The sequence below is a fragment of the Lichenostomus cassidix genome, chromosome 2, assembly GCF_008360975.1.
Source record: "Lichenostomus cassidix isolate B80296 chromosome 2, HeHo_3.0, whole genome shotgun sequence".
In the NCBI taxonomy this organism is placed as follows: Eukaryota; Metazoa; Chordata; class Aves; order Passeriformes; family Meliphagidae; genus Lichenostomus; species Lichenostomus cassidix.
Genome location: NC_139482.1, coordinates 113,047,235 through 113,170,346, shown reverse-complemented (window position 1 = coordinate 113,170,346; position 123,112 = coordinate 113,047,235). Strand labels below are relative to the sequence as shown.

The window sequence follows — 123,112 nt, the reverse complement described above, 5'->3', positions numbered from 1 at the left end:
ACAAACCTGCTGCTGACCCCATTTAGAGAAATGGAGCTGCTGAATCACCTTCATACTGCATGAGCCTGCTTACTTCTTCTTGCATTTATCAGCAACATAGCTGTTTCAAGGACCTCTGGCTTTGCCACCTCAGGCTGGAGTTTCCAAATGCCTGTGTAGCATATCTAGAAGGCTGCTGGGGGCTGCTGAACTGCCCTTCCAAACCAGGCTCTCGTCTGCGTGTTGTGTTCTTCACAAAAACTCAGAGAGCCAAAAGAGCAGATGGTGGCAGGGTAGGAGTGTAACAAGTGGAATTACAGCCAGTCCCTCCACCAGCTGCAGCTTGATCATTTCCTGTGAAATTTGTGAGGGTCACATTGTCATGGACAACCTGACTAATGGTTTTCCGTTGAGTGGTTGACAGCTGTTTGCTGTAACTTGAAATCACGCGTATGTCGGACACGAGCAGTAAATCATCTTTTCTCTGACTTTCCTGTTCCCAGTTCTTGTTTCCCCATGAAGGTCTTTGTATCCTGTTCTTGGAGCCAGGCCCTAGTGTCTTTGGAATCCCAGCTGTGCCATCTCATCCATTGCAGCTCTGCAGCTCTTTGCCTCAGACTTCAGAATATTTGAAATTTCAACCCTGGACATCTCTGATGCCATTCAGCCCTTCTGTGAGAGCCCCCAAAGAATATTCTCAGCAGAAAACAAAACTAGATAGTAATTGAAAAGCAAAGGTAAAAAGAAAATAAGACCTTGAAAAAAACTTGGACGCAGGTTCTATTTCCACACACATGTGGAATGTGGAAGATGGGCACTACCAGAGTTTTTGTCCTGGATTCATTTATAGCAAGTATCTCAGAGTGTCTCCTGCAAGCAGTGCCTGCTCCAGCAGGACTTGTTCCTTAGCAGCTGCCGAGCCTTGGGTAAGTTATCTGGTGTGGAAGTGTTTGGGATAAGATATAAGGGAATCAGGAAGGCTAAGTCCGAGGTAACAAGAGACTCTGTGGGCGTAGGAATTGCTCATGTTCTTTATGGTCACTATCAACCTATTCTGAGTCCATGTTACTACATGTGAGCTTTGTGATCTGGATCCACTCTTTGGATGTCCTAGGTAGGATGTCCTAGGATACTCTATTTGGTATCACAACCACCTCTTTATTGCATGTACACATTTGCTGCCACACTACTGTTGAGCTTACTGGCTACCATGCACACCCTGTTCTTGCTGTTCTGTTTTTGGCCAGAGTTGTCAGAATTGGTTTAGTAGGTGAATAAAAGTAATCCTTGTCCTTTCTTTATCTAAACAAGTAATGGGCAGCCCTCTCACCCATAAAGGGCTCGATTTAAGCTTCCTAGTAGTCAGAAGTAAGTCAAGCTTGCTCACAAAAAGAAATAGAGATGTGCACTGTGTAGTCCCCAAACCAACAGAGATGCATACATTGCATTAGGCATGCAAATTTTTTAATGATAAGTATGGCTAATTTGCTATTTGTGTGTATACAACATAATTTCTTCAGGTGCAGCTGTGAGTGGGCTTGAGAAATGTGCAAGCCCAAAGGTAAGCTGAATGAACTCAATCTTTAATGTTCTTAACTAAAATATTATATACAGTAAATTCTAATCCAATTCAACTTACTACATAAATTATCATAGAAAGAGTTTTTCCAGCTTTACATTTGTGCTAAATAAAGCTGGTGAAAGTAAACAGAAAAAGTACATTATTTTGGGCTTGAAAAATAAAAAAGATAATATGTCTTTACCAAGTCTTTCACTTCCTAGGAAGGCCTCCAAATAGGGAGCTACACAAAGCGAACAGAGGGTATCAGAACCATCCAGAAGATGAGCATCTGCTAAGGGACCCCCAGCACCTTGGGTATTGTCACCAAAAGAGCTCAGCTGGATTTATAGAATCGTAGAATCACAGAACAGTTTGGGTTGAAAAGGACCTTAAAGATCATCTAGTTTCAATCCCCTGGCATGGGCAGGGACACCTTTCACTAGAACAGGTTGCTCAGAGCTCCATCCAGCCTGGGGTAGGACTTCCAGGAATAGGGCTCCCCCAACTTCTCTGTGCAACCTGTTCCAGTGTCTCACCACCTTCAGAGCAAAAAATTTCTTCCTAATGCCTAAGCTAAATGTGCTGTCTGTCAGTTTGATCATTCCCCCTTGTCCTTGTCACTACATGCACTTGCAAAGAGTATCCATCTCCTCTCCATCCTTCTTGCAGGCTCCCTTCAGGTACTGAAAGGTCACAGTTAGGTCACCCCCAAGCCTTTTCTTTCCCAGGCTGAACAAACTCAATTCTCTTAGCCCTTCCTCCTAGGAGAGGCATTCCTCTGATCATCTGGGTGATGCTCCTCTGGATCTGCTCCAACAGGTCCATGTCCTTCCTGTGCTGGGGACCCCAGAGATGGATGCAACACTCCAGGTGGGATCTCACCAGAGCGAAGTGGAGGGGCAGAATCCTCTCTCTCACCATGGTGACCACACTGCTTTTGATGCAGCCCAGGACATGTTTGGTTTCTGGGCTGTGGGTGCACATGTCCAGCCTCCCACCCACCAGCACCCCAAGTCCTTCTCACAGAGCTGCTCTTGATCTCTTCATCCCCAGTCTGTGTTGATACCACGGTGCAGCACTAGCACCTGGTCCTAGTTAAATCTCATTATATTGAGATTCCCATGGGTCCACTTCTTGAGATTGTCCAGGTCCCTCTGGATGAGTCCCATCCTTCAGGTGTGGCAACTGCACCATTCAGCTTGGTGTCATCTGCAAATTTGCTGAGGGTACACTGATCCCATTATCTATGTCATCACTGAAGGTATTAAATAACACTGGTCCCAGTACAGACCTCACTTGTCACTGATGTCCATTGGCACTCTGAGCCATTGAACACTACCCTCTGGATGCAACTGTCCCTTCAATTTCTTACCCAGCTAATCAAATACATCTCTGTCCAAATTAGAGAGAAGGATGTTGGGGGGGATTATGTCAAAGGTTTTACAGCTGTCCAGATAAATGACACCTGTAACCCTTCCCTTGTCCACTGATGTAGTCAGTCCATCATAGAAGGTCACAAGGCTGGTCAGGCAGGATTTGCCCTTGGCGAAATTCCATCCCTTTTAGGATCTTAAATGGGCTCAAATGGGACACAGTTGACCATATCTGACACTGCATGTTCTCCTACTTCTCTAGCTTCTAATTTTTTCTTCAATTTGGCACTTAGACTTAAGAAGAGTATCTAGAACTATGAAGATTTTATTTTTTCTGTAATTTTTTAATGTTAATTATTGATAACATTATTATTTCAGTATATGTCACAGTTTTGAAAAACTATTGACATATACTTACATGATTAAGGAGATTGATTAGTCAGAAAGATTTTTTAAAATGGAAAAAACACCCACAGCAGAGGTAGATGATTCATAATTTGCAGATACTGCTGAAAATGTAAAATATCTCCTTGACCAAGTAATACACTGAATGTTTCCTCTAAAAAGGCAAATGTGCACACATTTCAAATCATGGGGGCTGTTGTCCCATTGCTTGGTGTCATTACTCAAATGTTGCTCTGCTTTGCCATCACCTCTGCATGAATGTTGTGCATTGTCAGGGACTGACATTACCCAGCCTCCAAAGAACCTGCCTGCCCTGATATGTCAAATCAATGTCTGCCAGATACAGTAACAGGGTCATTGAGCAAGAGCCAGTGGATCTGTCAAGCTCATGATCAGAGGAAAGGCTCACAGCAGTCCCAAAGCAGTAAAAGACATTTCTATTAGTGACAGCTACAGCCCTGATGACCATTTTGAGCAAAAAACTGTCATGTGACTCTTTTGAGAGTGGCTTCCAGAAGATGAGGATTCTTCAAAACAAATGGGAATTGTGGCTGCACAGAAAGTTCATGGACATGTCTTCTGTGATAAAGAAAAGAAATTAATAGGAACCTGGGAAACACTATCTGCCATCCCTGCATCTCTGTCTAAGTGTTGTTTGTCTTAGGAATGAGTGTGAGAGAACAAGTCTAGTGCAAAAACCAGTATCACTCACTTTTCTGGGTAACTATCTTATGTGAATAACCTCCCTCTTCATACTCTCCATAATTTATGCACACTACTGCAAAATTACCTAGATTTTTAGTAAGCCATTTTTGAGAGAAAACCACAGCAACCCTCACCTTTAAAATGAATCAGTGGAACAACAGCTCTCTCAGATAAAACCTTTTTGGAAACAATTCTTGATATGGCCTAATAAAAGAGCTACTACAGAGCACAGCCAGAACTGTGTGGCAAATTTTCTCATGATTTTTTTTCCTTCCTACCTTCTATTTTCCTTTGCATGCCATATCCTAATTTCTCTGAGCTTTGCTTTTTGAAGGTTTCCCTCCTTATTTTCTCTATTCTCCTACTTTTACCCTATTATCTTTCACCTCTTCCTCATCAGTGATCAATTTGCAGACTGGAGCTGGTTCAGCAGAGGGCCACAAAGATAATTAGAGAACTGTATCACATGATGCATGGGGAAAAGCTGACAGCTGTGTTCATCGTGGAGATGAAATGGCTTGCTGAAGATCTAATTATTGTCTTCACCTTCTTGAAGACGTGTTATAGAGAAGAAGGTACCAGATTTTTGGATGTGCAGAATGAAACTATAAGATGCAATGGCCAAAGTAAAAGCTGTAAAAATTCCAGATGCATCTAAGGAAAAGTATTTTCTTCATGAAAGTGGTTAAACCAAAAAGTGCCCAGAGACCAAGTTGCTTCAGCTCTTTGCTGATTTGCAGAGAGTGGCTGGAAAAAATCTACTGAACAAGAAAGCTGCTGAAAGAGTCACACCTGACTTGTTGCACATGAGGTTGAGCCCACCCATCCATATTGTACTCTGGTGCTGTATCCAGTGTTTGCTGCATGCAGAAGTTTGACAGCACTTCCACTGTGTACAGATGTTTCCCTGCTTGATATTTAAAAGCCAGATTTAGAAATACAGCTCTTAACTTTTAATTTAGTGCAATGACAAGAACAGAAAAATCCTAATGAAAAAACACAAAAACAATGAAGATATTAAGACAATTTGCTCCAAGTATGAGGAAAAGTGCATGAAAAGAAAAGACAGAATTACAATAACTGCAAGAATACAATTATAATTGTATAATTATAATAAATATTGTAATTGCATATAAACAAAAATCCCAGTAACGAATATCTGAGAACTGCATGGTGACTGTGGTCAGTAATATATTGTTTCTTGAAAGGCGAGTTATGAATAGCAGTTTTGGCAAGAGTCTGGTTTTGACTACCAACAGCAGTACTAATTTTCTATCATGGCATGCAGAGCAAAATTAAGGCTGCTCACTAATTGTAAACACGTAAAGAACCCTTGCATGCTGATGTTTCCTGAAGGAGTTAGCTCAGAATACAAACTACTTAGAACAAGAAGATTGGACTTGATCTCAGAGGTATTTTCCAATCTCATTGACTCTGTGATAAAAATATTTAATTTTAGCACTTAGAAATGTCATTGACACGACAGATCTCTCAGACATGGCAGATAAAGTCTTCAAGGATGAAGCAGCCCATTTACTTTTGATCTCATGGCTTCCCCCTTATCTGCACAGTGGAGACTACAAATGATGATAAACAGGAACCAACACGGGCTACTTCTTTAAAAAGAGCAACAGTGAAAATCTCTGTGAAGGAGTCCCACGGGATTCCCTCTGCTCAAAGAAACTGCCTGGTTGAATGAGACAGATGGAGGAAAGAGGAACTTGGTAGCATAGAGGACTTCTCTGCCAAACAGTCACACTTTGGTGACACGTGCCAGGAGGGAGCTGACAAGGAGATCCCAAAACTTTTTGGACCTTCACATGGGGAGTGTGTTAACGTGATGATGCCTAGGGGGAACAACAGCCACCAGCTAATGGGGGTGAGCTTCAGCCAGGATTCCAGGACTGCTTTCCTGGGTGTTGCACTTGTGAGGCTCTTGGGATGAAAGGGTGAAAAGCAGAAGATTGATGGGAGGGAACAGTATTGCTCAAAGTGACCCTGAAGCCGGGAAAGCTAAAAATGTTGGTGTGCGAAAACACTATTTCCTATGCCTACTGTTGTTCATCCTCTGCCAAGCCATGAAAGGGCAGCTTCCTTTGTTCCTGTATCATTCTCTTGCATTGCCTGCAAGCAAAGCCGTGAACCTTGGGGATGGTTTGTGCCATACTAAAGGAAGGGGACAGTGTGACCTCCATGTAAGCCATACACCAGTTCTCTGACAGAGGTGCATTTTGGCCAGATGAAGCAGGCTACATGCAGACAGTGGGTGAAGGATTACCCACTCCTCATACAAAAACAAGTATGTAACTTTTGAAAACACTGCTGCACGTGCTTTGTGAGTGTTATGCTTTTTGACATTATCCAGTAGTGGGTTACAATGAAACAGGCTTTACAGAAATAAACAAAATTATAGATGTAAAAACCTAACAACAGCATAGCAACAAGCTCTTTCCCTTCCCAGCTCCACTATTTATTTCCTGTGCTAATTTAAATGAAACTTTTCCAATCAACTACTCAGAAAATACTATTTTTGTGAACTGGTTCAACTGCGTCAGACATCGAAGATAAAGGAAACAAGTACAACTTTAAACTGGTGTAGTAGGTGTGCTCTGAAGTACAAAGAGCAGAAAAGGATTACAGTGATTACACCAGACTAGGTGATAAGAACATAATAGAAAAGTGATACCACAATCACCAGCAACAAACACTGAAAGCAGGTTAGTGGATAAACTCTATATAGAGTCCCCATCTATTACAGAAATACAAATACCATCTGGGACAAAGGAATGTTTTCTTTCCTGTGACATTTTTCACAGCGTATTTTACTAAGCCAGCTAAATCAAAGGTTTCAGAAAACAATAGTTTGAGAACAATTAGAAGATATGGTTCAGGTAATATTTGAAGAAAAGCAGGCAAAGCCCAAATTCTTCAGGAAGGCTAGTGCAATTAAAAGAGAGAAAAAGAAAAGGCTCTAGACTATAAATATTGAGCAGCCTCAACAGAAGCTGCAGAGCCTGAAGCTGGATGAAAAAAGAGCTCAGAGGTTAGGAAGGCCACGAAGAAATGGATAGTAACCTTCAACTTTTGGTTAAGGCTAGAAAGTAGTGTTTAGAGTGGCTTCTGGAATTAACAGGTGAAAACTTTTCCACCCACATCAATATTATTTACTGTAATTGGATGTTGAGGCTTGGAGCTGGGGCTTTTTGAGGATAAGTAAACGTATATCAATGTTAACCTAGAGCGAGTCCCTGCACTAGAGACTTCCCAGTCTAGACTTAAGGCATGAATCTGATGTGGAAAGCAGATAGGGAGTGGAAGGTGTTATGTTGACAAAAACTGTTGTGAAATAGATGACACTGGAAGAGGAAGAGAATCAGTGATTGAAAAATGGGGGAAAAAACTTCGCTAATACAAAGAACAAAAGCCTGCCGCCAGCATAGCTGTAACCAGATCATGAAAACACTCAAAGAATGAGGGAGTGTGAGAAGTCCAGATGAGAGGTGTGTAAAAGAACTATGGGGAACTTCTCACCCTGAAGAAAATGTTGATGTAAATATCCAGTGAAACCAAGGAGCCTTATCTTTATTGTTCTGCCAGCTGAAGCTGTGTATGTATGGAAGAGAGAGGAAGAACAGTGCCACAATGAAACATACATGATAGCAGTTAGACATTGAGTTTTCTTCATTTCACTGTCAGATCATGAAGTTATGAGACTTATTTACTGACAGATTTTGTTCCTGGTAATTATTAATGGGGTTAATTGAAACCATGCCCACAACAGAAGACCACTGTGCTATGTACTGTATAAACACAGTAGAGCATTTCCTGACATGATGTAAAGGGAATATATAATAAAAGACAATGAAAAATGAAATAAACCCCTTTTTAATACATGACTGTTCCATTTCCATCAGCTTCTACGTTTCATAGTGGGGACAAGTTTGGAAAAGGGATTTTGAGGAGGGAGATAAATTTCAGGAGATTCCAGGCATTTCATGTGAAGTCATGCCTCCAAAATAGTGCCAAGAATTATTACTGAAAGTTGTGCTTTATTGATTTGTTATCTCTCCACTAATTCTCTTTCACTTGAACTGTCAACATATATCTGCCTGTTTAATTTTTTGTGATTATATATTTATACTCACACATATGCAAACAGTCTGCCAGGCTTACTCTAAGATTTCCAACTAGATGTTTATCTTACTTGGATCAGATTTTTGTTTCCAAGGCCTTTGGGTAAGATCAGATTGGCTTTTTACATATCTAAGGTTCAAAGCGCTGTTTGTACTTGCACGTAGAGTATAAAGAAGAAATATTTTATTTTGCCAGTTTTTCAGCTTTTTCTTCTGTCTCTTTAAATATACCACCTCTATGACCAGAATTATGGCATTCTGATTTATTGCTTTCTTTTGTTGGGAGCAGCATTTGTTTGACTTCAGTTACATCACTCTTACTAGTATTCTGACCATCTGCATCCCTTTATTGGCATCCAAAAGAAGTGAGAGAAATCTCTTAGAAATTCTTCTACTGAGCATGCAAGAGCTAAAAATCAGCTGGGGATGATTAGACTTGAGTGTGGGTGAGAGAAAAAACTAGCAGCCCCTTCCAGGTATTTTCCAGAAAAGCTCCTGTGAAGAAACTCCTCCAGAAGGCAAAAGGCTCAGGAAAATAACACCAGCTTTTCTAAACTCAGTCAGAAGGCTTTGCCTTTGAATTACCTGCTGCTGGCCAGGAGGTGACCACAATACATCTGTACCCCCAGAGGTGACTGACTTCCCTCTCCTGATGTGGGAGAGAATCCAAGCAAAGAGGAGTGCCTAGACAGGACTCCACTGCCACTTTCTTTCCTACTTCACTATTTACGTTGTAGAGGAAGAAAAAGGAGAAGTTAAAGAAACTGCCCAACGGTCACAGGATGTCCTGTTGCATTTATCTGGCGATGCAGGCGAATGACTCACCCAAAATATTTGATGATCGGAAACTATTACATTTTTCTTTCTTTTTCACATTTCTTCCTGAAAATATCAAGCATTCAAACTCTGAAACATGGTTAAAGCTATGGTTAAGTGACATCTTAAAGCTATGTGAATTCAAGGAAAGAATGAGGAAACCTCGTCTTCAAAGCTTACCATAGTCCAGAGAATGCCACATGACAAGAACCTGCTTGCCCATCTCTGAAAGCTGTGCTGCAAGAAGGCAAAGGGTATTATCCCATATCCTTTGACATGGGTTATAGACTAAACCTGTTTCTTTTTTTTTTGTTTGTTTTAAGTAATTTAAAAATGGCCATGAATGGTTATCATGCCGGCCCCAGCTCAAAGCAGCATGAGCAGCCTTAAGCTGTTCTCAGCTGGTGTTTTACGGAACTAAGTGCAAGGCTGCTCACCTGTGAGTGTCCAGGCTGCAATCGCTGGCACATGGCCTGTGCACAGCTGTGGGGACAAACGGTGTCTGTTTCCTCCCTTTGTCACATCTCCTCTGGCCCAGCCTGGCAGCCAGGGAGGCTGAATCCCTGTCCCAGCTCCAAGGGGTGTATAAAGTAAACAGAGATGGATTATAAAGCCTGGTTGAATACACCCTGTACATACCTGAACTAAGAAACAACTGTCCAAAACAGACCAGGAAGGGAAATACGATTATGCTAATTTCATACAGAAAAATTGGAGGAATTGTTAGTGTGACTTTCCCAAAGTCATGCGGGAAGCCTGGGAGAATGGAGACTATTTCCAAAGAGTATGTGTGTAACGGCATGGGCAAACAGCATTTTAGGAGAAGAAGGGCACTTGAGGCCTTTATTAAAGCTACAGAGATAACAAGCCATGTGTAAATTGTGAGAATATCCAATGCACATTGCTGTAGGCTGATTGTCAGCACACACTTTTGGACCAGTAAAAGAGAAAAAGAAAATCATAAAGGTGGCTGACTGGGGGTGAATGCAAAGACTGTTACAGGATATTTCATGAAGAACCAATTTTTTGTGTGGTCATGTCTAACAGGCAGCTAAGAAACATTGGGAATGATATCCCATGAAGAGTGAATAAAGGGACATATTACCATCAGGTGATTTTATTTACCTTTGGGATTTAAGACTGGCTTCATATTTACTCAGCAATCACAGAGTGAGATACATGTGATTTTTTTTTATTGCATTAATGAAGTCAAGGTTATCATGTGGTTCCTTGATTACCATCAGCTGGGGAATTAAGAAAACATCAGATCCCATGACATTCACAAGGCTGTAAGAGTTGATAGGGCTGGCTCTAAGTACACAGAACTATGTCTTCATACTATGCTTATTTTTGGTATTGAGCACTCAGTTATTTCTGGGTAAAATTTCTACCTCTTTCTTTGCTCATAAGAAGGAAATTTTCAGTGTTACACAGAAGATACACAGATAGGAAATGCCAGTTCATGTCCCAGGGACAGGCAGAAGGAGAACAATTTAAGCATTTCACTGGTTTGGCCAGGCACTCAGCACTGTTCTGACTTTTATCTCAGCATTTTGGACCCCAGTACCATTTACATAGAAGTTATTGTTTTATAAAAATCCACTGTGTTATGCAAAGCAAGGCATAACTAAAGGCAGTCTAAGAATATAATTCTAAAGACTCACAAAGTCCATGTCTTAAAAAGTCCTTTTATGGGCCTTTTCCAAAATAATAGCTCCCTCAGGCTCAAATGTCTCATACCCAAGTAAAGATTTTGTTTAATTCATAACGAAGTTGATTTGTCTGCTAGATTGTTTCCCATGGATCTGTCTGTTCGCAAACACAAAACATACCGGCATCCAGCTGGGTGTTACTGCTGCCAATTTCAAGACAATAAATGGTTCAGTACTGAGCAAAATTCAAAACTTTTATTCCACAGAGCAATAAAAGCAGTAGACATTGTCTACTGACACACTGCCAGAATAAATATTACCTACTGTACAAGTTTCCATTCAGATCTTTCATCAGGTCAAAGCACAATCACAGACATTATCAAGCTTTATTCTGCATTAGAAGAGTTCTCATGAATGATTGAAAAACTTCTTAATTACATTTTCAAACATATTACTCATTGCATCTTAATGACTTACAATCTCCCTCAACAGCAGTGTGTAATGGGTTGGTGCTGTTCTCCTGAAGACAGGGGGTTTATTTTGGGATGCAGCCTTCAAGGAAGAGTTAAGCATCTTCTTTGGCATTTCTGGCACCCCAAGACATGTGTCCTCAGCACATGAGAAACCAAGAGAAAGTGTTTGAGTTCCTCACACATACAATGTGGCCCTTAGCAGTAGCCTAGCCAGGAGCAGTGTTTTGAGCTCACTTTTATGACTTGGCTGTTGATTGCTTTTTTAATACACCTGATTACTACAGAAAGGAGGATGTATTGATTGTATGCAGTACATGGACCATCAACAGGTTAGGTTGGGGAAAAGTGTCTAGTGTTGACAGAAACACTTGCTACAAATAGACCTGCTATATATCAAAGAAATGTCCTAGAAATAGGAGCATTTGTATATTTTTTCCCTTAAAAAACACCCCACAATGTTCTAACCTTGGCTTGTTGAAACGAAGAACCATTTTGACACTTTCTGCATCTTTAGTAAAGCAACATACCAGTTCACAGCTGTTGGACCCCAGCTGGAGGGAGGTGTCTTGTGAGCCAACACACCCAGGCAACAACAGGTTTGGTTCTGTCCTGAGTTCCCAGATGATCATTTCATCCCTCGCCGTTCCATGGAGGATGCATTTGCTATGTGAGCAATTAAAGCTCTTGCACAGATAGAAATGCCTCTATCAGTGATGAGAAAAAGAGAGGCTTTGCAATGGGTATGGAAGGTGAAGTCACTTGGTTGATGGAAAACCAAAGGTGTGAAGTGGGTGTCATAATCGATATCTCATGGCAGATTAAATCCAGATTAAACAGAGCTGGTTATACCACAGTTTCTGGACTCAACTTCCAATCATTAAAAAGGTAGATTTTGATTTTCTCTGAGAAAATTACATTCTCCAGAAAGGAGCTGGACCATAAAATGCATACAGTCTCCTAAACAAGACTTTCAAAAAAACATATAACCCAGGTCCTTTTCCCCACTTTAATGCAAGTCCTTGTGGACCATGTTTCAAAATTTCATATTTTTTTGTCAGATTTCAGATTTTTTTTTCTTTTTTTTGGTTTGTTCCTCCTTTGAAATGCCCCTTTAGAACTCTCTCCTGTGAAATACTATAACATTTTCAGGAAAACATTTTTTTTGCTGTAGTAACCTACCTTAAGCTCCATCCCATGCAGTAGTGCCACACTATTGAACCACCACCCTCCCCCTTTTCTCTGATTGACTTGCTCTGCTACTTTGCTCCTTTTAGGCCAGACTCAGATATATTTTTAAAGGCAGTTTTTAAAAGCAAGATTTTTCTCAGCTCTACCCACTGCTCACCAGCTTTGTTTTCAGATAGATGGGCATGCACAGCATTTTTAGGCTGCTCCAGACTGTAGCCTGGCAATGGTCAGCAGTGTCCCCTCCCAGGGCTGGGGAATGCGTGCACAATTGGGAGGAAACACAAGAGCAGCCCAGGAGAGGATAATATAGAAGCTGTTCACTAGGGAAGCTTCAAATAAATGTGCTTTACAGCAACATGCCATGGGATGAGTACTGGGGATTTTAGTCCTAGAGATTGCACTTTTATTTTGGTCAAAAAGATTCATTCTTTTGCAGGATACATCATTTGATAGGAGAGAAGCTCTAGAGAAATAACAGGAATGAGCCATGGAAAAGCAGGAGGTAGAAAAGATAGTCTTTGGGACATTGAGAGTTAAAACTTTAAGGTTGTAATTTATTTATGGAAAAGAGCTAAGAGCTTTGTGTATATGGTAACCAGTCCCAGCTCTTGGAGCCATCGAGGTGGCAGAATCAAACTCAGAACTCTAATTAGTGTAACTGAAGAATGAGTATACTTATTATCTGATATAAAGCAATTTTAGAAACTCCCACAGTTTTAAAATAATAGTAATAACAGTAATTGAAAACATGAACTGACAAGTCACTAACAACCCATTATATCACAGCAGTGTGGAAGTGCCTTGTACCTTTACAATGCACCTTTCTGTCGATCTCTGACACATACACACACCCCAATGTGGTCTCAAGAGCTGCTGCACAGAAGATATTAAAATATGTCACAGACAACACCCAAATGGTGGTGTTTCTGCTAGGTCTTTTTGTTTGTGGAGTAAGGTGGGACTCAGAAAAACTTACCAGTACCTGGCTTCAAAAACACTTACTGGTTTGTCTAAATAGGTTTATTCCTTGGTGTAAATAAAATCAAAACTATTCTGAAATATCTGTTCTTGCTTGGATCAAGACAGATGTCTCAGGCTTCTCTTATTTGGGCTCATATGAGATAAGAATAAAACTAAAGGACACATGAAGCTAAAAGACTGGCCAAATTTCTCACACAGAGGAGTGATTCAGTGTGTTGCTTAAGCCAGAAGTCTCAGGTAAGGACTCTCTCCCCAGGGAGCTGCAGCTCATCCTTGCCCACCCTTATCCTGAGCTGAGGCAAGCCAGGCAGGGGAGGAGGGCACAGGCATGAGTTCCATGTTGCTCCCTGATTCCTCAGCCTGCCTTGAGAGGGAAAAGAAGACAAAAGGTTTTGCAAAGAAGCAAGAAAGTTAAATACAGACTGGACGATGTAGAGAAAAAAACCAACCAAACCAAAGCAAACCAAAAAGAAAGAAAAAACTTTCCCTTTTTTTCCAGCCATTCTTGTCTTCATTTCATGGAATTCCATTTTTGGGAGTAGCAGCATGATGCAACTGAGAAAACAGCTACATAAAAATTCCCCCTCCCTATTCCGCATTGGCATTCAGCAGCTCTAGGATACCTTATCCGGTGGCTGCCCAGGGAGAGTGACTAGCAAAGGAGACTGGGGGAGGAAAAGGGAACATATTTGCATTCCTTGTGCTTGCTCATTTTGGAATTTTGCTCTGTCTAGTCTATAGACTGGTTTATAGAGAGAGAAATGGTGCAGATTATAATCCAGACTCTAATTAGCCCCAGAGCTAATGAGCTGTCTGCCAGTTTGTCTTTCTACAGCCCTTCTGTGCTCGCTGCACCAAGATCAGCTCAGCCACATCCAGGCTTGCCTTTTCCTCCAGATTTGTGCAAACTTAGAAGATGAGATTGATCCCGACTGTCATCCTGATTTTTCAGTTTCTCAGAGGAGTCTGGGGAGTTGGGGTCTGACTTTGTCAGTGTTCCCTGAGCTCTGCCCAGGGCTGTGATTTGCACATTTCCATCTGTGGACAGCCCCAGTGTGCTCACTGCCACGCACAATGCGGTTACACTGCGCTCTCTCCTTGAGTCTTTCCGGATGTCTGCCATCTGGCAGACCCCACTCCCACTTGCAGTGCTCTCCAAAGAGGGTGAGGGATTTGCTTGCCACCAGGCACACAAACACACACATTGTATGGGGCTGGCTGTGTGCCCTGCTCCTCCCAGCTGAGTGGGGCCCACCCACTCTGTACGTCTCAACCTGGATGCAAAACCTGCTTCCTATGCAATAATAATGAAATCTTATTTCAAAACAATCTTGCCCTACTTGCTAGTACTTTATTAATTTCTAAGAGTTGCATCATTCTTTTCTGAATTACACCCAGTAGCTCCATTTATACATTGCAGCTCCAGAGCTGTGCTGTCCCAAGCATCCATGGGCATGAGGATTGGCCAGCATCCACAGGCATTTGGGGCATCACAAGATGGAGACAAACGGGAGAGAGGGGGAGGCAGGGTGTGAGATAACCTACCTAGATAACTGTGGTGTTTACATAGCAGCATCTGCTATTTTAGGAAAACCCACAGTAGATGTATAATTAACAGAATTATATTTATTAGCAAATTAATCTCTGAGCCAACACCTGTAAGGGTGGGTAGCATATCCGTAGCTCTCACATGAGGTGACACATAGATTTAGTTCGCAGAAAACGCCATGGAAAGGAAAGAATTATAATTTTGGAGGCAGCCAGGATTTGGGTGTTCCCTGTCCTGGGCTATGCCAGCATTACTCCAGTTCCCAGCTGCCTTTTGCTGTTTCAAACCAGGCCTCACAGCTTGAAGCAGGATGCCCTGCATTCACATGGACCTTGCCTGCAGCTGGTGGCCCCTGCTTGCACAGTCCCACCTGGGATGGGACTGCTGCTCCCTAGAGAGTGAGATCCTGGTAGCTTGCCAGCCAGCCTGACATTACCCACCTCAAACTGAAACAAATTTTAAGTGAAAGAAAAGTGAAATTATACTGATATGCAAAAGAGAAGTGTTCAGTTGCTGCCTGTAGAGACAGACAGACACAGAGACATGGAGAAGGACAGATAGCTAGCAGTGATTTTCTTTTTTTTTTTCCGATGCTGCTGGCCCTCCAGTTCTCCCAGGTAGAGAGTGTTGGGATGCTGAGCTGGGTGGGGTTCAGTCACCCGTAAGGCACCAAATTAAAGCACTGGGCAAGGCATCCATTATCTCTAGTATCTCCAGGCTGGTAGATTAATATGGATCACAAACATATTTTTAAAATAATTTTGTGGTTGTCCCCCTTACTCTGGCTCCCATTGCAGCCCAGTCCCTGGAGCATGCAATCCGGACTCTTACCAGGGTAAACTTAGATCACTTCTGCCAGCAATGCACATGTGATCCACAGGCCTGAGTTAGAGCTGGTCTGTGATAAAACCACAGAGATGTGTGGCTGCATGGCTCCCTGCGCTGGCTGTTTCCCTCTGCACCTCCCTTCCCATGGTGCTGCATGACTTGCTTGTATGGACCTAGCTGTAGTAACTTCTCTGAAATGGCTGGACACTGATTTTGGGATTGGAATCTGGGTTGCCTTCATAGGAAGGCAATACAACGGAAAGAAGACTGAGAATTTCCCCTTGGCTACAAGGAAGGGATTTGGGGCTCACACCATCCATGGTACCAAATAAGCATTCAGCTGGAATAACCAAGTATCAGCAAGAAGTCATGGCTTCAAAACTTCTACTGTATACTCTCGCACATTTCTCACTTATTTCACCATTGCTTACTCACAGCTCTTTGTGTTAACCCCCCATGCTCTTAGCAAATACATTTTACAGTGGAAGCAGCAAACTGCAGCATTGCTATTTTCTCCTATGGTCAGAAAACTAACAGCTCTCACACCACAGAAGGCAACTGCCACCAGCTCAGGCCCAGACACATTTTGACCTGTTTTAAATGAAGATCTAACCAGGAAAGGACAGTGCAGATGCTAGCCTGCCTAGATGGGGGCTGGCCCCTGGTTCCACTGCCTCCATTCCCTGGCTTTCTTTGGAGACCCATGGGCAGCTTGAAGTGTTTCAGATGCTGTAAAGAGGGTGCCTGGTACCACCCCGCTGCATGTGCAGCTCACATTGGCCAGTTATTCTTTACCCCAGCATGGGACAGCTGGCTCTCAGGCCTACCAGTTGAAGCATCTCTGGTATTTTTCTTTAAAATGCAGTTTGCCTGGTGTGCTACAGAGATTGAGAGTCCTGCTGTGGCCAGCACAGAGCAGCTTGTGTGCTTACTTCCTCAGCAGTAAGCTGTGGAAATTGATAGTGCTGGTGGGGATTCTAGCATTGCCACTCAGCATGTGGTCTCAAAAGCACGACTTGATAGCTGTCACCAAGGTCATCTGATTCCTTTTCTTCAGTAAATGAAAAATAAAGATCCCATCATGGCCCAAAAGGCGATACAAAACTTACTACAGACAAAGAGAGGAAAGGAAGGAGAAGTGTTTTCTTAACACAACCTGGACTCCAGCAGGAATTTGATCTTTTCTTAGTCCTGCTTTATCTAAATTATTGTAAATTGCCATGGATTTTTGCCATTCCTCTTTGCAGAAGTGCAAGGCAGCAGCATCTCTAGCATGAGCAAAAACTGCAGTAATCCAGCTCTACTCCCAGGCATTCCCTCAAGCACCTGTACTAGCCTGGGCACAACAATCTGCTGCTTCTTTCTCTCTTAAAACTCATGAATTTTTTGCAGGACCACATTCCTATAAGCTATGATCTGTAAATTTTGGCTTTTTAAATTTCTCACCCAAAAAGGTGACTGCCAATATGGGACCCACTGCTCCTTGGAATTTCTTCTCCTGGAAGTCTTCCCAGGTCCCTCATCCTCGTCACTTATCATGTCTGTCAACATGCTCTGAGCTGGGCAGATACTCATGTTCACTTCCCTCATGGTTCATATCTGTCAAACAGCTGCTCTTTGCTGGTTCTTCTTCTGGGCTGAGCTGAGATCATGAATCTTCTAGGGGTTTTTGCATCTTCTGTACTGGCATACATTTTTCTTTCTTTTTTTTTTTTTCTTTTTTCCCTTAGCTATCTGGAAAGTGTTAATTTTGCCAATTCAGCCAGATAGGATTTCTTTTTGGCAGACCTTGATTTTGCAGCCTCTGCATCCTTTTTTTAAGTGCTTTTCTACTTGCAAAAGAACTAAATGATTTCTCCACTTTGAATTTTTATAAAAAGTGACAATAACTTTGGACTAGGTCATTCTTCTCATTAACAGAGAAAATAAACGTGCAAGAAGTCAGACTGTTTCCAACTTTAACTTATTTATACTAAATTCTTTGATCTTTAAACAAAGCTGATAAATCAGAGCAGCAGCAGGGACAAGCAGCATGGTCAATCCAAAATGCTGAAAAGTCATGTCAGCTGCTATCTCTGTGCCTCAGGCCAAAACAGAAGGTGAACCTGCCTACAAAGCAATTTAAAAGTAGTTACATTTTGGAAATTCTTATCTGATTTCTCAACTGTTATAATGCATCCAGGTCTTGTTTTTATGTCAGCTGTTTTGTTGGAGTTTTTTTTGCTTTGTTTTGTTTGGGTTTTTTTTTAATGGCAAGGACTACAGATTTATTTTTAGATGAAAGTTGTGTGTTTTTTTCAAACAATGCTTTTTACAAGCTGCAGAAAAAAAAATCAAAAGACTGCCAGTAAAGTTACAAAACTTGGCAGTAAGAAGTAAAAGTGGACACAAGCAGAGTGTCTTGCAGAAGCCACAACTCAGGCACTATGGCATTCAGCTCTGCAGCCTGAACGTGGCCCTGTTGGCCCTTTGCTCTGTCCTGCTCCCAGTACTTGGCTCACTCTTGGAGCCATCAGGAACCCCTGCATGCTGGTGTTGCACTCTACATTACCTGACCACAAGTGCTGCTTTCAAACCTGACTCTACCAGCACCCCTTCCTGGCAGAATTAATGAATACCATGGCAGATAATTTCTATATGCGATCTAGAACTTCCACAAGGTTCATTTTTCTTGTTGGAACTGGCCTTTTCAGTGTCAAAACCCAGCAATAAACACTTCCTGGAACGTGGTTTCTCCTGCAGGAGGAGCCGCAGCCCAGACTTCCCCACGCAGCTGCTTCCTGGGGAACTCCAGCTTCTGTTTTGGGGACTGCTTTCCAGAAGTACAGATGTGAGCCTGAGCTACAGATAGCACTGCATCTGCTGGGAACATCCAAATGTTCTGACATCTGAGGGAACCCCTTGGACAAGCTCAGCTGCAACCTGCCGTCTACAGAAAGCATTCCCACACCAGCACAGACATTTGGCACAGGCAGTCCCCCACAAGTGACCCTCTGGGGCGATGGGCTCTGCCAGATTGGAGCTCTCCTAAACAAAGCTGTCTCTGTTTAACCTTCCCAGGCAGACTTTCAGATGAAGTTCGCGCATACCAGGAAAGCAGAGCATACAATTTGCTCCCCTGTTTGACATAATCATAGGCTGTCCCGGTGCCTGGAACAATTTAATGAATACCTTAGGACAGGTTTTGCTGTCAGATCATAATACTGCCTCTCACAAAAGCTCTTGCCACTGTTACCATCACCGTATCTGACACTGCGACAATGTGAAAGACCCCCCAGAGGTCTAGCTAGTAGTGCACTGATGTGATAAATATATTTATTCAACCTGCATGAACCCATGATAACTATGCAGAGGCATATCTTCTCTGATGTCCATTCTTTGGCCATGTCTTTAGGATAAGATGCTGGGCAAAGGCATTTCATTAGTTCCAAAACACTGAAGGCACACTGTGAGCCCCTGTACTCACGTTTACACAGTGCTAAAGCTCTGGTGCTGCCATTGCACTCCTCTAATAAACCACAAGGGTTTCACAAGAATGTTGAAGCACAACCTAGAGAAAAAGGAAGAGAATGAATTGAGGCACACAGAGAGACAAGAAGGATCGCACTGTCATCAAACGCGGACTGCCTCCAAAACCAGTTTTTTTCCTCAGCAGTCTGAGAACCCAGAAACCCAGAGGAATGTTTTGGGTTTTCAGTGAAGCCTGTGCTGCTGGGAAGCACCTTGAAACTTGCTCTGGTTTTGGAACTTCACAAGGTGGCAGGCCAAGACCTCAGAGATTTGTGGAAAGCAAGAGCTCAGAAAATACGTTTGCATGAGACTTGCAGAAGGGTCCACAAGGGGCTGGCAGTAAACCCTTCCTGATGCCCAGTTATGACACATACTAAAAAGACACTGATCCTTGGTTCTCTATGCAGAGAAATCCAGGGCTGATCCTGAGGTTGCAGGGATGTTGCAGGGAGTGTTTTGCATAGCTGTGTGAGCAGCTTGACTGGGAATTCCCCTGGGTGAGGAAACCCTTGAGCAGAGCCCAGAGCTTCCAGGGCTCCCAGATGGGCTGCTGCTCTCCCCATCTCTACCCTGAGCCCTGCTCACAGTATCAACCCCCAAAACATCAGGCATTGCTGAGAGACACCACAGGACTGCACTGAGTTGAGGCAGAAAACAAACCCCAGCTTGGGCAAGCCCTGTTTGCACACAGCCTTCACTTCTGCCTCCTCCCTGCATGGCTGCAGCTCAGATCTTCAGAGCCTGGGTGAATCTCCAGCCTCGCTAGGTTCAGTTACTTCAGCTGGCTTCAGCCAGTCCTACTGCTTCCTTTCAGCTAGCAATGGCTTCTGCAGCCTCCCAAGTTATAATGTTTTTTTGGCACTTTTTATGCTTTTCGGTTGGGTGGGTTTTTTTTTTTTTTGTTATGAATTAATTTTGGTGTTTGGGGGATTTAACTGAATCAACACAGCATCACTCTTACACATACTTCGCTGGAGTGGGCATATTCCCAATATTCCATTCAGATGGAGCAGGCTGAACCACTTGACAACTTCATCATCTGACAGCTGAAACATTACAGGGTCTGAATTGATTTCAAGCCTAGTTTTAGAGCATTTAGTCCTCTGCCGCTGCAACACACTTAAAAAGATATCTCTTCTGCCTTTATAAAGAAATCTCAAACTTCTTCATCACTGAAAATAAACTTTTTATAAGTATTCTGGACCCCACAAAGATATTCAAGTGGCAGAAATACTAAGATGCCTGTGTTGGAAAGGCTACAAAAGCAAGAGTAAATAACTTTACGTGATGGGGTTATCTTCCTTTTGGGATTTGGAGGTGGAAAGGTTTGTGTACAAGGGGAGGACAGTTAAAGCAAGCAGTGACTATGAGGCATATGAAAGCTGAGAGAGTAAATCAAGTGAAAATAACCCAATTTTCTGATTTGTTCAATGAGTTATTGCAAGTAATTTTTTCCTTCTTCTATTTACGGGGTTTCCCTCTGCTAAATGTTACCATGGTCACTGTGGTGTAACATTAATTTGCTTATATAACCTCTGTGCTGCACATATAGACCCAGATGTTATTTCAGAAACACTACACTTGGGGAAGATTTTCTAAAACCTGTACATGAAAACTTCACGGAACAGTTAATTTATTCTCTTAACACTAGCAGGGCCTCATTCAGAAAAGGGCACAGTGCTGTCCTACCATGAAGAGATAATTGCTCTGCCCTGCTGATGCCCTGCTCTGGTCCCTGTAAACCTACAATTAAGCTTCAGCCTTGCGATGCACCTCACTTTAGGTTCCATTACTTTTCTTCATACCATGCACCAGAAAAAAGAATTGATGGTTTGGTTTAATGTTGGATTTAATTAAGATAAACCAAAAGAGATTAGGGGCTCAAGAACACCCTGGAAAGTAGAACTCAGTATGTATTTACTGCATGTAGTCTAAATAGTAGTTAACTTAGAAAACAAAAATCTGCATCTTTCCTGCAGCTTATTTTGTGTCTTAAAATGGGTAAAAGATCAACCTTCTATTATCTACAGCAACAGTGTAACCTCTTTGTTGCCCAATGTATCATTTACAAAGTTCTACTAAAATTCCAAAGGGGTACTAAAACATTAGCCATAAGCTGTACAGAATTAAGAGTGTCTCAGCCTAAGTTAACTGTTTTTCTGCAATATAAAGTAAAATAACATTTTAGAGCAACTCATTGTGACTAAAGTTGCCCTCCATGAAGTGCTTGTTGGTTGAAATTATTAACGAAAAACTAAAAGTACTCACAGGTGTATTTTAGGCTTAACAGACTGGTAGATTCAAAGCCCTGGGGAACTTCACCAGTTCTGTGAAAGTGGGAAGTGAGGGCAAACATATATCACAACCCACCAGTGCATTCTGACTTCAAGTTGTATTAAAAAAAAAAAAAAAAGAGACCTTTTGTCTGTCTTGGTTAGAGAGGAACAACACGAACAAAGATATTCTTCTGCTTTTGATATTTCATATGCTTCCAAAGCTCAGCAGAGATCTTTGAGAAATTGTTCCTTTCTACCATTAAGTTCACTATACTGAAAGTAAACATTAAAAACATGGGTAAGTGTTGTACCTTTTAGACTTCAGCTTCCACATTTTGTATACTGGGCACTGAACAAAATCTATTTTCCGGAAGGTTAAAGCAAATTCACAGGCCTTTCACCCTCAGAGCTTCCTTTTATGGGAGTAACATCAGCAAGATCTCAAAATGCTTCTAAAGCATCTCCTTAACTTTAGGGAAGAAAAGAGGACCAAATAAGAAGACAAGGGTATTTCTACAAGCAGCAGTAAGCCAAATATAGTAAAATTTTAGTGTACAGAATACTGTGACATACACAGTATAAATCAATCTATTCTTCAGTCTTGTGACTTTCTTGATATTTGTTTGTAGCTTTTAGTGAAAATTTAACAGCATTATTATATTCACATGCCACTGCCACAGTATGTTTAGAGCTCCTGTAATACTAACACTCTTGCCAAACTCCCCTACAACATAATAGGAAACTTCTAAAAAATATTTCCTTAATAATTCCCTTTAAATACTGATGCAGAACTAGTCACAAGGCTTCTTCCCTGCTATAGCACTGTAGCACTGTGGCAAAATGCCGTGATTCAAATTAGCTAAATTATCTTCGTGAAATACCTTACATGAAGTAATGGATGTACATGGATGTAACAGTAACCCCTTATGCTGTCTCGTTCTGGACAGACAGCAAAGCTAGAAAAAAACTATTTCCCAAATGCTGTTTTACTGCACTGCAAGCTTGTACTGAGTCATAACAATCCATACACACACAAACACTTCAGTCTCTTAACTGTTTTAAAGAGCTGGATTTCATTCCTTAATGGGGAAAATAGATCCTCTTATTTGGTTATTCTACAGTTATTCTAGTTTTCCTGGATAGCACTAATATGTGGTTTAGTGCTTAGTTTCTGCTGCCTTCAGCATCCTGCTGCACTCAAAGCAGAGCAGATGCAGCATTAATTTATCTTAGAAATTATTATTCCTACACCCTTACCTCAGAAACAAGCTTAACATTGAGCCTGGGGACTTAATAAAAAAGTGTTTCAGTGAGAACACCATAGCTATGCCCTAGACACTTCTCATCTGCCTCCTCTTCTGCTTGGAGAACTGCACAAAGGCCACTCTTCCCCTCCAAACTACAAGTGGGAGCAGAGAGCCCTCACCAGGAAAAGCTGGGTTCCTTCTGCCCTCCCTGAAGCCTGCATGAGGATCCAAAATGCCTAAAAAGAGGGGAGACAGAAAACCCTCTGCACACTGCTACAAACCTCCAGGCAGAAGGTTTCATCAAAATATCATTGCAATGAAGAGGAATGGTAAGGAGCTAAAAAATAAAATAAAATTACAAAATCCAGAGGGTAGAGACCCACCTCCAGACACAAACACACCCATCTCTCTCTTTGAGCTGCAACAAGCCAGAGCATTCATTGGCAGTAACATGTGAACCTTCATCCGGCAAAGAAAACTTGAAAAGGGTTCTCAGTGAGCATGGAGTGAGAGAGGTGGACTGGGGTTAAACTCCTGTGGTGCACCTGTCCCTCAAGTTGCACCTGATGTTCAGATCCTTTTGCTTCTCAAGCACAGATAGCAGCTCCTGACCCCAGTGCCATTCAGGCTATTCTTCTTGACCCTCTGGATGCTCACAAGGAGAGAAGTAGCACATGTGAGAGTTACAAAGAAATCTTGAGGCCCTCTTTCATGGGTTGGGCTTGAACCTTTTGAGACTGCATTTTATAAAGATCTTTCTTCATACATTCACAGCTTTTCTACATTTACAGTTTTGTCAAAAATATTATAAAACATTTATTGACAGTAGCAATAAACAGAACAAATTTCTGTAAACAGAAATTAAAGAGGAAAATGGCTTCAAGTCATTTTTGACCAGCCAGCTGTACAAAAGCTGAAGCAAAGCAGCAGTTGGGGAAGCTGGGTTTGGAAGAATCCACATGGAGCTCAGGAGATGTCATGCCTTATTAGATCACCAAAATAAGCTGTTATTGTCTTCAGTTTGTTATTGAGAAAATTTTGTTCTATTTCAACTTTCCCTCCTGGCCCTGCTAAGGATGCCACCTGAAAAACAACAAAAAGTAAACCAATCAATGTACAGGAAAAGAGGCAAAAGCAGAAACCTTTTAATTTGCACAAACAATCACAAAAAACACCTCTCTGCTCTGTTAATGCTGGTGGAAAACATTCCTTGGCAGTTAATGCCTCTGATCCTCTTTTTGTCTCCTTTTACTCACAGAAGTGGTTTGTGGCTTGCGACTGAAAAACCCTCCTCACCCAAATCACAAAAATAAGAGGACTTCAGTATCAAAGAGGAATACTCAGAACTTGACATGCTGTGCTGAGGCAAGAGAAGCTAAACTCTGGTTTGCAGGGCATGTAGAAATACAGACATGCAGCTGTGGCAAAAACCAAGCTGTAAACTCTGCTTGAAAGATGTTACATCCTAAAAGCTGAGGGAAAAGCAAAACTAATTTTAGCCATCAGAATTAGGAAGCATAAAGGTAGCATGGTGGAGTGTCAGGGTGGAGGGGAACAACCCGAACAAAAACAACCCCCAAACAGGCAGAGAAACCCACAAAAAATGGTCAGAGTTGCTACTGCAACCAAAGAAAAAGCAGCTGTGTGGACTGGAGTCACAAGCAGCACTGAGGGCAAGGCTAGGGCAGCAGTGCCTCTGCAGGCAGTGCCTGTCAGGCAGTGTTTACGATCACTGGAGTGAGAATTTCACCATTCTTGCTCTGTTGACTGAGCCCAATGCACACCTTTAATGCTTCATGATTGCAGACCACATCTGGCAGTGGACTTTGCATTTTGGACTGGAGCATGCAATGCTCTCCCCTCTCCTGCTCCTACTTGGGATGCCTCAAACAATGCCTCTGAGGGATAACAGCTTACAGGCCATCAATTCCTCATCAGGACAGATGACACAGTAAGAAGGAAGCACACCAAAACTGAACATGGTCTGCTTTTTTCCCCTCCACTTTGGATCCTGAGGACCTGTCTCGTGGTGGGGTCCATGCTCCACAGCCAGTTCTGCCCTGTGCTGCCATTTTCTCAGGCTGCTGCAAGAAAATTGTTTCTCTCGCTCCCTATGCAGGGAAACTTCCCAGACACACATAAAGTGATTAAAGTCTACAAGCCTGCAGTAGATTTTAACTGATCATTAAACCAAGATGATGTTAGCAGCTGAAACTTTAAGTTCAGACTGTGTTATTAACACTTCTAAACCCCCCTTGAGACTTGACTCTGTCATGCAGGTTTAAATATAAACATGCTGAACTTCCTGTATTTTACCGTGAGTAAAAAACCAGCCTTCTATCAAAAAGGAAATAACAGATTAATTTAAATTACACTTTAAACCTTTATTGGCTTGCCCAGAAAACTGCCACACTTATCTAAATCAAGCATTTACTTTTCTGTTTTGGTTTTATTTTCTCCCTTTTCATTTTTTTGTTTCTGCAGACAAAACCAAAAGTGTGAGCAGTTTCTTCATCCTTCAGCTTCTGGTGATAGGAAAAAATGCTGCACGTTCTTGTCAGAGAGGAACCTGCCACTTAAGTAAAAAACCAGAGGCTGGCTGACTTATAAATAGCACAGGAATCTGAAATTGGCAAGTGATCAGGAATGTTAATTTTACAACTTATCTGTTCTTACTTGAAATCCGAAAAGCATTGTGGGGTGATCCATAGCTTTTCTAGGAAGATGTTAACTTAATTTTTTACTAACAAAAGCTGGAATGTCCCTTCCAAAAAGAATTAAGAGGCTTTCCACTTAATAGCTGATGTCATTTAAGTATTCCAAAATATTAATTGGATTAGTCAATATAAGAATATTGACATTACTGTCTTGGGGTTATGCATTCCAGCTTTCTGGGCACCGTTTGTATCACTAGCGTATCTAAGTATGACTAATGCATTGATATTAAACACTAGTGTTTACTAAATATTTCTCTTAGAAGACCAAGTAAAACAGGATGTCCTACACTGACGGGTGGTGTCCATCAAAGGACAGCTGAGAATTTACATATGCCGTGTCTAGTCTCTAAGTGTTAAATCCAGAAAAACTATGACTAATTTCAAACAATGACTAAAAGTATTTGATAAACCCAAAGGTGACAAAAATTTAAATAAACCCATGGGCATAAGCTCTGCAGTGACAGATCTGGTACTCTACGCTCTTCAACCTACCCAATATTCAGAGGAGAGAAATGCAAATCCTCTGTGACAATGCTTATTTGCAAATTGCTGAAGGTTGCAAATTTAATTACATAGGAGTTGCCAAGTTTTCCTCGGCAGGGCTCAGTCAACCTTGACAGTGTAGTGAGGGAAACCTGCCACACACCAAGCTTTCAGAAGGGTGCCAGCTTGGCAGAGGGACACCCTCTAAAAATAACAGCAGATGGAGGAATGATGCTTTGAGAAAAACAAAGGTGCTCACCTATTTTTAGAGATACCGACAAACATCTCCTGTTTTTGCAGTGCACTGCAATGGTGAATACAGAAAGGCTTCCAAATTTCTTTTAAAAACTTGACTAGTCCAAAATGTCTTTATTTTGCATTTTCCTGTGTACATACAAATGATTCCCTGCTGGTAACTCTCCTTACCCTGGTTTATTCTTTAGCCCAAACCCACCATACTTAGATGAACCGATATTCCCTCCTTTGCTGTGCTTCTGTCCCTAGGCAAAGGTAAAGGATGAAGCTTCAGTTAACACCTCCCTGCATCCCTCTCACCTGGATGCTCCACCCTTCAGTTCAGTGACTACTGCTAGAAAAAGTTCACAGCTACAACCACACCACAACACATAAAAAACTAGCCAACAGGTTTGTAAAGGAGATATCAGAAAAGATGAAAGAAAAAAGAGAGACACACTGATGATTATTTCAGGAGCACAAGTTGCTTGAGGTGCAGACCTCCCTTATACTCTTCTGGTGTATTTCTGAACTTGAAGGTTTTCCTACTGGTTTTGTGGGTTTGGTTTTTTTTTTAAACTAAGGGGGGAAAACCCCAACCCACTTGAAAAAGAAGGCAATGGTATTCTTTACACTGAACATCATAAAATAAAATGCTCTCAGGCAGCATTTTTGAAAATGTACAGGCATGCAGGTGAATTATGCCACTGTCACAGTGGTGCTGCCACCCTTTGACAGGCCAGACATTTATAATACCCAAGTATCTAAAAAATACTATGAAATTAACCTCTGCTCATTTCCTGGCCTCTCACTCTCTGCTTTGCTCATTGTTCTATTTACTCCCAAATAAAGATGACTCTACTTGGCAGGTCCTGTTTGGCTAGGTCTTCAGTCTAAAAGCATAGCTAAAAGAGAGAATTAAAATAAATAAATGGGTTTTACCCATCTTTACACTCCCTTTATCAAGTAGTCATTTTTAATAACTGGACCCTCACAACAGAAACACAGCAAACATTTTTCCATCCAGGCAGTAGAACTGCAGACAGAAGAAGACTTTGGTGTTTAACTCCCAATTTTCTCAAAATGATTCATGGAGATGAGGTGGGAACAAAGACAAGAAAAGAAGAAAAGTACCAGTATAGTAGTTTTTTTTTTTAGACTATCAGGGTCCAGAACACTTTGCTTAATCTAGGCTCATGGAGCCACTCTACACTACACAAGAAACAAAAAGCCATTCCTGTATTCTGGCAGTATGTGGAATTAAGCCAGGTCTGAGACACAACACTTAGAACAGCAAAAGCTCCAAAACCAGTACAATCTCACAAAATTACGCATAGCTATCACAAGCAACAGTATGCCTGTCTTCAAAGAATGGAGAAGTTTTAAACAATCACTAAGGCACAATCTAGTATCTGAGCTGCTAACCATGCACAGGCAGGATAAGTAATAAATTCCGATTCCTCATTACTCTGTCTCCCAAACCTGGCTAGGCTGGTAAAGATGCTTAAGTGGTTATACACACATGTATACTATTTCTGATTATTCCTAACTAGAAAGAATATTGTGAAACATCAATTCAACCTAAAACCAGACCTGCAGACATTAAAAATTCTCTAACAAATGCGTGTTTGTAAAGGAGATTTGATGCAATTCAGGGAAATGTTTTTACATTTCTTGTAAACGTACCAACCATATTGCACTGGTTCGCTGCTCCCTCTTGAGGCAGAAGTACAAAAGTTCACTTCTCTTTGACCTAAACTCCCTTGATTTTTTTAAAGGGAATTCAAAGAATCCCATTTCTCTCTACAAGACCAACTCAACGCAGAAGGCCGTGCCTGCAGAAGTAATAAGCACTGTTTTTGCAACAAAAGCATGTGGAACAAGGCTGGATACCCTTTCCATCAATAAGGCAATGTACACAGTTCTCTGACACAGCTCAGTCAAGGCCAGCTACCACCTGCTTTCTCTCCAGCACCAGGATCCCTACATCCCTATTCTGTGTTAGCTATCTAACAGATCTAATAGCTGCCTTCCATAAAATGTACATACTTTCCACTAAACTTGAACCACCTTAACTAATGTTTAAATGGTATTTTTATTGCCAGGTTGCTTCTAACTGCTGGATTTCTGTATTTTTTTTTTATTTTATTTTGCTGGAGATCCACAGCCCTGGAAGTGTAATGGCGGTAAATCCAGAAACTTCACTCTTAAATACTGCCAGAGATTTTGGTAGCCAAACCCATAACCAGTCTCCTACGGACCAGAGTATCCACCAAGGTCAGGTTTGGAACAGTCTGACACACCTTTGTCCACGCAGGATGAAGACATTTCCCTAAACAGTGGGCTAGACTCACATTCTCTTTCCCCCTCTCAGTTCACCAACCTTCAGGGCTTTTTTTCTTATACTGACACTAATTCTAAAAAAAGGCATGAGGAGCTGATTTCTCTTCCTGAGAGTAGCTCATAGCCTGAAACACGGGACTGAACTGAATCCAGGACTTCAGCCACTTACTTTTAACAATTGTTGCCAAAGGTTTTGAGCAACATTTGTTACCCTTCAGCCACCAGTGTAAAGCCAAACCTATGGATGTAATCAGTATCATTCAGAGCCAATTGCACCAAGGTGTTGAGGTGGCAGGACACCTGGCCTAATCACACGGATGAGCTGAGCTCCTCTGCAGGAAAAGGTGCGGGCCTGTTGGGAGTACTCTTGGATGCTTTCGTGGAAACACAAGTGAAATGTACATGCCTTTGGCACTTTATAAATCCAGTAAAAAGTGCTCATGAGCAGAGCAGAAAACTGCTAAGGTCACTCTTCACCATGGGAATGAAACATCTGGTAAAATGCAGTGGTAAGAAGTTGAAATTAGAGAAACTACCTAAAATTAAGGTCCTATTAAAAAAATCATAAGCCACTTTGACATTTCACCAGCCTGAAATGAAAAAAGGAATTGAATCTTCACCTGCCACAGCAATGGTGCTGTGCACAGCATGGGCCTGAACATGCTAATACTCAAGCCATGTGAATTTCAGCCTATTTCCCAAGCCAGCTGTTTGCCACCAACAATTCCACAAGACACCATATGGCTTGACACCCTGCTGGCTCTAAGTCAGATACAGCTTTTGGAAAAGCTGGAAAAGAATCCTGCAAAGTTAGTGGCATGTTGCAGGTGAGGAGAACTTTTCCCTTTCTTTAAGACATAATTAACACAGAAAATATGCAGAGGAAACAAAACCAGACACTCAGGGGAACTGTCAGTCATATAACTGCTTAAAAAAAAAAAACTTCTACCAAAAATCTCTGATACGAAAACCCCACACCAGGGCCACAAATTCTGTGTTTATCACGAATCACTGCAATGCAAGCAGCCCATATGGAACCACACACCTGTGTGGACACCATCAGTACCACCCTGGTGGCATGCGTGGCATTTGTGTCTGATTTACTCATCAGTGAGAGAAGTGGCTGCAGGCCTTAATTTCCTGCAACTCCTTCATAAAGTGAAAGCCATGAAAGTCTAGGACTCAGCAACTTAGATAGGAAGAGCTAGCTAAAATATACTGAGTATTTTTATAATGATGTATGTGTCTGGCAGTTGGCTTTGGAGCTTCTATTAAGAAACTCCATTCTGCTGCTTTAAAGAAGAAACAGTGTCAAAATCATGGACATAATCTTCTACTCCCATTTCTAAATATACCAAAAGTACTGCAAACACAGAAATCACTTAATGCACGGGTCAAATTAAAAAACCCCAAGTACGGCACATTCAGCTGAACAGACTAAAAAGTCTTGTGTATGTGCTTATAATATTTATGTTTCAAGTCAGCTGAGCATTTTGTTCACTACCAAGATTTATCCAGTAACATACCTGGTTAATATCAGCATTCCGAGGCAGAAAATATACTATATTGTTAGTGATCTTCTTGGAGAGCCTGAAAATTTCAAATGTAGAAGCCAGTAAAGGAAAAAACAAGAATGAGGAAGGAAAAGTTTCTTTATATTCATTCATTTTGAAAGTATGTCTCAAATTCAGCTATTATGCAATTAAATTATAGTCTTCTGCATGTGTGAGTAGAATTCTCTTCTGAAATACAGCAATAATTACTGTCTAAATGCAGAAACTTGAAACTCTATTTCACCATTACTGCCCTAGAAAGTAGAAAAAGAACCCAAATGCTCACTTTTTATAAAAATTTAACCAAACTTCAGAGAAGTACGTCAGATACTTGTATGTAGTTTGTGGCAAATACATTTGGTTTACATCTCTTATTTAATCCATTTTGTGGAATCTCTCAGATGTGCATACATAGGTTTTTTTTACTCTTAAAAATATGCCTACATTTTAGCAAGAAAAGGGAACAAATTTGGTTATTATGGGACAAAAGAAACCCCGCACTTCATATACAATGAAACTATTATGCTAATACCTTCCCAGATGAAGGAGTGCTCAGTATCACTGTTAGTAAGTTAGTAGGGAAGCTTATACATATCTTAAAGGGGTTAATATTTTCCTTGCACTGCTGTGATTTCCCAAGTCACAGTCAGGTGCTATGATTGAGAACAGTTTTAGTAAGGTATTTTAAATAAGATATTCCCTTTATAAATCAATTAAAAAGTGGAATTAATGACAAGATCATAGCTCACACAACTAGTTATAATCTATACATGCACAGCACATAGCTATTTTATTACTTTGGAGTATTTTAATAAAATAATATAAAGGAGTTAAAACTGCTGAATTAATGATTTAAGTTGAGAAGCTACTCAATTCTCTAATGGATTATTTTATTTTCAGGAATAACTCATCACTGGGGTTTTTTTGTAATAAAAAATAAAAATATTTAAATTTATGTGGGGAAGAAGACTAAACAAATGGGTTGCATCTGGAACTGCAGCTGCTGGCTGTATAATCCACAGTCAGCCAACCGGACATGCAAACCCCGTGGGAAGAGAGGGAGGAGAAGAAAGAGATGACAGCACCGCAAGGCAGAACTTGGAAAGGATATCCATCTGGGCAAATCATGGTTTGGATGTCGAAGATTTCGGCGGTGGCATAGTCGGGTCCCCCCCAGGGCGGGCTGAGGAACACCACGTCTGCCCGCAGGCTGCCTGCCAGCAGCATGAAGTCCCCGCACAGGAAGTCGATGTGCTCGGCCACGCCGTACACCTCCGCGTTGTGCCGCGCCAGCCGCAGCTTCTCGGGGTCGATGTCGATGGCGATCACTGCCCGACAGAGACGGCAAATGCACGGATTAATGGGAACTGGGAATGCCACCCCACCACCCACAGGTCACCGCAGTCACACACCTACTGCTGTGACAACCCCTCATCTCGGCTCAAGGACTGGATATGGCACTCTCCTCTTGCCTCATTTTTGGCAGGAGCCTGACAATTTCAATGATGTCAATTAGAAACTTACTCTTCTCCTTTGTTAAAGAGAAATATTTATCTGTGCTGGTCACAAGGCACTGGAAGTTGAGTTTAAAAAACCCCTACCAACGCAGCCCGAGAGAGATGATACAACAGTACATAATAATAGAAATTAAAATTAAGCCAGGAAATACAAAAAGCCAAGTGAGATTTATAGATTGGATCATAGCCTGCCAAATTTAATGCAGCAGAAGCTACCATTTGTCTTGCTCAAATATTACTCAGAAGAGTTAGATGAACTGGTATGAGTATCTAGCAGGAAATGTTTTTACAGAAAATATTCTCAACATTCCACTACAATTTCATTAACTGGCATTAGATTAACACAAAGTTATCATCACTTTTCTGTGTTTAGCTCTGCTGAATCTGCAGCTGGTTCCATTCTTAAATACTGTTCACATGTAATCTGCTTTTGAGTACACAGACTTCAAGAAACAACTGGGAAAAGCAGTAGCTTTGACAGAAGTCCTGTTTTATCAGTGATCTCCAGAGCATCTGACAGACTCGATACTATGCCGCATAAAAATAATGTTGACTAGTACAACACAAATCCAACTTTGACTTAAAACAGAAAAGCAGTTTTATGGGTCATTTTGAAAACAGAGAGGTGATATTGTGAGTCTGATGAAGCAAAACAGCTGCTGTTGCTACAGAAGCACTGAACAAGAAAATAAATCAACAAACAAAGCCCATAGCCGAACGTTTTCAAGAAAAAACCTGAAGAAACAAAATAATGCACAGTATACAACACCTGCTTACCTGTTTTTGAGGTCAGTGCAAACTGAATAGCATTTCCTCCAACCCCGCAGAATGCATCCACTATGATGTCGCAGTGGAACGCCTCACTAACACGGATGGCAATATGCTCTGCTATTTTCTCAGGAGTAACAGAAAACCAACCCTCTGCAAAGGAAGAGAAAGAAATGTATTTTCACCTCTTATTTCAAGGTCATCTAATTTAAAAAGAAACAACCAAGCCCCACATAAAACTGAAAGTTTAGTGTTAATCCCAAGAATTTTAGCTTAGTGCATTCAACCAGGAAATACTGGCTTTGAAGATCATAAATGCTGCTCAGTTCAGAGATTTGCTAAGCAAACAAAGTCTCACTGAAGCAAACTGATATGCTTCAATCTCAGTACCTGCTCTGTTGAACTTGGTGCTGGGCATTCTAGCTTGTCATGGACATTGCTATTGAAAACTGGCACAGCCATTAAAAACTTTATGATGAATACGCTCTTTAACAAATAAAACCAGAAATATATTCTCTCTTATCCAACAATTAATCTGCATGCTTATGAGGGAAAGCATTAAAAATGAAAGGCTCACAAATGCAACAAACAAAAAATAGCTGGTAATCCTAATTCCTCTTTTACCTCTAAATTTATAATTTGAAGTGGTTTCCAAGTAAACATGGAAAAAAGTTGCTTTGCAAGTGACTGCTGCAAGTCAGAACCAAACAGAATGAAACTAGATATATCAGCATATTCAGAAGTTTCACAAAATTATTTTATAAAATACAGAAATAGCAAAGTATCATTAAGTTTCTGAAAAAGTCCTGACCATGGGTATAACATGGTATATGTTATAACATGGTCTAACATGGGTCCAGCATTATCTTCAGCAAAAGTAAGGACTAATGCAGACAGGGATGTCCCACACTTGAAGCACTTCTGAAGTCCCAAGACTTCTGTTTGCCTGCCTGCTAGGGGGGATGGAATTTATCATGGGTGCAAACACACATTCAGCACTTTTCCTCCTTTAAGAAAATTAGTAAAAAACTGCAAGAAGGGCTACGGGTTTGGTACATCCTAGACCACCAAGTCAGCATACTTTGTTCTGAACACACCTCTGTCTAGTTTAATTCCCTCGTCAAACCGAGAGAAGAGCCGATAGCGTTGTGCCCAGTACTTGACCAGCTCTGGATCAGCAGCAATCTCAGGAGGTATTGTTCTCAATGCACTTTTATTCTTTCTTCTTCTTTTCTTCTCCTTCTTCTTCACAGTAATTTTTTCATCTGCAGCTGGAAGACACTGCAAACGTTAACAGTCACTGTTCTTGTAGGCTAGGAATGTAATTGGTATGTAAATGTTAAGATTTAAAACACTGCTAAATGTTCTTTATTACTGCTTGCCAGATTATGAAGATTACTAGTTTTAAATTAAAAAAGAGCATCCTGTATTTCAAGGGATTAATCACAGTCCTAAAAATCGTAACAGTTCGCCCATTATTTAAGAGTCCTTATCTTCAACTGAAGACAATAAACTCTACATAATAAGCAAACAAGTGGATCAGAGACCAATTTCATGCCCTTGTATCAGTTATGAATAAAAAAAATCTAGACAAGAGTTTTACAGCAGTAATCTAACATAACCAAACTGCTGTTGGAAGGATTAAATTATATATAAAAACCTGAATAATCTTGCTTACCTTTGTTTAATGTTAAATAGACAAGTTCACAATACTGATTTTTCTTTTACCCTAGAAAATAATTTTAACAACACACGTTCCCCAGAGTTCAGCAATGTGCATTTGAAGCCAAAAATTGATGGTCTGTGCAGCTACCTGAGGTTAATTACTGTCATCCTTGCAGAGGAAAAAACAGTGTGAATGGAAACCTGTTAGACCATGTTGAGGAAAAACAATGGCCATTCACCTATAAAGAAATACTGTCAACATCAAAGACAAGGCTTGGGATTCTGGCATTCCAGGAATAAGCTAATTCCACTAGCACAGCTCTCAATTGCTTTTGTTACCCTTTAAACCTAATGAGTCTCTTTAAATTAACAAAGTAAGTAAGTAGTGCACGACACAGTAACTTGTAAAGGCAGTACAAGGTCCACTGCCAATTTATTTCATCAATTTGCAGGAAACTGATTACCTTGGCTGACATCCTCTGTCTCTGGCTGGAGATAATCGGGAATATCCAGAGGGACAAGCTGCCGCCCACCATGCTCTGGCCTCTCTGCCTCCTGCTCATCAGGGCCACTCACTGCAGCATCCTGCACCTCCCCCTCCAGCTTGCTCCCTCCAGGTTCTGTGCAGGCTGCACTGGAAGACTTTGGCTCTTGGATTTCAGCATCCAGCGTTGAACTCTGTATAGCAGTAATGCCTTCCTGACCCTCTGAGTCACTGCTGGTCACAGACAATGCCTCTGTTTTACCCTGAGGCATAGCTGTCTGGGATGTATCCTCCTCTTCAGGTTTACTAACCTGCTTCAGGAACATTTCCACCTGCAATTGTCAAGTATCACAGATGATTAGATGATGATCTCTTACTCAGAGCACAGCTTAAAAACCTTAGTGTTCAAAAGCTACCTAGTGTATTTTGAAAACAGTAAAATATCCAGACTCAAAACATTGAAGAAGTCCTTAAATGCACTTCTTTTTAAAAAGATTTGGAAATAAGTTGTCTTTGGGAACAAGATGCCAGATACCTCCAAAAGAGTAACAAAAAACCCACTCAACCAAAAAATTGAGATAAATACAGTAAATCATTCTCATGCGATATCTAAATAGTCAGACTTGCTACAGCCCAGGTGACCAAGTCACCTTCACAACTATCTTTCTCTAATCTGCATTCAGAGATGTACTCTGCCTCTCAGGGAAGAGTTTCTTAGCATAAAGAGGTAAAATTACTTTCACATATTCGTTGCCTCACCTTCAAGATGTACCAAATGGTGCATTGTGGTAAAGTGTTGTGCTGCACAGCAGAACTCAACACAAGCTCCTAACCAACATACAGATGCCACTCCAAACTCCTCAAAGGTACATGAAGATGTTCCCCATTTACATTATGGTTGCTCTGAGTGGCTCTAGACCTGGAGCAGTTCCTTACCTGAAAGTCTGAGGAAATTTATAACTTTTTTTCCTTCACATAATTAAAGTTGCCCTCAAACTATACTAACCCCAAGTACAAGCTCAAAAATTAATCAATCAAAAATTATAGCAGTGGGATTTGAGTTCAATTCAACATGTATGGTCACCACCAGAAGACAGTGTTTTGCACTTGGGTTTTCAGGAATGCCAAGCATCACAGAAGAAGGTGAAATAACATTAAAATCTGACCCCACAGATTTTCAAAAATACTTAACTAAGTAAAATCTCCAGTGAACAAATGTTTCTACTAACTAACTTCTGAGTTTAAAAAAAAAAGCATGAAGTTGCAGGTGAAAATAAATGCAGGTAGAGGTATTAGCAAAACCTTTAAAAATTACTAAAAACATGGAGCTACATGAAATAATACTAATCTACACAATGATTTTCTGTTACTGCTGAAATGCCAGCATTAACAACTGGCCTCACATGCAATTTAAAATCAGAGATACTTTTAGAAACAATAGAAACCTACTTACACCTCTGAAGGTATGTGCACCCAAATGTTAGGAATGACTTTCACATAAATTGGCCATTTATGCTCACATTCCCCTTGACAGATTGTCCCAAGGGTCCACCAATGCCTTTCCATAGCCATCCTGAGCTAAATACTCTTCAAATAGGTGGGAGGCAGGGAGGAAGAGGACAAAACAAGGAAAAAAAAAAAGGAGGACTGGACTGGCATTTAAAAATGCTATCTACTCTGGACAATTTTTTTTTTTCATTTTCATAATACAACAACAGCTAAGGGAACAGATAAATCTATGAATTACAGCAATGCTAACAACTAAACCTACCTTCTTCAAAGTTTTGCTTTTTTTGCATGTAGTTTCAGGTGCCTCTGTAAAGAAGATGTGTGTGTTTTTGCTCTTCCTTGGTTTACGCATATCCAAGAATTTGGACTGGAGTTTTGCTTTTTTCTCCAAGTACTGCACACTTCGGTGGGTGAAATCTGGAATTCCATCATACCTGAAAGTAGATAGATAGATAGGGACTTAGTTGGTTAATTTCCAGTTTAGGAGCTTTAACATGAATGTTGATGTCTAAAAAAAATTATTTAGACTTCAGTATTTTTTTATTGCTCCACTTAAAATGTCACTAGATGTAGCTGCAAAACAACATACCTTCATGAAAATTTAAAAAATTTTTATTTTAAAATGTTTCACCTGATTAGTTTCAGATTTTTTTTTTTTTTGTAATAGTTGTGTAACTTTAGATGAAAATTTCCCAGGCCAGCCTGAAGAATAGGAAATGAAAAAAATATCTTGAGCAGAATAGAAGTTCTTTTTAGTGGCCATTGGGAACCTCCAAAACAGCAACTTTTACCTTCTGGCAAACGCAAGAAAAAACCCAACCAACTTAAAAAACCACCCCCAACCCCACCAAACCAGGAAATATGGACAGTTCATGTAAATAATTATTATAAAGTAGAACAGAGACTGTCAACTACAAAACACACGCCTCTTTGAACCAGGTATGTACTAAACAACTTGCATGTTGCAGAAAGACTAGACCTACATTACAGCCCACCTGTGCCCTATGATGTTCCTTCTACAGCAGTGACCACCATATTTTTAGGCCATACCACCAAAAACGAAACTTCACTGGCCAACACCTTGGCAACACTGTACTAGTATGGCAACATTTTACTAGTATAAAGGAACTTTATTCCAATGTGAAACAGCTACAAATCATGATCTAAGCTCACAGGACTCCAAGCTGAGAGGACCATTCACTGTCAGAGCCTGTAAGTTCTAATTTAAGTAGCTGACCACCCACTTAATATTGATACAACTGAAAGTACCTTATGTGTTACACTTCTTCAAAGCATTTTTCTTTAACTATTTATTCTCTGTAACTATGCATCTCTCTTTCTAGTCAAAGGATGACAGTTTTATTAGGAGCAGAGACTAACTCTGGGAATCACCTTCAAATGTTTAACAAAAAGGGAATGGAGATGAATGGTCTATTTCCATAATAACAAGAGAGCTGACTTGCTATGAAAAACCCCATAGTTCCTGCTAAGTAATTACTTTTGTCCTGTGCCACACTTGAAACCCAGCACAGAGCAGATTTCCTCAGGATCTTCCACTGGGTTCTCATCCACATCCAGCTCATGGCTAGGAAAAACCACAGATTACAAAGTTACTTACTGTGAAAAAACCAATCATTTTACAGTTATAGCACTAGAAGTCTTGTGTATTGAAAACATTTAAATGTGGGCTTCAAGTAAGTTCCTCTACACACTGCTGAAACCAAACCAAGCAGATAACACCACTTTTTTAATGTGCATGAATTTGTTGGTTGGTTTGGTTTTTTACACAATTCTACAGACAAATTCCCTTCATTAGGGGTTATAATATTCCAACTGTTCCGAATGACCTCTTAGAATATTTAATTCCAAGCCTTACATGATGAAGACAGTGTTTGTTCACCCTATTTCCAAGTTACCTTCATCATCTATCAAGTTATCTATATTATTTTCTATTATTAATGCTATGGCAACAGCAAAATACTAGAACAAAACCAAGCTGTATGATTAGCAGGTAACAATTCCACCCACTCCTTCATATTTGAGTTGGCAAATTTATTAGAGAGGAAGGGCCATTTCACCATCTTTGAGACTATGTATTTTTGGAGAAGAAAGAAAGAAAAAACTGTGACAAGGCAGATACTGGCTATTTTATGACTGCCACAGCTCCAGGCATTTTACTGGCAGTTCTCAATTCAGTTAAACAGGACAAATTATTTACTGTCAGTCTGGTATTGTCTCTACTAATTAGACTTAGACAAGCAAGCTCCCCTATGCAATTTAACAATCTTCTCTACTTCAGTCACACAAGAATACACAGTACCGTCACCTTGCACAGTCATCAAGGCCATAGATTATTTACATGGAGCAATGGAAGACAGGAAATATCCACTGCTTGTTGTAAGGCAAAGCAATAAGCCGTGATGGAAGACTATGTGGTTTTGTACTGACATTTTAACTGACATCCTCTATCAAAGATATAGTTAGTATAAATCAGAAGGCTTCCGGACTTCATGAGGAAAAAGCTCATGTAAATTTCATGACTTGCCTTCTCTTGACTTTCACATGTCTGTATTCAGGAGGCTCTTCATCCTCATCTTCATCTTGGTCATGAAGCAGCAACTGCTTTTTTTCACTTGAATTCGAGCTACTTGATTCCTGTACATCTAAAAAAAGACACATCATAATTTCCTTCTGCATAAATCAATTCCTTATCTTCACGTCACCAAAGTACCCCAAAGCTAGTGTGCCAAACATACATCTTTACCTGTCTTTGTTGGAGGGACAATATACTAATAAAGCTTCCAGTATTACACAGTAGTGTTAACAATCTTATGCAGGACCGACTTCAAATTACCTCATCTCTCCAAGAGAAGCAAAGTGCCCACAAGGCACAAAATTTGAAGAAGTTTCTTCCTTGTGTGTAAAATTTTGTCTCCATCTCATTAGCTATGCAAAGGTATTCACACAGATTTAGTAAGAGAAAATTTAAATACTCCTCTTATTTCTTTTTGAAAAGGAGATTTCCCTTTCACCTCTCCCATTCCAATTCTACTGTAGGATCAAGATGGACCACACCTGCTTCTTCCTCCCTTAGAAAAGTCACTAGCAGCAAACTCCAGTGTCTCAGCTGCAATATCAAGACTAAGATAAGTAATTAAATATGCACTAACAGTGATCTCTCACCAATTTCTGTAGTAATATTTGAAGATTTATGAAGTATATGTTCTGTTAAAATAATTTCTGGCTAAAGAACACATTCAATATACAGATTAAAGATAAGAAATCATCCAAAGAAACAGAAGGAAGAAAAAGTAATCAAGTATGCAAACATTTTATAAAATACTTAATCAACTTTTTAAAAATGGTGTAATACAGACGTGCCCTTGTTTCTTACATATAACCACCTGGAGAAATTCAGATAATCAACTTTATCTGATTTTGTATTACCTGACTGGTTAACACTTTTATTTTCACAAGATGCTCTCCTTTTCTTGCTTCCCCCATCACAGGGCTCCTTCTGGCTTCCACTGTCAGAAGAACTGTGCTCTTCAGGATCTTCATGGGCTACTGTTAGAGCAGCACTGCTCTGCTCCACTTCCTCCAAATTCAGATTTAAATTACAAATCCCAGAGATTATTTCACTGTGGGGCTCAGAACTTGAAGGGAGTGTGTCCTCACTTCTGGTATTGCAGGAAGACAGCTCCAAAGTCAGCACTTCACTGTGCTTGTGTCCTGGGCTAACCAAATCTATTTGTCCCAAAAGACCAGCCTCCTCTGTAACTCCATTAACTTCCACCTTGTCACCATGTGAGCTCTCAGTAGTCCATCCTTGACTTGTCCAGTACTGGAACTGTTCCCAGTAATACCAGTACAGTTCACTGTAATGCTGCTCCCACTCTTCCTTGGTATCTGGACTATTCCAAGGCTCAGAGGCTGCGATAGCCTCAGACAATGAGACTGCTCGGTGTTTTTCCAACCAACTTTGCCAAAGAAGGCCCTCTCCATACTCATTCCAGTACTTCTCCCATTTTTCTTTAAGTCCACTGGCAAAAGCCTCATTTGCAAGACTTTCTGAACTTTCACAGTTCCCTTCAATTACAGTGTGAGGTGTGCTGCTCATCTCACATTGCTCTGTAGCTAGGGCCAGCTCACCAGAAACAGTCTGAATACAATCACCACAAGTTTCGTCCTGGCATTCCTGCCCCATTTTATCCTCCTGTTTTTGCTCCAACTCTTTTTTCTTCTTCTTTTTCTTTTTCATAATCTTCATGTTATTCTTCTTCCTATAATTTTCTGTTGCCTAAAAGATAATGGAAAAACACAGCTGGAAGTCCACAGTGTATATACAGTCTTGTCCCCTTTCTGATGACATTTCTGTTTCCATTGGAACCCTCCCTCTCAGTGCAACCCTGCTGTTAGTTTTCTCCCCAAAGAGGCTGTAGTGTTTCTGGGCCTGATAGGGCCGTGCCACATAAGCTTGACTGACACTTCTGAGGCTAATTTGTGAGAAAGAACTGTAAGAAAGTCTCTAGAAAGACACACACACAAAAAAGCAAAATTACAGACAGAAGTGGGGCTGCTGAGATGGAAGTCATTAATAGCTCAAAGATTCACAAGGAAAGATATCAACAAAAAACACTACTTTTATCTGGCATCTGCCTGCCTAGCAAACACTGCTCAGTGCCTTATTGGGACAGTGAACATAATGCTCAGCCTCACATTAAAGGTTAATGTTAAATCCTCGCTATCTTCAGGTGCTGTACACAAAATAAAGTATTATTTTATATTCAAAAACTCTGTAAATCCTGTGGGTGAATCTCTGTATGTCTTGAAGACACTGACCCAAAAGAAGGGAGCAATACCCTTTCCATCCCATACTAATCTCCAAGTTGGCTAACAGAAATACAAGGAAACAACAACCTCCTGTCCAAACAGGTGCAATACAATTTGTGAAATACAGTAATTTCACTTGTTACAATAAACTTGGCTACTACAGTTGTCTGGTGGAACAAAAGACAGAAACCTGTTACTGAAAGACTAACTTAAGTAACTTGTTGGTTTCACCAAATACAACTCCTCTTGTTTCAGAGGGGCTTCCTGTGATGACAAAACTCACACAGCCAAAAGACTGCAAATGTACAGACATTATTCCAAATGCCCCATCAGCTGCAATCCCTAGTTTTACTATGCTGACAAAAGCATAAGGTGGACTATAAAGTTAGAATTGAAGAACTGGCATTGATCTTCCATCCACACCCTTCATCATGTCATTTCAGTACACACAGTCCAAAGCATAATGCTTAGTAGTAATCTAATAAGAAAATGTATTGTTAATAAGAATATTGTTAATAAGAAAATATATGTAGTAATATGCAACTCTTATTTGCATATTACTACATAGCAACAAAAATTGCACATACACTTTGGGCTTGAAGCTGGATGTCTGTGTGGTCTATTTACAAGTTGTCAATTAAAATCACATACATGTTTCTCCTATTTATTTACAAATTAATGAGATCAGGACGATGCAATACTCTGCACAACAGTACTGTCTCATTGTCACAGAGGTCTGTACACCATAAAGTGATGCTATGAATAGTGTACTGTCCTTTTCTCATCTGTGAAAACTTTAAGCCCCTTCTAAAGCCCAAATGCTCCCTACAGGAAGCAGAGCACCAATGCCTCACTCCTGCCTTTTGGAACAGCCTGGCTTTATCAACTACAAGGGGGATTTGAAAAATTAGCATTTTACATTAGTATCAAAAACTCAGTGGTTAAAGCAGACAGCATGGAAATGCATGCTCAGACTGGAGCACACTAGTTGTCCTGACGTGCAGCATCAGCTTTACCATGGATGTTTTAAATCAGGTCTCTCTAATCATGAGAGCAGTATAAGTATGGAAGCATAAAGACCAGACTTGACCCTGCTTAGGTCAACTGGCAGGTGGGTTTTACAAACTGGACAGACCAAGGTGCTGTGTGCTGTTACCAGGATGCAATGCAGGCAGCTTAAAGGCCGCTCAGATACAGTTCCATGAACTGCCATCCCAAAAATAACTGAGAGGAGGCACGTCCCTAGGTCTGGAAACACTACACAAACAGAACAAATAAAGCAAGTAAAGATTTACCACAAAGTCCTTGTGGCCTGACTGTCCACCAAACTGAAGAGGCAACCCCATGCTCTTCATAAGCTCAGCTTCTGAGTCTAGCTCAACTTCTTCCAGGTCCAGAGCATGATTAGTATCCACCTTTAATCTCCCATTGGGACAATGGTTTTCCTCTTCAGACACTTGTTCTTCCCCTGTCAACAAGTTATATTACATGAATATAATCTGGCTCTGATACCTCAATGCCACACCATGGCATACAAAAAAATAGCGGAACTGCCTCTTATGCTTCCTTTCTCGTTTAAAAATCTTCCTCATAAACACCTCTATTTCTGCCTAGCTATCAGTAGGAATCAAAATGTAACGCTGACAGCCAAAACACTGGACAGAGTCTGTCTGAAAAAGAGTTAACTTTCTCCATAGCAGCCTCTATTGTGTTGTGTTTGGGATTTGTGGCCGAACCAGAGTGGATAGCACACTGATATTTTGGCTACTACCAAGCAGTACTTGCACAGTCTCATAACTTTCTCTTTGTCCAACTCTGCTCTCCCCAGCAAACTTGCACTTCTATCAAATTGTTAAGCAACAACATATGGATGTAAAATTACAAATATTATTGAGAAAGTAGGAACTGTATATGGATGGAAATCATGAACTCAAAAGCTCTTAACACAATTGATAATACTGAAACATTCAAGATTTTTGGTTTGGTTGTTCAGGATATATTTACTGCCAATTTATCACATAACATGAGACCCTTCCATTTTTAACTGATTATTCTCACCACAAATCACTCATATATGCACAAAAACATGGTTTACAATCTCCTTCCTTCACTCCTCTCACTGCCTCCATCTAATCTGTGCTATTAATGATCAGTTTCTGTTTCTGCTCAGACTTCCTTTCAAAGCAAGATATTATGCTTCTGGATCTACCAACACAGCAATGTTAAAAACAGATACCAAAAGAATTATGGCCAGGTAGGCAGAAATGAGGAATTCAGGAGGATGGAGTAAGAGAGTGGTGCTGATTTGTTAGAGTATACACCATGACAATTCCTAGATTACAAGCATGACAAGTGAGCATGCTGGTTGAGCATTTTCTGGTCCTCCTCATATGATTTATTGTATATATGCAAATAATAATTTTACCCATCAGTGCTATTGTTTCTTGTCTACTTCTGGTTCAGCAGATTAGATAACAACAGCTAATGTTCTAGGCTGGGGTAGAGACAGCAGGAGAGAAATATCTAGGATCCACAGATCCGAGACAGCAGGAGACAAACATCTAGGACCCACAGACTCTCCATTACACAATTAATTTTGAGTTAAGTTGAAATTACGATTTAAGACCAGGTCAGAGACCTGTGATATAATCTGTTCCATGTACCAGGTGAATATTATGTGAGGTGGTAAAGCCTATCTAGACAGGAATAAGCACTGCACCTGGTTTGACACAAACTTTGGAATCAAGATTATGGTAACCTGAAAACTACGCAAGTGCTAAGTTATTATTCACATCTATCCCCATAGCAAAAGTACAACACAGAAATAGGAACAACTTAAACAACCACACATAACTCACTTTAAGAATGACTGCACATCACATTGCATAGTACATTGTACTATCTTACCTGTACTGTCATTGTCACCTTTGACATAAAATCCTTTCAATCCTAGTTTATATAATTTTCGATCTCTGTAAAAATAAAAATGGACATTGATGCAGAAAGTCACCACAGAAACTTTTTTTTTTTTTTTTACAGCAAAACCAATCATTCAGTAGAAAAAACCTCCCCAGGGATGCAATAAAATCCCCATCACTGAAGGTTTCAAGATGAGACTGGACGGGCCACTTAAACTCTTCTAGGCTCCGTCCCCACGGAAGGCTGGACCAAGTGACCTTCCCAGGTCCAGGGCAGTCACAGGGCAGCCCATGTGACTCCAGACACGCGAAACGAATAAAAAGAAACAACATCCGGAAAAGGCAGCACTTTAAAGCCTGACGGGGAAGCCCATAGGAGTGACGTTCAGAAACCGCTGCAGCTACGCAGTACCCTCCGGAATTAAATCTCACGGTCCTCCTCTCACTGAGAAACCGGCCGGGGAGCGGGAAGGGGACGGCAGGGCGCCGAGCCCCGGCTGCGGGAGAGGAGAGCGCGGGCTCCGGGCAGCGGGATCGGCTGGATGTCTGGGGGCTCCTCTCGCCCTTTCCCGCGCCCCGCCGCCAGAGATAAACCTGCCCTGTCGGGGTCCTTTTGTGCGCAGCCCCGCAGAGCCCGCTGCGCTCGCAGCCCCTCAGCCGCAGCAGCACGCCCTTCCCGCACCTCCCGGCCGCGGGGACAGGGATGCGCGGGGCCCGCCCGGCCCTACTCACTCCACGAAGGCGCGGGAGCAGAGGCAGAGGATGCCGCCGGCCGCCCCCGCCCGCAGCAGCAGCTCGGCCACCAGCCTGCGGCCCGGGTCCTGCACCATCCCGGCGGGAAGCTCCTCACGCCGCGGCCCTGCCTTGCCGCCTTCCGCCGGAACCGCCGGCCGCGCCGCGCTGTGCCCGCCCCGCCCGGCCGAAGGGCGGCCCGAGGGTGTCGGGCTGCTTGCGCTTTCCGTGACGCCCCAGGCGGAGGAAGAGCGTGTTGATGCCGTTCAGAGTGGGTAAAAAGGAGGGCAAAAAGGGAATCTCAACAAAAATCTGTACCAGAATATGCAGCAGCCAAAATCTCGTCACACTGGGAGTGGGGAACAGAAGTGGAAAGCCCGAGAATGGCACTTTTTTGAGTAGTGACTGGAGCAGAATCATGGAGTGGTCTGGGTTGGAGGGGACCCTAAAATCAGTGTCCCAACCACTCTGCCATGGGCAGCGACACTTTCTTCTAAGTGAGGGTGTTCAAAACCCATCCAGCCTGGCCTTGAACCCTTCCAGGGGTGGGGCAGCCGCAGCTTCTCTGGGAAACCCCAGTGCCTCACCACCCTCACAGTAAAGAATCACCAGAAGGGCTTAAAATGATGGGGGAATGGGGACAGGATGGACTGAGGGAGGCAGAATGAAAACAAAGCCTGGTGAGCAAAGGGGCCTGGGAGGAGGCAGGGTGAGGCAGAAGGTCGGAATGAGGCTCTGGAGGCAGAGGTTGGGTGGGGAGGAAGGAAAGCGTTGGCAAACAGGCATGTGTGATAGGGTACAGTGATACAGATAACCATGTTTAGCTCACAGATTTCTTTACTGTGGGGTCTTGTTTCAGGCAACGGGTCAGGATATAACCTGGGAAAACACCATTGTGGAGTGAGACACCTGACGACTTGAGAGAGCTGGAGGGCGTTCAGAATAGGAGGTTGGTTGGAGACAAGGGAAGGTGCAATGATGAGCAGACCCCAGGATTCTGCCCTGTAGAATCAGATTCTATCCTTTTCTCTACTGCAGAGAATGTATGTGATAGTGCACTAGGTTTGAGAGATTTCCTGCATGAAACACTGAGCAATGGACTGTTCAACTCTTCTTAGATTACTGAGAGCTTATCTATAAAATGCATGAAATCTATGTCACTAAAGACCATTACAAAACCTGCCTTGACATCACTGGGACAGGGTATCTCAGATAAAAGTTAGGGACTTTGGGATCTCTTCTTACCTGCTAGCCTGCCTAGTGGACAGTGGAAGAGTATGAGAAAGAAATGTATCATCCATGCCTGCCCTACTTTTAGGCCCTGTTCTGGTTTCAATGAGGACGGGGTAAATTTTGTGCAGTAGCACTAAAATTAAGAATACCATTTCTAAACCACAACTGGCCCTATGGAATGTGTTTGGTTTTGGCAAGCTGGGATTCTGGGCTTTATGTTACCTGCATTCAATGTACCATGGGCTGTGTGGTTTGTCTGCTGTGCTGTCTCCTTCCGTTTGCATCAGTACATTTTAGGTAACAAGGCTGTACAGCCTCATGAGGGTTCAAGATGTCCTCAGGATTTATAAGACATTTCAAATAGGAAAATGCAAAGAGGAGTTTGGAGGCAGAAGGATGCTCAGGTGACAGTAGCACAACGACAGTCCAACAATAAGCTTAATGCACTTACAAAAAAATTCTTAAAATTTTTAATCCTGAATCATGCAGTGTCTTACATCTGATTTAAACAAAAATATTAAACACTAACATTAGTGAAGGCTTGAATGGTTCTATCACTACAGTAATTAAATACTTTAGATAAACAGGGAAAGATTGCACCAGTTCTAATATTCATGTGGGTATAACTGCGTCTGCAATTAGGATGATATATCACCTTTGTATATCAAAACTGAAAATGAAAATCTTTCAACACAAACTATTTAGCAACAGACAAATGCTGTGCGTAAAAGTTGAACTGTGAATTGCAAAATATTTTGAGAATTACTATATTCTTCTTAAGGAAACAATGCTACATTTTTAGTGAAATGCAGAGAATACTATTGTATGAGAACAAGATGGTTTTTCTTTTTTAATATTGCAGCCTGATATCCTGCAGCCTGTAGGAGCAGCCACCATCAGGTAAGGCTAGACATACATGGGAATGCCTCCTAGTCCTCTCCCATTCCCTAGTCATCTGCAGCTGATGGAATATGTTTTCTGCCTGTTTAGTAAGACAGTGAATTTCTTCTCATGATATTTGTCCAGTTTATCCCACAGTTGTTGCATGAGAAGTAACCCTTTTCATTTTGAATGTGGCTTCTCCTGACTTCAAATGATGCTTCCCTTATGAGAAGATTAAGTGAGCAATTGATCCATACTCAGCTACTGTGCTGATGGATTTTGTAGATGTCAGTCATATTCCTTATAATCTCTTCCAAGCTGACAAGCCCTGGCATATCCAGTGTTCCTTCTCTGGGAGCTGGTCTGTACTTCTGGTTTTCCTCATTACTCTCTTTTCTAGTTGTACCATATCCTGGTAGAGATATCCCCTTTGGATCATGACTGCACTGATAGGTCTGACCTAGGCAGGGCAATACACTTGAGCTGTGATTTCTAGCACACATGACTTGAAAATGTTACACTTAAACTAGCAAAAAGATGCTTGTAACAGCACTTGTTTCACTTTAGGTTGCACTGGCACATAACATGCTTAAATTAAAGTAAAAAAAGCCATCCTTAAAAAATTTCAACTGATTAGATACTACTGATATAAAAAGTCATATGTAATAAAGCTAGTAAAAGTTTATTCTTGACAAGAAACCTGTCTTATAGGAAAGCAATGGACTGCTTGACTCTGAGTTGCTATGGGGTTGGTATGTTCTTCCACTAGAACCTGACATGATTTACCTGATCCACAGCAGTGACACCAAAGCAACCTGGGTTGCTGTAGCCTGTTCCCCAGGCCACCTGCCCTTCTCTGCCCATCCTTGCTTTCCTCTGGTACATCCTGTTCTGAAATGCTTCTTCTCTACTCCCCTCACCTCTTTTTTGTTTCTTGCTTCTTGCTCTCACACACAGTCATGGGGCTCAGCTTCAAAGCCCTTCTTGGACCTATCACTTGTTATTTTTTTTTTATATGTCTTAGGTGATAGTGAAGATCTCTTCTTTGCAGTGATCCTGGCTTTGCTGCTTTTATCTCTGCTTCTCAGAAGGTGTCCTTGCCTCCCAGCTGGCTTTAAAGCTTTTCAGTATTTCCTTTTTAAATCCCTTTTCAAAGCTAACTTCCATGACAAAAATGGCAATATGAAGGATGCTGGGAATAACATCCTTATTTACTAAAAATAAAACAAGAGCAAATACATGCAATGTTTATAAAATAGGACATATTCTCAAAGTAACTCTTACCTGCTCATGTAAATCTGAGTTTCCCCCTTACGTTCACATCTCCCTTATCATATATGAATTGTGCTGGACCAATAAGGCAGATATTTCTAAGTCAAAATGAGGCTTATTCTATGTTTATGTAGGAACTCATAGAAAAGAACCTTCACTGTTTCCTTGAAGGAAATTATTGGACTGGATATGTATCTGAATATAATAAATCAAAAAGTTTATCAAAATCTCTTTTTAGAAGCAAATTATTAAATTAAGAAATTAAGAACAGTATTTAAGCAGAGTAAAATTTTCTAATTTACATGTTACAAAAGACAAGTAATTCTATCACCTTTATGTAGTGGATAAGCTGAGAGAAACATCTGACAGGATTTGTCAGTGAATTGCATTCTCTCTTAGGAAGAAGGGATAGGTAGATCTAAATTTCCTCCTTGAGAATCTCTAATCTCTGTAACTCGTATATTGACAGAATTGACTCAGCTGAAGAATCTGGACGATTTTCTGCAACTGTGCCCTGCTGCTGGCTGATCAAAATGCCATTTATAATGGTCTTTTTACTTGAGTTTTTTCTTCCTGGCACTCAGTACCTTTTCATTCTTTAGCTTCACACTTACAAGAGAAAGATGTCTTGAAGGGGCATTATTCCAATGAACTGTGGGACAAAAGATCGCAAATGGTGACATCTGTGGAACTTGTATGGAAAATTATGGCAAGGTAAGTGAGGGTTTTTTCTTTTAGCTTAAAAATAGTCTCTGATAAAGAGGAGAAGATGGAGGAAATGTCACTTCACCACTTGCAGATGTACCCAGAAGGACATACAATTGGATTAAGCTTCAGAGACCCTCCAGTCCCTCAGAAGGTGTTGGCCAATGTACAAATGACCAAATACTCAAATGCTATTCATCACTTACAGAATTTGAGGTCTCACAGTAATATCTCCTTTACACTTTTTTTGATAAAGATGGGAGTCCACTGAGCAAATGCAGATCACAAGATCAGGGTAGTTTGACATATTATTTTGTGACCATCTGTGAGAGAAGGGGTTTTTTATCGTGTCAAAGTCCCCTTTGACACTTAGATATGACTGATCTGGCACATGAGAAAGGAATTTTATGTGGTAATATTATCTCAGGGGGAGTTAAACTCTGACCTTCCTGAAAATTTTTCACTTCTAATTCTTGTTCAGCTTTTGCTTTTATTTTGAAATACATAGAATCATTTAGGTTGGAAAAGACCTCTAAGTTCATTGAGCCCAGCTATTAACCTAACATTGCCAAGCCCACCACTAAACCTTGTCCTATGTGCTGCATCTGCACGTCTTTGAAGCACCGCCAGGGATGGTGACTCAACCACCTCTCTGGAAAGCCTGTTCCAATGTTCTGCAACCCTTTTCATGAAGAAATTTTTCCTAACACCCAACCTAGACCTCTCCTGGTGCAACTTGAGGCCATTTCCTCATGAAGGAAATTCCAGCTTGGACATGAAGCTACCCCAGATAGATTGGGTATTCTTTTTAAATGGTTGATGAGCCAAACAAATGTTTAAAAAGACACAAAGCAAACATGGTATCCAGACAGGTTATTTAAGTCTGTTACTTAACTATACAGTGCATTCTTGATCTCCTAAATGCTTTTTTAAAGACACCTTAAGTCTCAGCCTTCTAGTAATGGGCAGAGTCCTCTAATTACGTTGTAGCTGTACTCAGATTGTGTCGTTAGCCAAATCTGTGGGAGACACAGGTTCTTGTAATCATTGTAGTTGCCTTAGCTGTTATGGCTTGTTCAGTATTTGCAATTACAGTGGAACAATAATACTGTTAAACAGTAATTACTTCACTTTCACAGAGCAAAGTGAAAGTGTTTAAGAGAAAATCTATTGGAAAATGATAATAAAGGGGTACTTCAGCCACAGCTCCACGTTCTGTGATTCTAGGACAGAATATGAGTTTTAATTGTTCCTTTTTTTATACAGTGAAAGGCTCTGGGTTTCTTTGTTGTTTTCTTTGCTTTTGTTTCGTTTTGTGGGGTTTATTTATGTGTATGCAGGTTTTGGGTGGGTTTTTTTTTTTATGTCTTTTCTGTTTCTTTTTCTGCATAAACCAGGTCAAACAAGCGTGTGACATTTTACCAGAGTTGAGAAAGTCCCACAGGTTGTTGCTGGCATCTTTAATTCTTACATAAAGAATATTCTAGCTCACACTTGGACGCAAAAGCCAGAAAAACTACAAAGCTAACAGATAACTTTATTAATGCTTGTACTGTGGATTTGATTGTCCCTCGTTCCATAGATCTTTCCAACCCAAATGAACACTGCCAGTGCCTGCTGCGGTCAAAGCACCTTTGAATTGTGTGGGAACTGTAATTAATTGGAACAGTACCTGTTTGGTCTTGCCAGTTATCAGACACTGTTAACCTAATACTTCTGTTTCTTCCCAGTGTAGTCTTGGGTTTAACTTTTTTTATTCCTTTTTTTGTTGGTGGTGTGATAGTAAATGCAGTAAAATTATATCCAGTTCCATAGCCCTAGATAATGGGCTGGATCTTTTATTTTACAAATGAGCACTATTCATTTGCACCTTTAGAAGTGCTGCTGGTGTACTTTAAGCCAAAGAAGGCCACATAATAGGACTGTGAACACATCAGGGACGTCTTAAAAATTAGTTTGAAGATGTGTAGTTTTTATTCTTCTTCATCATAAAACATATCAATCATGTGATTGGGTTTTTATATATATTCCTATAAGTAAGTTTTATAGTGCTTTATTGAAGGTCTGTTTTCCCATATATCTCTGAAAATTATAACTTTATGTTTCTCTGTTGCTTATTAATTTTTACCTGTGGATTTGTGGACTTCTTGGCATTGTATGAGAGCCCTAACCATAAACACATTATAATAAATAACACGTACATATTCATTGAAAAGATTGTTTCTAATCTAAAGAGGGAATTGCAACTTTGTACAAAGAATACAAGACTTTTCATGCTTTCAGGCCAAAAAGTGATACCAAAGAAAGACAATTCAAAGGACATGGCCATAGGCGAGTGTTTAAAGAAACCATTAATTTTCACCTCAACAGCCACCACTAACCACAAAACAAGATCCTGCTGGTTTAAGTTACTACAGGGTAGTAAAACTAATGTAATGGCTTTAACCTGCCAAGAAACAGGGTGGCAAATGAGGGACATGCCCTTGCCTATCTGCAATAAGGCCGTTTAATGATAGTCCTTCTATTTAATAAAAAGGAGGTCTTCCATAGAGGGATCTTCCTCTGGAACTGAGCTTATTCCTGCTGAGGTCCTGATCTGCAGATTCAAGGATGTCCTTCATGGAAAGTAAATGTCTGAAGTCAGGGCAAGCTCTAGCAGTAATAGGCTGGCCACATGCTAGAGCTTCTTTTTAGGTTGAAAACTGTAGGTGACCAGTAGCTTTATTATTTTCTTTCAGTTAAATTCTTAACAATTATGTGTGTATTTCTTTCATGGGATATTTGAATTATATGTTTTAAATTGATTTTCTGCACTTCATTATTAATATTTTCAATAAAGTTCCAGGGGATGTGTTGTTTCTCTGGATCTAATCATTGAAGCCTCTTGCTTTCCAGCTCATACTTGAGGATCCAAAAGCTTTAGCTACATTTTACTTTTCAATGCTTTTGTTGAACAGGAAACTTTTATTTCATTCTGCTCTTTCTGCACTATCTCAGCTCATCAGTTATTTTTAATTTCTTCAGTTATAACATGACAACTATGAGAAATTGGAGATTATTCACTTGGGAGGTATTTCCCCAGGTTCAACAGCTGGGCTGCAAATAAGACCAATGCATGTGAGGAGAGACTACTTACTGAAACATAATTTGGAAATAAATTTCCTTTTTGTAATACAGGCTCATATTGAGGTGACCACATTAAGAGAGGAATGGCAAAGGAGTCCATCGGACTGCAGCCAGCAACTCTCTTTGAGATAATCAGAGCATCAAGAAGAAGCATGTTAATGTCTAACTACATTTCTCCTAGGAAATGAAATAGTCAATCGTCTGAGTTAAAGACCTATTGTAACTTGAGTGCGATTCAGGGGTACTTAAGCTAATTGCTCATTGTGTTTTTAATAGCATATGACTTTTTTAACACCAGGGAGTGCGGCAGGGAAGACTTGTTTTGCTTAAGTGGTTTAACTCAGATCAGGATCTAAGTGGTTTACTGATTTATTAATGACACATAATTAGCTGGCACTCTGAACTTCACCTTCTGGATCAATATCAACAGGCTGACAGATAAACCAATGTGCAAAACACTTGCAGGATGTTAAAAAGCACCTATAAGTTTCTAAACTCCCTAATCCCCACCATTTCTAGTCCCTCAGGAGCACACTTCAGTGTGCACACATCTCTCTTACAGGAGAGGGGGTGACAATTACACCCCTCTCTTTTGGCTGTGCATGTCCTCATACTGGAGAGAGGGTTGCTCTGTCCTTGTGTGTCCCAGTGCAGCTCTCTGCTGTCTGCTCCTCTGTGTGCTGGCAAGAAGGCACTCCATGGGCTCTGTTTTTCTGCTGTTGCACCCCATCCTGGGAAGAGACAGGACACGATGGCAGCGGGGTGACTCCCTGACTCAGACAGCTTCTGGGACATGGATCAAACTGCTGTGCTGAGTGCCTTCCACTCCCACATCTTACCCTGCAGTCACAAATTTCCTTCCAAATGTTATACTTCTCCTCAAGCTGATTCTTTTCTCAAAAGCCTGTTGGTAATCCCCTGGTTGCTTCTTAATTGAGCGAATCCCTCTTGTAAGCAAACATTATCATTATTCATTTCCTGTTCTGGGGCAACCTTCTCTCAGACTAGGCAGTTTTGGGTGTCTTGTCTTTACATGATGTTTGCACTCTCCTTTTATACTATTCAAGACAGGTCCATCAGGAAGTTTTGTTATCTTGAAACTCAACCGCTATAAAATTACTATTATAACATTTTATGTTTTTGATGGGTGAGGAGCTTCCTGGCGGTGTAAAAAACACCAGATGGTCTATCACTCACCACAGAGACATCCTTGGTGACTCCTGCTTCATTGCTGGTTTACCCAGCATGAGGCACAGGCTCTGTCACTCCATAGCTCGTCATCTCACAGTTAAAATATTCTCATTGTATGAGATTATGCTAAGTAAGGAGTATTTAAAATTAAAATATTTTTATGAAACTCACAGATAAATATGTACATTCAGTAATTCTTGTAAGAAAAGAGTGACATAAAGGGACAAACCAAAGAGGGTGTCACCCTAGTCTCTTTAGCCACAACCAACTGTAGCTAACCACGACTGAGGAAAGAAAAAAAAGAATAAGCCATGTATGCTATGGCAGTTCCCCTGATAATGATATGATAACGCTATAATATAAACTTGAATGATATATATTCTGAAACAAGGCCACCACCAGGGAGACAGGCTTGGCAGGGAGGTCTCATCAGGTTCCCCAGTGCTGCTTCCCTGAACTTTGTGGCAGATGTTGAAAGAGGCTAGAGGGGAATATGGAAGGATCTGAGCAGAAACACCCTGAACACAGGGCATTACCAGTCTTGAAGGGAGAACATCTCCTGCCTGAGAGCTCCTTGGCCTCTCCCTCCCTTCTGAGGTTCAGCTTGAGGGTATGAGAGAGCTCTGATAGACACAGGAGGATTTCTGGAAAAAACGAGGGGCCATGGCACTTGGGCACTCCACAGACAGCTTCAAATGCATAAATAAGGGACTTTAAAGCAGAGGAAAGGTCTGAGACAAAAGCAGAATCTTTCCCACCATGTGCAAGCACCATGAGATGATCTGAGGAAGGTGTCGTTTGAATCTATGGTATCAGATAAAGTGAGTGACATGTTTATGAATCAGAGAAGTGCGAAGCTGATGTAAAAGCCTGCAAGTGACATCCCGCTAGTCTTCAGGGATTCCTGTGTAAGTGATGAGAGACTAGACCACCAAACTGGTTTTTAAAATGAAAATAAATCAGACATGAGCAGACTATCCTGGAAACACTGCCCTTGCAGCATTTCAATAGATTTTGCAACTGCTCTTGTACTGCGAAGACCAGAATAAGAAGAGCTATAAAGCTGACATCAGATGCACAGCATAACAGTTCATAATATTTTTTTCCTTTTAAATAAGTCCTGTGCGTACAGGTGCTTCACTTTCAGCACTAGAGAAAAATCCTAGTAAGTGATTTTTCACTGTGCAGTTCACTCAGCTCTCTTGCTGTTGTCAGTGGGATTAGGGCTGTCTGTACTACAGCACTGGTAGCTTGTGAGTCTCTGCAAGCAAGAGGGGTTTTGCCAATGACTTTCAAAGGTCTTTTCTGATAGCAGAATAATACTGCAGTGACTGCAGGGAAATGATCATAGTTTCTGCTGCTTATCTGTTCCCAGTAGGATTCATTTACCCCAGCTCCTTTTACCTGTCAAAGCCTTAGCCATGATCTTTTATTAACTCTCATTTTCTTTTTTTTTCAGCCAACACTTCTTCATACCTGTGCCTTAGCACAGTAAATCCTACTATTTATTAATGACATTCTTAGTTGTAATCTCTGTTAGCAGCCCTGGCCTCCTTCCCAGGATACTTTTGACTTAATTTATTTTGAAAAAGCACTTGCGGGAGAGCTGTGCAGCTTTGAACTTGGTGTTCAGAAGTTAAAACAAAGAAAGAGCTTACAGTGCACTGGGCTACATGACAGACTTCTTTAGAACATCCCTGTGGTTTTGTTAGCAGAGAGGTTTTAAAATAATTTTGACTTGAAATTTCCAAATTAATATTAGTGCAGGTTTATAGTGGCATGCATTTTCATACTTACTTTAAGTTACAGCAGGTCAAAAATTAGACTTTCATTTTCCAGAGAAAAACCTTGGAAATGTTCTTTCAAATCACTGCTATTTAAACTGTTGAGCAATATGTAATGAGTAATTGCAACTTGTTTTAAAATAGCTCTGCTGTTTGAGAATAAAAATATTTCCTGATCTTTATTGTTGCTGTTTATTAGGAATTCAATATGAAGAGATGCTATTTGGTAACAGATTTTTTTATACAACAGGAAAGGAACTGTCCAGTATCATCTAGTTATTACATCTCCTTCCAAGGGAAATGTATGTTAGGTCTTGTTCTGGAAAAAGTATTTCTTTGGGCTGGCTGAAGCCTCTGCATCTTTGGTATGTTGCTAAAATGTCACCAAATACAAAACAATGTAGCAATCCAAGGCAGTCTGTAACTATTCAGACTTGTTTGTAAGCTTCAGAAGATGCTGCAAAAGTCTCTGAGAATTCTTGAGTTTTGAGCTGAAAATGCAAATGCAAACTTGCATGAGGCTTTCAGTCACAGTGCTACCTAGAAAACAAACAGAAGGACTGTCCATAGGTAAATTGACTTTTTGGAAGTGTTTTTAAATGAAGAATTTTGAAATTGTGTGTGTGTTTTGCTTTTAGAACTGTCCTTTTATTACGAATCTAACTTCCACATTTCTGCATTAAGTGTAAATTTTTTGGTGACCCTCCTCTGTGGATATGCATGTGCAATGCAACTTTCTTTTTAATAATGATGACCAGAGGAAAAAACCATTAATTTTAATACCACTAATAGGAAGTAGCTCCCTGCACCTGATTGTATTGTATGCAGAAATACCATGTTGTGCATAGAACAAGAAAGAAATAAAGTCTCAGGTGCATATTTCTTAAGCAGCTTCTTTGCAAAGTGTAATGAAGTTTGACCACAAAAGTTAGTGACTCCATCACTAGTACAATTTCTTGTGCTCAGTCTGTGACAATTTCATCTTCATCTTCTCAATTTTCTAACTTCAGAATTATTCCTACTTGCTTCATGTGCTCATTTATTTTGGTGTTACTTTTAAGTGTGAATTTAAGTTCCAGTTGACAGCATGGTACATATATTCACGTATTTATGAGTTACACAAACTGGCGCTAAAAAAGCTGTTATTGAATTGTCTTGTAATAACTACACAAGTGTAACAGGAGCACTATAATCAACAAATTTTAGGCCCCTGTAATAAAATGAGCACTACACAAGCAAAACATGCCATATGCTATGCTCTTGATTTTTCTTCACATAATTTTGACCACATTGGCATTCTAAAATATTTGAGTGCCAAGACTCAATGATAATTGTGAAAATATTTATTTCTTGACTGCCCACTGAATCTTGACTAATGTGTGTTTTCAGTTATTGTGTCCTCAGCATGCTGTAAGGAGTTATGCTGTAGGATGCCTTGCCTAAAGCTGTGATTTTAAGTTTTTCTTTCTGAACACCTGACCCTTTATAAACAGTGGGATGCAGAAACCACACTGGAAGGACTCTGCTTATTGCTTATTATCGTGATGCTGTTCTTATAGATTATGGTTGATTTCTGCATTAACACAGCCTGCCTCTGCCACTCAGTAACTGATCACTTCATCAGCAGGATACTAGGTAAATACTTCTGTGGTAAATAAGATGTTTAGAACTTAAATTTGTAATCTAAATTCAGACAGCAGCCTTCATACCACAATATGCAGGGTGGACATCCTGTTTTTCTGTTCAGTATTTCATTTATGCTCAATTCAGACACAGACTTGTCAGCTGGAAGAATTAATTACTTAATTATTTTTACAATCATTTGATGTCAGATTTGCAAGGAAAAGTGTGCACCATTTTAAATAGCCTTTTACATCAGCATAACAAATGGATTTCATATACAATAATTAAATCATGCTACACTGCTGTGTATGAGAAAGGGCAAATACAGGTTTTAAGAACTGCAAAGAAAAAGGGGACAGCATAGCTTTGGCAGAAGCAAGAGGAGTTCAAAGACACCTTACTCAAAGAATGACCCAGACAGGAGATGGAACTCTGCTCAAGGATTCAGGTTTTTTTGTTACCTCGAGTCCAATTTGGTGCATTGGTGACTTAGAGCTTTGACAATATTATTTTTGAGCTTCAGGACAGTACCTGAAGATATGTAAGATGTAAGATAAGAAAACTAATAAGACAATCAAAGTGTAATTATTGAGGTGGTAACTGCTGGTAACTGACCGACAGAAAATAGCAAGAAAAGAATTAGAGAGTTGAAAGAAAATGGTGAGCAATAGTATTGCATGGTAGTCCCAGCCATTCATATGTTTTGTTAACCAGTAAATAATTGCTGGGTAATTTTTGAGCTGTATATATACTGTTCCTAAAATCTCTCTGTAAATGATGAAATATGACCAAGCCTGAAGAATGAGAGATAGTGAGGGTCTCTCTATAATCTGCTGAATGTACATGAGACAGTCTCTCATCCACCCCAGTGGCTGGATTGGTTGGAAAGCTGTGTGAGTTCTGCCTTCTGCCTTCTGATTCCTCAAGAGAGCAAAACAGACTTCTCTTTTGCAGCATGAGCATATGGCTACATGACATATGTATTTGCCCTTTGCAGGCAGATGCCTCTTAGAACCATGCCATGCCTCTACATGAAATACCCTGTGGGTTTAAGATCCTGGGAGCCCAATTTTCTGTAGAGTAACAGGGAAATTTTTTTATTTTTGCAAACAAACCAAGTTCACACTGCACATTTTTAGCACTGTGCCACTAAGCTGTGTCAATTTTGTGTGATTTTTTATCAGTCTGTTTATCAGATATGTGATTGGATTGCAATTTTAGGATGAGGCACAGATAATCTAATAATAATTAATTTTATATGCATCTACATCTCAGATTGTTGCAACTGACATGTCCATTGTTTCTACAGTTCTGCCTCAGGACCAGAATTGGTTTTTCTTTGAGCTTTTATCCCATTTTTACCCATTCTTCTGTGAATATATCTCAAGTAATTTAGTATATAATGCTTATGGCATACAGCTGTCAAGTATAGATAATTTACATATATAATATTATATTATAGATTCACTCAGTTTGAGTCCAAAATGTAAACTGATCAATTTATGTTATCTTACACATGAAGATGTTCCTTAATATCAGGAAGGGGAATTGTACTTATTAACATCTAACAAGTGCATCCAGAAGAGGGCACAAACACACATTTTTTCTTAAGAATATTAGACATGCTGTACTACAATAGACCAGAAATTCCAGTTAGCCCAATATGCTCTGAGAGAGGCAGTAGGAGATGCTATTCAGGAAGATCATGTGAGTCTGGCCATTTTCTCTTTTATTGTGTATTACTGCAGCATGCAGAAATATTAGGAATCTAAGAGGGTACATTTTGCCTGTCCTGTTTAAGGACCAGTTATTAATGTCTAACACTTTGTCTAAACCCTTTTTGAACCCATTGATAACCTCTGCCTTTATGAGCTTCTTTGGTAGGGAATTCCAGAAGTCCAGTGTCTGCTGTGTAATCAAGTATTTCCTTTTATCTTTGTTTAAACCCATCTCCTGCTAGTTTCATTGAGCTTGCCTTAGTTCCAGTGCTGTGGGAGTTGATGAAGAGTTCTCTATTCACCTTTCCTGCTGCCTTTATGACACAATAAACCCCAAGCATATTCCTCTCCTCCTTCTCCTCTGAAACAGTGCTAGGGAGGTTTTTTGTCTTCTCAAAAGAAAGATGTTTCACTCTCTTAATCATTTTAGTTGCCTTTCCCTACACTTTTTCTAACTTGACTGTGCTCTTGTGAAATACCCGAACTACAAAAATTATAAAAGATTTGGGTGCATCATACTTTTGTATGGCACAAAATGACACTGTCTGCCTTGTTTTCTGATTGCCTGTAAACATTCAGGTAATGATTTCAAACAACCATCAATGATAATGACAGGATCTCTTTTTTGAATTATGAGTCAAAGGTAACTTCCTTCAAAAGGCATTTTGCAACTGATCACACACAACTTTCAATTGTTGTAATTTATCAGTAAAATGAGCTGTGTCGTTACTTAATCCCTGTGAATTATTCAAGGAACTGGCTCTGGAACTGATTTTGAGCTGCTTTGTTCAAAAGTTTTGAGGAATTTTTATAGGGAATAAAATAAAACAGGACAAATGTTGCCAGAAAGAAAAGTACCTCCCTAATGGCATTTCAAAATATCATCAACAGATAGGAATCTTAATACTAGAAATGTATGCATTTTAAGTTGTTAAGAAACATATGCAGGAGGCTGGTCTCTCAGGGATAAACATTGCCTGAACTTCAAGATAATAGGGTGCAAAATGACAGTCTCATTGCACCTCCAGATGGGAGTACCAGGATAAACACCAGACCAAAGAGCTGTGTCTCAAAGACAAGCCTTTCCCTTATAATCTTACTGTTAAGAAGAAGCACCATTAAATGTAGAGGAGGTAGATATGCATAGCTGGTCATATCCTGTCTTGGCAATCAGGTCTAATTTTAACTTAATTATGTTGTGCTGTGGTTACCTAAACCAACTTAACATTGCAACCTGTAGCCACTTCTGCCAGAGGTAAGAAGTCCAGCATTTCTACACTTTTTGCTTACAGCCATTTCCTTTGGGTTTCTCTACTTTAACCCTGCCTTGTGATCTAACTTAGGCAGAAACAATATATACTGCAATTTTCCCTGCTAAAAATCTAGTTCTGTTATTATTTTCCTTGCTGCTTTCTCTGAGAATGCCTTCCACTTGTTCTCTGGATCAGGTGCTGACCTTTTTGTGATTATCTGGTACTTAGCATAACTGGGTTCACAGTTCTGTGCTTTTAGATACTTATTAGGTCTTACATCAGGGGTAAAACAGACCATGAAGAAGAGAGGAAACAGGGAGAGAGAGCGTACCACACACCACTGGTGAATAGCTTCAGGTATGTGGAAAAATTGCAGGGAAAGGATCAGATGAGATTTTATCTTGCTTTCAAGAAAAATGCTCTAACCAAATATAGACCAAGTTTCCCCAAAATTTGCCCTGAGGTATACAGGCAGATTGATAACAAAAATCCACTAGCAACATACAGGGCAAAGTGAATGTTGCAGCCAGATTGGTTATCACCAGAGATGCTGAGATAAAACAGAAAGAAGAGTGAGGAATTAAATTTCATCTGCTTTAAGTATATGACCCTTCGACCTAGGTAAAATAGAAGAGAAAAAAATCCCATCTCATAGCAAGTTAAGCATGAAGGCAATTTGTTTAAATTAAAGGGCAATGTTGTCACAAGATAAAATGCTTATCTTGGTAATAAATACATATAAATTGGAAACAGCTTTAGAAAACATGATTCTGGAATAATGTCCTGGATGTGGAAAACCTAAAGGGTTTTAAAACTGAGTTTGAAACATTTTGGAAAATTATACAGAAAATTCTCAGGGAGAAAATTAAGTTCTTATATATTGCATGTGTTACAACCTCTGAAAGAGTAAGAAAAAGGGACTTTAATTTGCAGCTGTGTAAGAGAATTCACAATTATATTGATCTATATGTCAGCTTCTGCTGCTTGTCTTTGGAGGCTCTTCCTGCCTATTTCCTAATCTTTCCACTTCTTCCCCAGCCCTGGGCTTGCAGGACAAAATATCTTTGTGTTTCCATTGACATTAAAACTGCCAAGAAGTATTTCTATGTTCAGCATTAACCTCTTTGGCAAGAATTGCAGTCAACAGAGAACCTTTTCTTAAGTTAGTCTGGCAGGGACAACAGGGTTTTTCCACCATCTGGGAGTTTTCTTCAACAAATTCCTTCGTGTTGCAGACACCTCTGTCATTGACAACTCCCTTAATCTGTCCTGTTCTAGTCCTGTGACACTTAATTGCTAAGGCTCTTGACCTCTTATTAAAATTCTTAAGCTAGCTGATGTGGAAGCATCATGTGCCATTGCAAGTAGAGTAGATGCTTTATGGGCTTCTTCAGTAGCTATCTGCCTGTTCTAGAGATTTCTGGAGACTGGACTTGTGCAGATCTTTTCAGTTCTGTGTTTTTATATTGCAAATAGGAATTGAGTAGCTTGTTCCTTTTAGAGTTATTCTGCACACTGATGGCTCTTTTTTTTTCCCCTGGAAAGTATAAATTTCATCTCTGCTGAACACCATGAAAATTAAATAGAAAGACAGCTATATTTATCTCACCTAATTTTATGGATTTAGATTTGTTTGATCCAGCTCTCCTTGACTAAACAGACTGAGAAAATCACTGGGAAGGCTTGAGGGAAAGATGTTGCAACAAGGCAAGTTTGATTTGGACATACAGCCTACCTTTTGGACATCTTGCATTTCTCAAGAAGGATGTCACCTAGTGAACCCAGCCGTGGTTAATTACTGACTCACCTCCTGCCTGAATTAGCTACCAGCATCCACAAGGCTGTGAACTACTATTCTGAATCCCTTGGACAATCAAATTGGAGATAGTTGAGAACAGAATTAGGAGAGGAGTAGTTAATTCAGTGGTTAGCCAGAAACAGATGATAGACATTAAAAGAAGGTTGATGAAATGACATATTTTAAGGAAAAAGAGAAGTAGAGGTGAAGTTATAGTGTATTGCTGGTGCACCTATTCAATCCCTCTAGTTTTTCAGCTCTTCAATACAGATAAAATTCTGGTGTTTTTCAATAAACTACGCTATTTAGCTAAAATTCAGAGTTCTAATAGAGAACGTTATAGTGTTAAGGTCTAGGGCTGTGAAAGAGATGCATACTCTGGACTAGCTGTAAAATATTTTTCTCATCTGAGTAAGATTTGATGAGATAAAAACATTCCATCAGAGACATTACTGCTCTTGCCTGGGTAAAGAAAATCACTGGCTGTAGTTCTGGATCTCTGTTCTCTGTGGCAAGAGTGACCATAGGTCCCCTGAGGACAGGAGGCATTGGACTTGCGAGTAGTTCTGAGGAATCAGGCAGCCTCGTGTCTCTTGCAGTTTCTCTACAGACCAAGGAATATTTTAAAAAGAAAACCACTGAGGAAGCACCACCCAGCTTACATATATTCTTTGAGCAGAAAAAAAATCGACCAGGTCAAATTTTTTGCCAAAGGTTAAAAATCCCACTTTTTCAAAAATGAAAAGTATTGCTTGCTAGGTTTTTTTCTTCTATTTGCATTTATTTGTTCAAAACTCTGATGTGTATTTTTCATATGACAGATGAAGTTACTCTTATCTGTTCTCCTGAGTAAGTTGTCTATGTTTGCTTTTACTAAGCAATTAATCTTGAATGTTATTTAATGAGAAGAAAAATGACAAAAAATATTTACCATTAAGTTTATCATCATTAAGTTAAAAGGAAGAGAGAATTTAAAAACCAAAACAGTGTTCTTCAAGCAGGAAAGCAAAAGAATGTGGAGATGTTTACAAGAACTTCGTATTACACCAGCATAGAAATTATGGTTACAGAATTTAAAATATATTTCCAGTAGAAATTAATCTTATTCCTGCACTTAACAAAGAAAAAATAATAGTGTGAGAAGTGAGGATATGAATTTACAGAAGATTTAAAAAAAAGTTGTTCTGGATTTTCGTTAACACCAGTTAACAATGCATTACAGATATAGTTTGCAAAAACTTAGGGAACTATATTCACACTTCTGATAAGAAATTACATGTTGGAGAAGAAATATCCATGCAAAGTGCAGCCAATCACTTGGTTTCTCTTCTACTGGCATAGCATAAGAAGTGTCAGTCCATCAGTGGTTCTTTATCGACTCTTGCTTGAGAAACTGCTATCATCTCAGGATGATCTCAAAAATATTTTAAGCAATAGTGGATTAAAAGTAATATTGTAGCCTTTCACAAAATGTATTTGGAGATCTATTCTCTTAGAGAGCACATGTTGTTCCTTTTTTAAAGTCTAATGCCACTTACCCTCTGGAGTAATTTTTTCTTTCTAGGAACACAAGGACTGAGATCAGTGTCTTGACACTTAGTAGAGTTGCATGAAAGTCCATGAAGGCATCCATCGAGGCTTCATGAATGTATACCTCAAGAAGTCAGTACTATCTATCCAAAATGCCTTAGACAAAACAGTTAAAAAACACAAAGAAGACTGAAAAAAAGTGCCCCAAACTAGAAATTAGTAAGACACATTTTGGGGAAGAGAAGGAAGCAAAGCAAATCTGTGTTATGGCTATGCAATTAATTAGGAAATTACTGATCTTGTCAGAAAAATCTGTGAACTCATCACAGAAGTGCTGGTCAAAGAGCAACTTTCAAATACACTTTTGCTAATTCAAGCCAGATATATTTAGACAGGTAAGATTTTGCCAGCCAAGGTGCTGATACTGAAGAACAAATGCTTTTTTGCAAGGTAATATAGGGAAATACTTTGAGTTAATGGGTTATAGCAACAGACCCTAGGTCTAACAGGGGAAGTCATGGGATTGAATCCTGATCTCTCTGGACTGCATGTGAAATGACTACCCTTCAGAGAAATCAGAGATGTCTGAACTTCCTTTAGAGCAAGTATAGGCAAGATGACATCTTGGGTCTCTGCATTGTATTTTTATAATTTTATATATCTCAGGTTGGTTTGGTTTCTTGTTTGGTTTTTTTTTCCCCACAAGAATTCCACTGAATTTTATGTGAACCTGCTCAGAATTTGGATATGATGTGATGATTTGGGAAGACAATAATAAGGTAGCTATTCTGAGATTAGGATGCTATGAGTCTCAGCAGAGCTTTTTGAAAGTTTCAGATCACTGTTGCAACACCTGGGTATCTTTTTCAAAATACTGTTGATCCTTTTGTGGCCATGAAGTATACATTGTCAGAGATGAAAAATAAGACATTTTACCCTCCAAATGTAAGATTTGTTTTCGTAACCAATTGGGAAAAGAGGCAGTTGTCATCATACACAACTTTTAAAAATGCCTGAAGGACTCTCGAACTTTACACAATAATAGTAGCATGTCAGTAGAACATGTTTTTCCAAAGTGGCAGATGTCCAGTTGTTCTATGATAATAAATTTTATTCAAACTGCCTTTAACTTCCTCAAACTCTCCATTTATGCTGGGAGTGACCCCCTTATTAGGTTTCTCCAGCTCTAGACATAAGGCAGGCTACCTTTGGTGCATTTGGTGCCAGACACAAATAATTTATACAAACAAGGGCTGAATAGAACGGATGTTAAGATTTGCTAATATAAAGTCACAAAGTATAGTAGTCTCAGGTTCACTGCTACTACTCATATAGTAGTGTAGTAGTCTCAGGTTTGCTACCACAAGATTAGCTGATCTCTTTTGTAGATGAGCAAGGCATAATTTTCCTTTCACTGGATTCACACAGTAGTTGGTGCAAGTGGGTGCAGATGCATCAAGACATTAAAGGAACTAAAAATCCTTTTAACATCATTGTTGTTATTCTAAAAACTTATTTTAAGATAGGAATTTTTATGATACTCTTCTTAGAGAAAAAACAACCCTCAAAACCTTGGTCTGTATCTAGACTTATGTAAAATATATCAGGAAATATATAGAGCCTTTCTGTATCAATATAATGTCAACTGTTACGCAAGATTATTTACAAGCACTGCTCTACCCAGGATGATTAATAATATTATTATTTCCACATCTGGGCGGTGTTAATGCAAGAGTTAATTATTTGTTATAACTTTGATTAAGCTGTTTATGAAGCTTGACTTTAATATTGGCTCTCTGACTTATCGTGTTTAGGTAAATGACACCTCTACTGGTTTTAAAGTTGGTCTTGGTGCACAGATGAGAGAGCAGTTAGTGGTTTGTTCTCTCACTTTTACTCTAATGAGCTTGGTCAGTTCTGAGCAGGATGAAAAGGGATCTTGAATCTTGAAGAACTCCCTGACTTTAAGGAGCTTCTCATACTGACCACATTTGTGAAGGTCAGGACATGCTTTTACACTGAGGCAGCATGACATGGAGGCACATCACTGAGGCGAGAAAACCAAGAAAAGAAATATCTACACAAGTATTGAGGTTTTTTCTTATTGACTCCTTTCAGCTTTACATTTGGCAGAACTGCCTTGTTGGGTGAAGGATTCAAAGACAGTTCTGAAAACCCTATAGGGTGTAGGAGGGGACCTTTGGACTTTATTACTAGAAGACAGAACTTCTGAAAGTCCTGTTAACAGAGTAGGCTATCTAGCAATTTACCTACAGCTCATGATGTTGTAGAAAACATCAGTGTAATCACAACTGCACTTAACTGCTTAAGAAATATCCTCTGTTTTTAAGAGAAACTTAAAAAGGACAGATTTTTTTTCAGGTACTGTGTAACTCACTAATTCAACCCCATATTTTCCAATAAAAATGGTAAAAATTTCATTAGCTTCCTAGCTGAGGTTGACAGGAGTAAGTACATCCTACCAGGAGCAATGGCATTTTGTTTGCAATTTCAGTTGTCAAGTTTGGAGCTATGTGGACAACTAGTACCCTTGATGGCTGGAAACAAGAGTGATCTCAGCTGTTCTCTGAGTCACATAGCACACAGGCAATCACAAGGCCTAGGGCAGCAGATGACAGAGGACATTAATTCAAGATTAAATCTGTAATACCGCGACCAAATCATCAGGGAGTGCACTTGGTTTTTACCTAACAATTAGAGGTAATAACAGAGCATTTAAAAACATATAGATATTTTTATAATCTCCAACCAGAATTAATTATTTCACTCCTTAGGGATTTGGTCCTTGGCCATCAAAGGTCAGTAGGCTAAGACTATTTCCGGCAGGAGACAATCCTGACTCTGTCCTGTATCAAAGCTGCTGCTTTAAGAACTATCCAGACTATGTCAACTCTTAAGTATTCTGAGCAGCAAAGCTACTGGAGTCTTGAAGGTATGTGATCCAGGTTTGCATGCTGGCATGCCCAGTCTGCAGAGCTTGGAGAGTTCTCACTATTAAATTATGTGGACCGTGATTTCTCCTGCTCCCTTCATGCCCAATGCATGAGTCTGTGGGATGGAAAATGTCTGGCATCAATCAAACTCCCTCCTGATGCCAAAATCCCAGAATCCAGATTCTTAGCAGATCCTGAAAGAGAAAGAACGAATGGCAAGAAGCAAATATCCACAAAGGTAACACACTTTAAAAGACTGCAGCTGGGAGAAGTCACTTGCTCTTTTAATTTCATGTGGCTGTTTATGTGCATATTAAAACTTCATGGGAGACTTTCAGGAGTTGTTCGCAGTTACTGAGTTATGGGTTTCATAATCCTGGAGGTAAATAAGAAATGTGGAAGGCTTTATCCCTGGAGAAAGTCCTTTTGGAAGGCTCAGTAGTGGCAGAGTGGTTGGAAGCAGTATGGATGCAGTTACAGAAAGTTAGAGGTGACAAGTGGGCAATGTGAGAATGGCAGTACATCCTCAGGACACAGAGGCCACAAACACAGCTTGAACGCTGGTGGTGTGGGCTGTGATAACAGAATACACTTCTATCCACCTCAGCAGTGTCATAACGAGCCTTGATACAATCTGCTCTGTAGTCCATATGGGAAAAAATAGTGTTGCAGAGGGAAAAAGACATGGCCTTCTTGGTATTTGTAGCATATACCTCAGTCTCAGAGTTGTAAGGTTTAAGAAGGAGCACAGGTAATTTCTCTGATTAAATTTTAACATCTGGGAAAAACTTGTCTCAGAGGTACCCAACCAAAAAAAAGAATACTGCATGTGAAAAAGCAGACACACTGGTTTTGATCTCTTTCAACCTCATGGAAACTGTTACCATTGGGAAAAACACCTTCCTGAATATATGTAAAGATGAATAACTTATCAGGGGCTCAATAGCCTCTATTCAATAGGTGAATACAGGAAGGCTGCAAATATGACATCAGGCCTTTATTAAGTGACAGGCTTCTGCAGATGGGAAAGTTGGCCAATCCCTTTAAATAGTTGTGTATAACTTGATATGAAAATATTGGAATATATATTTGTGGAAATATTGAAATACAGAAATGCCATGCAGTGGCCAGAATTAATTACCAGAATAACTACCAAATGATACAGTTCTTGACTGACCCAAAAATATTGTAGATTCCTTCAGTTCTAACCAAGAGTTCAGAATGATCAAAAATCAGCAGGTAGAAAGTGGCAAGAAAACATTACACTGATAATCTAATTTATTTTGTCAAATAGATTTCATGATCCATTTTTATAGTTAGCAAGAACACAGAAAACTTGGTTTCACAAGGAAGGAATGAGCATTCTATGAATGCAGATGAATCAATATGTCAGGCATCCCTTGGTTGGAATAGAAGAGCACCACAGAGTTCTGTGCTAAGCTGGGAAGAAAAAGGCAAACTCTTCGGATTTCTCACTGAAAAAGACAGGGAAATTTGTACAAACCCCATTTAGTAGTTTGTCTTTCTTTTTCATTCAGATGAAAGCTAAATTATCAAATTAATTTTAATCACAACATAAAAGAACATGTTGGATTGACCAAGATTCCATAGTTTTCTCATAGGCAAAGGCAGCAATCAGTGATGAGAGCATCTTTGGGCTGCACTACCTCCTATCTATATTACTGTATATTGTATTAGTATAATAATGTACTATAAATTTATAAGGGGCAAAAGAAACAACTATATCAAAGTTATTTGTCCAGATCAAGGCCAGCATCTTAACTGGAAACACCATCTTATGTCCTGCTGGTCAATGACTTGAATGGACAGTTCTGTGGCTCAGACTCCTTGTCCAAAAGTATCTTCTAGGAAAGAACTTTGGGGAAAATAACTCTAGTTTTCCAGACAGGAAAAGGAAATTAGTTAAATCCTTAAACAGAGGGAGGTAGTACTTTTCACATAATACCCTCAGAACAAAGTACGAGAAGGACGATTTTTGTGATTCAAATTATTTGGTCTGAGGTGGCCAAGCATAGGCACATTCATATGTTGGACATGGGAATGAAGATGTGTGAAAATACAGTACATGTTTTCAAAATGAACTGCACCTAAAATGAATTCCATTTTCATTAAATGAATGGCATTTTAAGTATAAACTATGTATTTTTAGAGAAACCTTATTTTAGATTCCACAACTGTAAAGAAGCCCTAGAGATATATGAATAGTACGTAGATTTTTCAGGTGTCCTCAGTCTGCTAGAGCAGTGTAAAAAGAGCTCAAATGTGGATGTGAGCAAATGATCCTGCTCTGATGAATCAGCAGCGTTACTAAATATATCTGTGGCAGACTGAGTGAAGTGAATGCAGTTTAACACATTGCAGCAGGTCTAGTTAATTCAGATTTTATTCTGAAACATGTAAAAGATTGTATTTTTTCCTTCTTGGATAACTCTAGTTTAGAATCATATTGAATTAATTTTTAAACAAAGTTAAAAACCTGGAGTTTTTATAAGTTTTCATTAGTAGCCACTGTAGTTACAACTGGGTTTGGCTGGGATAGAGCTCATTTTCTTCCTAGTTGCTGGTACAGTGCTGAATTTTGGGTTTAGTATGACCATGATTTTGATACACACTGATGGTTTAGCTTACCCTGAGTCGAGGACTTCCCAGTTTCCCACGCTCTGCTGGTGAGCAGCACAAGAAGCCAGGAGGGAGAATGCCAAAACAACTGACCTGAACTAAGTTTTCATTAGTAGCCACTGTAGTTACAACTGGGTTTGGCTGGGATAGAGCTCATTTTCTTCCTAGTTGCTGGTACAGTGCTGAATTTTGGGTTTAGTATGACCATGATTTTGATACACACTGATGGTTTAGCTTACCCTGAGTCGAGGACTTCCCAGTTTCCCACGCTCTGCTGGTGAGCAGCACAAGAAGCCAGGAGGGAGAATGCCAAAACAACTGACCTGAACTGGCCAAGGGGATGTTCCACAGCAGATATTGTCATGTTGAGCATATAAACTGGGGGGAGTTGGCAGAAAGGGGCTGATCACAGCCTAGGGGTAGGCTGGGCATTGGTCAGCAGCTGGTGAGCAATCGTATTGAGCATTGCTTGTCTTTGGTTTTATTCCACTGTCTCTTCTTGTTATCTCCCTTTTCATGGCTGTTATTTTATTATTATTATTATTTACTTTATTTAAATTATTAAACTGTTCTTATCTCAACCCACAGGTTTTAACTTTTTCTGATTCTCCTCTCCATTCCACCTGTAGGCCTGGGGAATGGAGTGAACAGCAGTAACCTGGTGCTTAGCTGCGATCTGGAGTTAAACCATGACACAATGGAACCTTAGATACCAATATATTCAATATAGAATAAAGTCACTGTGTTGTTAATCAGCTATGTAATTCATTACTAGCCACAGAGGTATTGAAAAATCCTCATTTGATTGGGTACAAGGTATGGCTGATCACTGAAAATCTAGAAATTGAAAATCCAGAAAAAAAGAAGCACTTTGGTACTTTTTCTAAAAGGAAAAGAAGACTGAAAAACATGCAGGTGAGATAAATGGTTTAAGCCAGTCTAATTAAGAAAGAATTATGGTTTTGATTCACTTATTACTAAAATATAAGCTTAAGTGTTTTCCCCATTTTTCAGGTTCCTTTCAGCTAATAGCATTGCCTTTGCAAAATTACTGGAAATAATAATTTATTATTGTTTAATTATGATGATTACTTTATTTTACGTACTCCTGCTGAGCTCCTAAATATTTTGTTGTCATGCATTGAACATCTAAAATTGCACCCAAGAAAATGGATGTGTATCTGGGATAACTACTAATTTTATTGGACTATCAAAATGCTTTAATTTATCATCTTTCAATCCCTTCCAACAAAAAAACCTCTATCTCCTGAAATGTCTATTTGCTTTACAGAAGATAAACAAACAAAATAATATCATAACAAAATAATAATAATTATCATGTTGGAGTGTTGTGGGGTAATCTCTCTCACTAGGTTGTTTTTTTTTTTTAGATTGTTACAGACAAACATCTGTGAAGACAGAGGCACAGGCAGCACTGCCTTAAGCAAGGGGATAGATCTGATCCCCTCTTGAGGAGATCCAGTTTCTTCCAGTCCTACTGTGGCCATGGAGGGTTGAATAGAAGAGTGGGGCAACATTTTTGTCGGTAGAGTGATGACAGAGGTGATTGTCACTGCTCTTCTATGTTCAAATCCATCCAATGTACTTGAATTCACTTCTCTCTGTTACCAGGACTAGACACAGGAAGGTCTGGCCTACCTGTGATGGTAAAACCTGGTCTCAAATACAAGAAAATATAAAATAGTCCAAAAATTGTGCCATTATCTATGAATGGGTGGCTTATTGAAGAAATGGTTCAAATGCCTTAGTGCCACTGGACCAAGCATGTTATTGAGGCATTAATCTGTTGTACTATAAGAAAAACTGCCCCAGTAAGAAACTTGACTTCAACTTCTGACTCCTCATCAAACTACAGGTGACATTTGTCACCTTTCTGGACGGGTTTTCTGGTTTTATTTAAGAATTAAATGCTCCTGCAGTCTGAAATGATGTTACAGTATTTTCTCATTTGTCTTTAAATATGTTCTCCTATGAGAAAAACTGTAGTTTCACTCAAAAACCAAAACCAAACCAACCAACCAACCAACAAAAACAACAACAAAAACCACCCAAAAAACAAACAAAAAAACCCCACGCCCCCCAAAAAACCCAACAACAAAAAATCCAAACAAAAAACTCCTCAAATAGGTTTTAGCATTTTCTATCTGTGTGGCTTAGTCAAGATTATAGTTCACATAACCATTTTTTAATGATGCAGAAGAAAACATCCATAAAATTTTAATTTTAGGCAGAATATTTGAAATTACAGTTTCATAAATGTCCAAAACAAGTACTTTGAAGCATAAAGCATCCTAGACAGATCCATTCAGCAAAACCCATGCTTCTAAAAGGTTTCATGACCTTCCAGCCCTTCAGAAGGCTGCCCTGTTTGGTGTGTACCTGTTGCGTGGGCAAGGCAAAAGGGTGTATAAAGGGAGGCATGTCACCCACACTCGATATTACAGCTCATCTACTTCATTTTTATCTGTGCAAATTCTGCCCACTTAGACAATTGCTACATATACACCCACTCAACTGCTTGCAATAGAAAGAATGTTTTTATTACAGTATTTAACTGAAGTAATAACTAGAGCAAAACCATCTAACCTCTTGACAATCCAGACCCTAAATTATATCAGAATGTTTATTTTGGGATTTGATGGTGAATGCTGTTTGTAATGTTTGAAGTGGTGCACAATCAGTCAGGAGAAGTGGGACCAGCAATTATACCATTCTGAAGGGAAGACCTGACTGTAGCCCAGCCATGGTATGAGCCTAGCTACTCTACGTAATGGAAAATGTCTAACGAGATAAGGCCATATGCTACTGTATCTACATGTACATGAGTCTAGAAAATCACCATGTATTTAGGTGCATGCAATAATTAATAGTCATATTATTTGTATATGTATCTCGCAGTAACATCGCCACAGGGCAAGTACATTAAATACATTTCAGTCCTGCTAAAAGATGTACACTTTTGGCCATCAGTAGTATCTTGACTGCTCACACCGCACTGGGCTTGGTTCATTGTGCTCAGAATGGCACTAAGGTTTCAGAGAAACTATATATGCATGGTTTTGCTGAGGTATTGTGGGTGTCGCAACCCCGGAAATAGTGTGCAACTACTGCAAACATTCCTGAACCTCTGTTTGTATTTGGGATAAATTGTTTTTTCCTCCCTCTTCTCTGGTCTTTAGATAGCAGGTTGTGTGTGACGCAATTGTTATGGTCTAGAGGCAAATTTAAATATTTTGATGCTACGAACCATATGTTGCTCTTGTTTACTTTACCAACTGCTTATTGAGCTTTGAGCCATTGACTCAAAGACTAAATAGTTCACTGTGACACAGGACTGAATGGATGGAAATCACCAGACATATTTCTGACCTGAACCTAGGCTGACGTACTATGAAGCATAAAAAATGGTGTGTGATTATGTTCAGAAAATGTCACCTTTTAGTATCTAAATATCTAAATTGCAGGTGAGTTGTAAGTAGATGGCATTTAAGGTCCCTTCCAATACAAACCATTCTATGAATCTGTGATCTGCAAAGCCTCTCTATATGCTATATTTTTCTCAATATATAGCATTAATTAAACTAATATTATAATTAGACAGAAAAACTCATCCTACTTCTCCTACCACTAGAAATATAAACAGTGCAAGACTATCAGTGCAGGCAATGAAATTTTATGGCAGCTGCTAAATTCCAGGAGACTGGAAGGAAAGAGAAGTGCAAGGGAGTAATGAAAGTTGTGTGAAGAAAGGGTGGGAATTGTGAAACATCAGTGGGGTTTGACAGATATGAGTGTGGTAAGAAGTTGGGGAACAGCCTTTTCTTCAAAAAAGCCATGGTGTATAAAAAAGCTGGGAATGACAGTGGCATTTCCAGATAATGAGGCTGTGGAGATTCAATAGTTTGGAGTCAATGAAAGGATGCTGGGAATGGTGTGCCTAATGAGAGAAGGGAGATTTCTTCGGTGACATGGTGATAAACTGGGCAAGGAAACTAGGAACCAAGGTGATGGAGGTCAGGCAAGACTTGTTCAAGTAAGACAGATTAATGTTGAGAATAGAAAAAGAGATGTAGAAAGGAGAATCTCAGCCTAAGAACTGGTGCTGAGAAAAAAATAGGGAGTGAGAATAATGGAGACTGAAATTAGGTAAGAAAGGCAAGGCAGGAAAATTATATGAATGTCAGTAGAGTGGAGATACATTGGAAAAGAATGCAGAGGACACTTTCAAAATATTAAGGTGTATAGAAAAGAGAGATAACAATACCTGCCAGAGACCATGTTTCCTTATAAACTGGATGAGACCCAAAAATTCCTGATGATTCATTTCATCTCTGCTATCAGGTGAAAACCATTAGTAAAGTATGCATGACAAGAAGGCAGGATGGGAATGTGTGGTATAGTGAAGGGACTCCCTTCTGTCAAGCTTCCAGCTGCAATGGTAGGACGTCTCCAGCTCTGCAGGCTGACACCACTGTCCCTGCCAGTAGTCAGAGGCTGAATCTGGAGCCAGCTGGCCCATATTGACAGCTGTGGAAGAGAAGAATTAAATTGAAGATATGAAAAATAAATGGGGAGACTTGTGCAGCAGAACAGCCTTGGCTCTCAGGATCTTGCATATGTAAGATGGATGGCTTACATAGAATACTGGATGAAGGAGCTCTTCCTGGAGCTAGAAGTAAGTACTCTGTGATCTGTGTAAGTACTAAGTAATCTGTTGCTCAGATTAACATCTTCTGCTTCAAGACAAATGAACTGAGTTAGTTCTTAGACCACTAAATCTTAATGTCAAGTGACTTTTTGTTTTCCTCCAGGACAGCAGCGATTCTTGCAAGCACAGGCTACCATCAGCCTCGGCAGAGTTTGGCTTGATTCTGCTGATTTTACATAGCAAAAACAGAACAAGTTTTCACAATTAATGTCTGGATTCCCTTGCCTGAGCAATATAGAACCTTACACCATCTACAGTCAGCAAATTCAATCTACATAACAGCTTTCCAAGAATGTTATTGGGGGATGTTTCCTTCAGGATCTAAAGGAAAAGCACATTTTCTTAATCTTAATCAGTGAAACATCTCTCCAAGAAAATAAAAACTAATTATTCTTTGTCTTGGCACCCACCTCTAAAGCTTCCAAGCCTGCCTGCAAACAATCCCACATCTGTGGTGCCATCCTAATTCCCACATTTTAGCATCAGTGATTGATATATCTAGAAGGTCAATGTTGAAAGAAAAAAAAATCATTCGAGTTTATTGAGACCTCAAAGACAGTCATCTCTTCCCATCACTGCAACATTACTGGCTGAAATAGGATCCAATCCTAAGAATCCACAAAGGCCACCATTGCTCCAGAATGGGGTGAGTAGCAATTGCTAATCCTGTCTAGGTCCTGGCGTATATGCTCAAACAAGCATTAAGAGACAGGAGGCAAGACTGAGGCACTTTTTTTAAAACCAAGTAATCAGTTTCTTTTTGTAAGAAACTTCATAGCCTCCAAGCACAAACTGTCATTTTATGTTAAGCATAGAATCACTTTGGGTAGAAATGACCTTTATGATCTATTCCAAGCATTAACCTAACACTGCCAAGTCCACCACTGAACCATGTTCCTATGCAGCACATTTACACATCTGTTAAATACCTCCAGGGATGGTGACTCCACTACTGCCCTGGGCATTGTGTTCCAATGCCTAAAAAACCTTTCAGTGAAGAAATTTTTCCTAATATTCAATCTAAACCTCCCCTGGTGCAACTTGACACGATTTCATCTTGCTTGAGAGAAGAGGGATCACAGGATTTGAGGTGAGATCTCACCAGTGCCAAGTACAGTGGGACAATCCCTGCCCTGGTCCTGCTGGCCACACTGTTGCTGATCCAGGCCAGGATGCCACTGGTCTTCTTGGCCACCTGGGCACAGCTGGCTTACATTCAGCCACTGTCAACCAGCACTCCCAGGTGCTTTTCCCTCAGGCAGCATTCCAGCCACTCTGCCCCAGCCTGCAGAGCTGCACTGGGGTTGTTGTGACCCAAGGGCAGGACCCAGCATTTGGCCCTGTCCAACCTCATATCATTTGCCTTGGCCCATCGATCCACCCAGTCCAGATCCTGCTACAGAGCCTTCCAACTATCCAGCAGACCAACACTTCTGCCCAATTTAGTGTCATATGTGAACTGACTGAAGTTGCACTCAATCCCCTCATCAAGGTCATCTAGGACCCTCAATACTGAGCTCTGAGGAACACCACTTGTGACCAGCTTACAACAAGGTTAATCATTCCATGTTCTACTGGAATCATCTTCGATTAAGGTGAGCCAGCTCCAAGCTCAACTCACCTGCAGTGTCATGCAAAAAACACCAGACTGGGACTGCCAAATTCTGTAACCTGTTTATTTTCAACTTCCAAATATCAGTAGAAACTCTAATACTTTTCTTGTAAACAGATTCATAATTTATATTTTTCTTGCTGGAAAATTTACTGGAATATAAAATGTGGCCAAGTGTTACTGCCATTAACTCCCATTTATTCTGTGCTTTGACTGACCCTTCACTGAGTTACTTTTCCACCTTCTTACTTCCAAAATTATTTAACAGCAATAGGTATATCTCATTTGAAATTTCATTTTGATAGGTTAAAAAAAGCTACATGCCTCTGCCTTGTCTTCAGTCTCTTTTCTGTCCTTGTTTCAATCTAAATTAATCTATATAAACAAGGAGGAAATAGAACTAAATAAAATAGCTGTTAGCTGTAACACTTCACTAATCCTACCCGGAACTTTGTGAGACAAACCCTAAGGTTATATTTACCCTTTCCAAAGCTTCATGCCATTGGCAAGACTGCCTGGCAGCATTAACAATTAGAAAAGGAAATATGAGTTCACCATTTCTCCACATCTCGAACACCAGTGTTTTAACACATGTTTGTTTGGAACACACTGAGTAGTGCGGAATACAGGAGACTCCTAATTATTCTTAATTTCTCAAATATAGGTGTAAAAATTGCTATTCTTCAATTATATGGTATTCTAAACTCTACAAAATCAGTAGAAATTCCTTACTACTGGGCCTGGAATTACATCTAGACATTGTTCTTGCATAGATTGAAAAAACTAACTGGTTCTATTCTGACCATGTCTGAAATGTGATTTTTCATTTCCATTTTATTATTTCTCCTCCTTCATCTTTATTATCAATCTGCCAATTCTCCATCTCATTACCTTAATTCAAAATAAGAGCAAAGTACTTTTTCAGCCCTATTAATTTTTTATATCTATCTCACCTTGGTTGCTACTTTTATTTCTAGCTGAAGTTTAACATATGCTTCTGATTCACATGGCACAGTTTATTATACCAATCAGTTCCTTTTGCTCCATTTCTCAAAGAATCTTTATAGTCATGGTAATACACATTGTACACTAGGTATCTGTAGGAATTTTGGAAACTTTCTAAAAATTTGGACCATTTTTTCACCTAAAAATTCCAGACTGTTGAAATGTTGCATCTCTTTATATTTTCCCATGCCCAGAGATCCAAATGCCTAAATTCTGATTTCATGTAATGACATAGATTCCTCAGAGTAGTTTTGTCTATCATTGGAAATCTCCCTTCATATCCAAATCTGCTGACAGAGGCCCATACCAGATTCCTAAGAATACTCTGAGAAGCCTCATACCACTTTTCTTTAAGGTGACTCTCTAGAAAAAAAAAAAAAAAAAGGAAAAGCGAAGATAGCAATGCATTTTTTTTTTTTTTTAAATCACACAATGCTATTCAGTAGTCTTCATTCCAATGCATTTTTCAATATCCATACTATTATGTTGTTGTTTCATGCCAGGTCTGTTCTTCAGTAGTAGTTTTAGTTCTTGCATTTCTATCCAGACTGTTTGCATGTTAGTACACAATCATGCAAATACAAGGAAACAAAACATATGCAAGCAAAACAAAATAATTTCAGCTGCATTTGATGTTGGCTGGTAAATGTTTCGTATAAAATTTTTTGTCTCTGCACTGATCATCTAAAGGTACTTTTGCCTCTTAAATAGTTTCTATCCGCATTCTGCCAAACTTTCTACTAGCCAAACCACTTTCCCAATGACTTGCTGCTTCATGCTAGTCAAGGGATGTCATGTTTTGTCTTCCCTCACAAGAAAAGCTGTTATTGAACAAGCCTCTCTTGTGCCACAAAAGGCAGAAGCCAACAGAAAAGCATCACTGGTGAATGCTTTTTTTGCAGGTCTGCGTCTGCTTCCCCTGAACCACAGCTACAGCACTGCACGTGTGGGAAGAAATGCACTGGCAAATCAAGGAAATTCAATCACCTGCCTCAAACAGGTTGGATTAACCATTTTCTGAACTTCAAAACTGGTACCTGTTGGTCATATCAGTCTAAATAAGAGCTCCACCATGTAATGAATAGGGTGAACAACAGTTCAACATAAGGGTATTTATTGCATTTCAGGTTTCCGTCGCTGAATTTAGCCAGATTAGCATGGCCGAGCTGTGCTCTGCTTCAATTATACCGCAAGTCTGTGTGACACCCAGCTCTCCTAGGCTTTTGAAAGAGATCCTTTCCCTTGCAAAACCAGCGCTTGATCTTAACTTAGCAATCAACGACACTGTCGGAAAGTTTCCTTAATCAACGTAGACATGAATTGACGGGAAGCACGTCCCGGGCATGCTTCTTTCTTCCAAACGGGGAAGGGCGCCGAGGGTTCCGCTGGTCCCCAGTTCCCCTGCGATGGGAAGCGGCTCCTCCATCCCAGCCCGCCCGGGCGGGGCACCCACCACCCGTCCCGGCATTTCTATCGTTGAAGAATTAACTGGAGATTTGGGCGCGGAGCCTACTGGGGCTGCCAGGCGCAGCTCCGCCTCCTCATCCTGGGTGCGGGGGTGGCGGTGCGCTTATCCCGGGACGGAGCTCATCCGCGGGGTTCGGGACGGCGCGGCAGCCGCGGGCAGGTGAGTGGGGCGGGGGGACGGGACGGGACGGGACGGGACGGGATGGGATGGGATGGGATGGGATGGGATGGGATGGGATGGGATGGGATGGGATGGAATGGAGGGCGGCGAGGGGAGGCTGTGCCGCCCCGCGGGGTCCGGCGCCGGGGGAAGGTCCGGCGGTGTTCCAGCACTCCCGTGCTTCAGCAGCGATCTGCTCTTAGGGGCCCTTAGCTCCTGGCATTGGGGAAGCCCCCGAGGCTTCGCAGTTTTGGCGTTTGGAAAAGTTAAATGACATTTCCAGGTGAAGAAAAGGGATGCATGTGCTCACAGCTCGGGCAAGCCAAGCATACCCTGGGCTGGATCACAAGAAGTGTGGCCAGCATGGTGAGGGAGGTGATTCTGCACCTCTGCTCTGCTCCACGTGTGAGACATCACCTGGAGTGCTGCATCCAGTTCTGGTGTTCTCAGCATAATACAGACATGGACCTGTTGGAACAGGTATAGAGAAGGATCACAAAGATGATCAGAGGACTCTCCTGCAAAGACAAACTGAGAGAATTGGGATTGTTCAGCTTGATAAAGAGAAAGTGAGAGGGAGGTCTCATTTCAGCATTTTAGTATGTGAAGAAGACCTACAAAGAGGGCTGGAGAGGGACTTTTTACACATGAGGCATGTAATCAGCCGGACAAGAGGGAATGGCTTTAAACTGAAAGAGGGCAGTTTAGATTAGATATCAGGAAGAAATTTAGGGTGAGAATGATGAGACACTGGATCAGGTTGCTCAGAGAAGTTGTGGATGCCCCATCACTGGCAGTGTTGAAGGTCAGGTTGGATTGGGCTTTGAGCAACCTGGTCTAGTAGAAGATGTCACTGTACATGGCAGGAGAGCTGGAACCAGGTGCTCTTTAAGGTCCCTTCCAACCCAAGCCATTCTATGATTCTATGATTGATTCTATGATTCTATGATTTTATTAGTCTTCTAGCTCTTACCTGACACATTTCTCAGAACTAAGCTGAGCAAGGATGCTCAGCCAGCAATAGTGCATAAATTCCACATGCTCTGTCAAACCCAAGTGGGAATTCAGTTATTCGTATTTGCTGAGGCTGTAAATGGGAAACAGTGTTCTGGGTTTAGTATCCTCAGTGTGTGCAAAAGGTAGAATGGCTGCAAAAACCTGGGGGATTGAGCACTTTAATTGCTGATAGTTTCTTCCCAGAGGGGATAGGCCCTTCATTTTTGGGGTGGATGTGCTGAAGGTGGGGGAAGGAGGGTACAAGAAGGGTGGGTTTATGGAGACAAATAAAGTGGGTGGTGGCAGGGTGAGACCCACAAGAAAGTTGCCATGGAACTGACACAAAACATCCAGGAAATAGAAAACTGGAATTCCATTTGCACTGAAAAGCAGGAGGGAGACAGAACTGTAACTGTTAGATGACTCCCCATGTGAAACAGAGCAATTGAGTTTGACTGAAGAGTAGAAGCCTGCCACAAGGAAGTAGATGCCAAAAAATTCTCTCTCAAAGAGTCTGCAGTTACTTTATACTTCTGTATAATGCATCTTCTCACTATGCTCTGCTAAACTTATTGCCAAGAGCAAACTAGTAAGCAGCAAGACCGAGATTATGACTCTTCAGTCATGGTTGAAAGCCAGCTCCAAGGTTTTAATTTTAATGTAATAGGCCTCTTGTGACAGCTTTGTTCTTCCCTGGGATTATAGTGTTGGTAAGATTATCCTTATCAGCAAACGATGCTTCAGCAAGAGCTTAGGATCTGAACGACTTGTAGTACAGGAGACTTCTGTTGAAATGGGACCTCCTCTCTAAGTAGGGAGACAGTAGTTCTGCCTTTCTCTGACATCACCTGTAATTTTACATTGTATATACAGTGATTACGCTGGAATTCAATGTGCTTTATAGGTGGAGCCCAAACAAATACCTTGCATGTCAACACTCATGTTGTTCTCTATAAGAACAATGAAATCACTCAGAACAGTAGCTTCAGGTCCATCACTTGATAAGATGAGAAAAATGTAGACAATTTAAAAAATGTTTGTTTGGTGGTTTTGGGTTTTTTTTGTTAAATAATACAACACTATACCCAGTTGTTAACCTTTTATAGGATATTCAGTATTGAAGTTCATTGGAGCTGCTCCTGGCTCAGATTTGATAAAAGCAGAGGAGAAGTTTCTCTCTTGAATTTTGACATTTAGGGCAAACCAAAAGAGTTGTAGGTAAATGTGTTGTGGTAACACTCCTGCGTTATCTCCTAGTGCATAATCAAGGAGGTGGTTAGTAACAGGCTTCCGATAAGCACTCAAATAGTTACGTAATAATTTCCTATGTGGTGTTTCATAGAAAGAATGCTTCAAAATTGTGTTTGCGGTTTCAACAGGAGTCTGGTGAGAGATAGCCAGTAGAACATGGGAAAATAGAAGTCCTGTCCTGTTGTAGCCTTTTGATGTTATTCTGACAGTAAAGAGGGATGCATTTACCATGTTGGACTCACATCATATGGTCCAAAACCCAGGGTCCAGGTTTCAGTGATCAGGGTTCATTCTTTTCCTATGAAATATTGGAGGTAGTGTACAATTAAACTGTGAGAGCAAAAACTGAACCATGGCTGAGTATCCAATGTCCAGAAAAAGCCATGCTGCTTCTAGTTTTTCCTCAATCAATCATTTATTCTTTTCCTACTGTTGGATTCAACTGGAATAATGTTAATTAGCTTATATCTCACACACCCAGTTAGCTGGTGGAAGGTGAACTCACTCTGTGTCCACCCAACCACTTTCAGATATCTTTGGTAAAATCTGTACTGTTAAAATCTGTTTTGTAGGTTAAAAAAACCCCAAACTATTTTGCACACTATTTTATTTTATTTTATTTTATTTTGTTTTGTTTTGTTTTGTTTTGTTTTATTGTATTTCTAAAGCTTTTTCCAATGTCTATATTGAACTTAAAATCAGAAATTAGTAAGTTAAAGTGTCAATTTATACTGTAGTTTGTGAGCTAATGAAGTTAAGGGTAGTGGTTTTCCAGCCTGCAAGTAATTTTCTGCTACATAGGAATTGGGATAGAGAAAGAGGAGTCAGTGGAATGTTACGGTTAAAACTGAACAATGTAATCATCCTATTATATATTAGAAGAAAACTATGAAAATGTTGAATAATTTAGGACATAGATTCAGTTCTCATTTGGTAGATATTCCACCACTGATGGATACTTTTTTGTCATGCTAGTTGATGATGTAATTCATTGCATATGTGCTCCATTTAAAAGAGATTTATTTTTTAATAAAATTGTCAAGTGGCATTGCTAATATACTTGCATAATACCTGCATGCCAGCCTAAGTCTGCGCTGTTCACAAGAGTGATTTTGCTTGTGCCAGCATTTTCACCGGCATCCTGTTAGCAGGGAGCCAGATGATCCTGTTGGAGACCAGGCTGGGAGTGAGAACATAGAGCAAAGGAGTAGTGGAAGGACAGCTTTCAAGTAGCAGCTCATGTGTGGCTCAAAGTGACTCTTTAAGAAGCCCCTGTTAAAACTGAACGTGCATGACACCTGCACAAGCTATTAAACCTCGAATTTCCTCAAAGAATGAGGGTGAATTTGTTTACAAGGTGTGTTTCCCACAAAATTGAAATGAGTGCCATCAGTTACCTTCATCACTTACCAGCTTCTCACTTATCTTGCCAGAAGTTAATCTGTCTGCTGAGTCTGCAATTACTTGTGCTTGGGGACTTTGGAATAATCTTAAATCTTTTCGGTAGATTATAGGATCTCTTGTTCATCCATATTAATCTCCATATCATATAGGGGTTATTATTGATGCAATTGCTATGAGTATGGACATTTTATCTGTGATTTTGAGACACTTTAGATTCTGGCTGTAGTAGTCTGTGTCCTAGATCTGAATTCCCTGTAACAAGGAAAAATCCACTCACTTCCTTCACCCTATGTTGCAGGCTGAATGAGTTATTCCAAGTACTGCTCAGTAATTCTGACTCAGTAGCCTGAGGCAAGCCCCCTTGACATGGCTTTCTCCTGGGCTCTGTCAGCACAGCATGCTTTGCACACTTTGAGGATTTGTAGTCCTTGCTTTTAGCAGAACTTTATAAACAATAACTTACTACAGAGTAGCACCACACCATCAGCTTTATCCTTCTTAAACACTGTCTAAACAGATATTTTAATATCTGAATCATGCAACTATTCCTTTTTTTCTTTCATATTATTGATAAACAATATTTCTCTTTTCAGTGAAAATGTCCAGATCTTCCTATGTCTTAGGCACCAGTCATCAGAATATAAACAATTCTATATTCATTCTTGTGTCTTTCTTTGTCACACTGATTTAATTTGTTTTTACGATGTCAAGCATCTTTTAACACAGTGCTTGCTTCCTTTGAGCTGCTAGTTTACTATCCTTTCTGCTTGTCCACTACCTATGAAATTTCCTTTAGCTGAAACCAAGAGTTTTTGCACTTTTGATCTTCTGATTATCTTACCCATCTCACTGCAGTGGGGAGTGACCAAGCAGCTGTGTGGTGCTCTGCTTCCTACTGGGGTTAAACGAAGTGGTCCTTGTTGAAGGTGTCCAATGTGGAATTCAAAGGGTTTGAGATAAGGACAAATTTCATTGGCACGTGCAAGACCAAGTTTATAGCTACTGCAGCTGCTCATTCTGCAGGGCTTGCCATGGGGCTTGCTTGCCTTACTGTGCGTTAGACTGTAGTGCTTGTTCATGGCTGCTTTCCACTTTTGCTGTTTGCTGTACTCCTTGTCATCCACGATTCTGAAGGGAGCTGTGCTTTACACCAGTCCACCCCTATATTCTACCCAAGGCTTCAAAGAAGGAAAACAGAAGTGAGGTGGGCAGTGCACAGCAGGTTTGCTCATATAAGTACACAGCTGAAGACACAAAGTCAGAGAAGTCTGGGCTTGCTGTATTTTATGATCCTGGAACTGACTGGCACTTATGCTTTGTTTCTTGTAGGTACTTGTTCTGGTGCTGGAGCAGAAAAATCTGCTCATTAAACAAGTAGCAGCCTGATTGAGGCAATGAAAATCTGTATTCAGTTTTGGATTACTGAACTGGATTGCAGTGTTTATTCAGTTTTGGATTACTGAACTGGATTGCAATGTTTAAATCTCTGGCTAATGCTCAAGAATCTTAAAAGCAGCCAGTGATGCTGAGTGCTCTTGCGTTCCAGTGTAACCACTACCTTCTGCCAGGCAGGCAGGGTCAGCTGTAGGAGCAGACAAACGAGGGAGTTGCATGTGGAAAACATATCAGTAGGGCTCCAGAGCTCTCTTGGCTTTTGCTAGGGCTGGAAGATCTGACAGAAAGGTGTGCTGTATGGATTAGGGGTGAAAAGCTGCTTTTCCCAGTGCTAACAGCAGTACCAAGTGCTGTCCCAGGCACCTCCAGGCCTTGTGAAGGAGCCATAACTGCCTTGGTTTTGCTTGCTGACCCTTCAGCTGCTCACTCCACTGTCTGATCCCATTACTGCCTAACAGACGGAGAAGCCCAGTCTGGATGCTTTACAGAGGAGAGGGAGAGCCCACAACTCTGGCAGCAGTCTTCTTGGCTAGTGCTGCTAAAAATAGTCTCCACTTACCCTCTTTTGAGAGAAATCGTCTGATCAGCCATGTTGGAAGGATCTTGAGGCTTCCTTGAACTCCAGGCCTTCTCCTTTCAGCCCCTGTTCCATAAACACATAGATAATCTCATAGCCAGCAGCTATCTTAGCGTGACAGAGAGACACCAAATGTTTGAACCTGCGGTGTACCAAAATAGGCATCAGGTGCATCTACAGAAAATTTTCTTCCTAAATTGAGAAGCTCCCATGATTAAAGAAACTACAACTGAGGGTTTTTTTCCTTCTCCATGCAGGGCATGATAGGTAGAAAAGAATCCTGTGCTTCAGGACAGATACCGATGACCAACCTCAGCTGCCTTGTCTATGCACTGGAAGAATGGACGATTGTGGAGCTCCTGAAGAAATACCTTTTTCATGTGATCATCGCCTCACTGACAATTAGTGCAATATTAGTTTTTTTTATAGTTCCTTTAACAATTGTCTTTTTCATTTACCTTACTAATATTTTGCTTTTAATATATCAGAGGAACAATGAGGTAAAAGCAGATCCCTTGAGTGATGTTTGGGACAGTGTAAGAAAAACTATAGCAAGCTTTTGGGATATATACGCAAGAGTATGGCATGGTAAGTACGACATGACTTGTCTGAAACTTTGAATTACCATAATTGGTAAATACACAAAAGTTTTAATTTTATTTTGTTTTCTTCCAAATGGATGCAAATAAGTTACATTTCTTATACTTTGTATGGCATCTTTGAACATTCAGCAGGGTAAAACTTTCTCCACGTCTTTCTTGGACTCTGCCTACTCCAATCCCATCCAAACAGCTCATGACAGGAGCTGTAGCAGGGATGGAAATGAAGGCAGACAAGGTGGAATGGAGCTCTTAGCTGGCAGAAGTTGTGGCTTTCCCAAGCCTTTGTATACATTAGCCTTCTAGTCTGGCTCCACCTGAAATCTAAATCAAACGTAGGAAGAGTCATGACAAGGATTCATAGAAGTCCATGTCAGTGAGGAAATTCCCTCCCACTGTGAAGTGAATTCATTTAACTCTTGCGGAGAGAACCTCTCTTTGGGATTCTTACAGATTATGGTTTCTACTTGGACATCTCACCTTCTCAAAAAGATAAACATATTACAGAAAACTCTTCATTCTCCTTGACACAAAATGGAGATTCATACTTCTAGATTTCAGGGAAGCATCCAGACTGTTTGCCTCTAATTCTGAAAATGAAGCATTTTCAGACCAGTTACTAATTTTTTTTAAAAAATCATTACTTTTGTACTATGTACAAAAAGTTCCTAATGGGAAATAATTACTTTAGTTCCCTCACTGGGGAAGATGTCAGGTTTGGGTGTGACCTCATGATTAAGCTGACCAACAAATCAGTCCGGTGATAAGCTCTGGTGTGTGTGGGACTTTCTCTCTGCTATTGACCAAAAGTTCCATCCAGAACATAAGTATTTTAAAAGCTACTGCAGAAGCTTTCATAACTCTCTGCAAGTCATTTAAAAAAGGACTGTTTTTTTAAAAAATGTTTTTCTTTAAACTGCCAGATGATTTACAGATATTGTTGTCATTGTATTGCTTTCCATCCCAAACAGGTTATGAGCTTCATGGTGTGCAAAACCTCCCAGAAGGACCAGCCATCCTTGTGTATTACCATGGAGCTATTCCTATAGACTACCTTTACTTTTTGTCTAGGCTGTTTCTCTGGAAGAAAAGACTTTGCCTCTCAGTAGCTGATCATTTTGTGTTTCGTTTACCAGGTAAGAACATGTTTTCTTGTATTTAAGCTTCCTGGATTCACCTGACCTGTTCTGGTTTTGGTGAACTTTACATTTACTATTCTAGAAACAGATCTTTTAAACTGAAACACTGCTTTTAGACTTTTAAAATAAAAGTTGGTAGATGAAAGAGGACAAACAGGGCAGAATATCCTGTCTTTTCAGTGAAAACACCGGTAAACCCTCCAAAGCCAACAAATAGACATAGAATCCTTTTGGGATGAAATGTCATCCCTCAGTAGAAAGTGCTGGATAGTACTCTACTATTCCTTTTCTGTATCTTCTGATAGTGATGACTGTCCAGGAGAAGATACAGAGAAGCAAAGATAATTCAATTTTAGAAAAACAAGGCATAAAGAAGAGCATCCAGAAGGAATACCAGGGAGATTATTTAAAGGCACCTTTATACCACTTACATTGAAAGCTGTTTTAATAATAGAGAATAAGGGAAGCTATTTTAGAAGGACATTCTTCAAAATGGAAGTTTCCCTGAAAACACTGGAAACAAGTAGCATACTCAAGTGAATTTGATGCAAAAATTATATTCAGGTACCCCTAGAATTTTCTACAGCATACTTAGTAAATACTGTGTAGTACTGAGCATGCCAGAAGTATGAAGTTGTCACAAGATGATTTGCTTTTAAGAGTACCCTCAAAAAAAGAGAAAGTTTCACAAAATGTTGCAAAGGAGACTCCTTTTTTAAGGGATAAATAAGAGGGAACTGCTTCAAATTGAAGTATATACAGCACAGATTTTTATTACAAATATATAGTACATTATTGTTAGGACTAAGCAACATTCTCAGCTGTGCAGTTCCTGGACTACTGGTGTGTACATAACATATTGCTTGCATTATGTTCATGCTAGAGCAACAGAAGGTGGCAAATGTTGTGTCAACCTGTAAAAAGTCTATGAAAAGACATCTGGTAAGAAAGACTACAAATAATTGAGGTTAGACCTCCCCATTGCATTAGTAGAAAATGTGGCTAAAAGTAATAGGCTGAGTGAAATTTCTCCCTAACCTTCTCTTGCTCTACCATGCTTCCTTACTTTTTGCAAAGAAATGTTACACTTCACAGATTGGTTCTTATAGAATGCTCATGAGCATATGCTGAACCTCAGTTCAGTGTATCTGCAGGATTAATTACAGTTACAGGAGAATTCTTCTGGTGAATTAAAAAGTCTCTCCATCACAGAATAGCTGCAAAGTAATAAAGTTACAAAAAAAGGACAAGGATGATTCAGAGGTGTTGCATGGCTTTGAAGGGCTAGGACATTAGACAGAAGCCTTGCATGGCCGGAGGATAAAAAAATTCTCTGAGACCTGGAAAAGGGGAATAAGGAGTGGTAATATTTTCATGTGATACATTATAATTCTCAAAAGTTTTAAAGCCAAGAAAAGGATGATCCTCTTTGCTTAATAAGGATATAGCATTCCTAACTTTAGGATAAAACAAATATATCTGAGTTCACAAAGGGATTTAACAAAGTCAACATCTGTCTTTGACAGAAAGATCTATCATATGTGATACCTTGAATAATTTTAACTACAATTAAATTACAGGATTCAGCACTGTGTTATCCACTGTCTTCCAAAGTTTCTGTTGCAGACCTCTGTCAGTCTGTAGTTGTTGCTTCCATTTGGTAATATAAAAAATTTATTTTCAAACTATGCTGCTCGAACAGGGAATTTGAAGACTGTGAAAATGCTTGTTTGCTTTCTATCAGAGTTCCAAACTGATATATTGAAAATATGAAGGTAATATTAAAAAGCATAGAGTACTTCCATGGTTCTCAATCTGTCTTTTAGAAAAATCCCAGTTATGGAAACAGAGAAAGGAGATTCATTGAACTGTTCATATGGTGCTGAAATTGCCCTGCTAGCTTCTGTCATTCGTGCATCTCAAGAGTCTTACAGCAGTTCAATTTGATGGACATAGTTTGCAATTTAACCACAAAATACTCAATTAGATAACTCAAAGCCTCAATGTTTAAAATGTTAAACATGACATTTTAAAAGAAAACTAAAAATAGGTACTTGTCAGGTATTTCTTTTTGTAGTAATCTTCATTGTACTGATTTTTTTTCTGAATTAAAATATGTAAAAAGAAGGAGAGAGGAATAGATGCTTATTTTCAGATTTCTAGTTATGACCCACAAGTTTTAGTTACATAATTTGGTTGATAATTATGGAAGACAGCATGTGGAAGCATTTTTTTAATTGAGATGTTCCTGATAAGATGGTTCATCTTCATAATATTTGGTCAAAAATATTGTCACCTATTTGTCATTTTGCCAACATTTACCCTGTAGGTGTCCTACTTCCTCCATAAAAATTTGCCTTAGTCTAAATATATAGCTACTAGATTTTAAATTAGCTGTGATCTGGCTCCTACACGCAAGCAGTATTGGGGATATGTTGTTATATTGTCATATTAATATGCATTTTCTACTTATTTATTTCAGGACTTAAATTATTGTTGGGAGTGACTGGTGTTATACCAGGTACAAGGGAGGAGTGTCTCAGTGCCCTGAAGAATGGATACTTGGTGTCCGTCTCACCAGGTGGAGTTCGGGAAGCGCTGTTCAGTGATGAAAGTTACCAGCTCATGTGGGGAAATCGAAAAGGCTTTGCTCAGGTTGCTCTAGATGCAAAAGTGGTGAGTACCATATGTTACCAATCCCAGTTTATGCTTTCTGCATATGTGCTTCATTATAAAATGCAGCTTAGAAGTATTTGTTGGAAAATCTTCCAGAAGAAATGGTTGGGCAGCAGAGATTTCATTACCTTTTCCCTTCATTTTCCTCAAGCACATTAATCCATAGGGATCAAGGATTTTGTGTTGTTTCAAAGCATCCATCTCTGTGGTTCCATGCCTAAAGTTCCATCATGCAGGCATCCAGTGTCTCATCTTGACTGTATTTCAGGAATCTTCACTGTGATCCTTCTCCATATTGCCCTAAGGTTTCATTCTTTTTGCTTATCCTAGTAGGCTTACATCTTTATCTTACTTCTGCATACCCAGTCACTTTTTTATGGCTCTTTAATGTAATATCCTCATCTTTCTTTCTTCTCATTTATTCTGGGAGGGTCTAGGACTTTTTCCTTATCCTTACTTTTCTTCATGTTTGTGAAAGATCACATCAACTAACCCAAGATGTGTCTTCATCAGTGTCTGGGTTTGAATCATGTGTGCACTTTTGAAGCAGAAGCACTGGAATGTGTTCAGTGTAGAGGTCAGATCCTCAGCATCCTCTAGAGATGTGCTCTCTTGATTTGCATTCCACCAATGTGCACATGGCCAATATTTCAGTTAGTTTCCATATGGATGATGGTCTATAAATACAGCCTTCTACCACTAGCTCTGACTTCTTCCATCTAAATGTGTGACACTGCTTTTCTGATACAGTCTCTGGGAAATTTTGTTATTTGGGATGGCCTGCAGCTGAAGGAGTAGCAACCCCGTCTTTTTCCTAACTGCCACGTATCACCTCTAGACACAAATTTTCTGCCTTAATTTAGATTTAGCATACCTAGTGCTTTTTATGTCTGTCAATACTGGTGTAAATCCACGCTTTATCTGTTCTACCATGCACTTGCTGCTGCTCTCTCATGAATTGCACAACCATCACTTCTTCATCACATTCTTATGAATATCTCATCAATTGCAGTGCTTTTTGACCTTCCATATAAAGTTTTCTGTCTATATAGGAGAAGCTGTACAGGGATTTGAGTTCTTCCCATGAAACTTTAATTTCGTAACATCCTTTTCAGATTTTTGTGCGGTTATATCCCGTTTGCACCTCATCCGATTTGCTGCTTCTCAAACTTTGTTTTGGTCTCTTGTGCTATAGCTTCTGTTACAAAGTACCTGAAGCTGCAAAATGCATGCTTCAGGTTAATATGTCTTCATAAATCTATCTCTGAATTATTGTGGGGAGATAATTAATCACTAGAATAAACTTAGGGGCACTTACCCAATGGATAAAATAATTTTTGGCCTAGTGTCTTGTTTCTACATCTTGGCCTTTTAAAAGTCATGTTTTATGTGCTTCTGTTCCCTTTCCTGTCCTTTTTCTCAAAAGTGTGGGCTGGTAAATGTTAGTCACAATACTTCATATATTGAGTGGGTCTGTACTATAGCAAAATACCAGAATGTGACTGGGATAAACTCAGTCAAATTTGTATGGGCATTTTGAGTTCCCTAATAGTCTTCTTAATTTATGCATAACTGCTGAAGCAGTTAGAAAGATTTGTCACTGTAAAAACTTGAGTGATTTCTATTGATTTTGATTTCATCTGTCTTTCAACCTACTCCAAACATCTGGACAATCTTTTGCCAGATGTTCTCTGTTCACCTGTAGCCTTACAGTAATGCAATGTAATAGGTTGTGGATTTTTAAATAAAAATTGAATTAAAGAACTGATTGCCCTTACAAACTGCCACGCTGATCAAAACACATCACAAGAATTCGTGCCAGTAATCCTCCTAATTCTACCAGTCTTCCATAATTTAGGAGCAGATGGAAATAGCTGAATTGTAATACCTAAAATTGTTAGCACCTTCTGTTGACAGAATTTGTGGGGTTTTTGTTTGTTTGTTTGGGTTTTAAAATTTTATTTAATGAATTGGATATTCATGGAGGATAAGGTTCTTGCAGTGTGAAAGGGTCATGTGGTCCTTTGCATAGTGTTTGGAAAAACAGGCATTATGTAGGACTGTTACCAAGAGGCAGAATTTTATCCTTTGACAGCTACTAGCCTGGGCTTACCTCTACAGTGCTGCTGCTTCTTATATCTCTTATTGTTACCCTCATTCAGTTTTGTGAGTTTTTATGATCAGAAGTCTGACTGGATCCCTGTTTGTGAGCATCACTGTAATTGGCTGGCAAGCTTCATCGAACCTTGAGCATGTTTGATGTTTCTTTGGAAATCTGTAATCAGACAGACCTTAGATAACTAAACACTTAAAACCAGAAGTGCTGTGCATTTGACAATAGAGAGGGCAATATTAACCCTATGTATCACTTCTTACATAAAGCTAGGCCCATAGCTAGGCCCATGGATCCCATCTTTTGGCACATTTCAAATTTGATTTTTTCTTCTTGCTGTAGCCTTTCCAATACTGGCCAGACTAATCTTGCAGGTTGACCAAAGACTGGGGTGTAGTGATTTAACCCTGACTGAATGCCAGGCACCCATCAAAGCCTCTCTATCACTGCCCTCCACAAGTGAACAGGGGAGAGAAAAGAAAGCAAAAGATTCATGAGTTGAGATAAGGACTGGGAGAGATCACTCAATGTATACCATCATGGGCAAACCAGACTCTACTTGGGGATAGTGATTGCATTTATTATTAACAAAATCAGAGCAAGATAATGAGAGGTTATTTTCCTTACTAAAGAAGTAAAGTAAAAGTCTTAAAACCACCTTTTGCTGGCCCCCCGCCCCCCAGTTCCTTGAATCTCCCTCCTTCCCTGCCGTGGCACAGGGAGATGGGGAATGGGGGTTATTGCCAGTTCATCACACATTGTTTCTGCCACTGCTCAGAGAGAACAGTTCTTCTGCTCTAGTGTGGGGTCCATCCCACAGGAGACAAACTTTTTCAACTTGAGTCCATCCCATGGGCAGCAGTTCTCCATGAACTACTGCAATGTGGAGCACTCTTCAACAGGGTGCAGTCCTTCAGGCACAGCCTGCCCCAATGTTAGCTCCCCACAGGGTCACAAGTTCTACCAGGAAACCTGCTCCAGTGTGGGCTCCTCTCTCCGTAGATCTGCAAATCCCTTCCAGGAGCCTCTTCCACCACTGTTTCCCACGGGTTCACAGCCCTCTTTTGGGCATTCACAGTCCAGTGTGGGTCTCCTCCATGGGCTGCAGGTGGATCTTGGAACCCCCTGGACCTCCATGGGCTGCAGGCGCACAGCTGCCTCACCACTGTCTGCACCACAGGCTGCAGAGGAATTTCAGCTCTGGTGCCTGGAGCACCTCCTCCTTCTGCACTGACCTTGGTGTCTGCAGGGCTGTTCCTCTCACATATTCTCACTATGCTTTTCTCTGGCTGCAATTACATGTGTGCAATAATTTTCTTTTTTCCTCCTTAAATATGTTATCCTAGAAGTGTTATTATCCTTCCTGAAGTCTTGGCCTTGGCATGCAGCACATCTGTCCTGGAGTTGGCTGGCACTGGCTCTGCCAGACATGGGAGAAGCTTCTGGCAGCTTCTCACAGGAGCCACCCCTGTAGCTCCCCCTGCTACCAAAACCTGCCATAAAAACCAAATACACTGGGGATAGATTCATCCAGCTATCACAAGGTGTTCTATTATGTAGCAATTAATATAAATTTGCTAACACTTAGTCAGATATTGTGAATGAAAGCAAGATAGAATTATAAGGGTCTTCTTAAAATTTTTTCTACATACACTGTAGCCATCAACCAAAGAACCACACACACTTTATCAAAATGACTGCATGGTGGCTAATAACCTACCACAGATTACTTGAATGGGGTTTGCAAGACAAAACCTACTTTATATATGAATAGACATCCCCATCCATCATATAATATTACAGAAGTTCAATAGCTCTTCCACTGAAAAAGTTGAAGAAAAGCAAACAAGGAAGGTACTTCCAGCCTCAGTCCTTACCTGCAAAGTTTCCACAGTTGGTTTCTACTTCATTTTATATAACTACTCTGCTTAACTGGAGTCAGAGAGTGTTACTATTCAATGACTCCGTGTACCTCTGGGACATTTATTTGTCTCAGTCAAATTCATCCATGACCTTCAGAAATAGCCTCTGTCTACTGGCTTGGTTTTGACAGGCTAATGGGGATGGATCATTGTTTCTGAAGATCCCTGAATTTTATCTGTGCCAAAAAATTTGTTCAAGTCAAGTTAGGTAAGAAATAAACAGGAACTATGATTTATGAAATTCTCATATATGGGTTTGGACTATGTGATCTCCAGAGGTCTCTTCCAACCCCAACTATCCTGTAGTGATTTTTGAAAATTCTGTGATTTTCAAGCTGGCTGGGTGTGATCCAGCTTGGTTCCAGCACAGCAAATATAAATCTGCAGGTTACTGCAGATCTGGTTGTGCTGCTTTACAAATGTAAGATTCTATGTGTGTACCTGTGTTTTCCAGCTCAGGGACTGAACATTTCTGCCTACTCTGAACCTCAATGGCTGATCATTTTATGGGAGTAACCTTTTAGTTGCCAGACTTCTTTATAGCCTAACATATATTTCTCTTGCACTATTCCTAAAATTTGAAGTGTTTTGTCTATATGACTGATAGGTTTCAAACATTTTACCTGTTAGATGTAGGGTATTCAATTAATAGCTGAAGCAAAGTGTGGTATCTTTAGTGTCCAGTACTTATATTTTTTAAAAGATGTTCCTGATTGCTTTTTAAGGGTTTATTTCTAACAATTTTCCTTTATTTCTCATTCTGAGGGATTTACAACTTTATGCATGTTTGATATTTTTGTTCTCCCTCAGGTATTTTTTCCTTTTAATGGTTTCTGTCTCTATGAGTTATTTGTTAAGCTCTAGTTACTTCTTGTTCTTGATTGTTTTTTCTCATCCTGCAGATTCTGTTCTGTGGTTGTGATTCTCAACAGTACAAAAGTTTTCTTTCATTACCTTCTGGACAAGTTGTTCCAACAACATGTTCAAATTAGAATTTCAGAGAAAGGAAAAGGGACAATAGTGGAGGAAAAGGTCTTTGCATGTATGGATACAATTACTGGCACTTTGTCTACAAACTATGAAATCTTACCTCAGGCTGTCAGACGTGACTATTTCAAGTGCCGGTATCTCAAGCATGTTTCTTTTCAGTCACAATAATGATGTGAACTTGTTCTGTAAGTGCTTAGGGATCCACCCTCCAGAAGGTGTGTAGTCCAGGTCAGTGAGGATACACAATTGCCTTTTTTGTCTCAGGCATCTGCAGAAGTCTTTTCCAGTGAAGTTTTATCCAAACATTACTGCTTCAGTGAGAGTCTATTTGAGAAGCAGATGAGATGGGCCAAGTGTGAATGTCTGCTTGCTTTCTGCAAGACTTCACAAACTAAATGCTTTCCTATTCACCACTCATGATGAAAGCTTTAGACAGAGAAACTGTGGAAATTTGTTTTATGTTCCAGTCAGTGATACAGCAATAAATACATAACATTGAAGTTATATAAACCTTAATACAATGTCAATCATTTTATTTACAGATAGTGACTTTAAAACATGTTTGTGGGAGCTGAGAAATAGGATTTTATTTCCATTGTGGAGTTTTTTATATCAAGATTCCTTAACTGACTTATAATTACCCTCCATATTTGAATGATTTTCTTAGCTGCATTAACAGGCACTTAAACAGAAATTCAAACCTGGTATAACATTTCCTTCTTTTTTTTTTTGTACTTCCTTAGCCCATTATTCCAATGTATACCCAAAATGTCCGTGAAGGCTATAGGATGTTTAAAGAAAGAAGTAAGAACATATATTTTATGTATTTAGAATATTTTATCTCTTTTCTCTCAGATTTCTCTTGCTTTAATCTTAGATTTTGCTTCTCAGACTTTTTCTAACTTTGGATTCTCTAACATTTGCTGTGGGTCAGAGGTAGCTCCAATATGGAAGTACTTTGTGAATAACTGGTTTGTGTGTGTGGTTTGGTTCTTTAATGCAGTCTTATTTCTGTGATTTACTAAGTCTGTTGAGCTTTGTTTTGGTGGACAGTTACCTCAATCCTGTAACAACTTCCTGACTGTCAAATGAAGCATGCATTTTTAAGAAGTCTTCTACATTAATCAGATGTCATGTTTGGATTGTGTTTTCTGTGACTATAATCTCACTTTTTCCTCCCATAAACTATTTCAGGATTTTTTAGACAGTTATATGAAAGCACTCGATTGCCTTTTACTCCTCCATATGGAGGACTTCCAGTTAAATTTCGCACATACATTGGGAAGCCAATCCCTTATGATCCAAATATAACTACAGAGGAATTAGTTGAAAAGGTAAGTTCTCTCTCCTTGCAATATTGAACTACATACTTTGCTCTATTATATAATGCACTAGAAACCAGTTTTTTGCATGCTTGAATAAAGGCAAATACACTTTTTCTAGCTTGTTAAAGCTATGGGCCATTGAGTTCTGGGATTATTTAATGTACAAATACCTACAAGTAAATAGTAAATACATAGTAATACTTGATTGGGATGCCCTCATCCTTTTGAAATGTGTGAGCTCTGTCTTCTTGTCATGGTAACTTTGTTTTTCCCATGCCTTTGATAACTTTGATAATAATTATGATAACTGAAATGATGTAAAATATGCTTTAAGTGCGGTTTTTGGTAACTATGAAAATAAATTTCATAAATAACAAATAACATTGAGAGTCTTCACCAAATAGCATAGGGCTCTAGAAGCAAAGTTCCACAAGAGCTTCAGTCTCAGTGTCAAAATGAAAACTTAAAAAAAAAAAAGTTGCATCCAAAATATGAAAATAGTTGGATTACCTACATCTTGGTGAAATCAGTTGTGCCCAGGAACATAAAAGTGTTTATAGGTCCAGAGTTTAGGCATTTTTCAAAGTACTAAGCTAAACTGAAAATACAGCTTTTAAAATTTTTTGTGGAAGATGATAGGAGGATTTTAGGCAAAAAAAATTTTAAAATCTGCTATGACCTAGGAATACATGGATCAAAACAAAATCACTTACAAAAAATCACTTTGCTGCCCCCAAAAAGATGCAGCAAGGCTAGCTTCTCTTTCTTTTGTTTTCTTTTTTCATTTTTCAATGGTCTACTGCAGGTTATTCTGAGCTTCATAAAAGTGAAACCAGAAAGACAGGTTTGGTCTGTTACAAGGGAACAGCCCCAGCAAGCTGTGGAGTTTGGTCTAAGCAGCTTTAGGAGTCTGGAAGCAATATGACTGCCCTTATGGTTATTCATATTCTTGTATTTTGGGGGAACAATATTTTGTGTACCTGTGAAAGTAAAATTGAAATTTCTCATGATATTGATTTATTTTACTAAGTCAAGCCTTTGGCCAACCTCTTTGACCACCACCCACTTTGGTGGGAGTGCAGTTAGGTCTTTTGTGGCTGATATTACTTAAAGCAACTTAAATGAGGTTTGAGCTGAGCAGTGGCCTGGCTGTCCTCTGTCTGGTCTTGTCCTGGAAAGGAGTTAGGACATGAATCTATCTGGAAGGGTTTTGCTACTTTTTTCCTAACTTCACAGTGATATTCTGCTATAACTCTGGAGAATATCTGTGGAGTATGTAGCTACCCTTATTTCAAGTTTAAATACATGAGGGAAACCAAAAGGAGATAATTTCTTATTTCTTTTAGAAATATAGGATATTGTATTCATTCTCACCCTAAAATTGCATTTCAATCTCATGTAAATGATATTATGAATTTTCTTATTATGTGCATGCTGTATATGATAAAATTATGTGATAATTCATGCTTGGAAGGACAGACAGAGGTTCCTACTCCAAATTCCTAGTCCAAGAAAGGTCCGCTATAAGATCAGGCGAGGTGAGTCAGGCTTTATCCATAATTTTTGATTAAAATTTTCAGGGATGGGACATTGCAGAAACTTAACATTTGCATGTGTTAAAGGCTACTTTGACTTAGTAATGACCAGGTTGGTTAAATCTCAATAATTTGAGCCTACACAAACTGCAGTCATTGTTTTTGTTCCTTTGTTTTCCAAGAAAGGTGTTGTTAGGACAACTAGCTAATATGAAAAACAACTTTTTTTCTTACAGCAGACTTATGTGTGATTTGTCTCTCCTGAACTTCTGAGAAGTCAGTGATTATACTGTCCTTCTATGCATAAATGGGTCTGTAAAGGCAAATTTCTCTTCTCTTTTCAGACAAAGACTGCTGTCCAGGCTCTCATAAGCAAGCATCAAACAATCCCAGGCAGCATATGGAAGGCTTTACTGGAGCGATTTGATAAACGTCGCAAAAGTGATTAGAATGCTTATGTTGATATCATTGGTTTTACAGCATACAGTAAAAAACAATGTCCTACAGTACTGGTCACTAATAGTTGGTGTTAACCAGTTTAATTTACAGATTTCTACAGATTTGGTGGAAGAAAACAATTAACCTCTTGAAAGTTCCCCCATGTCTTTGAGAATACCCTGAACTCAGAAAGATTGAAGATGACTTGTGTATAAAATAGCAATGCAACAGCTAAATTCCCTGAAAGGAAATCACATAACCAAGATTTTCCTGGTTCCTGAAACAAATATTTACTTACATCCGAGAGCCTTAGTGGTTTTACCTAGATCTGTGGGTTTGTGTTATGAGCACTTTCAGTCTCAGAGCAGAACTTCAAAGTCAGTGTTGTCCCACCACAGACCACCCACGGGGGGCACCTTCCCTGATGGGCCCCGTGCAAGACAGTGTCAGAACAGAAACTGTCTAGCTGTCGGTAATGAGCTTAATGTTTAGACCATTTTCCTAGAAACTATACGAAGAAACATAATCCCATTAAAATACATATTAGACTCCTTCAAACACGTCAGCTTAGTGGTTCATACCCTGGAAAGCAGGACTGCTGCATCCAAGACTTTTCCCCCACAAAAAAAGAGGTGTCTCAAAGAGAGGGAAAAAAAAAAAAAAGCTTTAGTTCAGTGTAGCAAATATTGCAAGTACATGTAGAAGGTAGTTTCAAGTCTGAGCTAGTTCGTGCATGCACTATTGCACCACACCATAGTTGTTTAGTGGATGAGGCTGCCCCCAGCCTGAAAATCCCTGGATATGGTGTGTGCAGTATGGATGTGCTGAATTTACCCAAATCTCCCAGTGAGCAGGGAACAGGCTTGGGGGGAGCTTTCTTAGGCAATGCATCCCTGAGGCTTATCATCACTGGTGGTTTGCCTAGAAATGCAGTACTGCAACACCGCCGTCTCCATACAGTTGAACCAAAATGCTTGTTTGGAAAGGCAGTGTTGTCTTTCTAATGCAACTGGTAGAAAACTGAAACTTACTACAAATCAGAATGTGTTTTTAAGGGCTGTGGGATGTTGTTACTGGTGGGAGTGGGAGAATTTTGTGTAATCTATCCAATATGCGATTAAACGCAACCAAGTGAGCTTCAAAGACCAAGAAAGGTAATTTTTGTGCCTCATTTTTCCTTCATGTCCTTCTAATACAGAAGTAATCTTTCCTAACATTCTAAAAAGGTTACATAGTATCTAAGGAAATATATATAATGTTTGCCCATTTTTCAGTAGAAAACTAAATCTACTCTTTGGATGAAAATGAATTCTTCCTCAGCCCTGCTTCTTCACAAGTATTTCTTGCACATTTGGTGAAGGGAGAAGGATAGACAGGTGAGTTATTTCCCTGGGCCAAAAATACAGGAATCCTGTCCTGAAAAAAACCTCAAATCTGTCCTTAGATACAGGAATCTTGACTTGAACACCTTAACTATAACTGCTGTATACAGGCAGAAAGATTTTTCTCCCAGCAGAGACTCAGCATTTATAGGAGATTATAAACTAAAGCAGATCAAGATGCAGGCTGATATGCCTGGACATAAACAGGAATTCAAACCATGAAGTCTTACATGGCACACTCCAGCAATACAAGCCAAAATTCAAAGCCTGAGTTTAAGTCAGGGGAGAAGGGGAACTAAAGGAAAAGGTTATTGAATTCTAAAATGGACACAGACAAAGAAGCAAGAGAAATTATGAGTAACCAGAACCTGAAGGCATTCTTTGTATTACAGAAAATATAGAAGGACTAAACAGAATCATTGTCTGACTACCCTAATTTTCAAGTAAATTAATACCATTATGGAACGTGCCCAAAGAAGGACAATGAAGCTGCTAAAGTGTCTGAAGCACAAGTTTTATGAGGCAGGTGGGGTTGCTTAGCCTGGAGAAAGGGAGTCTCAGGGGGACTAACAACCGCAACTTCCTGAAAGGATGTTGCAGCCAGGTGGGAGTCAGTCTTTACTCCCAGGTAATAAGGGACAGAACAAAAGGAAATGGAAGTTGTGCCAGGAGAGGTTTAGATTGGATATCAGTAAAAATTTCTTCACTGAGAGCATTGTCAAGTATTGGAACAGGCTCCCCAGGGCAGGGGTGAAGTCACTATCTCGGGAGGTGTTTAGAAGATGTGTAGATGTGGCATTTGTGGACATGGTTTAGTGGTGGGCTTGGCAGTGCTGGGTTAATGATTGGACTCAATGATCTTGAAGATTGCTTCCTAAACAATTATGATACTGTGACTAACATTTCAGTCACCGGAATTTGCACAACCTTTCAAATGCCATCCTCTCTGGTACATGATGCGAGGGCTGTGCTGCAAATCACAATGGAGCACTACCCTTGGGTAGGAGATAGGTAATCAGAGCTCTGATTCTCTTTCAAAGAGGAGATTCCTGCCTCTATCTCCCCTATTGCAGACAGATGTTAATATTTTCTGACAATGTTTAAGTTTTTCCTGGATCATTACATCTTTTAACAGCATTACTGCATTATCTGCAGCTTATCTGAAGTGAGCTGAAGTAAAAAATAATTTCTATTTGTTGTCTTTTGTCAGTTGTCTTAAGAATTTTTTCTGGGGTCTCAAGATAATAGACAAAATTATTATTGAGAAACAGGAGTGATTTTGAATGATGTGTATGTGATTTTTCTACTAAAATTTTAATTTTTTCCCAGAAATATTATAATACTGCTCTAATAACAAGCACTTATGATATTATTTTAGTAGCTCCCTCTAAATTTTTATTCTTTTTAGAGCAGTATTATAGAAATTAGAACTAAAAACTGGTGTTATAGAAACTAGAGCTGCTTGTCATACAAATAGAAATGTAATTACAGATCAAATCGCTCCCCTGCTACCCTTGTTTTTAGCCTCTCCATCATACAACAAAAAAATAAATGAAAACCAGCAAATGACCTGTGCCTGCCTCAAAATGTAAGCAGCATTTATGACTCTTGTTGGGTATAGTTTGCCCAGTAAATAAGGCAGGGAAATCCTGTTTTCACCACTTTTTGTATAAAAGGTTTAACCAGCTCAAGCTACAAGCTTTTGCATTGGGGAAAAATATCGTACTGGTAACACAGGGAAAATAACTAATAAAATCATAGAGTCATAGAATATCCTGAGTTGAAAGGGACCCAGAAGGATCATTGAGCCCCAACTCCTGGCTCTGCACAGGATAGTCCCTAGAGTCACACCATGTGCCTGTCCAAATGCTTCTTGAACTCTGGCAGGTTTTTGGCTGTGACCAATTTATTAATTGGATGGCAGTGGAAACCGTTACACAGTAAACTGTGTACAACTGCTCATTTATTAATTGGATGACTATGGAAACAGTTAAGCAGTAAAGTGTACAACTGCACAACTCAGCAGCCGCAGACGTCAAACAGGCAGATGATGTACCTGTGGAAGAGAGCTGGTCAGGAAAGCTCAGCAGGCAAGGATCTGGAAGAGCTGGCCAAGTTCATCTCACCGAAGGCTGGGGTGCAGCCATGGCAGTGTTCCGTGTTGTCCTAGCAGGTAGGGTATCTGCATCAATACTCGTGTGTTTGGAGCAGCACCTGGCGGCACTGGAACACTGATTATTTCTTTGACTGATTTTGTCTTGACCCAGAAATCCAGGGGTTACATCCACAGCTGTCGGGCAGTCGGGGATGCTTTAACAGCAGTGAGTGCCGTGTCCAAACACAAAGTGTCTGGAATGCTGATTCCCTGCAGTGGCTACGAGTGGGTACCAGGTATGGATGCTGCTGGAGAAGGAGGATTCCACCCCCTGGCAGGTACTGGGAAGGGGCAGCTGGCAGGTAAGCGGTGCTCAGGGCGGGAGGGTGAACGGGCAGGACATGGTATTTCCCAGTGGGTGCCATGGCTGAGTGGCCGAGGGTGCTGGAGGTTGTTTCGTCTGGAGAAACGGAGCCTCAGCGGTGACCTTATCGCTGTCTGCAATTCCCTGAAAGGAGCTTGCAGACAGCTGGGGTTCGGCCTCTTTTCCCGGGCAACCAGCGGCAGGATGAGAGGACACAGGCTGCACCAGGGGAGGTTTCGGCTGGTCGTTAGGAGGAATTTCTTCACGGATTAGCCATCCGAATGGGCCTCACGGGGAGATGCTGGAGTCACCGTCCCTGGGGTGTTTAAGGAAAGCCTGGATGTGACACTCAGTGCCGTGGTCCAGCTGACACGGTGGTGCTCGGTCGCAGGTTGGACTCCACGATCCCGGAGGTCTTTCCCAGCCCAATGCCCTCCGGCACTCGGCGGTCCCGAGCTCCCGCCCTGCCCGCCCGCGCCGCCAGGCGGCGCCCTCCGCCCCTCCGCCCGCCCCGCCCGCTCGCGGGGAACGCGCGCCCCCTGGCGGCGCCCGCTGCCCTCCCGCCGCGGCGGAAGCGGCGGGCGGTGCGTGCCGGACGCGGTCCGGGCGGCTCCCGCGCCCCCGGCGGCGCGGAGTTCCCCGCTGCCCCGCGCCCCCCGCCTCCGCCCCCGCTCCGCAGGGCGCCCGCCCGCCCCCGCCCCGCCGCCGGGAGCCGCCCCGGCCCGGCCGCCCCGCGGGCACCCGGCCTCCGCGGGGGCGGCGGGCGGAGAGTAAAACCGGGCCCCGGCAGGGACGGGGGCTGGAGCCGGAGCCGCCGCCGCCAGGGGAAGGTGAGCGGGCGCTGCCGGGCGGGTGGGGGATCCCGGGCCCGGCCTGGCCCCGCTGCCGTGTCTGCCTTGTGGTGGCGGCTCTGTCGGCACCGCGCTCGGGGCCTTGCTGCAGTTAGCACGGGACAGGGCTGCGCGGGGAGCCGGGGCGCTGCGAGGCGGCGGGCGGGCCGGGGCTGTGTCCTTCTTGTGAGCAAAGCGAGCATCGAGCCCTCCGTCCGCCCGCTGAGGGAACCTCTGACCAGCCGCGCAGAAACCAGGCCGGTTCTTGTGACAAAACAAGGACTAAACCACCCTCTCACTTCTAGGGTCTCTGCTGTCGCAGGTGACATTAGCAGGATTATCAGGGTCTTCTGGTATTTTTCGTTTATTTGGTTTTTTTGGGGTTTTGTTTTTTGTGTGCTTGTGGAGGCAGTGCTAACTCTGGTAGAAACGCCCTGTGTAGCCGTGTGTTGCTGTTGGCAGGAACATGTCGTAGCTGCTGGTTTGCAGTGTCTTTCTAGTTTGGAAACACACTGGGATGTCCTCCAGAGGTTTCACTTACACATTTCATACACTCGCTGAAATCGTGCTCTGTGTGCTTTGCAGCAGACTGTGTTGCTGTCCAGAGTTGCTCTTTCTATCGTGATCAGTAGGGTCTCAGTTATCCCAGCATCTGCTGTCTGCAGCTGAAGGCCTCTGTTGTGGTGTAGTTAAGGACTTTTCTGGGTCATGTGCTGGAAGTCAGTGAAGAGAATTGTGTGTTAGCCTTATTTCCACTTCCTAAAGCCAGAAGTGTACGCATAAGTCGGTGTGCAGTGTTGCTAGTCAAATGAGAAATTGCATCTTTTTGAACTAGTGAAAAATGTACGTAAGCTGCTGTATTAGGGAGTTAAAACTTGAAATTATATATTTTGAACTGCTCAACAAGTTGAAACAGACCAAAGTATTGTTATCTGTTGCTAGCACGTGAGAACTAAGTTGAACCTGTATTCATTGTGGAGTTCCTGGGCTTTTTTTGATCATAATCTGCCTTCCTTTCTTCACTGCCACTGTACCCACATTGTGAGGACCTTACTGGTGCTTTTAATGAGTGGTTATAGAGAGGGGGAAGTAGAATCTTAGCAGCAAAGGAACAGGAGGCAACAGACAGAAGCTGTAGTAAGGGGAACTCTAGAACTAGCATAAAGAATAACTTCTCACCGTGAATGGATTCAAGCACTGGATTAGGGGCCTGAAGAAGCTGTGGGATCTTTGTCCATGGAGATACTACAAACTGGACTGGATGTGTTACTGAGCAACCTGATTTAACTCGTTAGTTAGGAAGAGGTTTGACAGATGCTTTTCAATGAGTCTTTCCAGTATAAATTGTGTGATTCTCTTCAAGATGTGGAAGCAGTATTGTTCAGGGTGGAGTTGACTATCCCTAAAGGAAGGCAGTACTTTAGCTCTTACCTCTGTGGTGGGTAGCACAGAAGATGATAGATTTTAATTTCTGTTTCAGGTTAGCACACAGATATGCAAGTAAACTTCTAAAACTTTGGTGATTTAAACTTTGGTGATTTAAACTTTTCTAAAACTTTGGTGCATTTGAGGTATTGCATCGAACATTACAGGCAAAAGGACACAGTATTTTGCAAGACTGACATGTGTGAACAGGACTTTAAATTTAATTGATGGAGGATTTGGGGTTTGGGGCAAGCCATAAACATTTAAAAGTATGTAAGAGGGAGAGTATAGCTTTAAGTAGTCTTTTAATCTACATAATTACCTCTCAGTTTTGAAAAAATGCTTCTGTGCCATAACCCATGCTCCATATTGTTCTCTAGGTAGCAGGTGGAGCCACTGGAGAAGTCCAGGCGTAACAATCTGATAAATATTGTGGTGTTGAATGCTACTCCTGAATCTTGCCTGGTCTCACAAGTTGTGTTTTTTATACTTGCTGTGGGTGTTTGCTGCCTGACAGGTTCTGGAATTCGGCTCTGGCAAGTGGAATGAAATAGAGCTTTATCTTCCTTTCCCACACACTCACTCTCTCCTTTCCCCCTAATCAAACCCTAGACATGGGTGCATGAAATCAGTGAAGGGCATGCCACTAGTGCTATGTGCTTAGATGTTGCTTGAGATAAATCTGCTGCCCATCACATTGTCCTCAAGAACATGCCAAGGAGCAAAATGTGGTAAGCCTGAAGTAGTGGAATAGGCATGGATCGTGGGAGCAAGGATCAGCTTTCTTCTCATTAATAGGAGTTATTGTGAGTAATGTGGGTAGAGGCTGATTTCAAAACCAAAGGAAAAGGGACATCCTTGCTCTGTCAGAATGTGAGGGAAAACTGAGATAGGAAAAGTAGTGAAATGAGTTCTGCTCTAGGATGTGTTTCAATGTTTCTTAGCAAATGTGGAGTAAAATGGATCTGCGTTGTAGTTTTTGTTGTCACTGGGGTTCTGATAGCAATATTGTCTTCTGTGTTTAAGTCTTGTTGCTTGTAAAAACAGAGCAAAAGAATGATAGGCATACATGTCTGTCTAGGCATGGGAGCTCTGCAGTCATACCTGGTGAAAATCACATTCTAATAAACAAGCTCCAAGCTTAGATTCTTTCATAAATACTGTTCTTAATAAATTTCTCCCTACAAGCCTATGAGTTGCAACATGTTTTTCTTCTTGGTCCTGACTAGCAGAACTTGGAGTATTGACCAACCAGGTTTTTCTAGCCTAGAATAACTTTTGTACCCAGAGGTGTTAGGTTTTCTGTTCAAGCACTGTGGCTAGACTGGCTGAGCATTTAGGTTGTCCTGTGCTTAGAAGGTGAAGTGAATAGCAAGTTGCCCCTTAAATTGTACAAAGCTAAGAAAAAAAGTTATAGAAAGCCTGAAATTCATTCTGGGCTTGACCTCTGTGGGCTGGTAACTTCTTAGGAGCTGGCATGGGAGTAGAGAGATTCTTATACACAGTCACAGTAAAGCCAGAGCAATTAAAACTCTGAGGAGGACTTTTTATGATCTTTTTTTCCTTGTCCTTTCTGCTGCCTCTCAGTGTTGTGCTCTGGATCTTGATGTTTGACTATCAGTAAATTTCCAGGTACAGATAAAGGTTTTTCCAGGGCTGAGACTTTCTTATTTGAGACAATCTTCTTCCTGAGTCATCCGATGGTTGTAGTGAGTGGAAGCGTTCAGGAGGTTTTCCTTATAGCACTGGATTTGAGAGTGTGCTGTTTGCTGTTGTAGTTTGTGCTTGAGAGAAGGTTTTATTTTATTGTAACAATGAGTTAGGCTAATCAAAGCAGCTTTCTGCAATTCAAAAATACAGTAGTAATTGGTATTGGTAACAGTATGAATGTTCTGGATCTGTGCAAGTGGAACAGTTTTCAATGAAATAAAATCTTTGCCTGGAATTAAGCAATTGCACCATCTTTCTCAATTAGAATTGTCAGCATTTCCAGTACACAAAAGAAAAGGACTGTAAAGATCAAGTTTTGCTGTATGAACTGTTATGTTTGTAATAGGTGCTGCTGGGATGTAGGGCAAATGGTATATGAATAAAATTCATCAGAGAGGTTTATTATATGATTAAACAGTATAGGCAGGTCTATCTGTTTGGAAGATGTATTCATCTACTTTTTAAAATTTTATTTTAAACAGGAGATGACAGGTGGAAATGAATCTTGTACTGCAGGACCGATACCTATGTCCTACTTAACTTGCCTGACTTACATTCTGGAAGAATGGACTGGTGTGGAGCATATTGGAGATTATCTGAGTTATGCATTCTACATTGTATGGGTGCTTTTCCCACTTATATTAGTTTTTGTACTTCCGGGAGTTATCGTCGTTCTCTTCTATGTTTCCATTCTCGTACTTCATATTTATAAAAGGAAGAATGAACTAAAGGAAGCTTATTCCCATGATTTTTGGTCGGGTGCAGGAGAAACATTGGCTACCATATGGGATGGACATGGAAGAATATGGCATGGTGAGTGAGATCTGATATTTCATTAAGAAGTGCTGAAGCTCTTATTCCTCATTTAGCTCTCAAGATTATCAATATGTGCCTGATTGTTGCTATGGTGCATGCCAATTCAGGGGTTTTTCTGTTTTATGAATGACTGTTAGTGGTGCTTGAGAGAAAAAAAAAGTCATTGAGACCTTTTTGAATGTAAATTTTTTTGTCTTACGTATTTATTGCATTTCTGCTATAAAGTGAGATCTGTGTTCTGGTTGACTATATGCACAGTTTTTTAAATTGCCCTTTTTTCCCATTTTTTGCTTTTTGTAACAATTCCAGAATTTTCCCATTTGAAGAAGACCTGAAATGTGTATTGTGTTAACAACTAGATCAATTAATTCTATCATTTCATGGTCAGTGTATGAAGACTGGAAGTTAAATGCCAGTTCTCTGATAGCTAGTATGTCAGCACATGTTATCGTAATTTAATTGCACTTTATCAGTCTTACATAAAATGCCAAATGATGGCTAAAAGGAGCACTTAGTGTCAATTTACTCACTAGTTGCTTCTTGAAATTAACTTCAGAGCCTGACATTGTTACAGAACCTTACTGTTTTATTTGTCTTTGTATTTCTCTAGTACTTTCTCTACTAGAATGTCAAAACTAAGAGCCCTGTTCCTTGTCCTTCTCCTATTATTCCTTTATAAAGACAGACTTAATAAATGATTTGGCTTTTTTCTCTAAGGAAATCATAAGCCTCTTTCAGAGCCATTCAGTCTAGATGCAGCTAAAGGAGAAAGAGGTACTTAAGAGCAATTTACATAAAGAATAAGTCCTTCTTGAAAATCATCTCTATTTGTTCTCTAGTCAAAGAGAAGCGGGTTTTCAAGGCATTGATAACCAGATGGTGCAGCAGCTGTATCAGATAGGCTTTGTAAGACTAAGATGTAACTTTCAAATCTAGGAAAGTATACTACATCAAAATCAACAGCTACATCAAAGAGCTTAAAATGCTCACTTCACAATAAAAAGCTATTTACTTTTTTTTCATGAGAAAATTATTTTTTTAAGGCTTTGGCTCTTTTAATCCTTAGTAACTTTTTCTTTTGATAAGGTCTGACATTTTATTTGTGCATAAAAGATTCTTATCCGGTCCCTCATTGACAGCTGTGACTTTTTTCTGCCCTTCCAGCTGCTTCCCTCTTGTCTGTATACTTGTCTTGCTAAAGAATGAAATGTTTTCCAGTTATTTTTTTCCCCACTTGATTAATCAGGATGTCATAAGAAGAACCTTCCATCCTGAAATCTAACAGCATTAAAAAAAAGAGAGAAAGGAAAAAGCAACCCCACAACCAAAAAGCCCCAAAGCAACCCCCTGGTGTGTGATACGTGTAACTTTACATGTATTATGCCAATGCAATGGCTGGTGTGGAGCACAGTTAGTGGTCCCTTGGGATGGGATGGATGATACAAGATGTTGCAGCTCCACAGATATACAAAGTGAAATGGAGAAGAGCCAAGAATATCTTCAGTATTAAATATAAATTAGTGTAATGGGAGTTGCAGAACTGATTGACTTTGGAAGAAGTGACAGGATTTGGTTGAGGGTTTTTTTGGTTGGTTTTTTTTGTGTTTTAGGTTTTTTTGCTTTATTTTATTTTAAAAAAAGGTACCATAACAGTACTACTGGATATTAACTGAATATGTTCTATACTGATGCATTTTGACATTTTGTGTTAATTAAATATATTCTGCTCTGTAACTTGAATAGAAATGTGATGCCAGTATGAAACTGAAATATGAGGTCAGTGTTTTTCAGCTAAGCATATAAAGTCCCAACTAGCTTTTAGCATGTAGTGATGGAAAGCTGGGACAGGTATAACTTTGAGAGAAGTAGCAAAGATAAGCTTCATACCCTGGAGTAAAATGAGACATGTAAATGGGTGCTGTCATGTGAAATCTTCTGAAACAACCACTGGTGGCAAGGAACTTCGAAAGGTTAATAATAGCTTGAAATAGTTGTTTCACCACACCAATCTGTATTTTGATTTCTCTTGAATGATTGATTCAGAGGACTTTGCAGCCTTGGAAACAGTGAACTGAAAAAATAAGGAAACCTATACAGCTCAAGATAGTGAGGCTGGGTGTTTTGTTTTAATGTTGGGGTTTTTTGCTCTTTCTCAAAGTGTGGTGCCTTAAATGAAACTTGTATTGTCTGTGAAGCAGCTTGTATTTCTTGTAGATGCTGCAAGTTACCTCTTGACTTATTAGCGGTCACTTTGCTCTTACCACTTCTCAATCCATGTTGGATTTGGTTTGCCAGCTTGCTGCAAGTTAGTTTCTTTGGAATAAAATTGTATAAAAAAGTAATATCTGTTCACTTTTAACTCCTGACAGGTTATGAGCTTCATGGTGTCGAAAATATTCCTCAAGGAGCGGGACTTGTTGTGTTTTATCATGGAGCTACTCCTGTTGACTATATCTATTTCATGGTTAGACTTCATGTGATGCAGAGGAGGCACTGCAGCGTAGTAGCTGATCATTTTGTCTCTAGATTACCAGGTAATATACTTCATTGTAAGCAAGCACTTTTGGAATTGTTATTTTATTTTTTAAGAGTGTAATTAATAAAAATCGTGTTGCGGAAACACAGCTTTCAGAACAGACATTCAGACAGATTTAGTGATTTTATTAATATAGGCAGAATGAGTGGTGTGAACTGCTCAAGATTTGGAAAATTTGGAACAAATGCCCTATAAGTTAAGAATATTAGTCTGAAGGGACAATGTATTTTCTTATCCCACCTGGCTGAGGATGGTGGGCAATGGAACCACTCCCCAGGAAGACTGTTTTGAGCAGAATCTTTTTTGGAGGAAAGCTGGAGAACAGCCCAACATGTTTGTGTAAAACATCAGGTGAAGCAGATAGAAAATGAAAGATTATGTTTAGGGTGAGATTTTGGCAGTGAAATGCGCTGCCAATTGGTGAAATTAATTATGTGAGGGGGTTGTTTTTTTGTCTGTGTAAAATACAGTAGTACCCACTTCCTTTCCCAAGTTTGGTTTGTGACTAAAGGCCTGTCAGTCCACAAAATGAATTACAAGGACTGTTCTGTAGTGCACTGGTACTTTTAGTGGAGCCATCTCATGTAAGACAACTGTTGTTTTGTCAGTATATATATTTATTTCAGACTTAGTCCCTGATAACAGCTTTTTCATACTGATCACAGCATGGTTTTGCCTCTACAACTGCTTTTGCCAGCAGATTAATTTGTCAGTTGATTATCAAATCTTTTGCACACAGATGACTAACACAACCTACTTTGTAATGCAGATTTTCCTCCATATTGTATCTGTTAGGCACTGTTGTTTATCAAATGGGAGATAATGTTTTACTCCATTTCTGCTTTAAAATAAGGCTCTGAGTATGAGTCCTCCAAATATCATTCAGTAGCATTGCAGAAACATCTCGCTGAATGGCTGGTCTTGAAGAACTGGTTTCAGCAGTACAATGTCTAGCTCACAGCTACAGGCATTCCTCAGAGATTGATACTGGGACCACTGGTGCTTAGTACCCCTGGATGAGGGGTTGGAGCATGCATAGGAAATTGACTGATGATACTAAAGTGGGGGAGCCATCGATATACTTGGCATTAAAGCTTGTCTTCAGAGTGACTTCACAGAAGTCAACTGGCAGAAATATTATGAAATTCAACAAAAGAAAATGTAGAGTAGTGCATCTAGGATGGAGCAATTCTGTGCAACAGAGTACTCTGGGTAAAAGGGGCTCTGCAGGAAAGGACTTAGGATTCTAGTAGACAGCAAGTTGAATGTGAGTCAGCAGTGTGCCCTTACAGCAAAGAAAATGAACTGCATGCTAAGCTTTTTTTAGTGTGAATGTAGCCATGGGGTTGAGTGAAGAGTTTTTGTCCCTTGGCGTGGCACCTGTGCAAGCACATCTTGCAATATGGTGTACAGTTTTAGTCTCCCCAGTACAGGGCACACTGACACACTGGAGCGTGTTCAGTGGATGGTGGGGGTCTGGAGCACTCAGTGTATGAGGAGAGGCTGAGAGAACTGGATTTGTTTGGTCTGTAGCAGATAAAGGTGGGGAAAGATACTACTGCTGTCTGCAGTGACCTAGTGGGGAAAGGAGGAGTCAGACTTTTCTTACAGGTGCACAGTGATAGAATGACAAGCAACAGAGACAAGTTGCAACACAGGATTAGATATGTGGCAAGGTATTTTACTATGAGAGTGATCAGACACCTGAACAGATTGCTTAGACAAGTTGAGGAATCTCCATCCTTGCAGACTTTCAAAACTCCGCTGGGTGAGGCCCTGAGCAGCCTGATCTAGTTGGACCCGCTTTGAGTGGGAGGCTGGACTAGATGACCTCCAGAGCTTCCCTCTAATCTACATAATTCTCTGGCTCTGTGAAGGAATTAAGGCTGTTAATGGAGACAAGCACAAAGAACCCAGAAAATGTTCCCAACTTGTTTCAAAATAAGCACAGTAATCTGTGACTGGCAACCCAGGTAGATGCTGCTTCTCTTGTGAATCAAACCAGAAAGACTGCATAATTTTATCCTAATACTAAGGCTGTCTGATCTTGATTAAGTGTTCAGATTAAATTGGATGCCTTTTCAGAAGATGTTTTAACCAAAAGTTATTATACTCCAGGCAGGGGAAATGGGAAGGGGGGGTGGTGTGTTTGGGGAGTCTGCTAGACACAGTTGGATGTGTCAGAATTGTGTCAGTATTAAGTATGCTTCTGTTGCTTGCATTTTGGAGGAGAAGCTTATGAAATATGATCATGTGAATTCTTTTTTTTCCTTCTTTATAACTAGAAGTTAGCCACAGGGAAAAACAACCCCAATATTTCAGGTTTCTGGTTCCTTTAGACTCTTAGCTGTGTAGGGCTCAGAAATACATTGATTTCTCTAAACTTAAGAGAAAGCCTTTTCCCAAAGATTTCAGAAAGGGCTGAGATTTCACTTGTGTTCTTCATCATCATCCTCCCCTATAGCAGGGCCGTTTTTGCTTCCTAAAGTCATTTGGGAGCCCTCTTTAAAAGGTTGCCTGCTATTTTATGTAACTAAGACAGTCCCATTCCTGTAGTGTTCCAGAGGAAAGGAGCTTTGGCGTCTTGTCTGTTACTTTGCAACACTTCGTGCATATATCTTGTGCACTAGGTGCTCTGCAGATAAACATGTGTGATTACCTGCAATTGTGGAAGTTTGGATTCAATAGTCTAAGTGGTTCCTCTCTGTCTGCGGTCCTAAAGGTCAGCCTTGGGAGAATAATGACATCCTTGCCATCCTGCTACCAGGTAGCTGACAGGCCTGATGTTACAGTCCATGGGGCCAAGATAGAGAAATGTATATAGAGCACAAGTTGAGAGCAGTGTTGCATGCATTGCTGGATTCTCTCCAAGGGGTTTTTCAAACATTTCTGCGGATGCAGGCTTGTGAAAAATAGAAGAGTATGCTGGGGCAAAGGGCATAGTTCAGGTTGTACTGTGTAATAAAATTGTTTGGACTTCTTGGTGTCTGGAAGAACTAGCATGCTCTGCATGGCTGAAAAAATGTGTTTTGATAATTTTGAGAGTTGTTTTGTTGTTTAAAATGGAAGAATAGGTTCTTGATCACTTTCATGCAATGCTACCTGGTAGTACCCCAGTGTTTCTTCTAACTTTGTGATGACCTTTGCCTTGGACACAGGTACCCTGACTGTCCTTTCAGGGCCACTGCATCAGATTCTGTCTCTCAGCTGCTTTAAGGGAGCCAGGTTTTTCTTAGATACTGAAGCAGAGATATTGATAATAATGTGTGATCTGCTGGCAAGGTTATGAAGTACAGCTCAGAGTGTAAGTTGTATGTAAAGTGTAAAAGTCAAGGGGGGAAATACAGCTGAGAAATTTTGTCAAGTCTTGAAACCTCTCTGCACAACTATTCTGTAGTACATTTTTTTGTCTGCATTCTGTCAATGTTCTGTTCTTTTTTTACTGATATGTGAACTGACAGACTCATGGTGTTGCTTTATCATGTGCACCCTCCCCCTTGCCCTATCACCAGTGTATCCAATGCAGAAAGGGAAGGTGTTGTCACAGTCTCTGCTTCCTTAGAGTTTGTTTTCCTGCTCATCTCAACTCTTCTCATGACTGTTTTGTCTGTCTCCTGAGCTCACTGACAGAAAGGACTTAGACTGGGAGCTTTTTACCACTGGGTACATTCCAGAGGGTTTTAATTAGTTTGGGAATTCAAAGCATTGTAAAAATCAGCTATTGAAAATCCCACAAAGAAAGCACCTGAAAGAAATTAATTTCTTTTAGGAAAACTCTATTTCAGGTGTTCCTCCATGCCAGTGCTACTAGATGAAGACTGAGTGTCATCAGCAGTGCATGAGGCAGGCACAGCAAAATATGAGACAGGTGTCAGGCAGCTTGTGTTCTGCAGTCACGTGTACGAACAGATCCTGATTTTGTATAGATATGAATCAGGAGTGTTTTACTCACTCCAGCTACAAAGAGTAGTTAGAGATTAGGGTTTAGCTAAGAATAAACTAATAATGTGTTGCCTCATGCTTTTCTTCCCAAGCCCTTGGTTTATGTGAGCTGTAAGAGAAGACAGACCTCTGTCTTCTTGACTATATTCAGACTCTCCTTTAGTGCATATGTGTATGTAACAAATACGTGATTATAGTCACAGTATTCATTTGTTACTGAGAGGCAAACTCAACTAGATCAGTTCTTTGTCCTTGTCTATGGCTGATAAGATTGTTTGCTTCAGTGGGAAGTTTCAGAGAAGTAAGGTTTCCCATACTATCCCGTCATCCAAAGTTCCCATTTTGGTATGCAGTACTCATATATACTGTATAAATTTAGAATTTATTGAAGCAACTGAACAGGACTGATTCCCTGTAAGCAGAGGTTTATGCTAGTTATGTCCTTTAACATCAGACTAATGGTCTAAATTGTTCAGATGTGTTCACATTTGATGCTTTTAGTAAGTTGTTGATGTTCTGCTGTTTCTGGAAGAGTACAGTCAGAATGACAAGTCAGAGGTGATATGAGGAGTTCAGGTAACCTTAGGTGAAAATCTTCAGTTACTATATTAACAGAAGATGAGTGTACCCAACTGAGGCTTGCCAGATGCCTCTTTGTATGAAAGGCTATCCAGGTACTCATGGACTGAGCCAGAGAGTCAATTGCTGCAGTGATCTGTAATGCAGAGAATAATGCATTTTCTTTGTCATTCTCCTTCTTATGCGTGACTGCTCTTTGCTTAAATTCACAAAACAAAGCCACAACAATTTCCTGCTATTGCTTCTTGTTGCTCTTTATTTGGACTATGCTATGTTTGGACAATGGAGTTTGAGCAAGGAGCAAGTGCCCTGGAGTCAAACAACTCTTTTGAAGGGATCCCTGAAAGGTGTCACAGAGTGCTTGACAGTTCTTTTTCAGTTTAGTCCTGATTGTGGGATTACACCTGACTTTACTATGACCAAAAGCCACTGAAACCCCTAAATCTTCAACTTTGCAGGCCAAAATCTGTAAGTTGGACTTAATGCTTCAGTCTCTCTTGGGGACTTGGAGCTACAGCTTATTAGACAAGTAAGTTTTAGCCATAGTGTTCTGTGCTGGGAGTCTGTATTCAATGGTAGTATGAATCAACATTTTCTGAATTCATATTATCTTACTCTACAGGTTTTAAAATATTACTTGATGTACTTGGAGTTATACATGGACCAAAAGAAGCTTGTGTCAGTACTCTGAAGAAGGGCCGTCTGTTGGCCATTGCCCCAGGTGGAGTTCGGGAAGCACTCTTTAGTGATGAAATGTATACTATTATGTGGAGTAATCGGAAGGGCTTTGCTCAGGTGGCCATTGATGCAAAAGTGGTAAGTATGACACATAATGGAAGAGAAGTAAAAAAAGTTCAGTTATTAGTACTTTCTTCCAGAGAAAGCTGTTTTGGTTATCATATAGTCATTGTTAGATTTCTGACTGTCGTGAGTGTGGTCTAGTTGCTCTTACAACTACATTTCAAGACTGTTTTTTTTTGCTTTTGATAGGTAAGAAGGCTTTAGAGTCAGCTAAGAATAGTGTGGTCAGGAAACCCAGAGTTAAAAAGACTCAGAGACGAAATACAGGATGGTTTCTCCATGACAAGCATGTGCTGTTTTACAAATACCTGGTTAGTATTGTGATGGCTTAGCATGGTTGGGAAACAGCCCTACATATCAGTGAGTCACAGAATATGCTAAGTTGGAAGGGATCATCAGGATCATAGAGTCCAACTCAATGTTTCTGCTTCTTGTATCACTGAAGTGTGATGTAACCCAGCAGGGTAAAGACTCACTGGCACTATGTACTGTATTGGCATTTTAAGGTAGTGAGGGATGTCCAGGGTGTACAGCAGCAGGAGATGCTGGTCACAGGTGTCAGCTCCCTCTTCAGTGTATAGCACTGGGCTTGGTCAGCAGGCAGGTAGCTATTCATGAGGGACCAACTGTTAAGGTGTGATATATTTGAATTATAACTATTTTAATAATCATTTCAGAGTCCTTCTCATTCTATATTTATACTTGAAAGATGTGTGCATATGATCGTAGGTCTGCATATACCTAATTTAAAAGCAAGTCTCACACCAACAGTTTTATATTTAGGTACTGTCAAAGACAAACTAGTTAAATCTCTGGATTTTATACAGAAATAGAATACTTTTAAGACCCAAGTGTGCGTCACTTTTCTCACAAGGAAAATAACACTATTTAAACAGGGTATTTTCAACAGGTTTAGATTTTACTAATGTATTTTAATAGCGTGTGAAAGGCTATATTTGAGATTCAACTGTGGCTGTACTAGTTACATTTATTTTATTGGATGTGTGTTGGGTTCCCTTTATGCACTCACAAGGGTCTTGTAGCTTCATCCTTAAAAAAAACCTGAGAGATGCAGTAATATAGGAAGTGTCAGAGGCAGGCTGGAAGTGGGAAAACATCTCTATTTAGATTATCGATGAACTTTTAAGTCACCTTGAATCGTAAGCAGAACTCCTCATGGAAAGAAGAATGTGTGTGAAACTTCCAAAAAATGTGCCTAAATTGGGACCTTCAACTTGTTGAAGCTGTCTCATTTCAGCAGGTTTTTTTTTGCCAGAATTTTTGTTATATAAACAAAAATTTCTAACTCTGTCAAAAGTAAGATGTCCCAAATAAGATTGTTCTAGAATAAAGGTATTTTGTATCCATTCAGTTTAGGCAACTGCACTTCTTTTTATTCTTTGTAATTATTTACAGACATTTTTTTTCTCTCAAGAGAACCCCAACTTGATGCATGTCTGAAAAGTTACATGTGCTAGCTCAACTCCATGCTTGACTTTAAAAAGTTTAAAAGAATCTGAGTTTCTGAAAATCCCATAAAGAGTTCTGTATTTCTGATGATGCTGTGTACATATTATAAAATGATACTGAAAAACTTCATATAGTAGCTGATCCCCTCACAGTTCTTGTAAATCTTGACAGCTGTTTGCAATTTCAAAAAGAGCAATAAAAACTTGAAATATTTCAAGTATTCATCAGCAGGAGTAAGTCATGGACATGTATTGAATATGACACATCAACTGTGAAGCAATACCATCAGCATAGCAGAGAGGAATCAGACAAGTTTAGTGTCCCAATCCTGTGAATTCTTCCCTTTGAGCATAACTACAAATTAGGTAAGAGGTTTAAGCACTTTAGGCACAACTGTGCAAATACTGCTAGACTGGGGGGAGGGACACCTAAATGCTCCATAGGTTCTGAAATTCTGAACTGCTTTAAGGAAAGGGACTTGCTGAAACAGTGACTCACTGAAATCTTGAGTATACTCCAGTTTGAAACATCATGGCAGAAGGTCGCAGAAGAACTTTAGAATACTTGTTTTGCTCTCTAAATGTCCTTGTCTGAGAAACACTTCTAAAATTAATTTGCTTGTTGGGTTTAAGTGAGGTTGAAGTTTTTTAGATAGTGCTATCTTCCTTAAATTCTTAATTATTTTTTTTCCCTCCTAGCCCATCATTCCTATGTTTACACAAAATGTTCGAGAAGGCTTTAGGACATTAGGAGGAATAAGTAAGATATTTTCTATTTTTTTGTAGTTTATTTTTCCATGTGTTTAGCCTATCTCTGTAGAAATAATCCTCATATAAATTTGAGATTTAACACAGCCTTGTTTCTCAATGTTTGCTCTCTGGTACAGTTCAGAGATGTTATTAGGATTTAATATCAGCGTTAGATGTGGTATTGGCTCATCTAAGTTATTTTTCACATAGTGTTCTTTTACAGAAGCAGTAGAAGAAAGAAAAAAGGAGCCAGAAAAAGACAGGAAGATTTACAGCACTTTTTTCTCTGCTTACATCTGCTAGGCCAACCCTAGGTTTTCTGCTGTCTGTTAAGAAGCAAAGCAAACAGCTTTGCAATGGACACATAATTCCTTTAAATGTTCTCCTAAAGCTCTGTGCTTACACCTCTACCTGTACTTAAACTTTGAATGATTTGAACTACATTTAATCTGTAGTTGCTTTTCTATTCTGCACTAGACCTGTGGTTCCTCACAAAACCTTTCATTTGTCAGCTCTCCTTCCTTATCTCTATGGAACTTTCAGCCACAACATGAATAGATTGGTCTTTGTCTGAAGGGTCCATCTCTGGGATGATTAGATGCCCACATCTCTACTCATTTCCTAGTGTTACGCTCCCTCTGTTTTATATTCTCTTAGTTACTATCTGCCAGAGGGGCCTGAACCAGTCTCCTCCCCACACCATGTGTTCTGCTTCGAGTATGGCATCATCACCTTCATCAGAGGACTGCAGGGCAACACAGTTTCTCTCTCCCTCTAATTAAGAGCTATATATTCCATGGAGAAAGCCAAGTCATCAGATGCAGAAGCTAGAACAATTCACACATTTGTCATGTTGTACAAAAATAAACAGAAATTAATTGTTGCTGTGTTCAGGAGAATCCCAAACAGAAGAAATTGAAGCCAAAATCATTTACGGTACTTGCATTCTATAGCAGAGTTGCTAGAGGAATGTAATTCTCTTGTTTACTGGAGGTGTTTTAGTAGTTTTGTCTTTGTTTTCTTAGGTTGCATACAGAAAATGCCACATCTTGATCAGTAAGGTTTTTCCTATGCCAGCACCCCAGTTAATGGAATTTCTTGTCTGAAATTGAGAAAGATAACATTAGCACATCTTCTTCAAAGAATCTCTTCTGGGTACATTTTGGATAATGTACCCAGATAAATGTTTAGAAGGTGGCATGTGGGGAAGAATGTGTCCTCTTAGAGCTGATTGAAATACCTGTTTTTTCTCTTTTTTATGGTGTTTAACTGCAACCAGTGTGTGACCTGAAAGGGCAAGAAAGAGTATGTTAGCATGACTGACCTTTAGGCGGATAAGACTATTTCTGATCCTCTAGATCTCAGTGGGACTGAACAGTGCAGTCTTCCAATACTAGTTTCTAATGCTAATCTGTTAAATGAGCTGAACCTGTAACCTGCATTGTGTAGCATTCCCTTCCTCCCCAGAGAGGCAGCTATTGAATTTCTCTCCTCTTCTTCCTTCTTGTTTCAGCTACTCTTTGGAGGAAAAATTTCACACCAAGTTAGGTTAGAAACAAGTCTGATATTAGCATTAACACAGCTTTTAGGAAATGAAAGTCAAGGGTATAATAGCACTGAGATGACATATTGTTTTAAAATGTGGGTTGGGGCTAGGTTACTTTACAAGTCAGTTTCAATGTTAAGACATACCAGGGCAAAAATTTTACAGAATAATCTCAGTCTCTGTCTCTCTCTCTCTCTCTCTCTCTCTCTTCCCTCCTTCACTCTCCATCGCTCCCCCTTCTCCCTTCCCCACCTTTCTTTCTCCTGCTTTCCCCTACATTTTTTCCCATTAGAAATATTTAGGGTACTATATGAGCGTATTAGATTGCCAGTAGTTCCTCTGTACGGGGGATTTCCAGTCAAGCTACGTACATTTATTGGAGAACCCATTCCATATGAACCAAATATGACTGCTGAGGAACTAGCTGCAAAGGTAAGACAGATATGTATATATATAAATTTAAAATACTGAATGTTCTGATAAAAACCACTACAATAGTCTTGTCAAGTGACTTCTGTCTAGGAGCTAGTTATAGAAATTGGTGGAGTCATAGTAAGTTTTGGACTTGCCTAAATCTGAATGTCCTTCTTAAATACTTTTTATTGCTATAACTTGCAGATGTTCTAGGTATTTTAAAGTTTATTTCACCCTATATTTGCTTTGAGAAACAATGTGCTTTAAAGACTGAAGAAGTTCAGTCAGATAAGACAGCTCTGGGTTGATAGAGAGAAGCACTTCACCTAAGAGGAAGCGTTCTGCTCCTTGGTATTTTCAGAAAGATATTAAGGAAGCATTTCAACCATAGCAAATCTATGTTCACAAAGTTCTAGAATTACATAAAATAATAATAATAAAGAGGTAAATAATTTCACTACTTTGTCTAGTGTGTTTCTATTTTGTCCAACTTTTCACACAAAAAATTAACTTTTAAATGTTCCTCTAATTCAGATTTAGGTGCTACTTAGAAAGGATTTTCAGGTCCTCGTGTTCATTCAGTTTATTAATAGATTTCACAGTGCAAAGACATAAACCAGTTAAGAGGTGGAACAGTGAGACAGAGTGGGCTGAAATAGGTATTTTTGAAAGTTCCACAGATGGTCACTTAAAACATTCTGAAAACTTAATTTGAGAGAGAGACTTTTCGTGACCATGCAGGTGTCATCTGTTTACCCTCTGATTAGGACTCTACAAAAAGACATAAAATGTTTATCTGCACTATCTTGGGTCCTGGTTATGGAAAACTGGTTGTTTCTTTTGCAGGTTCAGTCTGGCAGGACTTCAGAACTGCTGGCTTTCAGCAGAGAATGTATTTAAATTATTTTCAAACATGCTTTGGCATCTAACATTTGTGCCAACCCTCACTTATGTCTGACTTAGGTTCAGATACTGCTAGATAAGGCTCCTAGAATGTGAATTCCCTAGAATCCTAGTTAGAGTGATTTTAAAGTTGTATCTCATGTTTCAGGCTATGGGACAGTATACATTTTCCCATTATATATAGAAAAAAATTAAGCTCAGATTTTTTTACCTAATGCAAATTTTAGATCTGAAGAGTCACTTAGGACCAGGTGTATAAAGTCATTTTCCAAGGACTTAACAGTTGATAACTTACTTCATATAAACTGTGAGAGCTTGTACCCAACAGCGTGGGGTGCCGGCTTGCAACATTCTACCAACTTATCCCCTAGCTGACTACTGGTTTACAAAGACAGATAGTTCTCTGTTCTGTCTTAAGACTTCACTAATCTGTGCCTCTCTAGGCAGAATAGGAAGATGACGCTGTGTTGTCACCACAGCTTTTGCATATTGCCCTGCTTTTGGATGTTCCCTATGGAGGTTTTACATAATAAGAGTAGCTGCTGTGCACTCCTTGGCCTGTTTAATTTTTGAGTAAAATGACGGCTGCTGTTGCATGCCGCTAAATGGCCTGAGCGTGTTCTACAGGACCTGTTCCTTCAGGGGACTTGGATCCAGAGGGCATTACTTTGTTCAAGTCAAATGTGCTGAGACACAATGGTGTTTCCAGTGCCACTTCTGAGCATGTGTAGAAGCAAAGTTGATGCTCGCTGGAAGAGTGTTATGATGCAAACCTGGGTATAGGCAGGAGTTTGAGTTGCAGTACATCATGCAGGTGCTTGACATGCTTTATAGACCTAGGTCTCTCCATTAATTTACTCTGTTGTCATTTGAGTTTTGTGTATCACTAAGAGAGCTTGTGAGCACAGCTACCACAGATAAGAGATACCACTTTGTCTGTTTCATGGCGGTGTTGCCACAATCACATCCTGTGGGCTTAAATATGGAAGAATAGTATTTTGAACTTGCAGTAGTTCTGTGGCATTTGAAAGGATGAAAAAGAGCCTAGAAATTGTGTTTTTATGTGAGCAGTGTAAAGATGAGTTTTTCTGACCAAAGCTTTTCTTCTTTCCCTATAGACACAAGCAGCAATCCAAGCTCTCATAGACAAACATCAGAAAATACCGGGAAATATATTTAGGGCTTTAATGGAACGATTTCAAACACAAAAGAAAGAAGATTAAGGTCTTCTGAACTTAAACTTCTATAAACTACTCTTTAGTTATAATATTCTTAAAGTCACATTTGTAAATTATTCATTCTTCTAATAATAGCTTTTAAATACTGTCCTAATGATACTGTTGTATAATTTAAGATAGAAATCACTTGCCCTTGCCCTTTCCCCTGTCCAGTATCAAGCTCAGGAACCCAAACTTCAAATCATTCGTAATGCAGTGAAGTTTAATTTTTGATAAATGCATTTCTACCTTGAAAGTGTCTGGTTCGTTGATTTTGAGTTTGTTTTGGTTTTGTTTTTTGGGGTTTTTTTTGTTTCAAAATGACATTGCAAGCCTTTATGTATATGGTCTGTCTTCCTTTTGGTCTATCATTGTCCCCCATCTCCACCATGGTGAATATTTAACCTGAATGTTAAACCCTCTGTAGAGCTGGAATGTTAGTGTCTTGATCACTGTAAGGAGGTTTTGGGGGCCAAATTAATGCTGTACAACGTGTATGAAAATTTCCCTGAGGTTCTTACTCTCACGCTGCTGGAAAACAGTCAGCCACCTCTGGCCTGCAGAACCTGTAGCAATGCCTTCAAAACCTATGTTGCAAAGTGTTTTGTTTTTCTGGGTGAGCTCAGAAAGAGTTCAGAGGAGTGAAAATGCATTAGAGAACTACAGTGATCCAGGGAAGTTCATTACTGAAACCACTCTGATGCTGTGAGTGAGATCCCTACAACACATCTGCTGTTCCAAGCCAAGCCGTTTTGGATATCTGCCCTTGAGTAAGAGACATGTATTTCTCATTGAATCTACAAATTCTCTTTTGAAACAATGAGTCAAATGTTCAAAAGTCAAGAAGTGGAAATGAGAATACTGTTTGATAACATGAGCTCAAAAAGCTTTATTTTGATGGAAAGAGAAAATTATTACAACACTCTTTGAAAGTAGTAGTTCTTTTGAAAAACAGGATAGACCTTCCCAAATACCCTTTAGATTTAGTATATGGGTAAACTGTTAAACGTGCATATTCTTCAAACAGTTATTTATCTAAGTTATTAAATCACAGTTGAGAGGGAAGTTCTACATACTTTCCTTAAGTGAAAACAATTGAATCAACGAGAGCGAGTTGCAGGATTGGGCTTACAGCACTTACAGCAAATTATGTTGTTATATGTTTTTCTGAACTAAAGCCTGTGTTTTAATGTCCAAATAGGAAATATCTGAAGTATTTCTTCTGATTTCCAGCCCAGCAAGTTTAATCTACAGTTCTTAAATGAATATCTTGGAACTTCTTAGTTTTGAGATGAGGACAAATTCCTTAAGAAAAGACAAAAGAGATTTTTGCAATACTGTGTGGTCTCCTTTCAATATTGTTAGGGTTTGAACTTTCCCTAAAAATAAAAAATACACCCCCAAAAAACCCCCCAACGAATATGCAACTTTTGAAGGAGCAGTTGTATTTGATTTACTATCCATTCCTCTCACCACTTAAGCACATACTTTGCTTTGTGCTCTTTTTTTATGTGTAAATTAGTGACATTGCATAAGTGCATGTGGATGATGCCCTATGTTACCAAAAAAATCACTTTATGGGAAATTGTCTATCAATTGTGGTTTACAAGAAGCAAAAAGCTTACTTACTTTATGATATCATACCAAAACCATTTTATGTTTAAATTAGATTTTTTAAAGCTTTGGGAAGAATCATGTCATATAAAAGCAAATGCCCACTCTGAAGTTTTTTAAATGACTTGGGTTTTACTTGAAGGCAAGACTGTGTTCTTCTTAATTTATTGGAATATGTTTAAAAAATACTTTGTTAACACTGTATGTCATTTAAAGTAATAATGCCAAATTCCTGCATTCTAATATTACTTAAGTATGACCTTTTTTACTGTCTGTCTTGAGGAAAATGTACATCAGTCTATGTTGAGAACATCTCAAAGGCAGCTGAACATATTTCATGTTGAGGCTGCATATATGTAACAGAAAACTCAATCTAAATGGTTCTCTTAGACATGAATGGGCATTTGTTATCAGAAATTTTGTAAAATTAATTTTACTAAGGATGTGGGCTGTTTGCTGCAGTTTTGTCCCTTTAAGTGTTGAAAGATCAGTATAAAAATTGAAGGGCAGTATTGGTACTCTCTTAAATGTTCATATTTGTATAGGCCTTTCATATTTATTTCTATATATTAAAAATATATGGAAAACACCTTTTGAATAAAATTGACAACTGGAACAGACTTCTGAAGTTTTGTGTTGTGTTTGAACTAAATGGAATGTCCTGCTGAACCTTGAGTCACTTTGAGCGACATCCCCCTGAGAAACCTTTCTTGCCTTGCAGTGTCTGAATAGGGATGGAAGGAACAAAACCCCAGAAGGAATGAACTAAAGGAAAAATAATTCAGACAATAGTGGGATAAATAAAGGACAAAAGTCACATAAAGAATAAGGTCCGAGTTTTAATAGTTGTGGTCGGTCCTGTGCAAGGCCTTTACAGGCACTGTAGTACAGCTAGTTAAAGGTTCTGCAAAAGAAAATAGGCCATAAATACTGACTAGTAAGGTTTATGTGTACATGTTTGGGATGTGAATGATTGCTTACTTGGTTTTATTGGAAAAGAGGCAGACATAGATAGAGACTGTCACAAGTAAGGTTGTAGACCAGGTATCCTTTTAGCTGATGTGGTTTACTGTGCATCAAACAGAAGTATTCAAAGGGAATTTTAGCAGGGTTAGGCTAGACCACTGATTGCCTGGTTAGCTTTTAGATACACTGAAGTTTTTACATATTTCCCCATGTTAGCAGCATAGGCAGGATATGTATTTTTAGGTTGTTTGGAAGCAGACTAACTGCTGTACTGACAGGTATTCATCATTATCTCTCAGCAAGACCCAAATCTCCTACTGGCCAATTTACTGTCCTGTTGTGTAATAACAGAGCTCCGTCTGAACATCTATTATTAGGAGGCTTTCACATGAAATTAATCCCTGCAAATGCAAGGTAGAGCAGTTAATCAGCACTGTCAACACAACTCTGTGGCTCATCCGGTATGGGGTTTCCTGTACAAGTATAGCATTATGTTGCTTCATCCTATTATTTTGTGGAGAAGATACAGCTATGATGACAATGTGTTAGCTCTACAGTGCTTAATCCCTATTAAGCCCATCACAGATGCTAGGATGCTTTTTTTGGTGTTATTTTTACATCAAAAAGTTATGGTACCAAAGTAAATGTGGAAATGCGTGGAATTGCTACAAGGGCATAGTAGCACTGAAAATACATGTTAAGTGATATAATTCTCCAAAATGTGTCTGCTAAAACTTCAAGAGACAGTGTGATGGCACTTTTCTGTTATCTTCACTTTTTTTTTAAACAGAAATAGTCAAAAGAAATGATAGTCTCAAAATTATGAAGATGATTGGAGAATTGGGGTTGTTCAGCCTGGAGAAGACTCTGGAGAGGCCTTGGAGCATATTCCAGTGCCTGAAGGGAGCTACAAGAAAGGTGGAGAAGGACTTTTGACAAGGCCATGTAGTGACAGGACAAGGGGGAATGGCTTTAAACTAAAAGAGTAGGTTTAGATTAGATATTAGGAAGAAACTCTTGTGAGAGTGGTGAGGCACTGGAACAGGTTGCCCAAAAAAGTTGTGGACGCCTCATCCCTGGAAGTGTTCAAGGCCAGGTTTGATGGTGCTTTGAGTGACCTGGTCTAGTGGAAGGCGTCCCCACCCATGACAGAGGGGTTGGAACTGGATGATCTTTAAGGTCTATTTTTTTTTTAACATAATTTTGTTTTGCACAGATGGTTGAAGATTTGCCACTTGCAACCTTGAATTTTGTCACAGCATACATCAACATGCATACCATATGTTACCTCTTGAAACATTTTAAAATGCTTGGAATCATCTCTTCGTGTCAGAAAATTGGTCAGAAAGATGTAACAAACTTTTGAACTATAGGGAGCATTTTCTTAAAACCTGAAGTGTTTGTTAACACTTCTTGCTTTTGCCTGTGTGTGTTAAACATTACAAGGAGAGATGTCATTTGGAATTAGCATCAGGCTGCATATATAAAGCAGACCCAGTATTTTTTACCCTTCATGCAGCTGAGTTGGCTGTTGTAGAGCAGATTATATTCCACTGGGCCTTGTGTTGCAGCCATCACAAAAGAAAGGCCACCACTCCTTGCTGTCCATACCAGTTACTGTAATGAGTGAATGCAGCACAATTAATCCAATCACCTTTGGCTCTTGTTTTCTTGCTAAAACCATGGCATGCGCTGGAAACATGAAATGCCAAAGTTCTAACAAAACACATATTATTTGGAGAAGATCTTGAAAGTTTTAAAAAATAGAAGTCAAGAAATGGAACTGTTTTAACCCAATTCCTTTTAATGAGAAACAGAATGTTCCAAACATCAGGGAGGGTAGGAATTTAGAATTTTGTCTCATCTTTACACAGAATTTGTGACAGATTAATTGGGATGCAACTGGGGCTAATCTTCATATATTCCAGATGGGTTTGCTTTTCTATTTCTTTCAGTAGTGTTTTCTTATGATCAGGTCTACGCTTTGCTCAGAGCAACTTATTTTTCTTTCAGTTACTTCCTAAGGGGGAACAGAAATGGAGACCCCAATGAACATTTGTTAGTTCTCTTTTACAGAATCACAGAATCATTTAGGTTGGAACAGACCTTTGAGATCATCGAGTCCAACCTATGACCCAACACCACCATGTCAACTAGTCCATGGCACTGAGTGCCACTTTTCTTAAACATCTCCAGGAGTGGTGACTCCACCACCTCCCTGGGCAGCCCATTCCAATGCCCAAACACACCTTCTGTGAAGAAATTCTTCCTAATGTCCA

The 123,112-nt window shown here is 40.0% G+C and overlaps 3 protein-coding genes across 8 annotated transcripts; 2 read left to right on the top strand and 1 right to left on the bottom strand.

Moving 5' to 3' along the window:
- Positions 1-23,451: 23,451 nt before the first annotated feature.
- TGS1 (trimethylguanosine synthase 1) lies at positions 23,452-44,612 on the bottom strand. 2 transcript variants are annotated; one of them, XM_085052852.1, is made up of 14 exons: positions 44,433-44,612; positions 43,690-43,754; positions 42,078-42,250; positions 39,397-40,249; positions 38,495-38,612; positions 37,448-37,534; positions 36,212-36,383; positions 34,421-34,772; positions 33,389-33,562; positions 32,301-32,444; positions 31,118-31,334; positions 29,980-30,058; positions 26,136-26,180; positions 23,671-23,759 (listed from the first exon to the last, which is right to left on the bottom strand). In XM_085052852.1, exons 1-13 carry the CDS (start codon positions 44,528-44,530, stop codon positions 26,142-26,144), a joined length of 2,571 nt encoding a protein of 856 aa, XP_084908978.1. In that variant the 5' UTR covers positions 44,531-44,612; the 3' UTR covers positions 23,671-23,759; positions 26,136-26,141. The 2 variants fall into 2 exon arrangements, with proteins under 2 accessions (XP_084908977.1, XP_084908978.1); XM_085052851.1 differs by lacking the exon at positions 26,136-26,180 and having other exon boundaries at positions 23,452-23,759; positions 44,433-44,611.
- Positions 44,613-45,291: 679 nt separating this feature from the next.
- Positions 45,292-96,627, top strand: LOC146442006 (DGAT1/2-independent enzyme synthesizing storage lipids-like). 3 transcript variants are annotated; one of them, XM_085052859.1, is made up of 9 exons: positions 45,292-45,381; positions 69,533-69,704; positions 82,995-83,117; positions 83,226-83,325; positions 84,308-84,472; positions 86,958-87,151; positions 92,920-92,980; positions 93,371-93,510; positions 95,381-96,627. In XM_085052859.1, exons 2-9 carry the CDS (start codon positions 69,696-69,698, stop codon positions 95,483-95,485), a joined length of 897 nt encoding a protein of 298 aa, XP_084908985.1. In that variant the 5' UTR covers positions 45,292-45,381; positions 69,533-69,695; the 3' UTR covers positions 95,486-96,627. The 3 variants fall into 3 exon arrangements, with proteins under 3 accessions (XP_084908985.1, XP_084908983.1, XP_084908984.1); XM_085052857.1 differs by having other exon boundaries at positions 82,995-83,325; XM_085052858.1 differs by lacking the exons at positions 45,292-45,381; positions 69,533-69,704 and adding an exon at positions 76,653-77,114 and having other exon boundaries at positions 82,995-83,325.
- Positions 96,628-99,210: 2,583 nt separating this feature from the next.
- LOC146442005 (DGAT1/2-independent enzyme synthesizing storage lipids-like) lies at positions 99,211-120,487 on the top strand. Of its 3 annotated transcripts, none has more exons than XM_085052856.1 (7): positions 99,211-99,313; positions 103,763-104,093; positions 106,466-106,630; positions 111,776-111,969; positions 114,123-114,183; positions 116,012-116,151; positions 118,155-120,487. In XM_085052856.1, the coding sequence occupies exons 1-7, from the start codon at positions 99,254-99,256 to the stop codon at positions 118,257-118,259; spliced, it is 1,056 nt and encodes a 351-aa protein (XP_084908982.1). In that variant the 5' UTR covers positions 99,211-99,253; the 3' UTR covers positions 118,260-120,487. The 3 variants fall into 3 exon arrangements, with proteins under 3 accessions (XP_084908982.1, XP_084908980.1, XP_084908979.1); XM_085052853.1 differs by lacking the exon at positions 99,211-99,313 and adding an exon at positions 99,884-100,145; XM_085052854.1 differs by lacking the exons at positions 99,211-99,313; positions 116,012-116,151; positions 118,155-120,487 and adding exons at positions 99,879-100,145; positions 114,397-116,005.
- The last annotated feature ends 2,625 nt before the right edge of the window (positions 120,488-123,112 follow it).

What these genes read in the sequence shown, in the direction of transcription:
- TGS1 (XM_085052851.1), bottom strand. Translation starts at nt 44,530, where the DNA reads ATGGTGCAGGACCCGGGCCGCAGGCTGGTGGCCGAGCTGCTGCTGCGG. An exon ending in TGCTCCCGCGCCTTCGTGGA is followed by an intron (nt 43,755 to 44,432) that starts GTGAGTAGGGCC and finishes TTATTTTTACAG; the next exon opens with AGATCGAAAATTATATAAAC. An exon ending in AGGTGACAATGACAGTACAG is followed by an intron (nt 42,251 to 43,689) that starts GTAAGATAGTAC and finishes ACTTGTTGACAG; the next exon opens with GGGAAGAACAAGTGTCTGAA.
- LOC146442006 (XM_085052857.1), top strand. An exon ending in TTGCTCTAGATGCAAAAGTG is followed by an intron (nt 87,152 to 92,919) that starts GTGAGTACCATA and finishes GTACTTCCTTAG; the next exon opens with CCCATTATTCCAATGTATAC. An exon ending in TAGGATGTTTAAAGAAAGAA is followed by an intron (nt 92,981 to 93,370) that starts GTAAGAACATAT and finishes AAACTATTTCAG; the next exon opens with GATTTTTTAGACAGTTATAT.
- LOC146442005 (XM_085052856.1), top strand. Translation starts at nt 99,254, where the DNA reads ATGCTGCTGGAGAAGGAGGATTCCACCCCCTGGCAGGTACTGGGAAGG. An exon ending in TTTTGTCTCTAGATTACCAG is followed by an intron (nt 106,631 to 111,775) that starts GTAATATACTTC and finishes CTTACTCTACAG; the next exon opens with GTTTTAAAATATTACTTGAT. An exon ending in CTGAGGAACTAGCTGCAAAG is followed by an intron (nt 116,152 to 118,154) that starts GTAAGACAGATA and finishes CTTTCCCTATAG; the next exon opens with ACACAAGCAGCAATCCAAGC.